Here is a 144,179-nt window from a genome sequence, read left to right on the forward strand (position 1 = left end):
TAATCTATAAGATCTGGCATCAAATGACATATTAGAAGTCATGCTAAAAAAAAATCAGCTGACCAGATTGGAAGAAAAACAACAGACATAGGAACAGATCCAGAAATGATTCAGCTACTATAGCTAACAGTCAAGGACTTTAAAATAAATACTAATGTATATTCAAGAGAAAAGAATGGAGAATTTCAGCAGATACCTAAAATCCATATAAAGACAGGAAACAAATACAAAAATAAAAAATATGACTAAAATTAAGAATTCAAAAGGTGGGTTTAATAGCAAATTGAAAACAGCAGAATAGACATCAGTTAATGGAAAGTCAGGTCAGTAGAAAGTATCCAGTTTGATGCACAGAGGAAAAAAAGGATGGGAAATACAGAAAACCTTAAGAAAGACCCAGAACATGGTGAAATCCTAGAATAACGGAGAGAGGAAATGGGGCAGAAGCAGTATTTAAAGAAACACTGAGAATTTTCCCACACTGATGAAAGATATCATAGCACAGTCTCAAGAAGCTCTACAAACTCTAAATATGATTTATAAACAAAAAAACCCCACACCTAGGCACATCACATTAAAAGTTATGAAAACCAGGGGCAAAGATAAAATCTTAAAGTAGCTAGAGAAAAATAAAAACAAGAACTGAACGCATAATTGATTTTTTAATAGAAACTCTGGAAGCTAGAAGACAATGGAACGCCATTTTATTTTAGGTGATGAAAGAAAAAAAAAACAACAAAACCAAAATGCCAGCCTAGAACCCTAATCCAGGGGAAAATATCCTTCCTAAATGAATGCAAAATAAAAATATTTCCGATAAAGTTGAGATAATCCACTGGAATACTATGACAAATGCCAAAAGGAATTAACCAGGAAGACGGGAAATGATCCCAGTTGGAACAAGGGACTTCAGGAAAGAATGAAGAACACTAGAATAGGTAAATATGTGAGTAAATATAAACAAACATTGCTTAAAACAATAAGAGTAATAATATCTTTTAGAATTTAAAACATACGTAGAAATAAAATGTATACAACAAAACAAAAGGCAAGGAATAAATGGAATTAAACTGTTAGTTTTTTTTCACTGCTTTGAAATGTTAAAATATTAATTTCAAGAGTGCTCCAAAGAGCGAAAGATTCACAGAAAATTTTAAAGGCAATGATTTTCAGACATTTCTGTATCAGGACACTCTTACAATTTAGAAAATTGTTTGAGGAAGCCAAATAGCTTTTATTTATATAGGTTATATCTACTGATATTTACTATATTTGAAATTAAAATTCTAAAAATTAAAAATATTAATTTATTAAAAATAACAATAACCACAGGATACTGAATAATATTTTAATAAAAATAATAATTTCAAAACAGAAAATTAATGCAGAGTGATTGTTTTAAATTTTTGCAAATATCTTTAATGTCTGACTGCATTAGTTTGCAGGGGCTGCCATAACAAAATAGCACACACTCAGTGGCTTAAACAACAGAAACTTATTTTCTCATAGTTCTGGAGAACAGAAGTTCAAGATCAAGGTGCCCACAGGGTGGTTCCTCCTGAGGCCTCTCTCCTGCCTTGCTGGTAGCCACCCTCTGGCTGCCTCTTCACATGGTTGTCCCTCTGTGTGTGTGCACCCCTGGTGCCTCTCAGTGCATCCAAATTTCCTCTTCTTATAAGGACACCAGTCAGACTGTATTAAGGCCCATTCTAACTTGTGGGCCTCATTTTAACTTGTCATGTCTTTAAAGGCCCTATCTCCAAATACAGTCACATTCTGGGGTACTGGGAGTTAGAGTTTCAACATATGAATTTTGGGGAGACACACTTCAGTCAATAACAATGTCTTAATAAAATGTAGCTGAATTCTCAGATCTCCTTCCACACTAAATCTTTTGCAATATCAAGTCATGCAGCTTCTGAAAAACACCAGTCGACACTCATAGGAAAAATGAGAGTGAAAAAGATAAATAATATCTTAGAATTATTATGAAAACAGTTTTGAGAACCACTGCTCTAGGGTAACCTCTGAAATAATGAGTATATAATTAAAGTGAATACAGTAGAAAAGGAGATCATGAAGAATATTTGACTAATCCAAATAAAAGCAAGAAGGGAGAAATAAAAGAAACTGATAAAACAAGTAGAAAGTAAACAACAAAATGACAGACTTACACCCAAATATATTAGTAATTACACGAAATGAAAATAGATTAAACACTCCAATTAAAATATAAAGATTGTCAGACTAGATAAAAATAAGACCTAAATGTATACTGCTTACAAGAGACACTTTAAATATAAGGACATAGGTAAGTTGAAAGTAAAAGAATGGGAAAAAATATACACCATGTGCATTTGTTTGCTCTTGCTGTATAACACATTAATGCAAACAGTACCTTAAAACAACAACAGTTTATTAGCTCACAGTTCTGCAGATCAGAAGCCCAAGCATGGCATGGCTGGATTCTCTGCTCGGGTCTCAAAGGCTGAAATAAAGGAGTCAACTGAGTTGAGTCTTGTCTGAAGGCTGGGGAAGAATCCACTTCCAAGCTCACTCAACTTGTTAGCAAACTTCAGTTCCTTGAAGTTATAGGACTGAGGTCTGTTTCCTTGCTGGCTACCAGTCACAAACTGCTCTCAGTTCCTAAAGGAGGCCCATATTCCTTGTCACATGCCCCTCTACTTTTAAAGCCAGCAATGGAGAATGTCACTCACATCGAATCCCCTTCACATGTCGAATCTCTTTCACCAGAAAGAGCCTTATACTTTTTAAGGTCTCATCTGATTAGTTCTGGCCCACTGAGGGTAATTTCCCTATTTGGAGTCAACTGATTTGGGACCTTAATTATATCTGCAAAATCCCTTCACAAAAGCACCAGATTAGTGTTTGATTGAATAACTGGGAACTGCTAGTATACCAGGGGCTAGGAATCTAGGGACCATTTTAGAATTCTGCCTACCACACCATGCAAACACTAATCAAAAGAAAATTGTCTTGGCTATATTTATATCAGAAAAAGTAGAATTTACGGCAAAAAACATTACTAGAGATAGAGTAGAATACTTAATATTGATACAAGGGTCAATGCAACAAGAAGATACAATAATCCTAAATTTATATGCATTGAATAATATAGCTTCAAGATATATAAAGCAAACAGTGATGGAAATAAAAGAAGACAGATAAATTAATAATCATAGGTGGAGATTTGAAGACACCATGGCTGATAGAACAAGCAGAAAAATCAGTAAGAATACAAAAGATATGAAGAACATTATTAACCAACTTGGTCTAATTAATATTTACAGAGCATTACATCTAACTGCAGCAATTTCAAGTGAAAATTCTTATTTCCATGCTATTTTCATGTGAACATGGAGCATTTACCAAAATAGACTACTGGCTGGGCCATAAAGTAAGTATCAACAAATTTCTAATGATTGAAATAATACAGTGTGTTCTTTGACCACAGTGGAATTAAACTGGAAATCTATAATAAATAAATAGAAAATTCACAAATGCTTTAAAATTAAGTAACACACTTATAAATAACCCAAGGGTCAAGGTAGAAACGACAATGGAGCTTAGAAAATATTTTAACTGAATGGTGATAAAAATACAACATATCAAAAGCTGTGGACAGAAAAATTAACTCAAAAAGGACCATAGGCCTATACATAAAACCTAAAATCATACAACTTCTAGAAGAAAACATAGGAGAAAAAACTTCAGGACCTTAGAGTAAGTGAGGATTTCTTAGATAGGACCCAAAGCATGACCCATAAAAAAGAAATGTTAAACTGCTATCCTTCAAAATCAGAAATATCTGCTCTTCAAAAGACACCACTAAGAAAAGTTAAAAGGGAAGCCAAAGGCTGGGAGAAAATATTTACAACACATATATCTGACAAAGGACTTGTATTCAGACTATATAATCATCATCATCATCATCTAATTTAAATGGGCAACAAATTTAAACAGATATTTCACAAAGGAGAGATATAAATGGCCATTAAAGAAATAAAAATGTTCAACACCATTAATCATCACAGAAATGCAAACTAAAACCACAATGAAGTACTACTACACACGTTAGAAAAGCTAAAATTAAAGATGACATTACCACAAGTTAGCAAGGCTAGAAGTAACTGGGATACTTATACAGTGTTGGTGGGTTGTAAAATGGTACAAACACCTTGGAAAGCAACTAGCAGTTTCTTTTAAAGTTATACACACATTTACCATATGACCCAGCAATTCCTAACCAGGTATTTATATAATATAAATGAAAAAACGTCTATACAAAAACTTGTACATGAATGTTCAAAGCAGGTTTATTTATAATAGCCCCAAAGTGGAAAGAATCCTAATGTCCACCAACAGCTGAATGAATAAATTGTGTATATTAAAACAATGGAAAGCCACTCATCAATAAAAGGGAATGTAGTACTGACACACACAACATGAATGAATCTCAAAATTTATGCTGAGTGAAAGAAGGTGGCTACAGAACAGTATATACTATGCAATTTCATTTATATGAAAATTTAGGAAAGGCAATTCTAATACATAATGACAGAAAGCATATTAATGGTTTATTGGAGTCAGAGGTGGGGAGAATTGTCTGGGAAGGGATACAGAAAAATTTGGGGGTGATGAAAATCTTCTATATCTTGATTTTGGTGATGGTTATACAGGTGTGCAAATCTGCCAAAACTCATCAAAATGTAAAGTTAAATTTGGTGCAACTTATTATATGTAAATTGTCTCATGAAGATGATAAAAAACCTCTATTGGATGCAGCTAAATAGGAACTTATAGAGAAGTTTAGATTGTTAAATCAAATATTAGAAAAAAGAAAGGTTGAAAATCAATTATCTAAGATTTCATTTCAAGAAGCTAGAAAAAGAAGAGTGAATCAAGTTCAAATAAAGTAGATAGAATGAAACAAAACAGCATGAATTAATGAAAAAAAATTAGCTGTATAATAAAGAGGGTGTTTTTTAAAGATTAATAAAGTGTTAAACTCCTACAAAGCCTAATCAAGAAAGCAGAGTACACAAATTACTAATACCAAGACTGAAAAGGGAACATCACTTTAGATCCTACAGATTTTAAAAACATAACAAGTAGATATTATGAGCTATTTAAAGCCAATAATTAGATATTTCAATGAAATGAAATAGAAAGTTAAAAAAAAAATCCTACTGAAACTGACATAAGAGTAGAATATCTCAATAGTTCTGTATCTATCAAAGTAATTGAATGTATAATTTAAAAGTTTCCTACAAAGAAAACTCCTGGCTCAGATGGCTTTGCTGTTGATTTTTACAGAAAACATTTATGGAAAAAATAATACCAATACCAACAATACCAATCTTACACAAACGCTTCCAGAGAGGGAAAAAAAAGGAAGTAATTCTCAATTCATTTTATGAGCCCAGAATTACCCTGACACTAAACCCTGACAAGGCTACTACCAAAAGGAAACATATAAGACAATCCGGACATAGACATAAAATCCTATATAAAAATTTGAAAATCCAATTCAACAATATATTAAATATATATTATGACCAAATGGAATATATTACAGGAATGCAAGGTTGCTTTAACATTCAAAAATCAATTGATACAGATAAACTTTGGGAACATTTTGCTAAGTGAAAGAAGTCAGTCACAAAAGAACAAATGTTTATATGAGGTACCTAAAGCAGTCAAATTCACAGCGACAGAAAGTAGAATGGCAGTTTCCAGAGGCTAAAAGGAGGGAGGAATGGGGATTTATTGTTTAAAAGTATTCGGTTTCAGCTTAGAAAGAGTTTGAAGAGTTTTGGATATGGATGATGGTGATGGCTGCACAACAATGTGAATGTACTTAATACCAGTGAACTGTACACTTAAAAATGGTTAAGATGGTAAATTTTATGTTATGTTATTTTACCACAATTTTTAAAATAAATCAATCCATATAATTCAACCACATTAACAGAATGAGAAAATCCATATGGTCATCTCAATAGTTACAAAATATGTATTTGATGAAATTCAACACCTAACCCACAATGACAAATCTCAGCACACTATGGATATGAAAGGAAATTCCTTAGTCTGAGATTATCTACTAACAGATTTATACCTCATATCATACCTAATGGTCAAACGTTTAGGATTTTCCTTTAAATTCTGGGAAGAAGGCAAGGATGTCCACAATCACTACTTCTGGAGGTCCTAGCCAGTGCAATAAAGCAAGAAAAAAATGGCCGAAATATTGGAAAGGGTGAAGTAAAACATATTTTACTTTATTGCAGATGACATATTGTGTACATAGAAAGTCCAAAAGAAAGAACAAATTATTATAATTAACAAGTGAATTTAGCAAGGTCACTGGATATAAGGTAAGTTTTAAAAAATCTATTATATTTATAATATTACATATCATCATATATATTACATATTTAATACACATATTATATATACTATTATAATATATATTATATATATTAGCAAAAATCAGAAAATGAAATTAAAATAATAGCACTTATAACATCAAAACATCAAATACATTAACTAACAACTAACAAGTTGTTCAAAACTTCTATATTGAAAAAATATGGAAAATTGCTGAAGTGAAAAGATGTGTATAAATGAAAAGGTGTACGTGCTCATAAATTGGATGTCTCAATATTGTTAAGGTGTCCATTCTTCCAAAATTAATCTATATATTTGATGTAATGCTCATTATAATTTCTACTTTTTGGTATGGAGTAACTGAAAAAAAGTCATTAAAAAGGGTATGAAAATACCAAGGAAGGACCTAGAATTACAGTGACAATTTTGAAGAAGAACAAAATTAGAACACATATACCACCAGATGCCAAGACTCACTATAAATCTGTTTTTACTAAGAACATTTGGTGTTCAACAGAACAATGGAACAGAATAATCTAGAAGTAGAACGTCACATAATATGATCATCTGATTTATCACAAGGGTACCACTGCAACCCAAAGGGGAGGGGAGAAGATGGTCTTTTCAATAAATTATGTTAAATAAATTATATATTTGTATGGAAAATATTAATTTTGACCTCTACCCCACACCACACATAAAAATTAATTTCAGGTGGATTGTAGATCTAAAAGTGAAAAGTAAAACAGTGGATATGCAGAAGAAAATGTAGGAAAATATCTTTATGACTTTGGGTTAGGAAAAGATTTCTTAAACTTGGCACAAAAAGCACTAACCATAAAAGAAAAGATTGATGAATTATTCATCAAAATTAAAGACTTCTATTCATCAAAGACATCATTTAGAGAGTGAAAAGGCAAGCTGCAGACTGAGAGATGATATTTGTAACAAATGTATCTAAAAAAATACCTTGTATCTACAATATATAAAGAATCCTACAAATGAACAAGTTCCCAACTAAAAAAGGGGCAAAAGTCTTGAATAGGCACTTCTCCAAAAACGATATTCAAAAAGCCAACAAGCATCTAAAAGGGGACTCAACATCATTAGCTGCTAAAGAAATGCAAATTAAACCTAGAATGAGATACCACTACATGTTGGAACCAGGCTTTGGCACTTTACCACTCATTGAAACTGCTCTAGTAAAGGTGGCCTGTGTCATCTCCATCCTCTAACACAATGGACACGTTTCAGTTCTTACGTTATTTGAACCTGTTGACCATGCTCCTCTTTTTGAAATGCTTGGCTCTAAGGCAGGGATGGGAGGCAGAGTTTGGGTGTGGTGAGGGTTAGGAGGTAGAAAGGAGCTGCCAATAGAGTTGGCATCAAGTCATGTCAACTGTTTGACAGCAGGGTTTCTTACGGGTAGTGTTTCAAAGTCTGACCCTCGAACTTTCCAATCAGAAAGTGGTACATTATATCCAAAGAAGATAAGTCTCCCGGTAATAGTTAACAAATTTCCCCTTCCCAATACTAAACACTTATCCTAGCATTGTGGGAGGGGTATATGATTTTCTTTCCTTAAATCTCTCCTGAAGCGTAGCTTATTGTGGCTTGTCCTTTTTGGATATCAGGTCCATGGGGCCTTCTGGTATTAGGGCCACAGCCTCTGGGCTCCCATTTTGACTCCAGGACTCTCTTAGTATTCCCAGAACTTCCAAGCCTTCATTTATGGACTTGGGAGTCCTTGGCTGTTTTGCCTCTCTATACTCCATCATGCAATGTTCTGTGAGGATGTACACAGACCTTTTCACCATTATGACTTTTCCTTTGGTGCCAGGTTGAAACTGGAACTTCTCTCTGAGGCTTGCAGTCTTCTGGTTTATAGCCTGGACACAAGTTTCAGATATTCTTGGATACATTTTTCATCTGTCTGAAATTTCTACTACCTCCTCCAAATGAAACTGAGAGGGTGGGGGGAGTAAAGGGCTGGGTCAGAACCAACTCCCATGCTCTTAGATCCATGACCATTCCTCCCCAGCCAATGTATATCCAGCACCTAGGGTAATTCCTAGTACGTAACAGGTGTCCAATAAATTACTTCACAAGAAAATTAGTTTTCTCCTATTTATATAAATATCACATGCTCATTGGAAAGAAAATCTTAAAAATACAGAAAAGTACAGAAAAGTCAAACAAACAAACAAAAACATGAGATACTCCACCAACTCTGAAACAACCATCACTAACTTTTTGGAGACAATCCCCTCATTCATGACTCTCAATAGTTCACACATAGTTTTACATAGAGTTTTATACCACCCATGCTGCACTTACACTTGTCTATTTTCCCAGTCTTTTCTCCCCCTTATCTCCCTATTTTTCCTTTTCTCCCTCCCTTAAAGGTAACCAACAGCCTGATGTATATTCTCTACTTGTTTCCATGCTCATCTAATCACATACACACATATATACATAAATGGATGTGATCATTATTTTAACAAAAATGAAATCTTATACACATACATCTCTGTCATAAAGCAATTACTTATTTAAAAAAATGTGGAAATACCTTGAAGTCAAATAGTATAGATATAACTCATTTTAAAAATTACTCTCATGCTGTTCCATGGTATGGATATATAATTTATTTAACCATTCCCCTATTAATGGGCATTCACTTTGTCTCCAGTTGGGTTTCTTCTTTGCCTCTATAAACAATACTTTAACAAACACCCTTCTTTACGTATATTCTTACGTAATGATGCTGTTATTTCTGTGGGGCAGATTCCCAAAAGTGAGACTGCTGGTCAAAGCATTTTTACTTTAAAATTTTATTAAAAATTTTTAAATATATATTGCTGGATTGCGGGTGGAAATATGTTGCTATAACGTTTTCGTTAAGAGTACATGGTTTCCCAACCCCGCTAGCAAAAGAGCTCTTAATTTTTGCCAACTCCATGAGGTGGAAGCAACAACTCATTGGTTGTTTTAATTTGCATTTTCCTGAGTACTATTTAGGTTCATAATATTTTCATAGGTTAACGACGATTTGGAGTTGCTCTTCTATGAATAGCTATACAGTCCAGATGGATTAAAGACTTCACTGTAAAACATAAAATTTTCCACATCCTAGAAATAAGTTTAGGAGACTATGCATAACCTAGGGATTAAGGAGACCCTTTTAACTAAAAGAGTAAATCAAGGATCTAAAAGAAAAAGATGTAAATGTTTTACTATAGAAAATTAAAATATGTAGTGACTTCAACTATATAAAAAAGTATCAAGACAAATGCTACATTAAGAAAAACATTTGCAACACACATGACAAAGAATTAATAACTCAAATACATAAACAGCACCTCCAGATTTTTAAGAAATACAAATCAATAGAAAAATAGGTAAAAAAAATACATGCAATTCACTGGAGATAATTTGTTAAATGAATAAAATATGAAATCTGGATGAAGGCTTTCATTTATCCATTATTTTCTCTAATATGAATTTTCTTATAACTTCTAAGATTTAATATGACTAACTGCTTTTCCATATTCTTATGTTTATAAAGTGTCTCTTCAGTGAATATTTTCTAGCAAATTGCTCCTAAAAGTTTTCCCACATTCATAAAATATACAGTTTATAAGATTGTTCTTGTGGAGCTGACATCTGGATAAACAATTCATTGTTCTCTATAGTAGTTGAGTTTCTCTCTGATGTATTCTTTGATGTACAGTAAGGCTTGAACTACTCCTAAAGGCTTTTCCACATTCACTACATTTATAGGGCTTTTCTCCAGTATGCATCCTCAGATGTACAGTAAAGTCTGAGTTAGTTCTGAAGGCTTTTCCACAATCCTCACATTTATAGGGCCTCTCCCCAGTATGAATTCTCTGATGTAGAGTTAGCTGTGATAGAGTAATACAACCTTTTCCACATTCCTTACACGTATAGGGTTTTTCTCCAGTATGTGTCCTCCAATGCACTGTAAGGTAGGAACCCCTCCTGAAGGCTTTTCCACAGACATCACATTTATAGGGTTTCTCTCCACTATGGATTTTCTGATGTTCTGTGACATGTACCATCTGGCTAAATGCTTTCCCACAGTCATTACATTTAAATGGTTTCTCTCCAGTGTGTGTTCTCTGATGGGTATTAAAGCCTGAGTTACTTGTGAAAACTTTCCCACATTCATTACATTTATAGGGTTTTTCTCCAGTGTGCCTTCTTTGATGCACAGTAAGCTGTGATGTATTAGTGAAAGCTTTCTCACATTCATTGCATTTATATGGTTTTTCTCCAGTATGGGTCCTCTGATGTACAATAAGGTATGACTTAGTCCTGAAGGATTTTCCACAATCATAGCATTTATAGGGTTTCACTCCAGTATGAATTTTCTGATGCTCCTTGAGATTTACCATTTTGGTAAATGCCCTCTCACAATCAGTACATTTATATGGTTTCTCTCCAGTATGAATTCTCTGATGTACAGTTAAGTGTGATTTTATTCTGAAAGATTCCCCACATTCATTACACAGGTAAGGTTTCTCTTCAGTATGTATTCGCTGATGTATAATTAGAGATGAAGAACGCATAAAGGCCTTTCCACATTCATTACATTTATAAGGTTTCTCTCCTGTATGCATTCTGTGGTGTACAGTAAGGCACGAATAATTAATGAATGCTTTCCCACATTCAGTACATTTATAGGGTTTTTCTCCTGTATGAATTCTCTGATGTTCTGTGAAATTTGCTATACGATTGAATGCTTTCCCACATTCATTACATTCATAGGGTTTTTCCCCAGTATGAGTTCTTATATGTACAATAAGGCTTGAATTACTTCTATAGGCTTTCCCACATTCATTACATCTAAAGGGTTTCTCTCCAGTATGAATTCTCTGATGAACATTAAAAATTGTGGTATTCTTGAAAGATTTCCCACACTCATTGCATTTATACGGTTTCTCTTCAGTATGTGTCTTCTGATGTACACTAAGATATGATTTATTCCGAAAGGCTTTCCCACAATCATTACATTTGTAGGGTTTCTCTCCATTGTGAGTTTCCTGATGTCTTGCAAGTTTTGATTTATCACTAAAAGCTTTCCCACATTCACTACATTTATAAGGCTTCTCTCCAGTTTGAATTCTCTGGTGTTGATTAAGGCGAGCACACTGGCTAAAAGATTTTCCACAGACATTGCACTGATAAGGTTTCTCCTTAGTATGAATTCTCTGATGTACCATAAGTGATGAAGAAGCAATGAAGGCCTTTCCACATTCATTACATTTATAGGGTTTTTCTCCAGTATGAATTTTTTTATGTTGACTAAGATATGAAGGCTGGCTGAACATTTTCCCACATTCATTACATTCATAAGGTTTTTCTTTAGTGTGAGTTCTCTGATGTTGAATGAGTAATGACCTATAACGAAAAGCCTTTGCACATGTACTACACTTATAGGGTTTTTCTTTATTATTGGGTTTTTTCACTAAAGTAAGTTCTGAAGTAGGCCTTGTGGCTTTGCTGCCTTCTGTATCATTGCAAATTTTCTTCCCCAAAAGGGTATCTGTAATCATATCTAAATTCTCTGTGAAATTTTCCTTGTGTGTTTGGCATTTGCTGTAGGGCTCTTCTGTGATAACTCCTTGCTCTGAAAAAACAATAGATATAAAGCCTCTCTGACCAGTGGGAGTTTTCTTGTGTGTAACTATTCTTTGACTCAGATGACCCTCCTGACTATTTTGCAATCTCAGTATTCTGTCATTCCATTTCCATAATCCTCCCATTCTGGAGTCCCACAGACCATTCTCTGTGAGCTTCTCTACTATGGCCTCCTGTGATAAATCTTCTTCAGAAACACCCTCTGTTGGTATAGCATTCTTGGCTGCAGGTTTGGTTTCCAACTCTGGGGGGAAAAAAGAGAAACATCAAATGGCTCCTATTTTCTAAGTTGGGGAGATCTCAGTAAAAGGATAATAAAAGGGAAACTTGGGCTGATAATGAATATATGGTTTTAACTGCTTGCAAATGGGCCTTGCTATCTAGGAAGAAGGAGGTAGGGGTAAGGGAGACTGGTTGAGCAAAGAACCAAAGTAGTAAATTCAAGTAGTTTTTCTCCTATTAAAAAAAATTCATTCATGGTAACCCTCCTAGAATCTAAGTTTCTCAAGTATTTCTTCCTGTTTTCATTCCATTTAGAGTCAACTTCTTTAGAAAGCATTCTTCATAAGTTGTGACTACTTCCTTGTTTACCATTTACTCGACAAACCAGACATTTGTCCCCAACCATACTTTCTCTCTCTTTGTTCCCTAGCTTTTTTTTTGTGAGGGTTTTCTCAAATTTCCCTGTCTTAGTAGCTTATTCAAGTCTTTATATCTTTTTATAGAACTTCTATGGAAGAAGACACTGATTTTTCAGAAAGTAGGCTGAACAAAAAACTAGTCAAAATTAATATTTATAATTATTGATATTTCAAATAGTGAGAATAATTATTTTCAAGGGTATTTTTGCAACCTTTTTATGGATATTAAGAATATTTCCGACAGTTTGTCAAAAATTCCCTTTAAAAAAAGTATACTGAGGGGTGGTGGTCTTACAACTTGTTTGTATAAGCAATTTAATATTTTACACTTTTTTTTTGCTGAGAAAGATTCGCCCTGAGCTAGTATCTGTTGCCAATCTTCCTCTTTTTGCTGAGGAAGATTCACCCTGAGCTAACATCTGTGCCATCTTTCTCTATTTTGTTTGTGGGTCACTGCCACAGCATGGCTGCCAATGAGTGGTGTAGGTCCACGCCTGGGAAGTGTATCTGGGCAGCTGAAGCAGAGTACGCTGAACTTAACCACTAGGCCGTGGGCCGGCCCCTAATATTTTACTTTTTAAAACAGTTTTATACTTCTTTTAAATTTCTAATTTATTTTAAGCTAATTATGTCTAAATGTTTAAAAACAAACTGAATCAAAACGTTTTGTGAATAGTAGAATGGTTTTATGTCTTTAAAACTCAAGGTAAGTAGAACTTTCAATGGACTCACAGGGCTAGACAAAGATCTGAATTCAGGGCCACCAAAGAAGACAATCCTAGAACTCAAGGACTAAAACCCAGCTCATTTAAATGTCTAATTGAATTAAGGTGACTGAGAATTGTTAGAGCTCCTATTCTAGCAGCCCACCAAAGTCAAACATTAACCCTCTGTGGAAAAAGATCACATAAATACAGAACCTCAAATTATTGTTATAGGTTTTCATATCAATGCCTGACAATGAAAAATAACAGGCATATAAGAAGACAAAAGTCACATGAGAAAAAAATCAAGAGGAAAAAAAACATAACAGAAACAGATCTAAAAGAGATCCAGATAACTGAGGTCTCAGACATGAACTTTTAAAATAATCATGATTAGTATATTCAAGAAAATAAGACAAGATTAACAATTTCACCAAACAATTGGAAAGTACAAAATAAGAACCAAATGGTAACTCCAGAACTGGAAAATAAATTAAGAACACAAAGGATAGGCTAAAAGCACAGTTGATATGACAAATGAGAGTGTTAGCAAAATGGAAAGTAGGTCAGTAGAAAGTATCCATATTGAAGCACAGAATGATGAAAAACTAGAAAACATTATTTGAAAAAGCATAAGAGACATAGAGGATAGAAGGAAAATGTCTATCACAGATGTAAAAAGAGTCCTAGAAGGCTAGAAAGAGAAGTAAGAGAGAAAGAGACAAAAACAAATTCAAAGAAATAACGTCCCCCAATTTTTAAAAATAGATGAAATAAATCAAGTCACAAATTTTAGAAGCCAAAAGAAACCCAAGCAGAAGAAACACAAAGGAAACTATACTAAGGCACATAGCAAAACTGTTGAAAAGTAAAATCTTAAAAGTAGCCAGAGGCAAAAAATACAGATTCCTTTCAAGGAGTGACAATTACATCAGAGGTTGCAAACTACAGCCAAATCTGGTCCATTACATGTTTTTGAATGGCCAGCAAGATAAGAATGCTTTTTATATTTTTAAATGGTTGAAAAATATATTAAAAGAATAATACATTGTAACACATTAAAATTATATGAAATTCAAATTTCAGTGTTCATAAATGAAGTTAAATTTAGTGGAACACAATCATACTCTCTGGTTAACATATTGTCTATGAATGCTTTTGTGCTACAATGGCAGAACAGAGCAGTTGCAACAGAGACATTTCAGCCCCACAAAGCCTTAAACGTCTACTGTCTTGCCTTTTACAGAAAAAGTTTGCTGACTCCTGAATTAGACAGATGGTTGACTTCTCAACAGAGTCTATGAAAGGCAGAAAACAACGGAACGATACTTTCAAAATGCTGAAAGAATATAACTGTCAACTTAGAATTCTAAACTTACCAAAAATATTCTTCAAAAATGAAGGTTAAATAAAGACTTTTTAGGCAAAAAATAAAAATGGAGAGAATACGACCCCAGCAGATCTGAATGAAAAATATTAAAGGGCATTCTTTAGGGGCCGGCCCCGTGGCTTAGCAGTTAAGTGCGCACGCTCTGCTACTGGCGGCCCAGGTTCGGATCCCGGGCGCACACTGACACACCGCTTCTCCGGCCATGTTGAGGCAGTGTCCCATATACAGCAACTAGAAGGATGTGCAACTATGACATGCAACTATCTACTGGGGCTTTGGGGGAAAAAAAAAAGGAGGAGGACTGGCAATAGATGTTAGCTCAGAGCCAGTATTCCTCAGCAAAAAGAGGAGGATTGGCATGGATGTTAGCTCAGGGCTGATCTTCCTCACAAAATAAATAAATAAATAAATAAAGGGCATTCTTTAAGCAGAAGAAAAATAATCCTAGGGAGAAGCTCAGAAATGAAGAAAAAAAATGAAGAGAAAAAGAAAGTAAAAATACAGGTAAATCTAAATGAATATTAACTGCATACAACATCAATAATAGTGTCTTATGAGATTTGACATATATAGAATTAAAATACATAACTTCAATAACATGTAATTGAAGTTAAAGGGAATAAGCTCTTCTAAGATCCTTGTATTGTTTGGGAAGAAGGAAAATCTGTATTAGATTGCTGAATCAAGGATGCATGCTTTAATCTCCAAGTTAACCAGTAAACAAAAAATTTAAAAATTTATAATTACCAAGTGATTAGAGGGGAAAATAGAAAAATAAAAGATGATAAACCTAAAGGAAGACATGAATGGGGAGAAAAAGAATATAGAACAGGGAAGATACTTTCACAGTTGGATGGTAGATTTAAACATCATGTAATTGTATTATGTACAAATGGACTAAATACAAACAAAAATCAAACAACATGCTATTTATAAGATAAACACAAAATATAAGGATATATAAAAGATGACAGTGAGCAGATGAAAAAAGATATATCATATAAACAATAACGAAAAGAATGATGCTACAGTAATATTAATATCAGGCAAAACAGATTTTAAGGCAAAAACCATTAACAGCAATAAAGAAGACACTTCATAATGATAAAAGTTCCAATTTACCAGAAAGATATAACAGTTCTAACTTTGTATTTACCTAAGAACACAGCTTCAAAATACATAAAGCAAAAATCAAAGGAACTAAAATAAGAAACAGACAAATCTACAGTCATAGTGGGAGACTTTACAAAACCTTTCTCAATCACTGATAGAATAAGCCAACAGTCAGTAAGTATATAGATTTTAGCAACATTAACAAACTTGACATACCTAGAACAGCATTCAGTACCTACAGACTATACATTTTTCCAAGTGCACATGAAATATTTATAAAAATTGGCCATGTGGTAAAGCAAATTTTAAGAAATTTGCAAAGACTGAAATCATATAGAGTATGTTCTCTGATCACAGTAGAACTTAACAAGATTACTAGAAAATCCCCATATGGCACAAAATTAAGAAAAATACTTCTAAATAACCTGAGGGCCCAAGACATCACAATGGAAATTATCAAATACTTGAACTCAATAATTATGAAGGTGCTACATAAAAAAAAATGTGTGATACAGTCTTGACAGCTTTAAATGCATTAGAACAAAAAGAATGGCTGAAGACCAATAAGTATCCAACTCAAGAAGTTAGAAAAGATCAGCAAATTAAACCCTAAGAAGGTAAAAAATAATAAGGGAAAAAAGTAATGAAACAGAAATCAAACAAACAATAGAAAAGGATAAAAATTATTCTTTAAAAGCCAAATAAGATTGATAAATCCTAGCAAGACTAAGATAAAAGAGAGAAGACACAAAAAATTAATATCAGAAATGAAAAGGGAGATATCACTTCAGATCCATATAGACATTTAAAAGATAAACAGAGGGGCCGGCCCTGTGGTGTAGCAGTTAAGTGCGCATGCTCTGCTTCGGCAGCCCAAGGGGTCGCAGGTTCGGATCCAGGGTGCGCACCGACCCATCGCTTGCCAAGCCATGCTGTGGTGGTGTCCCATATAAAGTAGAGGAAGATGGGCACGGATGTTAGCCCAGGGCCAACCTTCCTCAGCAAAAAGAGGAGGACTGGCATAAGATGTTAGCTCAGGGCTGATCTTCCTCACAAAAAAAAAAAAAAAAGATAAACAGAGGACAGTATGCAAAAAATTTAAATTTTAGATTAAATGGATCAATTCTTAGATAAACATAATTTGCTAAACTCAAACAAAAAGAAACAGGAAATATGAACAGTCCTATAACTATAAAAGGAATAGAAGCTGTAATTAAACACCTTCCACAATAAAAGCTTCAGGCCACATGGCTTCCCTGGTGAATTCTATGCACCATAAAATACATAACTTTCCCTTTCTCACACCTCTTTCTTGTCCTAACTATAAGCTGATGGTTTTGCTTCGTATTTCACTGAGAATACAGAAGCCTTAAGAATGCCTCAATCTTCTCGCCACCAGTTGACCTATGTCTGCATCTATCTTCTCCTTCCCTCGTGTTACACAGAGGAGGTGACCTCCCTGTCTATCAAAGGTAAATCTCTCCTTTTCTATTCTAGATTTTATCCCCTTTCACATCCTCAGACACTTGAGTTCTCCAGTGGTCCCATCTTTGCCCTGCAACATCAATTTCTCCCTCTCCATCGGGGCATCATTTCTATCAGCACTCAAGCATGCCACAAAAGCTCCCATCTCAAAAATAAAACACAAGAGTTTTTTTCTTGATTCCTTACTTTCCTCTAGCCACTGCCCCATTTCTCTTTCCCTCTTCAGGGCACGTGGTACGGCGGGGTGGGCGGTGGGGGGGGGTGAGAATCCTTCTCTAAAGAGTCATCTAAAACTACCTCCAATGTCTACTTTTCATTCACTCTTTTAAAAATATAAAATATTTGATATATAAAAAGAATATATGTAACATAAATGCAAGTTACGGATGGCATCATAATAAAATGAATACTTGAACTAGAATCCATTTATTTCTTTCCATCTCCAATAGTATCCCCCTAATCAAAGTTACTATCACCTCTTGCCTAGACTATTTTAACAATCTCTTAACTGATTATCTGCTTTATGCTTAAATTCAATTTCCATAAACAGGATTATTTCCTAAAAATTCTTGATTAAAATCTTTCAGTGTCTTCACATTCACTTTGATTAAAATCAAAAGCCCTTACCATCATCTACAAAGCCCTGAACAGGCAGTCTCCTGTCTAACTTGCTAATCTTACTCTACACCAGCCTCCCTCTCACTTACGCTTCAGTCACAGCCGCTTCCTTTGATTTCTGCAACACACTACATTCTTTTCTGTATCAGGTGCTTTGCATTGCTATTCCCTTTGCCTGCAATGCTCTCCTTCTCCTCTTCGCGTGGCTGGCTGCTTTTGATCCTTCAAGTTTCAGCTTCAGAGTCATCTCCTCAGAAGCCTTCCCTGACCACACTATCTGAAGGAGGCACCTCACCCTCATCCCAGTTACACTCATATCCCCTCCCCTCACTTATCTCACAGCTAAGTTATTACAACCACTACTTAGCTTGTTTTTGTTTATTTACTTGTTAATTATCTATTTCTCAAAATTTAATCTTCATGAGAGCAGGGACTTAGTCCATCTTCCTCACTGCTGTAGACCTAGTACCTAACCCGGTTCACAGTCTACAGACGTTCAATAAACATCGATTAAATAATGTGTACAGGTACATGCACCCCTGTGTTCATTGCAGTGTTATTCACAATAGCCAAGACTTGGAAGCAACCTAGGTGCCCATCAAGGGACTAATGGATAAAGAAGATGTGGTCTAGTACACAATGGAATACTACTCAGCCATAAGAAACAATGAAATCCAGCCATTTGTGACAACATAGGGGGACCTTAAGGGTATTATGCTAAGTGAAACAAGTCAGAGGGACAAAGTCAAATACTGTATGATCTCACTCATAAGTAGAAGATAAAAACAACAACAAATAATCACAGAGAGACAGAGATTGGATTGGTGGTTACCAGAGAGGAAGGAAGGAGGGAGGAGAGCGAAAGGGATGATTAGGCACGTGTGTGGTGATGGACTGTAATTAGTCTTTGGGTGATGAACATGATGTAACCTATGCAGAAACTGAAATATAATGATGTATACCTGAAATTTATATAATGTTATAAACCAATGTTACTGCAATAAAAAACAAAACAAAACAAAAATTAATTAATTAATTTTAAAAAAGAGTAAAAAGATTAAATAGCCTATCCACAGTCATGTAGCTAGTAAGTAGAAGAGCTGGGTGCATACCCACCTCTTGTGTGAGCACAGTACTTCACAATCTGACTACAGAGCTCTATACAAAGCTGTCTCTCATTATTTCTGCCTCTTATTATTTCATTTATTCTCATAATTTAACATTTCTGAGGTCAGAATCCATCTCCTTGTTGACGCTATTTTAACAACCGTTGTCAGCCAGATAGCAGCATGACATAGATGTCATTGCTGACACAGGTGTGCCCAGGTTGTTATTACCGGTTCCATGACTGGACACCTGTAACTCTTCAACAAGCCATTTAAGGACCTTGAAGACAAGAATACGAGTCTTGGTTGTTGTCTGAAAACCTTCTGTTGATACCTTAATTTAAATTAAAAAAATACCAGTAACAAAAGTTGCCAAATGGGTGTCAAAGGCCTGGAAGAAAACCCTAGAGATGATAATAGAGAATTCTATAAAGAAATATTGCATCGCCGACAATCTTGATGCAACAGTGGATAATATTTGGCAGAAAAACACGGACATCGTTAATTCTGAGTCAAAGAGTATTTAAGGGGCCAGCCTGGTGGCATAAGCAGTTAAGTGTGTGCGCTCCGCTGCAGCGGCCCGGGGTTCGCCGGTTCGGATCCCAGGCGTGCACAGATGCATTGCTTGTCAGGCCATGCTGTGGCAGGCGTCCCATATAAAGTGGAGGAAGATGGGCATGGATGTTAGCCCAGAGCCAGTCTTCCTCTGCGAAAAAAAAAAAAAGAGGAGGATTGGCAGATGTTAGCTCAGGGCCAATCTTCCTCACCAAAAAAAAAAAAAAAGTATTTAAGAATTGGACCCCAAATGTAAAGAAACTCAACCGATTTAATTTATATATTTAATGTTATGTATTCATAGGAGTGATATATGATAAAGTTCAGGTCTAAATGTAAAAGAACTCTTTGAGTAAGAATAAAAATTATAAATAACAAAAAAAATTGATTAAATAAATCAATAAATACTGTATTTTGATTCTCAACTGATTTCTTATTTGTCTTCTCAATTAGTTAATAACCTGGAGAAGAGGAGGAGGGTTCCCCTAAAGTTTCAGCAGGCTTGCAGGTGTAAACAATGAGTCAACAGGTTTAGCTTAAAAGAAATCAGTGGTGACCATTAAGAAAGTATTTTCAGGAAAATTAATGAAGGAAAAGATATGAGAAAATGGTTAAACAAATGAGAAAAATGTAAAGTTAACTGGAGAGGATAGAACTGAAAGGGATATTTTATGCATATTTGAATGAAGAAGGAATGAAGGAATAATTATGAAAATCACGTCCTGAAGAAAGCAAAGTAGGATGGGATGGGATAGAAACCAAAAGAAGAGGACAGAGGGGGGGGGAGAGGGAGGGGGGGCGGGAGATGGAGAGAGGGAGAGGGAAGAAGGGAGGGAGGGAGGGATGGAGGGAAAGAAAAAGGACAGAAGGGAGGGAGATGTAGGGAGAGAAGAAGAGAGGGGGAGAATCTTTTCCTCTGAGATAGCTTTGAGCAAAGGTATCCCCCAAATATTGCAGATGTTCTGCTCCATCCATGACCTATTAACTTGAAATAAATCCCATCCTCCTGGTTCTTATTAACTCACCTGGATAGGGGGTTCTTGAAATTTCTCTTAGTACCACCCATGGTCCTTTTCCATCCTCCAAATGAGATATCATGTCTGGTTTGGAAACTGCAAGCCCTGTTCAGAGAAAAATGAATAGGATTTGATTGTGCCTATGAGCAAGAACTATTGCCAAATTCAGTCTCAGTTCTTCATCTTCTGTGGAGAGTGGCTATTATAGGAAGTTTTAGAGATGCGCTGTCCAACACAGTTGAATTTAAATTTGAATTTAAATTAGTTAGAATGATAAAAATTTAAAATTCAGTTCTTCAATTGGGCTAGCCAGATTTCAAGTGCTCAACAGCCACAAGTGCCTGGTGCCCGCCATATTGGACAGCACAGATAGAGAACATTCTCATCACAGCAGAACATTCTATTGTACACTGGTGTTACAGAGGATTACAAAGGTATCTCAAAGAAGCTCAACATACAATCTCAGGTTTGCTGTGGTAATAGATCATGGGAATAATGTGAGTTTACAAAGAAAATGAACGTATTTGTTCCTTTCTTTCTAGAGGTACAGATAACTCTTATTTATGGAAGTAACCAGAAAAAACTTTAGGCCTAAACCTGGGGGACTGTCAACAATCCCCAATGAAATATGTATTTCTTACTCTACCATGAGCAGACCATTTAGTTAAGAGCAAAGAATAGCATAACTCCCGACAATATGCCCCTAAGATTATGAGACTTGAATGCCTAAACTTTAACTCAAAATTCAGTTAAGTACTTTAAAGGCTCTATATCTTCAGAAAACCTGGTCAAATTGGCAGATCCATGAACACAGAAGTTGTCCTTACCCAGGGAGACAAGATTTCTATAATTCTCTAGCATCACATCTTTGTGCAGGTTCCTCTGTGTAGGGTCCATCAACCTCCACTCTTCCAATGTGAAGTCTATAGCCACATCTTTAAATGTCACTGATTCCTAAAAGAAATACACTGTGATCACCCAGGGACTATACACTTAGACCTGTTAGGCAGAATGATACATACAAAACTGGCGAAGAACACCAGAAATCACAATCATCAAATGGCGATGGAAGTCAACCAGTTCAACCGTTCAAGGATGTATGAATCTCTCCAGGGACAAGAACTTAAAATCACAAGAGGAGGCCCATTCTATTTTCAAAGTTCTACCTGACAGCAGGATTTTTTTCAGACTAGTTCAAATCTGGCTTTCTGTAACTTCAAAATATTGGTCCTACTATATTATCTGGCATCAAAAAGCATGGTTTCTTCCTTCCATAGAAAGTCTTTAAAATTACTTGATAACAGCTAGTAGCTTCCACCAAAATCATCTTTTCTCCTTCAAAACCCTGCCTTATTTATAATATCAACCCTTTTACAGTTCCAATTTGTAAAATATGGCTTAATAAAAGATATAGTTTATCATTCAGATTGCAGATACAGCATATTATAAGATCTCTCTTTGAGAAAGAAATTAGGAAATCACAGGAATCTGGGGAACTTCTTTGGTCAGGATATGAAATATACATGTGCTGGTATAAAAAGTGGAAGAATGAGTCATAAAATTTTTTTAATGGTTACCTGTTGGAGGAAGGAGGAAAAAGAGTGGAGAGGACTGGAATAGAAGCTTGACTCCCTTGAATATTTTTGTTTTGTAGATTGGACTTTTGAACCATGTAAATATTTTATATTATTATAAAAGAAAAATTAAATTGTAAAAAAGCCATCTCTAAAACTTAAAAGTAAAATGAAACCAGTTGGTAGCATACACGTTCATCAGAAAGGAACTATTTTGAGTGACTTTATTTTTTTTTTTATTTATTTTTTTGTGAGGAAGATCAGCCCTGAGCTAACATCCACGCTAATCCTCCTCTTTTTGCTGAGGAAGACCGGCTCTGCACTAACATCTATTGCCAATCCTCCTCCTTTTCTTCCCCAAAGCCCCAGTAGATAGTTGTATGTCATAGGTGCACATCCTTCTAGTTGCTGTATGTGGGACGCGGCCTCAGCATGGCCGGAGAAGTGGTGCGTTGGTGCGTGCCCAGGATCCGAACCTGGGCCGCCAGTAGCGGAGTGCGCACACTCAACCGCTAAGCCACGGGGCCGGGCCTGAGTGACTTTAAAATACAGTAATTTTTCTGTATATTCCTTGTGACACATATCCCGAGGAGAAATAGAACCACAAAAAATGAAAAGAACACATTTTCAGTAAATAATCATATTGTTGGTGGTAGCGATGGAAATGCTATTTTGTAACTGTTGTGTGTGTAGTGACAGATAAAGCAAATTAGTATATTGATGTCATTGACAACTAGTGAATTTGACATGGGAGAAAGAAGATATAAATGTAATATTGATGAGATTATATAAAAACTCCATAGATCCAAATTTGAATTGGAAGTATCAGTATAAACTCATGCAGTATTTTATTTTTAAGGAAAAAACCCCCATATTTCCTAGCTTTGTCCACTGAAAAGGCCTAGAAACAATAACCAATAAGGTAGCACTACGCAAGCCAGACTGTGGCCTCTAAATATTATTTCCCACGAAAGGAGCCAGGGCCTAGAACTTTCTGTCATACTAAAAAGGAAGCTATCAAAGACTACTAGGATTATATCTAAGACATAGGAGACAACCTGAAGAGACTCCCACTGGCTAATGATGGGACAATCTGAGCATCAATAAGGATAATAATTGTAATGCATTTCAAAAATATCTAATGCATTTAAAATTGTGATTTCATAATAATACTATAAAAATACTCATTGATCATCTTTAGAGGATGCCTGGAAACTGGTAAATAAACAGAAAGAATCAACCCTTTGTCCTTCTTTTATATATAAACTACATATATAGTTTGTATAGTAATCAAATGTAATCAGATAGTTGATGAGGGGAGGTTTCTCTTTATGGAAGTATTCCAGCTAACACATGAAGAAGGAACGAAAGAATTAGAATATTACCATTTTGCAACCTCTAATGAATTAAAGGATCATCAGCGGTGGCTAATACACCATAGAGGCCTCAACTAGGCATTATGTAACTTCTGGTGGTATACACCAGAAATATGAAATACTATTGCCAAAAATACTTTTAAAAAATCAAAATCTGAATCTGATCAAGCCTCTAGATCTAACTAACAATACAAAGGGAATACAGTCGACAAAGGAGCATGTTAAATAACCCCATGGGGATGCAATTGGTAAAATCTATATTGTGTGAAATTCTAAATCAATGCTGTCCAATAGAAATATAATGCAAGTCATATATGTAATTTCAAATTTTCTAGTAGCCACATTAAAAATAAACAGGTGAAACCAGTTTTAATAATATAATTTCTTTAGCCTAATATACACAAAATATTATAATTTCAACAGGTAATGAATATAAAAACTATTACGAGATACTTTACATTATTTTTTGTACTAAGTCTTTGAAATAGGACGTGTATTTTAAATTTACAATATATCTCCATTTAAACTAGTCATATTTCAGGTACCCAATAGCCACATGTGGCTAGTGGCTACTGTACTGGGCAACACTCCTCTAAGGTACAAATGATTTGGTTTCTTCAACAAAGGATTATAAGGGGAAAAAATGAGGGAAGGGGAAATCTCTAGATTAAAAATGACCTAGGAGACAATATTAACTAATTATAACATATGAATCAACTGGAGAAACAAATACTAACTGAACATTTGATAATATTAAGGCTTCTGTTAATTTTTTAGCTGTAATAATGGTAATATACTTACTATTAAAAAATCTGTTATAGATGTATAATGAAATATTTATAGAAGAAATTATATAATGTCATTTTTTTTCAAAATCATTTGTGAGGGAGGGTAGTATTACAGACGAAATATGATTGTTCATAGGTTGATAACTGTTGAACATGGGCAATAGGTTCAACAGGATTCATCAAACTACCCTCTATTTTTGTATAAGTATAGCGCATATTATTTGTCAGGTACTGATATAAAGGCTTTTTATGTTTAGTAATGAGTTACAATAAAGAAGGTACTATTTACAGATAAGGAAAGTGAGGCATGGAGAGGTTAGGGGCTTTGCCTAAGTTCACAGAAGAGGCAAAGTCTAGATTCAAATCCAGGCAGTTTGGCTCTAGAATTCAAGCTCATAATCACCATACGCCATGATCTAGTGAACTCAGAGCCCTGATTAGCTCACTAATCAGGCAAAAGTCTCAAGTTAGATCAAACTTGGCTAAGCTCTGCTCTATATCAGAAGAAACAGATTTCCTCTGGAGTGTTCTCCTGCCATATAGATATGTATGCTTGTCAAATAGTTTAAACCTCTTTATTTGGACCTCAAAATTTGTGAAACATGTTTTATATAATTCTGCTAATAATAAAACATGGCTAATATGAGAGAGAATCACAGTTCATAAACTTTACTGTTAATTACTTTACACATAACTCAAATTATAATGAACTTACTGGGTTGTTTTCTTTTCCCACCAAGAGCTAAGCCCCAGGAAAAATCTAAGAAGGCCCTCAGCTTTCACCTGTGGCTTACCTTGAGGTTCTGTGCAAGCAAGAAGTGAAGGCTAATGCAGAGTTGTAAATGGCTGCCTAAGAGCAGAAAGAATGCCCCACACATACAAAAGCCTTTTTGCAAATGCTAGAAGACTGCTTGGTTTAAGACATTTAAGGAAAACTAAGTCCAATCATTAACCATTATGTTAACCAGAGATTTTAGTGGCTGTATACAACAAAGAATACAAACTTTACTGAATTAGTCCAGTAAAGTCACTAAACAAAGTAGCAGCAGCAGCAACAACAAGAAACTGCAATAACAAACCCTGGGGAGGGGAGAATCTATTTCCAGAGGTGCCACATTATATTATTTAAAATATCAGGTTTCCAACAAAAAATTACAAGACACACAAAGAAACAGGAAAGTATGGACCATAAATAGTAAAAAAAGCAGTCAATGGATATTGTCCCTGAGGAAGCCAAGGACTTTTACTTACTAAGTAAAGACATTAAATCAGCTATTATAAATATGTTCAAAGACCTAAAGAAAACCAGGTCTACATAATTAAAGAAGATTATGAGAATGATATCTCACTAAATAGAAAAATACAATAACTGATATGAAAAATTCACTAAAGGGGTTCAGTGAAAGGAAACAACAAAGTGAACAGTGCAATGGTCTGAAGGTTTGTGTTCCCCTCAAATCAGTATGTTGAAAACCTAATGCCCAATGTGATGGTACTAGGAGGTTGGGCCTTTGGGAGGTGATTAGGTTATGAGGGTAGAACCCTCATGAATGGAATTAGTGCCTTATGAAAGAGGCTCCAGAGAGATCCCTAGCCCCTTCCACCATGTAAGGATACAATGAGAAATCTGTGACCTGGAAGAGAGTTCTCATCTGACCATGCTGGCACCCTGATATTGAACTTCCAGTCTCTAGAATTGTGAAAAATAAATTTCTGTTGTTTACAAGCTACCCAGCCTATTGCATTTTGCTACAGAAGTTCAAACAGACTAAGATAAGCAGGCAGGAAATTGAAGATAGATCAACTGAGATTATGCAGACTGAGGAACAGAAGCAAAAAAGGATAAAATAACAGTACAGAGGAGGGGAAAAAGAATGGAGCTATATTGGAGTAAAGATGCATATACTATTAAAATTAAGTTGGCATTAATGTCAAATACATTGTTTTACGTCTAGATATTAATTGTAATCCCTAGGGAAACAACAAAGATAATAACTCAAAAATATTATGAAAGAAATAAGAGTTAATCAAATGGGATATTAGAAAATATCTAACACACATAAAAATGAGTAATGGAGGAAGAAACAAACAAAAAAGATGTAAGGCATAGAGAAAAGAAAGAGCAAAATGGCAGACATAAGTTCTACCTTATCAGTCATTAAATTAAAAGTAAACAGACTGAACACTACAATCAAAATGAAGAGACTGGCAGAAGGAAGTTTTCTTAAAATGATACAAATATATGCTGTCTACAGTAGACACTTTAAATTCAAAGATACAAACAGCTTGAATATAAAAGGATGGAAAAATGTACTGTGTAAACAGTACACAAAAGAGAGAGTAGAAATATTAATATCAGACAAAATTGACAAAAATTGTTACTAGAAACAAAGAAAGATATTTTATAATGACAAACTGGTTAATGTATCACTAAGACATAACAAATTTAAACACATATTCACCTAACAAAAGAACCTCAAAATACGGGAAACAAACTTTTACAGAAGTGAAAACACAAACAGACAAACTGATCAACAGATTCAACCCAACCCTATGAAAATTCCATCTGCCTTTTTTAGCAGAAATAGAAATGTTAAAAATTATTATTAAAATATTGGTTCTACTCAGATTAAAAATTAAACAAAGCTAAATTCAGTACTCATAAACAGGATGCAGAATTTAAGGAAGAGCCAGACTGAATATTAATCTTTTGCCAGGGAATCCTTCTGTCAGAAGAATAAAAATAAACCATATGAATTATTCATCGTGTCAAAAATTACAGTATTTTCCTAAGGTTCACGATTCAAAGTCTGAAACTATGAATATATTGACCTTAAAATTTTAAAGCCTAAACTGTCATGTTAAATTTTAAGAATCATTGGTCCAGTACTAAATTTCAAAAAAAAATGTATAAGACTGAATCTCAGAACAGATATTTCTCCAAAGAAGATATACAGATAGCCAACAGACACGTGAGAAGATGTTCAAAACCACTAACTATCAGGGAGGGGGAAAAGGAGTCAAGATGGCGGCGTAGGCAGACTCTGAACTCACCTCCTCCCGTGGACACAGCCAATTTACAACTACTCGTGGAAAAATTACCCCTGAGACAGAACTGAAAACTGGATAAGAGGAACTCCTGCAACAACGGACAATCCTAACTGAGGTGGAGGAGGCAGAAACCCCCTTCTGGAGAGGAAAAACGCCGCCTGCACAAGCCGCCAGCTTCACGGCCACCGGGAGCAGCTCACAGGTACGCAGCCTCCCTGGAGGCGCGGGGCCCTGAGCCGGGAGCGCCCCCGCTGTGGGCATTTTGTGGACCCAGCACAATCGAGACCAGCGGCATAATATCTGACTTTGCCTGCTACTAAAGCATTGGGGAGCACCCCCAGAAAACCCGGTTCACAAAGAAACTAAAGCTGGCTCTTAAAGGGCCCGCGCGCAAACTCACCCGTTCCAGAAAGCATCCTAAAATCACCAGAAAGAAAGGTGCACAGTGCTTCGGTGACAAGAGACTCACCTAATAGGCCCTGAGTGCATCTCCATGAGGGGTGAGACCTCTCCAGGGACTGGGACATTGGCGGCGGCCATTGTTGTGGCCTGGTGTGAGCGTGCTGACACAGACGCCATTGGAGTTCTCCCTGAGGCCTGCTAGCCCAGGGTCTGCTCCACCCGCTAGAGCACCGATTTAATCCAGCTCAGCCAGGGCAGGTAGCCCACCCTAGAGACTGGCCCCACCCAACAACAAGCCCTCAGGCAACGTGTGGGCCTGCATAGATTGGTGACTGGATTCTCTGCAGCCTGGCAACTGAGCTGACTTGAGCGGGGCAGGGTGTGCACAAGGAGCGGGTGGAGAGTGTGGGGTGGTGGCGGAGTGTGTGGGGCTCCCGCTGTGGAGGGGCTGGGTCCGGTTGGGGAGGGCGGGCGCTCACACGGGCAGGACTGTGTTGACTGTGTGTGTGGACCTGTGGGCAACAGGGCTTGTCAGCTGCAGAAGACTTGTGCTTCTCAAAGACCCACATAGGAGGTTTGCCCCACCTTCCAAAGCCTGAAACAATTGGGTGCTCCTGTGCCTAAGGGCAGCCCCACCCAGCTGCAATCCTCAGAGAGCTGACAAGAGACCTAATAGGCTAGAGGTTTACAGCAATTGTAAGGCCCTGAGCCTAACAACCTGCCACACTGGGGGCCTACTCACTTAAAAGAAATACTGCAACACAGATGTGGTATTAGAACTTGCAGCCAACTGTGCTGGGGCTCCCCACACCTGATAAAGAGACTGAAGGGCCCACAACAACTACAAGCAGCTGAGCATTACAACAGCTGGCCAGGAGCATAACTCAGCCTCCCTGGGCGCCTATAGGGAGAGCTAACAGGCCACAATAGAAGGACACACGTAGCCCACATAGGGGCCACCCCTGGAACATTGAGAACTGAGGGAAGCACACTGGAAGCCTCCTAAGCCATCACTTACATAAGGTCACCTATCCAAGAGCAGGAGACGTAGCTGACCTACCTAATACATAGACACAAGCACAGGGAAAGAGGCAAAATGAGGAGGCAAAAGAATACATTCCAAGTAAGGGAACAGGACAAAACCCCAGAAAAGGAACTAAGTGAAACAGAAATGAGCAACCTACCCGACAGAGAGTTCAAACTGAGAGTGTTAAGGATGCTCACTGATCTGGGGAGAAGAATAGATGAACTCAGTGAGAATGTCAACAAAGAAATGGAAGATATAAAAAAGAACCAATCAGAAGTGAAGAATACAATACTGGAAATGAAAAATTCATTAGAGGGACTCAAAAGCAGAGTAGAGGATACAGAAGAACGGATCTGTGAGCTGGAAGAAAGACTAGAAGAAATTACCCAAGCTGAACAGGTAAAAGAGAAAAGAATTAAAAAGAGTGAGGACAGTCTAAGGGACCTTTGGGACAACATCAAGCGCACTAACATCCGTGTTATAGGTGTCCCGGAAGGAGAAGAGCGAGACAAGGGGGCAGAGAATCTATTTCAAGAAATAATAGATGAAAACTTCCCTAACCTAAGGAAGGAAACAGACATCCAGGTACAGGAGGCACAGAGAGCCCCAAACAAGATAAACCCAAAGAGGCCCACACCAAGACACATCATAATCAAAATGTCCAGAATTAAAGATAAAGAGAGAATCCTAAAAGCCGCAAGAGAATGTCAAGTTACATACAAAGGAAACCCCATAAGGCTATCAGCTGACTTCTCAGCAGAAACGTTACAGGCTAGAAGAGAATGGCACGATATATTTAAAGTGCTAAAAGGAAAAAACTTACAGCCAAGAATACTCTACCCAGCAAGGTTATCGTTCAAAATGGAAGGAGAGATCAAAATTTTCCCAGATAAGCAAAAATTAAAGGAGTTTGTCACCAAGAAACCAGTGTTACAAGAAATGTTAAAGGGACTGATTTAAGGGGAAAAGAGAAGACCACAAATAGGAAAAATTATCTATTTCCACGATTAGAACGTAATGGATACAAATGCACAAAAAAGAAGTTGGATATGATATCAAAAACATAAAAGGAGGGAGGAGGGTAGTTAAAGAGTACAGCTTTCAGACAGAGGTCAAACTAAAGTGACCATCAATTCTGTATAGAAGAAGTAAGGAACAGAGAAGGACTACTACAACACTGAGGAAAAAAAAAAAAAAAGTTAAAAAATGGCAGTAAGTACATACCTATCAATAGCTACTTTAAACGTCAATGGACTAAATGCTCCAATTAAAAGGCATAGGGTGGCTGACTGGATAAAACAACAAGACCCATATATATGCTGCATACAAGAGACACACTTCAGACCTAAAGACACTCACAAACTGAAAGTGAAGGGATGGAAAAAGATACTCCACGCAAATGGCAATGAAAAGAAAGCTGGGGTAGCAGTACTCATATCAGACAAAATAGACTTTAAAACAAAAACTGTAAAACAAGACAAAGAAGGGCATTACATAATGATCAAGGGAACAATCCAACAAGAGGATATAACACTTGTAAATATCTACGCACCCAATGCAGGTGCACCTAAATATATAAAGCAATTATTAACAGACATAAAAACAGAAATAGACAGTAACACAATAATAGTAGGGGACTTTAACACTCCACTTACACCAACGGATAGATCATCCAAACAGAAGATCAATAAGGAAACATTGGCCTTAAACGACACACTAGAACAGATGGACCTAGTAGATATATACAGAGCATTCCATCCAAAAACCGAAGAATACACGTTCTTTTCAAATGCACATGGAACATTCTCCAGGATAGATCACATATTAGGCCACAAAACAAGTCTCCATAAATTTAAGAAGATTGAAATAATACCAACCATCTTTTCTGACCACAACGGTATGAAACTAGAAATCAACTATAGGAAGAAAATCAGAAAAGCCACAAATACATGGAGATTAAACAAAATGCTACTGAACAACGATTGGGTTAACGAAGAAATCAAAGAAGAAATCAAAAATACCTGGAGACAAATGAAAATGAAAATACGACATGCCAGAATTTATGGGATACAGCAAAAGCGGTTCTAAGAGGGAAGTTTATAGCAATACAGGCCTATCTCAACAAACAAGAAAAATCTCAAATAAACAATCTAACAATGCACCTAAAGGAACTGGAAAAAGAAGAACAAACAAAGCCCAAAATCAGTAGAAGAAGGGAAATAATAAAAATCAGAGCAGAAATAAATGAAATAGAGACCAAAAACAATAGAAAAATTAATAAAACCAAGAGCTGGTTCTTTGAAAAGATAAACAAAATTGACAAACCTTTAGCTAGACTCACCAAGAAAAAAAGAGAGAAGGCACAAATAAGTAAAATCAGAAATGAAAGAGGAGAGGTTACAACAGACACCTCAGAAATACAAAAGATTATAAGAGAATACTATGAAAAACTATATGCCAACCAATTCGACAATCTGGAAGAAATGGATAAATTCTTAGAATCATACAATCTTCCAAAACTGGATCAAGAAGAAGTAGAGAATTTGAATAGACCAATCACCAGTAAGGAGATCGAAACAGTAATCAAAAACCTCCCCAAAAATAAAAGTCCAGGACCAGACGGCTTCCCTGGTGAATTCTACCAAACATTCAAAGAAGACTTAATACCTATCCTTCTCAAACTCTTCCAAAAATTGAGGAGGGGGAAGCTCCTAACTCATTCTACGAAGCTGACATTACCCTGATACCAAAACCAGACAAGGACAACACAAAAAAGAAAATTACAGGCCAATATCACTGATGAACATCGATGCGAAAATCCTCAACAAAATACTAGCAAATCGCATACAACAATACGTTAAAAAGATTATACACCATGATCAAGTGGGATTTATTCCAGGTATGCAGGGATGGTTTAACATTCGCAAATCAATCAACGTAATATACCACATTAATAAAATGAAGAATAAAAATCACATGATCATCTCAATAGATGCAGAGAAAGCATTTGACAAGATACAGCATCCATTTATGATAAAAACTCTGAATAAAATGGGTATAGAAGGAAAGTACCTCAACATAATAAAGACCATATATGACAAACCCACAGCTAATATCATCCTCAATGGTGAAAAACTGAAAGCTATCCCTCTAAGAACAGAAACCAGACAAGGATGCCCACTGTCACCACTCCTATTTAACATAGTACTGGAAGTCCTAGCCAGAGCAATCAGGCAAGAGAAAGAAATAAAAGGGATCCAAATTGGAAAGGAAGAAGTGAAACTGTCACTATTTGCAGATGACATGATTTTATATATAGAAAACCCTAAAGAATCCACCAGAAAACTTTTAGAAGTAATAAACGAGTATGGTAAAGTTGCAGGATACAAAATCAACATACAAAAATCAGTTGCATTTCTGTACACTAACAACGAAGTAGCAGAAAGAGAAATTAAGAATACCATCCCATTTACAATTGCAACAAAAAGAATAAAATACCTAGGAATAAACTTAACCAAAGAGGTGAAAGATCTGTACACCGAAAACTATAAAACATTGCTGAAAGAAATTGAAGAAGACAGAAAGAAATGGAAAAATATTCCGTGCTCTTGGATTGGAAGAATTAACATAGTTAAGATGTCCATACTTCCTAAAGCCATCTATAGATTCAATGCAATCCCTATCAAAGTTCCAACAACATTTTTCACAGAAATAGAACAAAGAATCCTAAAATTTATATGGAACAACAAAAGACCCCGAATAGCTAAAGGAATCCTGAGAAAAAAGAACAAAGCTGGAGGTATCACACTCCCTGATTTCAAAATATACTACAAAGCTATAGTAACCAAAACAGCATGGTACTGGCACAAAAACAGACCCACAGATCAATGGAATAGAATCGAAAGCCCAGAAATAAACCCACACATCTATGGACAGCTAATCTTCGACAAAGGAGCCAAGAACATACAATGGGGAAAAGAAAGTCTCTTCAACAAATGGTGTTGGGAAAACTGGATAGCCATATGCAAAAAAATGAAAGTAGACCCTTACCTTACACCATACACAAAAATTAACTCCAAATGGATTAAAGACTTGAATGTAAGACCTGAAACTGTGAAACTTCTAGAAGAAAACATAGGCAGTACGCTCTTCCACATCAGTCTTAGCAACATCTTTTCAAACACCACATCTGACCGGGCAAGAGAAATAATAGAAAAAATAAACAAATGGGACTACATCAAACTAAAAAGCTTCTGCACAGCAAAGGAAACCATCAACAAAACGAAAAGACAACCTAACAATTGGGAGAAGATATTTGCAAACCACACATCTGATAAGGGCTTAATCTCCAAAATATATAAAGAACTCATGCATCTCAACAACAAAAAAACTACCAACCCAATTAAAAAATGGGCAAAAGACCTGAACAGACATTTCTCCAAAGAAGATATACAGATGGCCAACAGACACATGAAAAGATGTTCAAAATCACTAACTATCAGGGAAATACAAATCAAAACTACAATGAGATATCACCTCACGCCCGTCACAATGGCTATAATTAACAAGACAGGAAACAACATGTGTTGGAGAGGATGTGGAGAGAAGGGAACTCTCATACACTGCTGGTGGGAGTGCAAACTGGTGCAGCCACTATGGAAAACAGTATGGAGATTCCTCAAAAAATCAACGATAGAACTACCATATGATCCAGCTATTCCACTGTTGGGTATTTATCCAAAGAACTTGAAAACACCAATTTGCAAAGGTACATGCACCCCTGTGTTCATTGCAGCCTTATTCACGATAGCCAAGACTTGGAAGCAGCCTAAGTGCCCATCAAGGGACGAATGGATAAAGAAGCTGTGGTATATATACACAATGGAATACTACTCAGCCATAAGAAACGACTTAAATCCAGCCATTTGTGCCAACATGGATGGACATTGAGGGTATAATGCAAAGTGAAATAAGTCAGAGGGAGAAGGTCAAATACCGTATGATTTCCTTCATTAAGCAGTAGATAATAACAACAATAAACAAACACATAGGGACAGAGATTGGATTGGTGGTTACCAGAGGGGAAGGGGGGAGGGAGGAGGGTGAAAGGGATAATTCGGTACATGTGTGTGGTGATGGGTTGTAATGAGTATTTTGGTGGTGAACATGATGTAGTCCATGCAGAAATAGAAGTACAATGATGTACACCTGAAATTTTTACAATGTTATAAACCAATGTTACTGCAATAAACAAAAAATTAAAAAAAAAAAAAAAAAAAAAACCACTAACTATCAGGGAAATGCAAATCAAAACTACAATGAGATATCACCTCACGCCAGTCAGAATGGCTGTAATTAACAAGACAGGAAACAACATGTGTTGGAGAGGACGTGGAGAGAAGGGAACTCTCATACACTGCTGGTGGGAGTGCAAACTGGTGCAGCCACTATGGAAAACAGTATGGAGACTCCTCAAAAAATCAAGGATAGAACTACCATATGATCCAGCTATTCCACTGCTGGGTATTTATCCAAAGAACTTGAAAACACCAATTTGTAAAGGTACATGCACCCCTGTGTTCATTGCAGCGTTATTCACAATGGCCAAGACTTGGAAGCAACCTAAGTGCCCATCAAGGGATGAATGAATAAAGAAGATGTGGTATATATACACAATGGAATACTACTCAGCCATAAGAAACGATGAAATCCAGCCATTTGTGACAACATGGATGGACATTGAGGGTATAATGCAAAGTGAAATAAGTCAGAGGGAGAAGGTCAAATACTGTATGATTTCCTTCATTAAGTAGTAGATAATAACAACAATAAACAAACACATAGGGACAGAGATTGGATTGGTGGTTACCACAGGGGAAGGGGGGAGGGAGGAGGGAGAAAGGGATAATTCAGCACATGTGTGTGGTGATGGGTTGTAATTAGTATTTTGGTGGTGAACATGATGTAATCTATGCAGAAATAGAAGTATAATGATGTACACCTAAAATTTTTACAATGTTATAAACCAATGTTACTGCAATAAACAAAAAATTAAACTGGCAAAAAAAAAAAAAAAAAGACTGAATCTCAGAATGCATTTTCTCATAAAAACAAAAAACCCCCATCAGTTTTATATAAAACATTTTTGGAATGAAACTAATCTTCAAAGTATAATTTTCAAAAATGTAAAAACATAATTATAAAAAAATAAGAGATAGGGGTTGAATTTCTCCTATACAATAAATTTTTGGGGGGAGCTGGCCTGGTGGCGCAAGCAGTTAAGTGCACGCGCTCTGCTGCAGTGGCCCGGGGTTTGCCGGTTCGGATCTCGGGCGCGCACTGACGCACCGCTTGTTAAGCCATGCTGTGGTGGCGTCCCATATAAAGTAGAGGAAGATGGGCACAGACGTTAGCCCAAGGCCAGTCTTCCTTAGCAAAAAAAAGAGGAGGATTGGCATCGGATGTTAGCTCAGGGCTGGTCTTCTTCACAAACACACAAGAAAAATTTTTTTAAAAAACATAAATCTCCTAAAAATATAATCGATACATATCAAAGATTTATGTAAGTGATTAACGAGAGATTAGCATCTTGACAAAGCTGGTTCAAGGGAGATAAAAGAAACATATATAGATAGTGGAAAAAAGAATGCAGCAATAAGATTGCAAAATTAGAGAGAAATCTGGTAAATGTCCTACAGGACAATAAAACCATAACTTTTGGGATTATCTTTTCTCCCAGGAAGAAATAATTTGCAACTTTTCCATCTTCTCTACAAGTTAACATCTAGCTTAAAGGGTCTGAATATTAATCCATAGTAAATAGTAAGTCAGACAACGTAACCTTCCCTGCTACGTCACGTGGCCCTTAGGCTGGTTAGACAATGGTCTAACACGACACTTAAAGTGCAGACATTTACCATTTGCCTTATTTCTAAGTTTTGGATAATTTTTCTTAACACAATTCATACATTTCTGATTTTGATTTTTTCTGGAAAAATCAGGTGGATTGTGTACTCACAAATAAGAAAGTAAGCTTAATAAGTGTAAGGAAATGAAAAAATTTAAAGCAATTTAAACTCATCTTAAGAATATTTCCACCAATGTTCACGTATTTTTGATATTTTTCATGGTATTGGGTCTTACATCGTGAAGCAAGAATCAGACTGTGTGACACAGGATACTTTATTATTAGCAATTATGGTGTGACCATCTGCCAAATTAGGGCTGCCACAACTGAGAGAAATGACATCTGTCAAACTGATGTCACCATACCTGGGGTTACAACACCTATTAAGCAAGATAGTATTCACTGTGAAGCTGCAATGAACTGGGAACATTAAGAACTAGGAGCAGTAAAAGAGGCGCTTTCGCTTTATTCCCCTTACATAAAATGCTAAGTATTACCTTTACCAGTTCTGGTTCTTCTGCCTGAAGGCGAAGATCTTCATCCGGCTGGGAAACTTCAGGACTCTGAGGGGATACAGGACAAGATCACAGTGATGGGCTGCCTATGACCTACAGCAGAGCCTCAACAGGGACACCACCCACTGTGGGCGTGGTGTATATGGGACGACCTCTTTTACTGTTTTATCTAGGGATGAAATTAAGGTCCCACAGTAACATCCAGTCATAATCTTCTTTCACCTGTGTGAGACAATAACACACACAAGCCTGAGCAAGATATAACTGCATAGTTTTTAAAAGAGGCTTTTAACAAGGAACCTATCAAAACAAAAATAAACTTATAATAAGGGACCTTCAGATGGTACATAATTCTCCTTTTTCATATGGGGATGAAATCTATTTCTCAGAAATTATCTGTCTTGCTCAAGAATAATATTTAAAACCTACTAACATCATCTGTTTTCTACAGTTGAAAAATCATTAGTGTTTGGGGTGGAGGGACATTTCTCAGTAGCCATTCAGGAAATATTTCAGGGACCTCTCATAACACTGTTTTCTTCCAAACCTTAGAAGCTGTATCTCCACGAGGGCCTGATTCTATAAATGAAATGAAATTTTACTATATCTCCTAGCAGTACTTATCAATTTTAGATTTTGTGCCATTTTTAAAAATTATAGGTAATAAAACTATTTACTTAAATTTCATTGAGAAAAATGTTATCTTAGCTCTCCTCTCCCAAGTTTTTCCTTAAAAAAATACAAAAGTTCAGCTTCCAGAAAATTAACAATGATGTGAAGAATGGGTTTGATCAGGCCAATACTAGACAAATACTTTGGGTCTACTGATCAAATGCAACATTTTGGTCTTTATTTATCTTTTCAAGGGTATGTTTTAAGGACGTTTACATGTTCTTTATTCTGGCTACAAAGAATAAAAGATCACTACTACAGGTTTTTATGGATCATTACTATAAAAAATTATATTTGTTGGTATTACCTTTCTTCTGAATCTCTTATTTCAAAAAGTCACTGCTAAAACACAGCTTTTATCACATTAATACCCATCTCAAATATACCCAAACAGACACACACATACATATAAACACTTTAATGTCTTCAGGGGAACATTAAAAGATTCAACTTAAATATCTCATTTCCAGTCCTATCTTTCATAAATTTCCATCTTGAATCACTAGCTCACCCACTGTTCTCTGCCTCAGAGCCTTGCCCATAACTCCCTTCTCACCTGAAGAACCCTCATAAATACTTAATGACAATTTAAATCCCACTTGCTAATTGGGTACCAGCTTACATCTAACTATCCTCATGAGCTTTCCGTTACCAATTTAGCCCATACTAATGTCCCATTTCTTTCCTTACATAGCACTCATCATCCTTATCATACTGCTCAGCAACTACCATTCACCTAAATAAATCATGTAACTATTTCTTTGTATGCCTTACCTCAACGAGACTGTAAGCTCCCTACAGCCAAGCACTGTGTCTTAAACATCTTCTTTCTCTCCATGTCATCTATTAAGCTTGATCACTTCTTAATGGGTAGAAAAGAGGAGATCACTGAGAGTGGGTACAAGGGGAATGGTCCCTATGAATTAAGGGTGTGTGTGTGTGTACGTATATTTTTTCCCAAAATTTCCTAAACAAAATTTTCCAATTGGAAAATATTCCATTCTACTATCCCATAAATAACTGATATCCTGGGAACAATACAAATTTAACATGGTAAGTAAATTTCCCAGACTGCTTATCATATCTAAAGATAGCCCAGACACTTTTTGAAAGATCATGTGTCTTGATATTTGGTTCAATATGTATAGTGAATCTTCCTATAGATTACAAACTTTATGATGATAAACCCAATTTTCATGGATCAAACAATTGGATTCAGTTACCAGAAGGGGTGTGGGTGAGATAGAGAAGTCACAAGACTTCAGGAAAAGTAAACATGCTCTCAACCCAAGACAAGAGGTCAGAACCAGAGGAAACCCCAACTTACCAGAGGTCCAATTGAAAAAACCACAGCAGCCATAATCTCTTCCCCTGGGTTCCCCTCTCTGGAGAGAGTGGAGATCTACAGAGACATATCTGAGAAAGAGAAATAAGCCATGACAACCAATCCTGCCTTGGAAATCTCAGACTCACCAAGCTGGAATCCTGACACTACAAGTGAGCATGATCTCCCTAAAGAACACAAGATTAACCTCCAAGATCAGTGAGGGACAAGGATTCTTACTCCTGAAGATCCTGAGATTTTAATACCATTAAATGTAGTCACAGCTAGCAGGCCAGACATTGTACAAGGAGCTTTTAAAATATTTCCTATTTGATCTTCACATCAACTCAATGGGAATTATATCCCCATTCTATAGCTGAGGAATTTGAGGCTTAGAAAAATTAAACTGTTTGCCCAAGGCCATACATGACTCCAAATCAGTCTAATTCCAATGCCCACACCTTTTCCACTAAATCAACTTGCTATGTGACGTGGGAGAAAATAATTCAATCTTTCTTTGCCACAATCACTACTCATCGAACAATGAAATATTCTAAGACTCTCTTTTTCCCGTCTTTCCTGTGAGGAGTCAATTTATAAAACGTTCAGAGACCTCAGCTTCATGTAAAGAGAACACAACTTCCAAACTTCACAGATATTAGAAACCTTGACATGCCTCCCTCAATCTCATATTCAAATAGATCTTTTTCTATCCTTGCTATATCAGGCAAACTCAAACAAAAAGGAAGTAGGGATAACAATGATAATATGAGAGAAAGCAGAATTCAACGAACGCACAAAGCACGAAGCAGTAGTCCTTTTACAAAGAAAAAAGTTATATGCCTAATAGAGGTTTTATACTGTGGAGAAACAGGGTGGCAGAGAACTTGTTCAGGTACCCCTGGGCACTGATTCTGCTTTTCTACCTTTGGTGAAGGATATGGCCTTGACGATGCTGAGCTTGGTTCAAAAACAAAAAGAGCCTGATGTTTGTCAACATTCTCTTAACAAGCGCATAGTTGCAGAATGATAATGCAAAACATATAAAAGGGCAGCGGCACAGTAAGAACTGAGCTTTCCAGATCTTGTGAAATTCTATCTTTTAATGACAGTTTCCCATGCAGTTTGACACTCTCACCACCCAGTACGGCCTTTGGGGCCCCAAAGAATCTATGCTGAATTATGCCAAATCCGTGTCTGCCTTATATGGACAATTTGCCTTCATTAAGAATCCACATCCAAGAGCTTTTATTCAAAAGTGTAGTCTGCAGTTCAGCAGCATCAACATCACTGAGAGCTTGTGAGAAATACAAAATCTCAAGCCTAACTCTAGAACCTACCGAATGAGAATCAACCTTTTAATAAGATGCCTAATTGATTCATATGCACACATTAAAGTTTAAGACACACTGATCTAAAATAGATCATGCGAAGAAACTGGACAACCCAGAAGAAATGGATAAATTCCTAGAAACAGACAACCTAACAAGACTGAATTATGAAAAAATAGAAAATCTAACAGACCAATTACTAGTAAGGAGATTGAATCAGTAATCAAAAATCTCCAAACAGAGGCCAATCCAGTGGCCTAGTGGTTAAGTTTGGCATGCTCCGCTTTGGCAGCCAGGGTTCAGTTCCCAGGTGCGGATCTACACCACTCGTTGGCAGCCATGTTGTGGCTGCGGCCCATGTACAAAATAGAGGAAGACTGGCACAGATGCTCAGGGTGAATCTTCCTCAGCAAATAAAATAAAATAAAATAAAATAAAATAAAATAAAATATCCAAACAAACAAAAGTCCAGGACCCAGATGGCTGCACTGGTGAATTCTACCAAACGTATATAGAAGAATGAATACCAATCCTTCTTAAACTCTTCCAAAAAACTGAAGAGGAGGGGACGCTTCCTAACTCATTTTATGAGGCCAACATCACCCTGATACTAAAATCAGACAAGAACACAAAAAAAGAAAATTACAAGCCAATATCGCTGATGAACACAGATGCAAAAATTCTCAACAAAATATTAGCAAATTGAATATAATAATACATTAAAAAGATTATACCCCACGATCAAGTGGAACTTATTCCAGGGATACAGGGATGGTTCGACATCTGCAAATCAATCATCATGATACACCACATTAACAAAATGAAGAATAAAAACCACCTCATCGTCTCAACAAATGCAGAGAAAGCATTCAACAAGATTCAGTATCCATTTATGATAAAAACTCTAAACAAAATGCGTACAGAAGGAAAGTATCTCAACATAATAAAGGCCAAATATGACAAACCCACAGCCAACATCATACTCAACAGTGAAAAATTGAAAGCTATCCCTTTAAGAAAGGGAACAAGACAAGGACTCCCACTGTCACCACTCTTATTGAACATAGTATTGGAAGTCCTAATCAGAGTAATTAGGCAATAAAATGAAATAAAAAGGATCCAAATCGGAAAAGAAGAAGTAAAACTATTTGCAGTTGACTTGATTTTATATATAGAAAACTGTAAAGAATCCACCAAAAAACTATTGGAAATAATAAATGAATATAGTAAAATTGCAGGGTACAAAATCAACATACAAAAATCAGTTGTCTTTCTATATACTAATAACAAACTAGCAGACAGAGAAATCACGATAACAACCCTATTTACAATTGCAACAAAAAGAATAGAATAGAGCATCATGGCAGAGCGAGACATCCAGTGACCAACAAAGGACTCCCTGCACAGCACATCAGAACGTCTGAGTGATCCATGCATCTACACATCTCAAGGTGGGTAGACTGGACCTCCTGGAGGCAGTGGAACTAGGGGAGCAGACCCTTCCCTCTCCCCCAGTTGGAAGTGATCCAAAATGCAGATCCTCAAACTGCTGTGCACACCAGTGACCAAGGCTACAAGGGCAAACACAGCACTCGTGGCTTGGTCCCTGCTCCCCACCCCCAGCAGTGGCAGGTGGCGCACACATCCTGAGGCTCTGGGACACAGCAGAGCTGGTGACCCAGCCCTCTCTCCTTCCCCTGGCAGTGGCATCTGTCTTTTCAGCAGTGAGGACTACATCCAAGGTGTAAATTTCCCTGGCAGCAACAGGGTGTCCTGATCTCAGGTCTCAAAAAGTATATCGGCAGGTGCCAGTGATGAGAGACTGCAGGGTCAGCAACAACACTTGTGGCTAAGCCCCTATTCCTCCCCCCGCAGTGGCAGGTGGCACTTGAGACCTGAGGCTTCAGGAACCAAAGCAGAACCTGACACTCAGCCCCCAGTGGTGGTAGCCCCGACACTGGCTCTACTTGCAGCAGGGGCTGCATACAAGAACCCAGGCCCCCGAAAGCAACAGCGACACCTATGAACCCAGCACCCCTGGCAGCAGTACTGCCAACACCTTCACATAACTCAGAAATAGCAGCATACATGGTGCACAGAGCAGCAGCACCTGGGACCGCGGAGAGCAAGTGAGAGAATACAAGACACAGGAGACCCCAGAAGCAGCAGAAGTGCTCACAGCCTGGTGACCCTGGTAGCAACACCTGAGACTGCAGTGATATCAGAAGTAGCAAGCCACCAGCAACCTTAGAGGTACAAGCAGCACAAGGAGGGCATAGATGACGCCTCTGGCAGAGGTAGTGGAGGGCGGAAAGTGCAGGCTCTCAACTACAACCAGAAGCAGCTCAGAACCAAAGTAACAAAAGCTGTACCCAAATAAGAAAAGTGGTTACTACCACTGCATCAGCAGAGGATCAGTTCATCAAACACCATGAAGAACTACAGTAACACAACAGAAGGAGAACAGAAGGACAAAACAGAAGGAGAATGACAGTTCTCTAGAAACCAAACTTGAAGTCACAGACGATTACAATATGACTGACAGAGAATCCAAAATAGCTGTCATAAAGAAACTCAAGGAGTTACAAGAAAACTCAGAAAGACAGTTCATTGAGCTCAGGAATAAAATTAATGAACAGAAGTACCTCTTGTATTTCAGCAAAAAGATTGAAGCTCTAAAAAAACAAAAGAAAAGAAAACAAACCAAACAAAAATTCTGGATATGAAAAACACAATTAATGAGATAAAAAATAATGTAGAAAGCATAAAAAATAGAGCAGACCTAATGAAGGAGAGAATCAGTGAGCTCGAAGATAGAAACCTAGAAATGATCAAGGTGGAGGAGGAGAGAGAACTTAGATTTTTTAAAAATGAAAACATGCTTTCACAAATATATGATTCAATTAGGAAAAGTAACATAAGGATTATAAGTATCCCAGAAGGAGAAGGGAGGGAGAAAGGAGCAGAGAGCTTATCCAAAGGAATAATACCTGAGAACTTCCCAAACCTGGGGAAGTAACTGGACATGCAAGCGCCTGAAGCTAAAAGAACTTCTAATTACATCAATGCAAAAAGACTTTCTCCAAAGCATATAATATTAAAACTTCCAAAAGTCAATGACAAAGAAAAAATATTAAGGGAAGCAAGAGAGAAGAAAATAATCTACAAAGGAACCCCCTTCAGGCTTTCAGCAGATTTCTCAGGAGAGACCTTACAGGCTAGGAAAGAGTGAAATGATATATTCAAAACACTGAAAGACAAACACTACCAGCCAAGAATACTCTATCCAGTGAAATTATCCTTCAGATTTGACAGAGAAATAAAAACTTTCCCAGACAAACAAAAGCTGAGGGAGTTCATCGCCACTAGACCTGCCTTACAAGAAATGATGAAGGGAACCCTCCTACCTGAAACAAAAAGGCAAAGGTTTACAAAGCTTTGAGCAAGGAGATAAACAGATAGACAAAATCAGAAAATTGCAGCTCTATATCAGAATAGGCGGGCTGGCCCGGTGGCGCAAGTGGTTAAGTGCGCGTGTTCCACTTTGGTGGCCTAGGGTTCGCAGGTTTGGATCCCGGGTGTGCATCGACGCACTACTTATCAAGCCATGCTGTGGCGGTGTCCCATATAAGTGGAGGAAGATGGGCACGGATGTTAGCTCAGGGCCAATCTTCCTCAGCAAACAAAAAGAAAAAAAAAAGAGGAGGATTGGCATCAGATGTTAGCTCAGGGCTGATCTTCCTCACACACACAAAAAATGTGAGCTAGTAAAAAATGGCAAAATAAAATGCTGGATATTAATTATAAAAAAAAGAATAGGTTTGCAAGCAATTACAAAATAAAGAATAAAGGGAAAGAAAGCATCAAAAACAACTATAACCAATACAATTTGGTCATAAACTCACAACACAAAAAAGAATAATTTCTGACCAAAAAAACACAGAAGAGGAAGAGGATGGAACCTGCATAGGCTAATGGAAATAACAGGGTATCAGAAAACGGACTGTCTCATCTATGTGGTTTTTTATACAAAGCTCCTGTGGTCACCTTTGTTTTGTAACCACAAAACAAAAAAATCAGAGCAGAGTCACAAATCATAAATGAACAGAAAACTGAGAAAACAATCACAGAAAACCATCAAACTGAAATGGCAGACAGAAATACAAGGGAAAAGAAACAATGGAAATATACAACAAATGGGAAACAAAAGATAAAATGGCAGCATTAAGCCCTCATATATCAATAATCACCCTAAATGTAAACGGATTGAATTCACCAATCAAGAGACAAAAAGAGGCTGGATGGATTAAAAAACAAGACCCAACAATATGCTTTCTCCAGGAAACACATCTCAGCTCTAAAGACAAACATAGGCTCAGAGTGAAGGGATGGAATATGATACTCCAGGCAAATGGCAAGCAAAAGAAAGCGGGTGTAGCCATACTTATATCAGACAAAGCAGACTTCAAGATAAAAAAGATAATGAGAGAGAGATGGTCATTATATAATGACAAAAGGGACATTCCACCAAGAAGACATAACACTTATTAATATATATGCACCTAATACAGGAGCACTAAAGTATATAAAGAAAATATTAACAGACCTAAAGGGAGAAATTGACAGCAATACCATAATAGCAGGAGACCTTAACACTCCATTTACGTGAATGGAGAGATCATCCAGACAGAAAGCCAACAAGCAAACACAGGTCTTAAATGAAACACTAGACTAGATGGACTTAATAGATATATATAGAACATTCCATCCAAAAACAGCAGAATACATATTCTTCTCAAGTGCATATGGAACATTCTCAAAGACAGACCATATGGTGGGAAACAAAGCAAGCCTCAATAAATTTAAGAAGATTGAAATCATATCAAGCATCTTTTCCGACCACAATGCTATGAATCTAGAAATCGACTACAAGAAAAAAACTTGGAAAGTCACAAATATGTGGAGACTAAACAACATGCTACTGAACAACTGCTGTATCAATGGAGAAGTCAGAAAATACTTAAGAGACAAATGAAAATGAAAACACAACATACCAAAACCTATAGGATGCAGCAAAAGCAGTACTAAGAGGGAAACATATAGCAATACAGGCCTACCTCAACAAACAAGAAAAATCTCAAATAAACAAACTTACCCTATACCTAAAAGAACTAGAAAAAAAAAACAAATAAAATCCAAAGTCAGTAGAAGGAAGGAAATAATAAAAATCAGAGCAGAAATAAATGAAATAGAGACTAAAAAAACAATAGAAAGTATCAATGAAACTAAGAGCTTGTTCTTTGAAAAGATGAACAAAATTGACAAACCCTTAGCCAGATTCCCTAAGAAAAAAAGAGAGATGACTCAAATAAACACAATCAGAAATGAAAGAGAAGAAATTACAATAGACACCACAGAAATACAAAGGATTATAAGAGAATACTATGAAAAGCCATACGCCAACAAACCAGATAATCTACAAGAAATGGATAAATTCTTAGAATCATACAACCTCCCAAAACTGAATCAAGAAAAAACAGAGAATATGAATAGACCGATCACAAGCAAAGAGATTGCAACAGAAATCAAAAATCTCCCCAAAAGCAAAAGTCCAGGACCAGATGGCTTCTCTGGTGAATTCTACCAAACATTCAAAGAAGATTTAATTCCTAGCCTTCTCAAACTATTCTGAAAAATTGAAGAGGACAGGATGCTTCCTAACTCATTTTACGAGGCCAATATTACCCTGATACCAAAACCAGACAAGAAGAACACGAAAACGGAAAATTATAGGCCAACATCACTGATGAACATAGATGCAAAAATGCTCAACAAAATATTAGCAAATCGAATACAACAATACATTAAAAGGAGCATACACCACGATCACATGGGATTTAGTCCAGAGACACAGGCATGGTTCAATATCCGCAAATCAATCAATGTGATACACCACATTAACAAAATGAAAAATAAAAAATCACATGATCATCTCAATAGACGCACAGAGAGCATTTGACAAGATTCAACATCTATTTATGATAAAAACACTAAAAAAATGGGTATAGAAGGAAAGTACCTCAACATAATAGAGGCCATATATGACAAACCCACAGCTAACATCATACTCAATGTACAAAAACTGAAAGCCATTCCTCTGAGAACAGGAACAAGACAAGGATGCCCACTCCACCACTCTTATTCAACATTGTACTGGAAGTTTTAGCCAGAGCAATTAGGCAAGAAAAAGAAATGGGAAATTCAAATTGGATTTCCCAATAGGGATCAAATTGGAAAGGAAGAAGTGAAACTGTCACTATTTGCAGATGACATGATTCTATATACATAAAACCCTAAAGAATCCACCAAAAAACTATTAGAAATAATCAACAAATACAGTAAAGTTGTAGGATACAAAATCGACATACAAAAATCAGTTGCGTTTCTGGACACTAATAACAAACTAGCAGAAAGAGAAGTCAAGAATACAATCCCATTTACAATCACAAAAAGAAAAACAATAAAATACCTAGGAATAAATTTAACCAAGGAAGTGAAAGACCTACACACTGAAAAGTATGACACATTATTGAAAGAAATTGAAGAAGACATAAAGAAATGGAAAGATATTCCATGCTCATGGACAGGAAGAATAAAGATAGTTAAAATGTCCATATTTCCTAAAGCAATCTACAAATTCAGTGCAATCCCAATCAGAATCCCAATGACATGCTTCATGGAAATAGAACAAAGAATCCTAAAATCTACAGGGAACAACAAAAGACCCTGAATACCCAAATCAATCCTGAAAAAAAAGAACAAAGTTGGAGGTATCACACTCCCTGAATTCAAATTATACTACAAAGCTATAGTAATCAAAACATCATGGTACTGGCAGAAAAACAGACACACAGATCAATGGAAGAGAACTGAGAGCCCCAAAATAAAACCATACATCTATGGACAGCTAATCTTTAACAAAGGAGCCAAGAACATACAATGGAGAAAGGAAAGTCTCTTCAATAAATGATGCTGGGAAAACTGGACATGCAAAAGAATGAAAGTAGACCATTATCTTACATCATACACAAAAATTAACTCAAAATGGGTTAAAAAGCTGAATGTAAGATCTGAAACCATAAAACTCTTAGAAGAAAACACAGGCAGTACACTCTTCGGCTTTGGTCTTAGCAGTATCTTTTCAAATACTACGTCTACTTGGGCAAGGGAAACAAAATAAAAAATAAACAAATGGGACTACATCAGATTAAAAAGCTTCTGCACAGCAAAGGAAACCATCAGCAAAACGAAAAGACAACCCATCAACTGGGACAAAATATTTGCAAATCATATATCCAACACGGGGTTAATCTCCAAAATATATAAAGAACTCATACAACTCAACAGCAAAAAAATAAACAAGCCAATCAAAAATTGGGCAGAAGATATGAACAGACATTTTTCCAAAGAAGATATATAGATGGCCAACAGGCACATGAAAAGATGTTCAACATCACTAATTATTAGGGAAATGCAAATCAAAATTACAATGACATATCACCTCACACCTGTCAGAATGACTCTAATTAACAAGAAATAACAAGTATTGGAGAGGACGTGGAGAAAAGGGAACCTTCATATATGGCTGATGGGAATGCAAACTGGTACAGCCACTATGGAAAACAGTATGGAAATTCCTCAAAAAATTAAAAACAGAACTACCATATGATCCAGCTATTCTACTTATAGGTATTTATCCAAAGAACACAAAAACACTAATTTGAAAAGATACATGCACCTCTGCGCTCACTGCAGCATTATTTACAATAGCCAAGACTTGGAAACAACCTAAGTGCCCATTGAGGGATGAATGGATAAGGAAGATATGGTGTATATATACAATGGAATACTACTAAGCTATAAAAAAGATGAAATCTTGCCATTTGTGACAACATCTGATGGAGAAAGACAAATACCATGATTTCACTCATATGTCAAAGATAAACAACAACAACAACAAAGAAACACAGAGAGAGAACAGATTGGTGGTTACCAGAGGGGAAGGAGAAATGGGGGGAGAGTGAATGGGCTAAAGTGAGACATTTGTATGGTGACACACGGAAACTAGACTCTTGGTGATGAACATGATATAGTCTATACAGAAGTTGAAATATAATGATGCATACCTGAAATTTATATAATGTTATAAACCAATGTTACCTCAATTAAAAAGAAAAAGAAGAAAATAACTAAAAAAAAAAAAAAAGAAAATGTGGTACATATACATATACAATGCAACATTATTCAGCCATAAAAAGAAGGAAATCCTGGCAGGCCCAGTGGCGCAAATGGTTAAGTGCACGTGCTCCTCTGCGGCAGCCCGGGGTTCGCTGGTTTGGATCCCGGCCGTGCACCGACGCACTGCTTGGCAAGCCATGCTGTGGCAGCATCCCATATAAAGTGGAGGAAGATGGGCACGGATGTTAGCCCAAGGCCAGTCTTCCTCAGCAAAAAAAGAGGATTGGCAGATGTTAGCACTAGGGCTGATCTCCTCACCAAAAAAAAAAAAAGAAGGAAATCCTGGCATGTGTGACAAGATGGATGGGCCTTGAAGGCATTATGCTAAGTGAAATAAGCCAGGCAAAGACAAATATGGTATGATTTCACTTATATGTGGAATCTAAAAAAAAAAAATCCAAACACAGGTACAGAGAACAGTTTGGTCGCTACCAGAGGTGGCGGGGGCACTTAATGGGTGAAGGGGATCAAAAGGCACAAACTTACAATTACAAAATAAATAAGTCATGGGGATGTCATGTACAGCAATGGTGACTATAGTTAATAACACTGTGTCGCATATGTGAAAGTTGCTAAGAGAGTAGAAAAGTTCTTATCATGAGAAACAAAATTTGTAACTATGTGTGGTGTTGGATGTTAACTAGACTTATTGTGGTGATCACTTTGCAATGTATACATATACTGAATCATTATGTTGTATACCTGAAACTAATATAATGTTATATGTCAATTATATCTCAATTTTTAAAAATGATGTAATAAATATCTTTGTGCATGAAAAAAAAATAAAGCTCTCACTACAAATAAAATAAAATAAAATAGATCATCACTGCAGGATACATTCCAAGATATTCGAGCCAAGGTTCATAATAATAAAGAGAAAATGGAGACACCTAAATTTGGGATCAGCACTGCAGTTTAAACACATGGTTTGGTATGACAACATATAGTAGGATCCATCAAAGTAGGTGGAAAGAAGAAAAATAGCACTCATATTAGAATATGATAAAAAGAAACAAAGACAATGAATATGATTAACAGAGAAAGGCCATAAGTTTATGAGGAAACAGAAAAGGTACAAATAATAAAAAATAAGAGAATATTTATCTACAAATATGAGTTAATTGATTGGTAGTCAATCAAAAAACACAAACATATGAGCCATGATGCTAGATACATGACCATCCACTAAGCCATCAGGGACATCTAGGCACCATTTCCCCTCCACTTCCCCCTTCTTACATGAGGATGTGGCCTTGCTGGTGCAGAGTCTGGCTCAAGAATCAGGGGTGCCTGATGAATGATAGCTCCTTACACCAAATGGTACAGAATGTTAATATAAATTCTTCCAGAGTGGTAACACTAGCCTCAGATATAAAAGGGCAGTGACATAGCAAATTTTGAGTTTTTCAGAAACCCTACATTGTGCAAAAAGTGTTACCAGCAGTTGCATGGCCCCTCAACTGGAGACTGTGTTATGCTTACACACGCTGAATCTGCTCCTGACCTGAATGAGCACCTTACTTCCCACAAGAGTCAGTAGTTTCTGCTCAACAAACATAGCAGAACTTAATCTAATCTTACACCTTGTGCCAATCAGAAGCTCATCTGAAATGATACTTGCAGTAATTAACCACTAACTTCTGAAAAACCACTAGCTTCTATAAAGCAAAGCTGTTATAAATTCAAAGAACAGTAGAGATAGAAATTCAATAGATATGAGTATAATGAAATTTATACTCAAAAGTTATTTTCAAGCATTTATGGACCATTTGCTAAAATTAATCATACACCATAAAGACCACTGACCACAAAGAAAATCTCAATCAAAAAGAAGAAACTGAATACACTACATTCTCCAAGCATGATGCAACAGAATTACAAATGTAAATGGAAGTCTGAAGGGAGGGGAAAAAACCCTATCACCTTGAAATTAAAATAGACTCTCCTGAGTAGCTATTAAGTCAAAGAGAGAACTTTAAATTACAATTGCTAGTGAATTAAAAAATGAGAGTATTATAGATTAAAAATGCATGGGCTGCTGTCAAAGCTTTAAGAAGATTAAATTTATATCCCTAAATACTTTCAAGTAAAATTTTTAAAAAGAATGAAAATATCAAACATTCAACTAAAGAAGAAAAATAATTAACAAGTAAGCCATAAGGAAGAAATAATAAAGGAAGAAACTAATGAATAAGAAGACAAGCAAACAAAAACAGCTAACAAAGGCAGAGCTGACTCTCTAAATAATGAAATATACAAGCCACTGGCCAGTCACAAAAGAAAAAATACCAACAAACCAAAAACAGAAACAAGAAAGGGCCTAGAACAGATAAAACATCTTAAAACTGTATGTCAATAAAAATAAAATTTCCCAAAGAACAATTTTTGTTTAAAAATTTTCTAAAACTGACTCAATCAGCAGAAAACTTAAGCAGGCCAATTTAGCAGACTGCTAACTGCTTCCAACATCCAGTCTCCCCCTTCTACTTGACAGAGGTTTGAAGTCTCAGCTGGCCACAAAGCCACCCACCTAGAGACATTTCCCAGCCTCCTTGCAGGCAAGTGTGCCCACGTCACTAAATTATAGCAAATGGGATCTGAAAACAAGAGATGTATGCAACTTCCAGGTCACATCTTTAAAAGGGAATTGCTTGCCCTCCAGCTTGTTTCTCCTTCCAGTAGCCTTTCAGAATGTACAGTATGAGAGTGAGCCAGCTTCCACCACAGGGAGGACAACATCCCCTAGGGGGTGGTGGAACAAAAAGACGAGTGGAACCTGGGGCTCCAGAAGACCTAACGGACCAGGGCTGCCTACTCCTACCCACCCTCATCACTGCCAGCCACCTACCAACTCAGACTTTTATATAAGAAAGAAATAAACTGTCTTTCTTGTTCAAACCACTTGGACTCTGTTAAAGCTACCAAGTTAATTTCCTAATTAACAGACTGAATGGTCATGAAGGAAAAATTTAAAGATATCAGCTAAGCAGGTGAGAGCAGGGTTTAGTTAAATCAAGAAAACATGTGACTATCTTAAGACTGTAGAGTAGTTTGTTCCATGACACTGTTTCACTAGGCACGATGAAAAGGTTTCAATGGAAGAGAAACAATAAGAAGTTGAGGGAGGAAAAACACAGTGTAGCATGAAGCTAAGATAAAGAAAGAATAATCTGAGAGGATTCCTATATTGAAGCCTCAGGGTTACCAATAAAAGTGGTTTTCCCTTACACCAGTGTTTCTCTACCTTGTTTTAGGTCACGGATTCCTTTGCAAATTTAACAAAAATTATGACTCTTCTCCAAGAAAACTCCCACATATAATTAGAGGGGTCTCAAATCCGAGTATGTAAAAAGCTCACTAGGCATGCTTATTAAAAAGGAAATTCTTTGGCTCCATTCAAGATCTAAACCAGGATCTCTACTCTAGGTGTCAGGCACAGAAATCTTTATCTTTAACAAGCACCCCAGGTTCTTACCTTGAGAAATACCGTTATAAAGCTAACTGCTGAACCTCAAATTAAAAACTCTTCTTTGCACACTTGAAAATCCAAATGAAATATGTTTTACCAAGAGGATTCTAGAGCCCAGGCAGGCTGTGGCCCTGCATTAGTTTCCTCGGCTGAATTTCTGCTTCAAGCCTGGTATTTCTTGAAGCATTCTTCATCTCAGAGTTCAGAAGCAACACCAGTGCCAAGTTCGAACACAATTTAAAACAATAATTGAAGCTATTCTGACAAATATGTAACATGACTACGTATCAACACCAGTAGATCTCTAACTTTTAGGGGGTTACGGATCCATCTCAGAATCTGACCTCGTCCACAGAATAATGCACGTGCATGTATGATGTTGCATATTGTTTCAGGGAGTCTGAAGACTGACGTCCCTCAAACCCAAGCTGACCCCCAAATTAAGAAGTCTAGTTTTACAAGGTTAGAAACAAAAAATGAGCTAAGAGGAATAATAAACAAAAACTATTTTTCCCACACACAAAAGCAGACCTACAGAGAGCAACTTAAGACATTTTCAATTCCCAGGAACTACAGGAATGGTTTTCTATATCTTTAAACCTCATTAAGAATGACCCGAGTCATCATTTGTTTTTAAATTTGTAAAGATTAATAAACTCCTCCTTGGTAATATGACATATAGATAAAGCTAGTCAAATATGTTTAACCATCAAACCGTGCAATAAACATCTTTCTCGTTTCATAATCAGAATAACCAATACTATTTAACATTCAATATACTGTTTGATTTCCACTGTGTAAAAATAATGCATAGAGAAAAGACTGCGAGTAAGCCAAAACTCTACTGAGACCTAAGCCTGTGATATTTACCCTTCTTTCTACTTTTCTATGCTTTCCAAGCAGACAATAAGTACCTATACATACATAGGAGTTTGGTATAGGAATAAAATTCCAAAGCGGCTGTCCACACCCCCGAGTTCTAATCTTGGTTTGACTACTGTGGAAATGTGATTATAGGCAGGTCACTTGAGCACAGTGAATCAGTTATTAGCAAATGAGGCTAACCACGTTGCACGCTACTACCTTCGCCCTTTACATTACGCAGAAAATATCTAGGCCGATATTTCCCCCCAGTCATAATTTCCTAGATATTTTTTCTGGATTTGTGACTTCACCCAAGCCCTGTCCTCCCAAGCACTGCGGAAGTATCAAAGACTTAAGGAGAAACGTCACTTGCTGTGGATCCTAAGTCAGTGTAGTTATTTTAATATAACGAAGGGAGCACGTTCTTGCTGAGAGCTTCAGCGCCACGGACCGGTCCAGCATTTCCCGACCAATGCAACGATACCATTGTCACGTCAGGGAGAGACCAGCGATTTAGAAGTGATTATTTGAAATGCCGTAAAATGAGCTGCCTAGGGAAAGCTCTCTCGGTTACCCAAAGACAGGAGAACGTCCACCTGTCAGGTCACCGGATGTGAAACGCAGTTCCACCCCTGCCGGCTCGGAAGCCAGGACGGAGCTTCTCGCTCCTCCAGCCTCGCCCTGTTTCCCTAACTGCCCTTCTCCGGCCACGCGGGGTTCCCCTCCTCCGTCCATCAAAGGCGCGGGGCTGCGAAGAGGGGAAGGTCCAGCGGAGCCCCCAGCCCAGGCCCCGCGCCCGGCGCTCCCGACCCCCTCGCCGCGAGCCCGCCGCCGAGGGAGGCTGGGGGAGGCTGAGCCGACGCCCAGCCGCGAGGCCCAGCCCCAATCGCCTCTCCGGTGGGCGGGTCAGCTGAGGGACAGGGGCTCTGGAGGGAACGGCCACGCCCCGGACGCCGCCGGGAGCCAAGCGCCGAGGGAGGGGCGGCGGGGAACCCGGGCCCGGCGCCCGGGGCAACGAATACCTGGCGGCCGAACTGAGGACAACTGAGGGCACTCGGAGAGCAGGGCGGGAACGCCTCCAGCAATGGCGCCGGCTCGGCTGGGCCGGCCTCCACGCACGCCAGTGCGCCTGCGCAGCGGCGGCGTCGGAACTACAACGCCCAGAATCCTCAGCGCCTGAGGTCCTCCGTCCTTCCGCTTTGTCTGAATTTATGGAGTCCGCAGTGTTTATCGACAGTTTGGGTGACCTAAAAAATTCAGTTTGAGAAACCGTGACTGTGTGTCAAGCACTAGCGACACAAAGAAAAATGACACACCCCTTGCCTCGGAAGATTTCCGTGTGACTAAAGAAATAAGGCCATTGAGAGAACAGATAGGCCTCCTGTAACTAGTTAAAACTCCAGACGCCGGCAGAGTTGGTAGGTGCGTGTCCACGCTTTTGCTTGTCTTTCACTCAAGTTGTTGATCGAAATATTGATAATGCTTTCGTTATAATGTCTGAGTCTTTGGACCAGAATTTCCTTCCTTGGCTTATCAAAATAATAATAGATATTATTATTATTATTTTAAAGCATGTTTTCCTTTGCCTCAATTCCGTGGTGTTAATGTCCGAAGGCCGTATACTCCACAGTCGGTCAGAGTCCTCAAGGACTCCAGAACAGCTTCCCTCAATGATGAGATGGTTTCCTCCCTAACCCATTCCTCCTCTGTGTCCTTGGATTCTCTGCAGCTTTGATTGTGTATGAGGCCCACTCAGGGTCAGCGCCCTCCAGATGGGGATCTGCAGGGAAACATCAAGCTCAGTGAAACTGAACACAGTGCAAAACTGGGCTCTTGAGATCTCAAAGAGCTGATGGATATCTTTGGGGAAAGTAGGCCATAACCTAGTGGCCTCTGAATGATCACAGGAGAAATGCAAGTGGGAAGTTGAACTCATGGAGATAACAAATACATATTTGAAATGAAAAATATACTGGATTGGATTAAGAGCAGATTAGACACTGCAAAAGAAGAGATTAGTGAATTCAAAGACAGAAATAGAAACCACCCAAAGTGAAACACAGGGAGAAAAAAGATGGAGAATGAACAGTGAGTTATAGAACAATATGAAGTAGCCTAACTATGTGTAATTAGAATCCTAGAAGGAGAAGTGAGAGTGAGGGAGTAGAAAAATATTTGAAGAAATAATGGCTAAATATTTTCAAAATTTGATGAAAATTACAAACCCACAGATCGAAGAAGCTCAATGGAATTAAAAAAAAAGACATGAAGAAAACCTCACCAAGGCACATCATAATCAAATTGCTACAAACCAGTAATAAAGGAAAATCTTAAAAACAGCTGGAGGAACAAAGATCTATATGTACTGAGGAACAAAGATAATTACTTCTCATCAGGGGGAAAAAAAAAAAAAGCAAGTCAGAAGATAGTGAAACAACACTTTAAAGTACTGAGAGAAAAAAATGATCAGCCCAGAAATTTATACCCATCAAAATATTTTCCATAAATGAAAGTGAACCAGTGAATCAGTAGTGGGGTGAGATGGAGTTGAGACACTTCTCCCTATATGTCCCACCAAGTACAGCTAAAAACCCTTGATATTATCTATGAAACAAATATAAGACTCTGAAAATTGGACAGAAGGCAGTCCAGCTAGGGACCTTGCAGCTGAAGGAAAGACACAGTGGTGACTTTCTTAGGTTTTCTTTTTGCTTCATATATCCTGGCCTGGGTGCTGGAGAAGCTGGTAACCCAAAATGCCAATGGGTGCTGATAAAAAAAAAAGTGCCCAATAAAGCCTGCTATCTCTAGCCAAAAGACTAAGAAAAGGACAGAAAACCTTTAAGAAAATAACCACTTGACTCCAGCCAAACACTGTGAAAAAACTGTGGATCCCACCTCATCCCTATCAGCAAAGGCTGAGCGGGGAACCTAGACTTCCACCTTCACCTGACTGTAATGAGGTTCCCCTCTATCCCTGCAGGTGTCAGAGAAGGCAGTGTGAGGAGCTGGGACTTTCATTCACACCTGGTAGTACTGAGCCTCCCCAGGCACAACGTCAGTGGCAGCCATGTGGAAGCAGTAATAGAATGCCTCTCCCTTCCTGACAAAGTGTTGTCAGTGGTAGTGGCCTAGTGGGGTGCCTGAAATTTTACCCCTGCCCAGCAGTAACAAGAAATTCCCCTCCCGAGAGCTGTCAGTAGAGGCTAAGTAACTTGGACTCTCAACCCCACCAAATAACCAGGTGGTGGTGACCTTCGTTCTCCCACCAGAGTGGTGTCAAGGGAGGCCTGTAAAATACAAGAGTTAAATAAAAATTCAGAGTATCACAACAGAATGCTCAAAGTGTTCCCTAATTTGGCAAAAGACATAAATCTGCAGATTCAAGAAGCTATGAAAATGCCAAGAAGGATAAACACAAATAAATCCAGTCTAAGACAGATAATAATCAAACTCCTGAAAACTAAAGACAAAGAATAATCCTGGAAACAGCAAGTGAGAAAGGACACCATACCAGTAACAGAAAAACAATTCGAATGACAGTGGATTTCTCATCAGAAACTGTAGAGGCCAGAAGGAGGGGGGACATATTTTAAGTGCTGAAAGAAGGTAACTGTCAACTCAGAATCCAAGTTTAATCGGTGACAATGCAGCAAAAACTCTTCCTATCATGTTTCTGCCCTTGCACTGCAATTTAAAGATAATTGGATCCGTGATTTCAAACTACAAAGTCATAGTAACCAAAACATCATGGTACTGACACAAAAACAGACACATAGAGCAATGGAACAGAATGGAGAGCCCAGAAATAAACGTACATGTATATGGTCAATTAACTTAGGAAAAAGGAGCCAAGAGTGTGCAATGGGGAAAAGATAGTGTCTTCAATAAATGATGTTGGAAAAACTGGACAGGCACATGCAAAAGAATGAAACCCATTTTACACCATACACAAAAATCAACTCAAAATGGATTAAAGATTTAAATGTAAGATCTGAAACCATAAAACTAGAAGAAAACCTAGACAGTAAGCTCTTTGACATTGGTCTTAGCAATATTTTTTTGGATATGTCTCCTCAGGCAAGGGCAACAAAAGAAAAAAGACAAATGGGACTACGTCAAACTAAAAAGCTTTTGCACAGTGAAGGAAACCGTCAACAAAACAAAAAGGCAACCTGCTGAATGGAAGAAGGTATCTGCAAATGATATATCTGATAAGGGGTTTATATCCAAAATATATAAAAACCCATACAACTTAATAGCAAGAAAACAAACAATCTGATTAAAAAATGGGCAGAGAACCTGAATAGACGTTTTTCCAAAGAGACACACAGATGGCCAACAGGCACATGAAAAAATGCTCAACATCACTAATCATCAAGGAAATGCAAATAAAAATCACAATGAGATATCAACTCACACTGTTAGAATGGCTATTATAAAAAATAAACAAAAAATAACAAGTGTTGGTGAGGATGTGGAGAAAAAGGAGCACTTGTGAACGGTTGGTAGGAATGTAAATTGGTGCAGCCACCTTGGAAATCAGTATGGAGGTTACTCAAAAAATTGAAAATAGAAGTACCATATGATCCAGCAAGTCCACTTCTGGGTATTTATCCAAAGAAAACAAAAACAGTAATTCAAAAAGACATATGCACCCCTATTGCAGTATTATATTATTTATAATAGCCAAGATATGGAAGCAACCGAAATGTCTAATGATAGATGAATGGTGTCTTGACATGAGTACAGCCATGTTTGGCCGCTCCATTGACCTACAGCCGCCAGCACAAAAAGAAATATAAAAGCTGCTTTCTGTGTGGTGGGAACTGGCCTTTTCCCGGAAACTGGCCTTTCTCCCACGGAGGGAGTTGCAAGTTGTAACAGTTTAAGGCTCTTGGAGCGTCGTAGCACGGGATGGACTGGCCATCTGTGCCGGGCTAAGACGATAACCAAAGAAAACAATGCACGTACACAACTACTGGGCTGGGATGTTAGCCAAGGGGCTCAGTGCACGTACGCCACTGATAACTATTTTGTACATGGAAACACTGGATGCTTGCTCTGTAAACTCTGTAACTGCTTATATAAACTGCTGGAAGCTGAGACCTGGTGAGAGTTCCACCTGTGGAAGGGACACCTTGCCCAGGACGTGTGATCCTTGCCCAGCCGCGTCGATTGACAGGGCTCTCCCGGCAGTGGGGCGTGGATATTGTGAATAATTGATTTGATATGTTCTCTTTTCGGTCAACCTGGTGTTTCTCTTTCCAGTTGATTTGTGTCATTTCTCTTCAGCCGATGTGGATGTTTTCCCTTTCCAGTCGGGCTGATGTTTTTTCCTTCTTAATATTTGACCTATTCGGATCTGTTTGCAGACTATCGCCTTTACTATCCTCTATATAATAAAATATACCTTCAGTCCATTTGTTTGGAGTGGAAAGTGTCTTTTACATCTCTGATCAAATCCCCAAACCTCTCATAACAAATGGATAAAGAAGATGTGGTATATATACACAATCAAATATTACTGAGCCATAAAAAGAATGAAATCTTGCCATTTGTGACAACATGGATGGACCTAGAGGGTATTACGCTAAGTGAAATAAGTCAGACAGAGAAAGACAAATACCATATGACTTCACTTATATGTGGAAACTAAAAAAAAAAAAAACTAACACACAAAACAAAACAGGAACAGACTCATAGATACAGAGAACAAACTGTTGGTTACCACAGGGAAGGGGGTTGAGGGGATGGGTGAAATAGGTGAAGGGTATTAAGAGGTACAAACTTCCAGTTATAAAACAAATGTCACAGGGATGTAATGTATGGCATAGGGAATATAGTCAATAATATTGTAATAACTTTGTATGGTGACAGAAGGCAACTAGACATCATGGTGAGCATTTCATAATGTATATAAATATCGAATCACTATGTTGTACATCTGAAGCTAATGTAATATTGTATGTCAATTATACTTCAGTAAAAAAATAAAGATAGGTTGGAACAAAAAAATACATTGCTTGATATAAATTGCACTAAAATTCTTCCTGGAGATGAACCAAAAACTATCTGATGATAACACTAAATAATTTAGAGCAGAGAAACTAGAAGAGAAACTAAAAGTGAAAGAACGAGAAGCAGCATGGGCTAAAATAGATGATTTAGCAAAAAAAAAACCTCCCCATTATGCAATGTATAGTCAAGCAAGTGCCTTCTGGCTGCAATGCAGACAGACAGATCTTTATCTGAAGATGTACAGATGCTAAGACAGAGCATGAAGACGTTCTTCAGGCACAGAAGGATCAGAAGAAGGACTGTCCTCTTGCACCCTGGAAGTCAGAGCTGCTTCGGAATATTTATAACCAAGAAAACCTTGGATGCTCACTGCAGACAGGATGAGCTGGTTTCCCAGGATGGGTACTAGCCTGTCTCGATAGAACGTGTCAAGGGATGGGGATGCATTCTTTTCTGGATTCTGTAGAAGATATATACTTTTTGTGCCATACAAATCCGTTACAGTCAAAATTCAAAGCTTTCTCCAAACCAGTTCCATAGGAATAACAAAACTTCTGCATTGGCTCAAGCTTAGGAGTTCAAACAATAGTGAATTATCAGATTCAATTTTCAGAATATTTTGCCACATTTGTTGGGTGTTGGTGTCATCACAACCTCAGCATATTCTTAAGGAAGAATATTTCACGTAATCAGAGCTACAGAAAAGCAACCTGGTCATCATTTTCACGTTCTACCAAAATGGAATTTGTGACCATTTAAAATAGGTGGTTCCAATATTTTTCAAATCAAAGGAACACTTTAAAAAGGATTACATACTTAAGACTTCACAATCTTGAAATTGTTTCCACATTTAAAAAAGCATTTAAAAAAAATCTTACTGAAATCGTTCTTTGCTTTTGTGTGTTCTAACATAACTCACCGAAAAAGGTGACTTGGCACTCTTCAGCCACTTTATTTTCTAGAGCAGTTCTTTACTTCTGTTAATGATGTGTATACCATGTCCTACTTCTTTTATGTACATCCAAAGCCATATTTTCAAGTCTCTTGTGTAGTATCAAGATTTTTGGAGTAAGATAATGGGAGAAATTTATTTTTAAAAGATCTTTGTATACTTTGACTGGAATTAGAATTAAAAAATTATGTTTATATATTTTTATTTGCAGAATTTTTTTCTTTACTTAGACATTGTTGCCCTTTAACAAGACTCTTGAACTTAATAAAAATAGTCTCTAAGAATTCCACATTTTGCATAAAGTTAGAATGAGATCATTTTGAGTTAAATCTGTTCTTGGTCTAATGCAAACTGTAGCTGCCTTTAACATAATTTAACAAAAATAGCTTGTATGTGGGGCCGGTCCGGTGGCATAGTGGTTAAGTTCTTCCCGTGCTCCACTTCGGTAGCCCAGGGTTCACGGGTTCAGAGCCCAGGCGCAGACCTATCCGCCACTCATCAATCCATGCTGTGGCGGCATCCCACATACAAAATAGAGGAAGACTGGCACAGATGTTAGCTCAGGGCCAATCTTCCTCACCAAAAAAAAATAAAATAAAATACTAGTATGTGCTGGGCATTTTCACGGCCTTCAATTATTGACCTAAATGGTTCTAAGAGCTTAAAGGAAGCAACAGTGGGGATGATTTTAAATGAATCTTTCTCTTTTTTAAAGAGCACACATCATATGTGAAATACAGTATCTAAGTTTTCATCAATCTTCAAATGCGGCTCTATATTTTCCAAACTTGCATGTATTGAGTTTTTGTTTTAGATGGAATAGCATGAGAAAATCTTTAGATTTGTCTGCTCTTTGTTTTCCTCAGGGTGGTCAGTATTTTGACTTATTTATCCTGCTTGCAGCCTCTTTGAGATGTGTACTGCTATTCTAAACAAGTGGTTTGAATTTTTTTTTGTTTCTGGCATAAGGTTATATAACTTAGTATTAAATGTCTTGATGCATAAAAGATAAAATGTGGCTTCTTTTAAGATCTCTTTTTTAATCACGAGCTCCTGTATCCATTAAAATATTGTGAAAATTAGACGTAGCTCCTCATGTAGCTGTAGTGCCTGCTGCCAATTGGTTTCACTTAAATCCACTGACAATGTTTATTTCTTTGTATTTTGGAGGAAATAATTCTGGGGAGAGGGTTTATTGTGTTAGAGAGCAAGAGCAACTACTAAATTAAAAGATTGCCCCAGCTTCACTGTGTGAAGAGACACTTCCTGAGAATGTTGACAAGTACTTATCCACTTCATCATTATTAAATCTACAATTTAAAGAAGTTTAGATGCCTTCCCCTTTTGAATAAAAAAGGATGCTGTTTATTATATAAAGCAGTATTTCAAAATGCCATTGTTTGAATTTCCATCTTTAGCTGATATTGGATATCTCAAATATCCTGATCTTGTTCAGTATGCTTCAGAGATTTCTGGAAAGGATATTGTTTTTCCCTAGGGAATGATCAAAATATCAATGTTTGGTTTATTGTGTAAAGTTATGAATATTTTTGTCTAGGTTTTATTTCTGCTCTTTATTGAAAATAAATTCATTTGCCAAAAAGAAAAAAACATTCTGAGAAGAACATTCTTTGACAAGAGTACTATTTAATATTTTGGCCTGTTAAAGTTTCCGTAGTAAATGCTCTAATTCCCTGAGCTAATTGTTCAATTTACATATTATCATATAGATATACTGTTTATACAAAACTATATACAAAATACAAAAATATTTCAAAAGTACTACATTGAAAATGGACTAGTAATTCGGTAACTTTTTCTTCAAAAAATTCTGCATTTGGCGTCTTCACATTTTCTAAAGTATCTGTACATTGGAAATATTGCTATACCAAGTGTCTTTTTAATGTGGTTTTATATTCTTTTTTTCCTTTATATTCTTTTTTCTTATGTTCTTTTTTTCTCATATTCTTTTTTTCTTATACTCTTTATATTCTTTATAAGCCAATGTATGTATTGTACATACATTGTATCTTTGTTTTATGGTAGTAGTAAAAATGTAAACATCATATTTTGTACAAAATGTGTACAGAACAGAAAAATTTCATAGAAACAAGAGAATAAGTGGCACAATTATTTTTCTTTAGAAAATATGTATAATTTATGTTTTAGTGAAATGTTACCTACCTACATATTTAACATTTTGTAATTTAAAATTTTTCATTTTGACATTGCTTATGGTACTTCATAGACTTACCATTTAATACACGTTTTTATCTAATTTATCAAATGCTAAAATCAATCTATTATACAGTTGAAATAAATTGTGAATTTAAAAAATCAAGGTAACAAACTGTTAAATAAAATATATATTCTCCTGCTTTCTAGGCAAATATATTTTAGTACCACCTTAGAGTTTGGTGCCAAAATATGGCAGTGTAGGGAGACCATACTGCAGCCCACTCAGTTACCTAGCTATGTTACCCCAGCTATGGCTCACACCTCAAAAGGCCTGCATTTCCAGAGTCCCTCCGTAGCCCCCACAAAAAGCTGTCCCTTTGCAGTGCCTCAGTCTTACGGTATGTTTGTAGTAGCAAGTTTCACTCTTGTGCTGATGCACCTGAGGTACTGGGTACCTAGAGCATTATCTAGAAAGAGGAAGAACAGGCTCCAGTTGACATACTCCTTTGGCCCCATAGACTTCTCAGCCCACGGAGACAGTTACAGGGGAGGAGGACCAGAATGGGGCCCTTGCAAGGCTCAGGGCTCAGACAGCAGCCCTTCTTCCCAGATCAAAAGGCAGTACTGCCTAAGAGAGTATAGGACAGGTTATGATTGAAGTGGGGCACACAGAGGTCTTCTGGAGTTTTGGTAACATTCTATTTTGTGTCCTGGAGTTTTCACAAGTGTTTGTTTTCAAATTATTTGTTAAAGTCAACACTTTTTTTATACTTTCCTGTATGAATACTTTCCATTAAAAGTATTAAATAATTGGAGTATACTGAGACATAAACTTCACAGTTACATAAAATGTTTGCTTTTTGTCTCTAGTCCAGACCTAGGTCCCATTTTGAGTTATTGTTTCCTAGGTTCCTCTTGCTTACCCATGACACATAACTGTCATTATTATAACAATGAAAACATCACAGAATACGGAAAAAAATATCAACCAACTAGTTTGGAGGGGACTGAGCTGTTATTACAAAGTAATGAAAGCAGTAGAGGCCAACAGAAAGACCTTGAGGAAGCACTGGAGGTGCTGTGGGTTGATATGCAATTGCAACACACCCGTAACCTCATTAACTATGCATGTAACTAGGAAACTAGCTGTACTCAGGAAAACATAGCATAGAGGTAACTATATCGAAAATTGTGTGTATCTACTGTATGGAAAGTTATATAAAATATATAAGAACTAAACAAATGAAAAGACACACTATGTTCCTATATAGAAAGGCTAAATATAGACGTAAGAGGGGAAAAAACGTACTGACAATAAAAAGGCAAACATCAGCCTGTGAAAAAATATTTGTATTAAATGTTACATGATTAATATCTTTATTATAAACATTTAAACAAAATAAGTACTAATATTTGAATACATAAATCGGCAATGATATGAACAACTGAGAGCAAATGAAGATTAAGGCCAGCATGAATTCTTTCCCCTGCCTGCGAATTAGTGCAAACCAAGAGAAATTTGACCTCCTCTGGCCACTGTTCCTCTCCCATAGTGGCTAGTTCCACATTTCCACAAAAACAAACAGCCTTGAATATATCTCCAAAAACATCAATGATCATTTTATATATTTACTTAAGTTCTCTTGGGGAAGGGGTTACATCAGACAGTGAAACATCTGAAATATCGGCTTTAATATTTTTTCTCCAGAAGTTGTCCCTCTCAGGCAGCTGCGTTTGCTTTTCTCTCCTCCCAAATAACTTCCCTGCCCCTAAGATTCATCAGCAAAGAGGGCCCTGCTGTCCTCCTTCAATACTTCCTCTTCGACATTATCTACTTACATATGCCATTCAAAAAGGTGAAAGTTGAACAACTTTCAACAAAACAAAAAACTGCGACATAAATGCAGGCACCTAACGTCTTTCAAACATACTCTCAGGGACCTTCAATTCAACCCTCCATGTTAAACTAAAAAGAGAAGAGCTGACATTCTGGTAGGTGAGAGTTTAGTGAAAATATTATCTTCATATATTTACAGTGGCTTTGTAAAGTGGTGCAACTATTTTGGAAGTCGTTTAAAAAATCATACTTAGCACAGTTAATTTTGATTTCTGAGACCCTACCTTAAAAAAAAACAATGAACATATAGTAAGATATATATGCACAAAGCTATCCATACTGATATTATTCTGAATTCATGATATCCATTACTGAAAAACTAGAACTAAGCTAAACATTAAAAAGGAGAACAAAAAATTTGAAGAATCAATTGAGGAATAATATTTTTAATAAGGCATATCTTTTGGATTTCCTGAGTTTTATATATGTGCACTTATTACTGATTCAAAAAATTACCAAAGATAATAGATTCTGGAAAAAATCTCCTGAAGAGTATCTGGAATAGAACATTAAAATGGATATATTGGTGAAAAACCCAAGATGATAGATATCAGACAGCAAAGTGTCCAACAAGATGTAAACTTTTAAAATAGGTGGCCAAGAATTGATTAGATGACTCCTAAATTTTTCCTCCCCCTTAAGGATATAAACTGGTTGAGTGTGGGAGAATACAAAAAGACTTTTGAGGATCTCTTGGAGTATTTGATATGCATTCTCTGCAACTGAAGGCTACATAGACTGATGTCTGACCTCTTCTTAAAAAGTCCAAAGGGCAAGAAACGAAGTGTCTAATTGCTGATATGTATGGGAGAAGTGGTTGCTGGAGTGACTCGCACTTGCAGAGTTTCTTGAGGCAAAGTGTGCATAACATGAACATGGACCAAATGAGGGCCACGTGTGAGAAAGATGGCAGTGGGGTCATCTTGAATCCTGTCTCTGAGGGCTGCCTGGTAGAGTAGGTGGACTGTTAGCAGAAGAAGCTGAAATTACCAGCTTCCTAAGCACTGAAGAAGGTATAAGCAATTAGTATTCAGACGCATTAGCACACATTAAGAGAATTCCAGAATGATGGGAACATTGCTTAAGAACCCACGGAAGTGCTGAGTCATCTTTAAACCTCTGCCAAGTCTAAAAAACACAAGGCCAGCCTACAACAGTACCAGTCTAGAGCTTCTACCTCTCCTCCCTGTCCTAGCTCCAAACCTGGAGGAGTTCTAGGCAACGTGTATTAAGGGAAGAGGAAGAGGAAGTTGATCATGCCCTCCCGCACTGCAGGCTTCCCTGTATGAAACAACGAGCTGGAGAAGGGGAAATTACTGAACTTTAAATCAAATTCAGATTGGATTCTTAGATTATTATACGGGATTAGGCATTTTTATTTCTAAGTTGTGACTGCATTTTTACAAATACAATAAAAGACTTCTTTTTACCAAAGAGTTATGGGGCTTGCCTAAATTTTCACAAAGGAAGGACAAGAACTAGCTCTCTATGAGATTTCAAATAAAAGTAATATGTAAAAATAAAGTTGCTTATTCCCTCATCTCATGAGTTGTGTTTAACATATAAATTACACTACACACAAAAAAGAGGAAATATATTTATGATGTAATGTTAATTAAAAACATCAGTGTAGGGGCCGGCCCGGTGGCGCAAGTGGTTAGGTGCGCGTGCTCCGCTGCAGCGGCCCGGAGTTCACCGGTTCGGATCCCAGACGCAAACCGATGCACTGCTTGGCAAGCCATGCTGTGGCGGCGTCCCATATAAAGTGGAGGAAGATGGGCACAGATGTTAGCCCAGGGCCAGTCTTCCTCAGCAAAAAAAGAGGAGGATTAGCAGATGCTAGCACAGGGCTGGTCTCCTCACAAAAACAAAAACAAAAACAAAATCAGTGTAATAAGATTAAAACCACAAAATATGTATATAAAATAAAGACCAGAATAAACATGTTATAATACTTAGTGGTAGGATTTCAGTCATTTACTTTCTTAACGTTTTTCTCTATTTATACACTTATTCCAATAAGAATGTTGTTTCTACAATAGAAACACAAGGGTATTTTTATTCTGAAAAGGACTTGAAATAAATACAGCAAAAATTATAAACAATGATTATTAGGGTGGTTGGACTACATGGAATGTTTTCTCTTTTCTGTACTTCCTTAGCATTTGGTAATATAATTATGTAGGTTTTATATGGTAAAATTCATTTCAAAAATTTTGCATATCATTTTCTTTCTGTGCGACATTATATATGTGTTTTTCTACCCAAGTTTTCATTTTGTTAATTAACATAATTCTTTTTATTTTTAAGAGATTGTTGAGCCAGCGGCTTTTATTTAAATTCTGACTTTTGAAATTGAATACTTACTTCCACAATTCACTCTTCTACATTTATTGCACTATACGATAGCTTTCAAAAATGTTTTCCAAGGTATTCAATGAAAACTGAAAGAATGATAAGAAACGATATCTGGAAAAAAAAATTCCATGTCAATTATAGTTAGTCTCTTACGTGTAAATTTTCTGATTAGCCATAAAACTTGATATATAATAATTTCCCATATTTGTTATAGTCATAAGTTTTCACTCTCCAGAATGTATTCTTTAATGAACACTGAGTTGTAAATAATTACTGGAGATTCTCCTTCCCACATCCATTAAATGTATAAAATTTATTTCAGTGTGTATCCTCTGGTGTTCTCCGGGAACAGACATTGCAGGACATCTTGCATTTTTTACTTTCACACTCTTTGATGTGCTCTCTGGTGTACAGTAAGGCTTGAGCTACACCTGAAAGCTTTTCCACATTCATTACATTTATAAGGTTTTTCTCTGGTATGTACCCTATGATGTACAGTAAAGTCAGAATTTGTCCTGAAGGCTTTTCCACATTCCTTACAGATATAGAGCTTCTCACCAGTATGAACTCTACAATGAAGGCTAAGCTGTGATATGCTGACAAGACTTTTCCCACATTCCTTACACATATAAGGCTTCTCTCCAGCATGTGTTCTCAAATGCACAGTTAGGTAAGAACTTTTTCTGAAAGCTTTTCCACATTCATCACATTTATGAGATTTCTCCCCAGTATGAATTTTCTGATGTTCCATAACATGTATCATCTGGCTGAATGCCTTCCCACAGTCATCACATTTAAATGGTTTCTCTCCAGTACGTAGTCGTTGATGGGCATGAAGGCCTGAATTGCTTGTGAAGACTGTACCGCACTTGTTGCATTTATAAGGTTTCTCACCAGTATGAGCTTCGTTATGCAGAGTAAGCTGTGACATGTTAGTGAAAGCTTTCCTACATTCATTACATTTATATGGTTTTTCTCCAGTATGGGTCCTCTGATGTACAGGAAGGTATGAGTTACTCCTGAAAGATTTCCCAGAATTGGAACATTTACATGGTTTCAATCCAGTGTGAATTTTCTTATGTTCTGTGAGTTTTACCATTTGAGTGAATGCTTTCTCACATTCAGTACATTTGTAGGGTTTCTCCCCAGTATAAATTCTCTGATGAACAATTAGGTGTGATTTTAGCCCAAATGATTCCTCACATTCATTATAGTGGTAAGGTTTCTCTTCCGTGTGAATTCACTGATGTATAATAAGAGATGAGGAATGCAAGAAGGACTTTCCACATTCATTGCGTTTATATGGTTTGTCTCCAGTATGAATTTTCTGAGGTACAGTAAGGCTTATTTCTAAAGGCTTTTCCACATTCATTACATTGATATGGTTTTTCTCCTGTATGCATTCTCTGATGTCCTATGAGGTTTACTGTATGACTAAATGATTTGCCACATTCACTACATTCATAGGGTTCTTCTCCAGCATGCACTCTAACAGGCAGAGTAAGGCTTGAGTTACTTCTGAAGGCTTTCCCACATTCATTACATCTATAGGGCTTCTCTCCAGCATGAATTCTCTGATGTACTGTAAAATCTGGGATATACCTGAATGCTTTCCCACATTCAGTGCATTTATATGGCTTTTCTTCAGAATGGGTCCTCATAGGGACAGTAAGGTATGTCTTATCACTAAAAGCTTTCACACAATTGCTACATTTGTAGGGCTTCTCTCCAGTGTGAATTCCTTGATGCTTTGTACATTTTGATGTCTAACTAAATGCTTAATCACATTCATGACATATATAAGGTTTCTCTCCAGTACGAAATCTCAGATGTTGTGTAAGGTGTGCATATTGGCTAAAGGCTTTTCCACAGACAGTGCACTCATAAGGTTTCTCTTCAGTATGAATTCACTGATGTACAATTAAAGTTGAGGAGACAATGATGGCTTTCCCACATTCATAACATTTATACGGTTTTTTTCCACTACAAATTTTTGTATGTTGATTAAAATATGCAGGTTGACTGAAAACTTTCCCACATTCATCACCTTCATATGGTTTCTCTAGTATGTATTCTCTGGTGTTGAATAAGTGATGACCTAAAACTAAAAGCTTTTCCACATATATTATACTTATGAAGCTTTCTCTTTACCATTAATTTTCTTATCTATTTTAAGTGGTGAGGCCTGCCTCACATCTTTGTTGCTGTTAGCAGTCTTGCAAATTTTCTTGCCCAAGTAGGTTCCTGACTGAGTAATCAGCTCTGAGTTTTCTTTCCAACTTTGTCCATATAGATTACTTTTGCGATGATTGTCTTTTGTAAGAATTCTCTGTTCTTTAAAGAGAATAGATTTCAACCAGAAGTCACTTTCTCCAGTAAGAGTTTTCTCATGGTAATTATTCTTTTATTCAAATTATCACAAATATTTTGTCTCAAGAACCTGTTATCTCTTTTCCAGGACTCTCCTAAACTATGCTCCTGAGGGCCATTTTTTATTAGTCTTCTCATTGTGGTCCCCTGGCAAGTTTCTTCTTCAGAAATACCTGCTGTAAGAGCAGGCTGCTTGGTTTCAGGTTTGATCAAGTTAACTGCTCTAGTACAAACTTGATGGTGAAAATGAAAAGGATCAACTTTCTACGGCAGAATTATTAATACAATGATTTCCGATCATTTGTTTAAAGTACAAAAACATCACAACAAATTTTTATTTTATTAGCTTTTGTTTTCATATCCATCTACACTATGGAATATTGTACACCCACAAAGTATTTTTAAAAGTCTTAAGTATTATACTAGATATTTTAGGGGGATTTTTATAAGATAAAAACAAGATATGAAAAAACATTTCTGTAAAACAATGAATCAACTTCCTCATATGTGAATATTTATGCTTATGTATGAGTGTAAATACAACTACAGAGAAAAATATGTGAAGATATATGTTTGTTAACATGGGTTGCCTGGGGTGAGGAGAGGGGGAGTAATAAAGGGAGGGCCTATCAAAAGAGGAAAAGAAAATTAAAGACTCTACTAAAAACAAATAGTAAGTGATTGAGGCATTTATTTAAAATTAAGTATATTTATGTAAATAAGGGTTTAAAAAATTAAATTCATTTTCAGCCAATGAAACCTATTTTACCAATATAGCCATTTTAAACCATATTTTGACAATATATTTATTTTACACTTTAGCAGCTTTTATTTACTTTAAGCATAAAATCCTCTGCTTTACTCATATTTGGTACAACTTATATACTCAGAATTACAGCTACAGTGAAAAGCATAATTGCTTTGTATTACAACAATTGCTATGTATTACAACCATAATTGTAATGTAGATTTAGGATCCAAGGGAAAGAAAATGATTGATTTAATTAGCTAACTTAGAAAAGAAAAAAATTTAATGCATGCAAGTTTATAAAATTACCTAGAGTCCAAAAAAGTTATCAATATATGAACTAATGATTGGAAACATTTTTTCTGAACAATTTGTTTTATGACAATTCCCTCAGAGTTGGAAGAGACAAAAAATCATGATTATAGTGCTAATTAAGCAGAGCAGATATGGATGCATGAAAATAAATTGGAAATTTAAAAAAGGAAAAATTCTTCAAAATGAAAAAAAAAAGCTTTTTAAAGAAGGATAAAAGGCTGTAGAAGTTCTCCATAAGACATACAAATAACAATTCTTAAAAATAATGATTGAAAATATTCATTTACAACAAATTTATTTGACCATTTATCCAAGTGCTGTTCATCCAAGAGCTGTAGTCAGATTTATTTACTTTTTGTTTTCCCTACCAAAGATGATATTTTGAGAACAGAAACTATGTGCTATGGAGTTTATTCTCCACACTGACTACTTAATAGAGGGCTTGGATAGCAAATGAATAAAAGAAAGAAAGAATGAATGATTTGGACCCCTCCTCCCAACACACTTCCATACACAGAAATGCACAGGGAATGAGGCACATCCTCAAAGGAAAGTGGTATCAAAGAATAATCAACAGATTTATCACAGGAGACTGGAATAAAAAGGGATTTGTAGTGAAAAAGATTGTTTCAAATATTCATTTAATACATTCTGAGATTAGAAACTGAGCACATGCAAGTCTTCTGTGGCAGGCCCAGTTCTCTTATGTTTCCCACAAATGAAAACCAGCCAAATGCAAGCCCACAATTTAAAAATTACCAAATAAACAAGAAAACAAACCACTATGAATGAAAATAAACAGAAACATGAAACAATAGAAAATATACCCTCCAAAACTTCAGATATAGAGCTTATCTGATATTGAATTTAAAATAACTATGTTGAAAATGTTTAAAGACATAAAAGATGGAATAAAAAATATTAGCAAGAAGCAACAAAATGTGAAAAGCCACCAGGAAAGTTTAAAAAAGAATTGTATAGATCTTTTAGAAATAAAATAATTAAGAGAGAAGATTAAATATCACAGATAAGTCATATACACAATTACATTAAGTACCACATGAGGACACTGTATGTTTGTTTTTAAATTTGTTTAGATTTAATGTCTTTTAGATTTCTAGTGGAAATTATCTGGTATCTTCTTTAGGAACTTAGGTGTAATATATATTATCATTTTTTTAATCCAAAAAGACCAGGGTCTAAATACAGTTTCCTATTATGAGGAAGATAGAGAATTCAAAACAATAGATTAAAAAATGGCTCAGCTGAAGCAGGAAAGGTGTAGTTCACAGACCGTAAAAGTCTGCACATGTAGACGACTTCCTCTAGCAACGTTTGGAAGTCCAAGATCAAATAAAACATAGGAGAAAGTCACTCAGGTTTTGTGAGTCATATAGAGAAAGATCAGAGGAATAAAGACATGTAAGGAGCTGAAATAATTTTGAAGACAAAGCTAGCCTGTGATATGCAGACCAGATAGATGGGTAGGAAAGCAAAAAGGCCAGGGGAGTCATCAGGGTGCCAACAATCACGGTGAGAGTAAAGAGCAGACTAACCAGTCACAACAACAGTAACAGGTAGTAAAAAAGGAGGAGTAATAAGTTTGATATCATGCCGAATGAGCTGTTTTTAGTAATTACCTAATCCAAACTGTGAGTAAGTGAGGGCAGTACAGATTAGTTGATACTAACTAATGGCTCTTTGACTAAGAATGTCAAAAAACTAAAATCATTCAGAAAATCCTAAGTGCACCATGGAGACTTTTCTATATTAATGAGGGGGGACAGGATTACGACCAGAGGAGGAGAAATTCATGACCATGAGAGAACAATGGCCTTAAGAGGCATACTGGAGCAAGAAGGAGGCTGAGGCTGAGCTGCCTTCTTTTCCCAAAGATGCAAGGTAAAGTCGGTGAAAAGGGCTTTAGGAAAACCTTGTCACCTTAGAGAGCTACTTGTGGGTCAAAAAGAAAATGATGGAAGGATAGAAAAAACAAAAAAGATGGAAGAGCTACATATGGGTAAAAAAAAAAAAAAAAATGTTGGAGAAAATGACCATTTCCCTCATTGCCAAACAGGGGAGGTCATTAGAAGGATTCATTCACTCACCAAATATCTACTGAGTGCCTACTGTGTGCCAGACAGTATCTAAGGGTAGGGACAGAGCAATGAAGATCCTGCCCTCACGAGCTTACAGTCCAGTGGAGAGAGTCCAAAAATAAATGCACAGACAAGAATGTATCTAGTACGGCAGAAGGCGATAAGGGCTATGGAGAAAAATAAAGGAGGATAAGAAAATATGGAGTGGTGGGGAGGGGCAAGGGGTTGCTATTTTAAATAGAAGGTCAGGGAAGGCCTGATAAGTGACATTTAAGCAGAGACCTATAGGAAGTGAGGGAGTCCACAATGTACATATCTGTGGGAAAGAGTGTTCCAGGCAGAGAGAGCAAGTGGAAAGGCCTGGAGATAGGTGCCCTACTCAGTACTTAATATGAGAAAAGCTAGAGTTTGAAGGGATTTGAAGAAAAATGAGTGTTCCAAGGAAGTAGTCTGAGGGAAGGGCTTGTACAAAGGTAGTAAATGAAGATAGAGAAGATGAAGAAAGCAGAAGAATAAGAAGTAAGCTAAAAGCATATGTTAATGACATGTGACAGGAAAAAAATGGTTAAAAGAACAGGAGATAGGGATATTAACTAGCCAAAACTTTCCAAATGAGTATTTGGTGAGGCAGAGCTGCTAGAACCCCTTTCACTCCATAGTTAGATCTAGATGCTAGAAATGACCCATTTCTAGTGGGAGATGGGGGAACTGACCAGTGGCCTAGATTGCAGAAATTTCAAGGCAAGTATGAGAAAATATGGAGATTGAGATACTTGAAATAATCAATAGACACATGAGGAACAGAAGAAAATTAAAATGGATTACAGTAGAAGGACCTTGAAAATTAGGAAAAGGAAAATTGACGGGCAATGAAACAATGTTGCATGATGAGGGCAAGACTGGGTCAGGCAAATCAGAACTAGTGAGACACCTTAAAAAGCTGTTGCAATAAAGCAGGCATGAAAGAAATAAGGCCTGGAGTAACGAAAGTGGAAATACAAGCAAGGAAGAATCCAAGAAACACTTTTAAAGAAAATACAAAGAGGTTAATTAACAGTGAATTCAAGTGAGGAATGAAATAAGAGTAAAAAGGGCACCATGGATTCTAGTTCTGAAGAGTAAAACAACAGCGGTACCACTGACAAAAGGGGAAATTAGGATCAGAGCCAAGTGTTGCTCGCTTGCTTTCTTTGTTTTCTTTCTTTGGCCCAAAGTGGGAGGGAGAACAAATGAAAGGAAGAGGTTATATTTAATACAACCATATTTAACTATTTTGAGTTTGAAGAAATAGTGAGAAATGAAATTGGGCATGCTCAATAGAGAGTATAACTGGGGCAAAGAGAAAAGAACTGGACTTTGGTGTCATCAACACAGAGAGCATAATTAAAACTTCCTGGATAGATAGATGGGTGTCTTTAGAAAGGCAGTGTGATGTGAACTCTAGGTCCAAATTGCCTGGGGTGAAATCCCATCTCTGCCTCTAATAAGGCAAGTTAATTTTTCTGTGCCACCATTTTCTTATCTATAAAATGATACACAGTCAGAGAGATGTTATGAGAATTAAAGTAGTTAATAATATGTAAAATCCTACTTAGGTATTTATTAATATTATTATTACTATTAGGACAGAGAAGAGTGAGAGGCCAGTGGGCCTAGGAAAGGGCTAAGAAAGGGAGAGGAGAAAGGCTCTCTAAGGCTAAGAAGGAGAGGCTAAGAAAGGAGGAGAAAAAAATATAAAGAAAAAATACTTAGAAGAAGAAAATGAGTAGGAATAGCAAAGTGTTTCAAGAAGGCATAAATAATCTAAATGTTCACAATTGGAGAATTATTAAATTATAGTATATAAAAACAATGGAATTTTTATAACTTTTTAAATGACATAGAAAAATATTTAATTACACAGGAAACTGTATGTATTATATGAAGTGAAAAAAGCAAATTTCACTGAAAAATGAAATGTATGCTCTCATACTTTGTACTATTTTTTAAACAGAAATTTATATCTATATCTGTAAAGTATGCATCATTAGTGATATCTGTTACTTGTGCATAGAAAAAAGTATGGAAATATAGACACCATGCTATTAAAGCAGTTATTGTTGAGCTGAGGAATTATAAGTGGTTTAAAAATTTATTATTTGCATTTGTGTAATCAAATAAAAGTAATTATAAAGAGAAGGGCAGTAAAACAGTGGCACAGGATGCAAAAAGTTGAAGAAGAAAAGGTCAATGGCTTTTGGTTGAAAAGTGATGACCTTTAAGACAGTGCAATTTTAGAATAGTTGCAAGGAAAAATTAAATACAGGTCAAGAAAATGAATAGGACCTCAAAAACCAGAAACATGAATGCAAATGACAAGCTTAAGAAGTCTGACACTAAAAGAAATTTTTAAAAAATAGCTAAAAAAGTAAGATCAATTAGAAAAAGGTTTAAAAAAACCCACAAAATTTCTATGCATGTCTGAATGCAGAGGGCACAGTACCCCAGGAACAGGATCAGACTGAGGGTTCTGATGCGAGTCAAGGCCCAGGGAAGGCAGCACAGGATGAAACAAGACACAGACAAGTAAAGCAGGTGAAACATAAAAAGACAGATCCCTTTCCTGTGAAACAGCTTTGACAAGAATTAACTAAAACAAAAATTTCAAAAGATACTTTTTAAACACCAATTGAGGGTGTTACTTTCAATGAATCTTAACATCCTGGTTCTCATTTACTTACCTGGATAGGAGTTTCCTGAAATCCATCTCACCACAATCCAATTTCCTTCCTCCAATTGGAAATCATGTCTGGTTTGGAAACTGCAAGCCCTGCTCAGGAAAAAGGAAATGTGACCTCACCATGCTGGTGATAAAAAGCCATTCCAGAATTCAATGAGGTCATCAATCTTTCGGAAGGCGTGGCCAATATAGGGAGTTCCATATGATTATAAAAGTACCTAGGGAGGGCTTACATCTGTGCTCTCAAGAATGGTGAGATATGCTGCATCACAGAATAAATCTGGGCTGATACCCCGCCCCAAAAAAAGGGGGAGAATGGAAGTATCTTAAAAGAGATTTTAGGGGAGATAGTTCTAAGTCTGGGAGACTAGACTATCCTCAGTTGCAGTTTTTAAGACAGGCCAATGAAAATATAAATTTTTCACTCTACAAAGAGCAGAGTTTTCACTTGGAAATGGGAATAAAATTGATCCAAAAGGGTTGATAAGAAATCATAAATCCCTGAACCCTAAAGCTCCATTTGGTCCAACAGAAAGATGGAGAGTCACAGAAGAGAAACTGCTCTTACCTAGGGAGGCCAGGTTCCTGTAGTTCTCCAGCATTACATCCTTGTGCAGATGCCTCTGTGTACGGTCCATTAACTTCCATTCTTCCCAAGTGAAGTCAACTGCCACATCTTTGAATATCATTGATTCTTAAACATCAAATATATTGTGATAACACGAAATTATCCATTACATAGCCCATTGGGAAGAAAACTATAGTATTGAAAGGGAGATTCATGTAAACAGAAAATCCTTAATTTGGAAGGGAGCTTGCAGGTTATTCAGTCCAACTTCTATGAGGATATTTGAATATCCTCAGCAAGTAATCATCTAATCTCTGCTTGAACTGCTCCAAGAATTAAAACTCATTATTTCCCAAGGCAGTCTATTCCATTTTCAGAAGCTTTTCATTGCTAGCATAAATTTTTACAATATGAATAAAAATCTGCCTTCAAGTAACATTTAACTATTGGTTTATTATTTGAAACCAAAAAGCATAAGTTTCTTCCTTCACTGGAGAGTTCTTAAAGAGTTTTAAAACTTACTAAACATATAATGTACACAAGAATGCCTATAAAAAATCACTATAAATTGAACAACAGTGTACTCCTACCCAGCTTAAGAAATAAAACATTACCAATATCTCTGAAGTCTCCTGTGTGTCTTTCCTGGATCTCATCCTTGCAGGAGTAATAACCTATCCTAAATGTTGTGTTAAACATTTCCTTGCTTTTCTTTATAGTTTAACCAAATGTATATGTATCTCTAAACAATACACTGTGTTAGTTTTGCTTCTATTTGAACACTACATAAATAAATTGTATTGTATATATTCTTGCTTGCTTTGGTAAATAATGTTATTTAGATTCATCCATGTTGATGCGTGAAACTGTAGTTATTAATTTTCCCTCCTCAATTGCATTACATTTTATGAATATACTACCATATATTTATTCATTCTACTATTGATGACATTTGACTTGTTTCTACGTTTCTGATATCACAAACAACACTGCTATGAACATTTTTGTTTCCTCTTCAGTGAAATTCCTACGACTTTTGCTCTTTTTTTTTTTCCTATTGATTGTAGGAGTGGTGCTGGAACCAGGTTGTGGGGAGAGCTGGAAGGATTTTGAGGAGAATGTTAGTGAAAGTCTGAGGTCACCCTGAAGAGACTATTAATAGAAGCATGATGCTCTTTGAGGATGCTGCCTATGAGCCTCGAAGGACAGGGAGGAAAATGGTTTTGGAAACTAGTGGAAAGGAGATCTTTGTTATGCAGTGGCAGAACTTTTAGTGACACTGCTGCTTGCAGTAACATGGCAAGTAGAATACGTACTTAAGGAACTTGATGATCTAGCTGAAGAGATTTCCAGGCAGAATGTTGAAATGCCTCCCAGTTATTTCTGCTGCTTATACTAAAATGCAAGAGGAAAGAGATAAACTAAAGGAAGGAATGCTAAACATGAAGGAGCCAAGAATTGAAGATTTTGAAAATTCCCAGCCTTTCCATGCAGCAAACGATGTTAAAATTAAGGAATGGATTCTGGGCAAAGATCAAATCCAGGACACTATCACGAAGACATAGCATAAAGATGAAGCCTAGGGTGTGACTGTAAGACATTTTGTTAAGACCTCAGAAAGATCTAAAGGTAGTACCTCTGAGAATCCTTCAGTCAAACAATAAGACTTCTAATAAGTTTTAAGGGTGTTGTCCCTCAGCAGTTTCAGTAGAAGCCCATAGTAGAAAACAGCTTATCTTTAAGAGATTTGTGTGTATGGCTATTGTCTAATGGAGTGAATCCAAATGTAACTCAGAGGAGACCCACAGGGTTTTTAAGATAATTATATTTGTAGAAACATCACCAGATTGGACTGAAAGAGACAGAGACAAGTATCCCCATGGTCTACACCTGGGAAGTATTTTCTCCCCCTCCCCCATTGTTCATCACTGGGTATGTTGCCCTTCAGGGGGTCTTGGATTTTTACAGAATTCTTTTAGGCCCTAGGTCTCATGTCCTGTTTCCTGTTCTCGTGGTCTGTTAAAACTCAGGTTGTAGGCCGTGAGATCCTGGCATATAAACACCCTAGGGCAAATGCTGGTTTTAATGCTTTCTTATTCTATCAGGTTCACCTTTATTTTCAGATTTTCTTACTTCTACATATATTTCTTACATATATGTCATCTAGCATTTTTAGTTAAGCTGTATTCAGAGGAGATTTTATAAATAACCTGTTTGTCATGCTACCTCCCAAGAGAGCTCTCAACTTGAAGATCAGTATAAAATATCTCCCAAATTTTCTTTGTATCACAAATTGTAGCTCATGTCTACTGCCAGAATTCTTGGATTTCTAATTGCCAGGATAAATTGGATGTATATTCCTTACAAATGGTATACTGATTCTAGGTGTTTATTTCCTCTCCCTCCTGTGTCTTCATTAAAATGACAGTAAAAACATAAAAGGGAAGAAGCCACAAGGGTTGAAAAAAAGAAGAACACAAAAATGGAAAAGCCTCTAATCTGGGGAAAAAATGAGTAATAATCAGAGAAATGAAAAAAAGTCAGAAAATAACTTCAGGTGAATAAAATGTTGGACAAGAAAGGAAATATGCAATCACAGTAGAGTACTTAGCAGAAGTTAACAATATTTACACAAATATAAGTAAATGCCAATTAATGATTTATTCCCCAATGGTAATATAACTATGTTGAGCACATGGGACAAGAAAGGTAGAGTGAAGTAGCATAAGTGGGCTAAAACTGATATATCAAGAAAAGAATGGCTAAAACAGAAGGGTAAAATAGTAATTGACAGTATTGTCACGATGGGGCTTATGTTTTATGATGGAAGAGATTTGAGTATGCTTAAACCCTAATGAGAACAGCAGTGAAGGGCAAGAGTAGAAGCAGGAAAACCAGTCAAGAGGCCATTTCATGACTCCAAACAGGAGGAGATGGCAGCTTGGACTAGGATGATCACATTGGAGCTGGGAAAAGTAGCTGAATTATATTTTAGATGTAAATCAATCAAACTTTGAAATAGATTGATATGTGGGATACTGAACAAGAATGTGTCAAGAATTCATTCAATAAATATGAGCGCTTGCTAACTACAGGCCCTTTAATAGGGGCTGAGTGTAGTGAAGAAACAAACAAAACAAGGAAATTTTCCCCTTCTCCTGAAGTAAACATGTACTTCCAAAATGGCTCCAGGCAGAAGGTCACAGCAGATGACATCAAAAGAGCTAATTTGGCTTCTGGATCTCACACTGAGCTATGACTGTATACAGCAAGTTATGCTGTACCCATGTAACTCTTCTTAAGGCACAAAACAAGCACAATACAGACTGAAGGTGAGTGACTTTAAACTCACTTCAAAGTATCTCCCAATATCCTTTGAAAACATGATTGTTGGTGAAGCACTCATAAAAGATTTAGTCATTCTAGGATCTCAATTCAATTCTTTAGGATTTGTCTTTTTTTTCTCACTAATATACAGTGATTATTTGTTCCAGTCATCTGTTCCATCAATGTCAAGAGAAACAATACATCCAATACATACGATTTATTCATAAAGCATAAACAGAGTACTGAATTGAGCACCAAGTTTCCAGAGAGATTTTGAGAACCTGATCTTTTACTCTGTAGTGATACTCTTATCAAAGACTTCTGGCCGTCCCAGAATGGGATTAAATCAGGCATATGTGCAAAATAATGCTATTATAGAAAAGCACATAAAGCATAAATGTAAAGTGTAATAATAATTAAGTCAATACTTATGTAACCACCAACCAAGTAAAAAATCTGAAACTTAACAGCTTAAAACAACACAAATTTATTATCTTACATTCTAGAGGTCAGAAGTCCTAAAATCAAGGTGTCACCAAGGCTGCATTACTTCTTCCAGATGTCTCATATAATCGAAAAATAAATTTTTTTAAAAAAAGGCAATCCCTAAAATACTAAAACAACTTGAGAGAAATGAACCTAACTGGATACCACTCAGATAAAAGAACTATTCCATCTGTCCTTACTACAAAGTATTTTGATTATAAATCCCCAGAGAGATAAACCTTAAGGACAGAGAGAACTGCAAAATAATCTTAAACTTATTCAAGTTTGAATTTTGAAACTATTATAGGTATATATTAGGATAAAGTAAGTAAGTAATTACATTAATGTTGTTGGGGAATCAAAATTTTCAGCATAAGAAAAGAGACATAAGTATAAAACTGAAGATATTAAAGTTAAAACTATAATTTAAAATTTGAATTAGAAATAACAGTGTGAACTCATCGATTTATTTTTCCTCTTCTTAAAAATATATAATTTCATTCCTCTGCCTGAAGAAGCCTAGATGTAATGGCAACCCAGTAGCAATGAATACTCCTAGCACCCAGAAAAGCAATAGGATATATGTAAAATTAGTGATATATACCAGCAGTAACCATTTATAAAATGAACTTTCAGAAAGGTCCAATTTCTATAGGTACAAAAACTATGAAACACATAGCAATAAACTTGAGGATATTTATATGAAGAAAGCTATTAAAAACTTGAACAATGGAAATGCATACCATGTTCCTAGATGGGCAGACTCAAGATATACATCAATCGTCTCCAAATTAATCTATAAATTCAATATAATTCCAATTATAATGGCATATTTTCTAGAACCTGACAAGTTGATTGTAAAGTTCTTGTAGTAAAGTCAATGTGCTAGAGTAGCCAAGAAATTTTTGAAAAAGAAAGATATAAGGGACATACTCTACTAGATATCTGAAAGTGCTTTAAACCTCTGTTAATTAGACCAGTGTGATCCTGGTGCACAAATGTGCAAATAAATCAGTCAAACAATAAAGAGTACTGAAACAGTAGCAGGTACTTAGATCAGTTTGGTTTATAATAAAGGCAGCACTTCAGATAACTGGGGAAAATATGAATTATTTAAAACACGTTATGGAGGCATTTGGCTATCCATTGAAAAAATAGATCTTACGTCATTGATCCCTAAAAAAAATTCCACGTTGCAAACGTACAAATGAAACCATAAAAATACTAAATGAAAATAAAGGAATCGCTTCATAAATTTGAGTAGGAAAGTCCTTTATAAAAAGGGCCCAAAGTCCAGAAAACTACTTTTCCATTGGGAGATATAGATATACATATAGATATAGATATCTCCCAAAAGATAGACACACACTTATTTATATCTTTTCCTACTGTTCTAGAGACCTCTTTATGCATAAAGGCTAATAAATTTAAAAAGATGCTCATTAAGGTGGTGGAAATGGGTATTCTCATTCTTGTTACATTCATGGTGAGAATGTAATTGTACTATCTTTTGAAGGGCATTTTTGAAGAATCTATCAAAATCTTCAACATGAAAATCTTATGATCTATACCACATTAACACAAATTTGTAAAATATTTGTGCAAGAATTCTTGCTGTAGCACTGTGTGTAAAAGCAAGTATGTCATCCATCAAAAGGGGAATGGATGAGTAAATTACAGTACAACCATATGATGCAATATATAATCATTTAAAAGAATGAGGGTGCACCTATTCACACACACACACACACACACACACACACACACACACACACAAGCAGGATAAAAATCCTAAAGGTCATATTGCCAAACTTGCTTACAATGGTTGCTTCAGTCCTACTCAGGCTGAAGGCATGAGAGACTTCACTCCTTACTTTATAAATGTCTACATTATCCAATGAAAACCAAAACAACTTTTTAAAAACAGAAAAAGGCACAACCTACCTCAGATAAAATTGATAAATGCAGAGCAGCCATAATCTCTTCCTCTGGGAACTCCTCTTTGAAGGGCAGAGTCCTGAGAAGACATTTACCTGAAGATGACAAAAATGAAATCAGGCCTCCCTTGAAAATCACAGACACTCTGAACTAGAAATCCTGACATATCAGTTCAGATGAGTGTGACGTCGGCAGGCCCCACCACCTCGCAAGAGCTGATACATCTCCTCACAGATCGCTGACGGGGCATCCTTGGTCCTTGCTGCCAGGAGTCTCAACACTTCCACTGTTCTACTAGAGGCAGTAGTATCCACAAAATAGAGACATGCTCTGGAAATTAGAACACAGGTGCAGGAAAGAGAGGGAAAAAATACTGAGCACCTATCTTGTTCGAGGGAACTATATTAAGGTGTACGTCTATCATCACACTTAATCTTTATCTCAACCTCATACAGAAGAGATATAATTTTGTACATTTTCAGGATAAGGAAACTGAGGCTGATGGGGATTATGTCCCTAATCTCTGGGATCAGTAATACAGCTAGTAAATTGTGGTGACAGGATATGAAATGAGATCTAATACCCATGCTTTCACCACTGCTCCATTCACCTCTGTCTGTAACTCACCACATGAAGAAGATCATATATTTAATACTTCTTTTTCGCCCTATCTTTTAATGTAGAAGTAAGTTCCTTCCCTTTTAAGAAACATATGAAGGATCAATTTATGAAATATTTAGAAAATTTCAGCTTCACATGTAGGAAAGCTGCTCCATCTTATTCTGTTCTCTTGAATAGTTTATATAACATAATATTTATCTCTAACTTGAAGGAGAGGTTTGAACTAGCTTGTAAAACCATGTGTAATCCTTTCAATTTCTAATTTTTATAATTTACTAGGGTTTCCTTTGGGCTAAATATGTAATAAATTTTGTGTATGTTCCACGAATGCTCAAAAAGAAGGTGTATTCTCTCCATGTAATACAAAATTCAAGATACATATTTATATTTATATTTATAATTTTGGCCTTATTAAATATATTATTTAAGCCCTCTACATTCCTATTTTTCAAATCAGATTTATGTCATAGACTGATAGAAGAGAATATCTCCCCCAGCAGCTATGCCTTTCTATTTTCTTTGTATGTCAGATAACTTTTGCTTTATATATTCTGAAGTTATTCAGTGCATCCATGAGTATATCTTCATTATTGATTATATATTCTATTAATAGAGGTCTTTTAATATAATATATTGTCTTTAATTCTACAATATCTGATATTACCACTGCCAGTCAGAATTTTTTTTTTCTGTGTTTGGCTGATAGTCACTATCTGTAGCTATCATTTTATGTTTTAGGGGAAGTAAGGAAAAGAGCTATTTTTAACCATTTTAATTCATAACAGGAAATAAAAATAACCAATAAATGTCTAAAAAGATGTTCAATATCATTCATAATCAAATACATGCAAATTAAAACAAGATATCATCAACTAGGAAAATTATAAAGTTTGGTAACATCTGATTTGACAAGGGAGTAGGTAGCTACTCATTCTGTAAATTGGTTAGAGTCACTTTAGGGGAAATTTGGCAATATCTATTAAAACCAAACATAGGTATATCCTATGAACTTACAATTCTACCTCCAGAGAAACAGTACTTCTAGAGACACGCTATCTGTAGAGAAACATTATTCTATGGTCATTGCAGCTTTGTTTGTACTAGGGGAAAAATGGAAACAACATAAAGGTCAATAGGAGAATGACTAAATAAAAGTGTGACATAGTCACACAATGAAACACCACACTGTGCGTAGAAGAAAGAAACTAAAATTATATGTCTCAACATAGATAGACCACAAAAATACATTGAAAATAAAAACAAGCTGCAAATTAGACACAGTATAATACCATTTTGTAAAAATACCCCTATGTACTATTATATGATTTTTGGAGTTAGTGAATATATGTAGACGTACTTTTAAAAGTTTTTATTATAGAAAATTTTAATTATACATTTAAGAGTTGAGTGAATAATCTAATAAACCTCCATATACTCATCATTCAGCTTCAACAATAACATTTTGCCAATTTTGTTTTATCTACTCCTTCCCCATTATTTTTCTAAGACATTATATCATTTCACTTGTAAATACCTGAGAATGAATCTTTTAACTATAAGGATTTAAAATTTTTCAATATAATCACCATGCCCTTGCAGCTATGACGTACAACTATCTGCTGGGGCTTTGGGGGAAAAAATAAGTAAATAAATAAAATTATTTTAAAAAAAATCACCATGCCCTTATCACATCTAACAAAATCAATAATTCTTATTTATGTATTTATTTTATTGAGCTAACATTGGTTTATAACATTATATAAATTTCAGGTGTACATCATTATATTTTGATTTCTGTGTGGATTACATCATGTTCACCACCCAAAGACTAATTACAATCCCTACACACATGTGCCTAAGCACCCCTTTCGCCCTCTTCCCTCTCCACTACCCCTCTGGTAACCACCAATCCAAGCTCTGTCTCTGTGTGTTTGTCTGCTGTTGTTTTTATCTTCCATTTATGAGTGAGATCACACAGTACTTGACTTTCTCCCTCTGACTTATTTCGCTTAGCATAATACCCTCAAGGTCCATCCATGTTGTCGCAAATGGCAAGATTTCATCCTTTTTTAAGGCTGAGTAGTATTCCATTGTGTATACATACCACATCTTCTGTATTCATTCGCCCCTTGGTGGGCACCTAGGTTGCTTCCAAGTCTTGGCTATTGTGAATAATGCTGCAATGAACATAGGGGTGCATGTATCTTTATGCATTCATGTTTTCATGTTCTTTGGATAAATACACAGCAGCAGAATAGCTGGATTGTATGGTAGTTTTATTCTTAATTTTTTGAGGAATCTCCATACTGGTTTCCATAGTGGTTGCACCAGTTTGCACTCCCACCAGCACTGTGTGAGAGTTCCCTTCTCTCCACATCCTCTCCAATACTTGTTATTTCTTGTCTTGTTAATTATAGCCATTCTGATGGACGTGAGGTGATATCTCATTGTAGTTTTGATTTGCATTTCCCTAATAATTAGTGATGTTGAACATCTTTTCATGTACCTGTTTACCATCTGTATATCTTCTTTGGAGAAATGTCTGTTCAGGTCTTTTGCCCATTTTTAAACTGGGTTGTTAGTTTTTTTGTTGTTGAGATGTATGAGTTCTTTATATATTTTGGAGATTAACCCCTTATCAGACATATGGTTTGTAAATATCTTCTCGAAATTGTTAGGTTGTCTTTTCATTTTGTTGATGGTTTCCTTTGCTGTGCAGAAGCTTTTTAGTTTGACGTAGTCCCATTTGTTTATTTTTTCTATTGTTTCCCTTGCCCGGTCAGACATGGTACTTGAAAATATGTTGCTAAGACCAATGTTGAAGAGCGTACTGCCTATGTTTTCTTCTAGAAGTTTTATGGTTTCAAGTCTTACATTCAAGTCTTTAATCCATTCTGAGTTAATTTTTGTGTACAGTGTAAGATAATGGTCTACTTTCATTCTTTTGCATGTGGCTGTCCAGTTTTCCCAACACTATTTGTTGAAGAGACTTTCCTTTCTCCATTGTATGTTCTTAGCTCGTTTGTCGAACATTAGCTGTCCATAGATGTGTGGGTTTATTTCTGGGCTCTCGATTCTGTTCCATTGATCTGTGTGTCTGTTTTTGTGCCAGTACCATGCTGTTTTGGTTACTATAGCTTTGTAGTATATTTTGAAATCAGGGAGTGTGATACCTCCAGCTTTGTTCTTTTTTCTCAGGATTGTTTTGGCTATTTAGGGTCTTTAGTCATTCCCTATAAATTTTAGGATTCTATTTCTGTGAAAAATATTGGAACTGTGATAGGGATTGTATTGAATCTGGAGATTGTTTTAGGAAGCATGGACATTTTAACTATGTTCATTCCTCCAATCCAGGAGAACAGAGTATCGTTCCATATCTTTGTGTCTTCTTCAATTTCTTTCAACAATGTTTTATAGTTTTCAGTGTACAGGTTAAAATCATCTCTTTGGTTAAATTTATTCCCAGGTATTTTATTCTTTTTGTTGCAATTATAAGTGGGGTTGTATTCTTAATTTTTCTTTCTGCTACTTTGCTGTTAGTGCATAGAAATGCAACTGATTTTTGTATGTTGATTTGGTATCCTGCAATCTTACCATATTCATTTATTATTTCAAAAATTATTTGGTGGATTCTTTAGGGTTTTCTATATATAAAATTGGGTCATCTGCAAATAGTGACAGTTTCACTTCTTCCTTTCCAATTTGGTTACCTTTTATTTCTTTTTCTGGCCTGATTTCTCTGGCTAGGACTTCCAATACTGTGTTAAATAGGAGTGGTGAAAGTGGGCATCCTTGTCTGGTTCCTATTCTTAGAGGGATAGCTTTCAGTTTTTCTACATTGAGAATGATATTAGCTGTGGGTTTCTCATATATGGCCCTTATTTTGTTGAGGTATTTTCTTTCTATACCCATTTTATTCAGAGGTTTTATCATAAATGGATGCTACATCTTGTCAAATGCTTTCTCTGCATCTATTGAGATGATCATGTGATTTTTCTTCTCCATTTTGTTAATGTGGTATATCATGTTGATTGATTTGCAGACACTGAACCATCCTCGCATCCCTGGAATAAATCCCACTTGATCATGATCTGTTTAATGTATTCTTGTATTTGATTTGCTAGTATTTTGTTGATGATTTTTGCATTGATGTTCATCAGTGATACTGGCCTGTAAGTTTCTTTTTTTGTGTTGTCTTTGTGTGGGTTTGGTATCAGGATAATGTTGGCTTCATAGAATGGGTTAGGAAGCTTCCCGTCCTCTTCAATTTTTTGGAAGAGTTTGAGAAGGATAGATATTAAGTGTTCTTTGAATGTTTGGTAGAATTCACCAGGGAAGCTGTCTGGTCATGGACTTCTATTTTCGGGAGGTTTTACAAAATCAATAATTATTATTATCATTCTCTTAATCTTCTTAATATCTCTTCCTGATTGACTCAAAGCTATCTTTTTACAGTTGGTTATTCAAATCCAAACAATGTTCACACACTGAGTTTGTTTTTTTATGTCTCTCAAACTTCAGTTATTCTGTTATCATCCCCTCTTCCTTTTTTCCCCCTTGACATTGATTTGTTAGAAAGAGTGTCATCTGCACTGTAGAATGTCCCACTTTCTGATTTGGGTGATATTGGTTTTTCCTATTGTTTAATTTGTTCCTTTGTCCTCCAACATTTCCTGTAAACTGGCAATTGGATCTAGACGCTTGATTAGATTCACGTTCAACTTTTTAGACAAGAATCCTTCACAGGATTCCCACTGCATATCATAAGGCTCATTTCTGGTTGTCTTTTTGAGGTGATATTATTGATTAGTGGGTTCAGGTTGTAAAAGTATTTTTGAAAATTCTAAAAATATATACTCCAGCGACAATGGTAGCTACCATTGAGGAAGGATGAGGAATTGATATTAGGGGCAATGATCAAAGGAGGCTTTAGCTTTGTCCATAATGCTTGGGAGTTTTGTTTTCATTTAAGTGAAAATTGATTTATGCATTATTTGTATCTTGTATAAAAATTAATGATTAAAGAAAGAAAATGGCAAAAGTAGACAATTCACAACAGGAAAAGCAATGTCCAATAAACTTAAAAAAGACAATACCAGCAATCATCAGTGAAATGAAAATGAACACTCAATTTCATTAATAATTAATAAAAAAGTGATAAAATAAAAAAGTCTGGCAATACCAAAGGTGGCAGGAATGTGGGGAAACGAGAATTCTCATATATTGGTGGTGAGTATAACCACTAAAAATAAAAACACCATAAATTGGTATAACCACTGTGGGGATAATTTGAGAGTAAATATTATATATATAATACAAACTTAAAATCGTATGCTCTTTGACTTGGTGAGTCTGTGTCTTGATTCTAACAATGCCTGGAAGTGATCTGGGCAACTTAGTTCAGTTTCAGGGCTTTGGTTAACTTTTATTTATTTATTTATTTATTTATTTATTTATTTATTTATTTTTGTGAGGAAGATCAGCCCTGAGCTAACATCCATGCCAATCCTCCTTTTTTTTTTTTTTTTGCTGAGGAAGATTGGCCCTGGGGTAACATCTGTGCCTATCTTCCTCCACTTTATATGGGACGCCGCCACAGCATGGCCTAACAAGCAGTGCCTTGGTGGCAACCAGGATCTGAACCCCGGTCGCCAGCAGCGGAGCGCCGGCACTTAACCACTTCGCCCCAGGTCCGGCCCCTGGTTAACATTTTACAGGGCAAACCATTCTATATGTTTCTCTTTTCCCTCTAACATAGGAAGTCTCCTCTGCCATCCTGTAAACGCCCAGATACTTCACGTGTCAAATCCTTTCCCAGGATTATTTCAGGGAGTTGTAACTTTACAAATTTTGGTTTCTTCCAGCAAGATGACCAAGATTAGCTGAAGCATAAGCACCTTGGGGATCTTATCGGGGAGAAACTTCACTTGCTGTGATTCCTAAACCTGAAGTGCTGTGTAAAATACAAGAGAGCATGTCCTCGCTGTGGTCTTCATGGGCACAGCCCAGTCTAGCCGTCCCCAACTGACGCAATCATAATACTATGTCAGGGGACAGGGCAGAGACTTAAAACGAGTATCCGAACTGTCTCTGCATAAAGAGCTTACAAAAGAGTGACTTGATTCAGGTCAGAGGAGCACGCCCACCTGTTAGGTAGCGCAGGTCTGCAGACGCGAGACCCGCGGAGCAACGCACACGCCGCCCCCCGCACTTCTCAGAAGCCCGGCCGCGGTTCTCCCACTGGCCTCGTCCTCCTCTCCGGGCCTGGAGGGGACCTGGGGCGCGGGTCCACGCAGTCGGGGTCGGGCTCTCCGGGGCGGCGGCTCGAGCCCCCTGACTGGGCGCGGAGACACACGCAGCCGCCGGCCTCGTGACTCCCGAGAGGGGCGTCAGCCCCGCCGCCCAGCCCAGCGCCTCAGCCCGCTCACATTTCAAGGGCGGGCCCACCGAGGGCAAGAGGCCACGCCCCGAGCCCCGCCCGGGTCCGGGCCGAGGGCGGGAGGGGCGGCGGGGAGCTGCGGCGCGGCGCCGCGAGTGCCCCGAGGGCGCCCGCAGACAGGGCGCGAGCCGGCCGCGGGGACGCCCAGCGCGCGTGCGCAGCCCGAGCGCCGCAGCCTCCGCCTGGGCCTCCGGCTGTGCTCTGCCTGTGGTTTGAGGAGCTGACTGGTGTTGTCGGCTCCGCAGACCTCTGTTGTGTTGGATGCCCCTTTGGCGTGGCGAACGCATAGGAGACTGGCACAGACTTCGGTAAGAGCGACCGTGAGAGTATGACAATATGGGCAGGTGACCGAGAAGCACAGGTGGACAGTGCTCCTCGGGGAGGACAGGCGGGCCTCCATGATCTCCGACGAAGCGCTCCGTCCCAGGGGCTGTGCTGGAGCACGGGTGGCCGTGCCTTTGCTCGTGTTTCCTTCGGGTCCTAGAATGAAAACCCAGCCCTGCAACAGGACTGTCTTCCTGGGCTGTTCAGCCGAATATTCTTCCGTGTGCTGCCCCAGTTCTGTTCTCAATACCCAGAACAGTATTTTCTGTCTTGTTGGTCAAGTGGAGAACGTTAGAGTACTTTGAAGCTGCTCCCCTTAGCATGAGAAGGTTCCCTCTCTCTCATCTAATCCTACACCAGCCCGAGGCCCACAGGTTCTCCTACCTTCGTGATAGCTCGTGTTTAGGTCCCCTTCTCGTCGTCTTAAAGGAGGTTTCTTTGGTATTCTCTTTTGCTCCGTCTGTTCCTTGCATGATGACCCACTCCCATGTCATCGACAGCCTTATGCTGGTGACTCCCAAACTGCTATCTATTTGAACTCAAACTAAACTTGTGAGCTCTAGATACATAATGATCAACGAGTAGAGAATTTATTATGAACCAGGCTCAGTTCTAAGCACTTTACATAAACTAATTCATTTAATTCTCATAACCTATGAAATATGTATACATTATTATTCCATTTTTCAGATTAGGTGGTACAAAGAGGTTACCTAACCTGCTCAAGACCTCTCTAAACACCTCAAACTGAACCTGTCCCAAATTGAACTCAGTCTTCCGCTGCTAGACATGTTTTCCCCATTTTATTTATTCCCGTCAATGATATTATTATCTGTGGGGGGCAGAGGAAACTTGTTTTTATATGGATGTACCTACTACATGATTGTGAACAGTATGCTGCATTCTGAGATGATTACCTTAAAACATCATTGCTTGTAGGGTAGGGTTCTGGAGTCACAGAAAAGCTTTTCACATTTATTACATTTGGAAAGATTTTCTTCTCTATTTCTTTATAAATATTTTCCTATTTTATATATAGAAAGACTTATATGTCATCTATAAAATTCCTGTATTAGGATTCTCCAGAGAAAGAGAACCAATAGGAGGTAAAACAGTTACACACACACACTCTCTCTCTCTCTCCTGGGTTCCAGGCATGTGTTTAGCTCCACGATGAAGGGTCCTGGCTTCTGCAGGACACCCTGCTCACCAAAGTCAGAGGCAACAAGAACAGACACAGGTTTCATTCATTTCTTATGAGCTTCCCGCTCTTGCTCATGGGATCCCAGCCTGTTTGTGATCTTCCCTTGTTATGGATTTCAAGCATCAGACACAGAGACAGTTTTGCAGAGACTGCTTACTCAGCCCCACAATTCCCAGAGCAGGTCTCTTTTCAGACAGTAAGCAGATGTCCCCAAAAGAGGATCCATGACTTTTTGGCTGACAGCAGATTTCCCATTACCTCCAGGAAAGATCATTGCTGGGATCCTGGGAATCATGTGCCTTGTCTTGATGGCCACAGTGGTAACCATGAGAGTCACAGTTATCCCCTCCATGCAATACTAGAACTTAAAAATCTTTTCTGATAACAGGTCACAGAAAGTAATGAAAGAAAAACCTGAAATGAGAGTTTAATGGCCTGTGCTTCTAAGAAATCTAATATTTTACATAAATAATCAAGAAGAAATGACTCTTCTGAATTCCTATCAATTGTCATGGATTGGACTCTTCTGTGAAAGCCGTTTCATTGATGGGTGTGGATAACTTTCAACTAAAACATTATGGATTCAACAAACTGTAAATATAATTGTGCTTTTCTACACTCAAATGACATTAAATCAGACAGTTGTGGATCTTCAAAAATATATATATTTATAAACATAAGCTCTATAGGTGAAACACTTGAGCTTGAAGTCCCTCCAGTGACCATTTTTCATGAAATGGAAATAATACTAAGATTGCAAAGTCTTATTATAATTTATATTATTTGTCCTAATAGCAAAAATGTATTCAAATGCACTTGATGTATAATATACACACTAAAAAGCACAGAAATCATAACTCTACTACTCAATGATTTATCACAAAGTGAATACACCCTTGTAACTACAATACAGTTCAAGAAAATAAAATAGAATAAAACTAACAACTCAGAAGCCCTTCTCCTGAACCTCCCCAACCAGTACCCATTCTGTCTTGCCAAAGCTATCAATCATCTAGTTTTTAACACCACAGATTAGTATTGCCTGTTATAAATTTGTGTATTTAGAACCATACAGTAGGAATTACTCTGTGTCTGGCTTCTTTTGCTTAGCTTTATATTTGTGACATTCATCCATGTGGTTTCATGGGCAATTCATTCATTTTGGCTGCTCTTTGGTATTCTTTGTATGAATAGATCACATTTATCAATTCTACTGTTGATTGACATTTGGTTTGTTTCCAGTTTGGGGCTACTAGTAATGCAACTATGAATAATCTTGTTAGTTTCTTTTGGTACACATGCATAGATATTTTAGTTAAGTATAGACCTACAAATAAAATAGCTTGGTCATAGTGATTGCAAATGTTCAAATTTAATACATGTCACTAAAAAGTTTTCCAAAGATGTTTGACCAATATGCAACTCAACCACCAGTTTCAGAGACTATTACATATTCTCTTCTGTTGTCTTGATAGCCACAGTGGTAACCACAATAATCATAAATATTCCCTCTCTGCAATACTGGGAATTATTTGATTGATTTAGAATTGGGAATTAGTTGAATTGATTTTATCAGTCTATCTCATTGTAACTATTCTGGTTAGTGGGTGGTGGTATTTCATTTTTATTTATTTAGATCTTTTAATTATTAAAAGGCTTGAGCATGTTTTCATATATGTTTATTAAAAATTTATATATACTATTTTTCAAAAGTGTATGCAGATTTTTTCTACTGTTATCAATATTTCTAAATGATTGTGAGGAATTAAAAAAAATTATTGATATAAATTCTTGAGACTTTTTTCAGTTAAATGTCAAGCTATCTTCTCCCATTTAAAAAAAATAGTTTATTAATGGATAATCTGGCTACTTAGGTTTTAAGTAAGATATAAAAAAAGGGTCATTTAACATAGTTGTATTATGTACACTTTTGCTTTTTATTTTTCTGTTACAGAATAGGTCGAACTTTGGGTTATGTTAGTGTATCTGTTTACTTAAAATTATTTGGAAATAATCTGACACTTACAGAAAAGATGTATTAGAAGTACAGAGGATATCCATGTTCCCTTTAGTCAGATTCACTTATTGTTAACATTGTTATCCTGTTTGTTTTATCATTTGCTCTCTCTACATACACATATTTTTTTCTGAATCATTTGAGAATAAATTGCATACATTATACTTCTTTACATCTAAATACTTCAATGTGCATTTCCCAATAATGATATTATTTTACATAACCATGGTATAGTTATCAACTTCAGTAAATTTAACATCGATGCAATACTTTTATCCACTCTACTGCTTGTATTCCAGTTTTGAAAAATTGAACCAATAACGTCCTTTATAGGATTTTCTGTCTCATATAGGATCCAGGCAAGGATCATGTATTGTATTTAGTTCTCATGTCTCTTTAGTTTCTTTTAATCTGGAATAGGTTATTCAGCCTTTCTTTGTCTTTTATGACATTAACATTTTTTAAAAATGCAGTCCTCTTGTTTTTAATAGTCTCATTTTGAGGTTTGTCAAATGTTTCCTCATGATTAGATTCCAGTTATGCATTCACAACTATTACATAAGCTATGTTGTATCCTTCTCATGGTATCACATCTGAGCACACAATGGCCCTCTACCCCTTGTTCATTATATTAATTTTGATCATGTAGTCAAGGTGTTTCCCATACAATATTACTATATAATTATTATAAGGTTATTACTAAATAACTGTTTTTTTCTTGCAATTGCTAATTGTAACAAGCAATCTGTGGAGAATTTTAATATTTTAATACTGTGCAAATATCCTGTTCCTCATCCAAATTTCCCCTGTTGGATTTATCATCCATTGATGATTCTTGCCTGAACCAATCTCTATTGTGATGGCTGCAAAATGATGGTTTCTGAGCCTCACATTTACCAGTTGGCATCAGGCATTCTACTGTAAGCAAGAGCCCTCTGTCCTCCCTTGTTTATTTACTTACTTATTATTATCAATGTGAACTCATGGACTACTATTCTTTCAATGGTTTATAATTCATTACTGTCTTAATAGTTTTGGTGCTCAAATTGTCCCAGATTTGGTCAGTGAGGGCCAGTTCAAGCTGGCTCCTGTGTCTCTTTTTTGTGACCTACTCTCATCAGTTTTTGAGTACTGCCTTATTTTCTGGAATAAGACGTTCCAGGCTATTCTTGTAACTTCCTTCCTTCAGACCTGGAATCAGCAATTTCTCTGAGAAGCCCTGGTTCCTTTTAGTGGATAAAGGTGTCAGGAATCAAGAAGTGGGCTCATTGTGTCTTGGCTGTCATTGCTTCCAGCCCCTTTCAGTGGACAGAGCTAGGAAATATATGTATGTATACACCTTTAAACATACAAATATATGTGTTCACTTTTGCCCTGTTAAGAAGGTATAAATTGGATGTGTGTGGATTATGTGTGTTTGTGAGCTTTGCTCATCTGCTAAGTTGCTTATGTGTAACAGAGAGTTCTCAATCACCTATGTCCCAGTTAATTATTTTGGTTAGCAAAACTGTGATTGATATGAGTGGCTGAAAGACTATACTGGAACAATAGTAGTGACAAATCTGTGCAGGAAAGCATAGCAAGCCTGAGACTGCTGTCTTTAGGAAGGCCCACTGATCAAGTTGGCCCTTGTCTGGCGTCTGGGAACTTTTGACTTTGGGAGGATTCCCACCATTCAGAACTCATAAGAGATGCTCACTGTGCCTAAACTGTTTGTACAAACACTGTGGTTTATGCTGAACACCCACTTTCCTTCTGGAAGTCTGGAGTTTTGGGACATGCAAGATAAAGGGTGCCTGTGTGACCAACACCCAATAAAAACTTTGGGCGCTGAGTCTCTAGTGAGCTTCCTTGGAGACATTTCATACATGTTATCACAACTCGTTGTCGGGGGTATCAGCACGTCCTGTGTGACTCCACTGGGAGAGGGCTCTGGAAAGCTTGTGCCTTGTTTTCTCCAGACTTTGCTCCCTGCTCCTTTTCCTTTTATTGATTCTGCTTTGTATCCTTTCACTGTAATAAATCACAGCCATGAGTATGATGATATGCTGAGTCCTGTGAATCCTTTTAGTGAATCATCGAGCCTGGGGGTCATCTTGGGGACACTTTTACATAACCTATGTAAAAGAATGGAATGTTGCTTTTGTTTTTCAAGAAAAAGAGAGTAATTTTGTCTTCAAGTAAAAAGTCTGGTTGTTCCAGAATGTGCAAGCAGATAGTAAAAGACAAAACTAGAGTGGATACAGTAAGGTTTAGAAGGTTTGAGGGAAAGTGAACTTCACTTGTTGTCTTTATAATAGCTGCAAATACTGAAAAGAAGCAATAAAATGTGTTAAAATTTTGACAAAAGTTGGCTTGATTTTAATGAGTTTATTCACTAATGTTTGTGAAGTCTTTAATTCCAAATATTATATTAATATAACATTAGAATTTGGTTATATCTTTGCTTAAGTGATAGTCTGTTCTTAACAAGAGGAGATGAAAGATCATTCTTTACCTTCTGTGTAATCTGCGCAAGTAGCAGAGATTCAGTCTTTCACCAGAATTACATTTTGTGCTTTGTGCTAACTTTGTCATGCTCTTGATTATAAAAAAGTAAACAAACCAAAAATAGCCCCTTGCCTTGAAGCATATGATTTGGCACTCACAGGCAGAAGAAATGCTAGAAATACTTAGGTTTGTGTGGTATGTTCCATATTTATTAATTAGTCCAAGATTATTGTTAAGAGCTGTGGTGTTTATGGGGAGAGGTATCAAATCCAAGGAGAAAGCATTATGTATAGCACCATTGTCTCTTCCCTATATTACTGCTGTGCAACCTCTGACTTTGCTCCTGGCCATCAACTTCATCCCTCCCCAGTCCCTTCTTGAAACGGCAGTCGTGGTGATCTTTCAAAAATGAAAATTTGATTGTGCTACTCTCACTTGCTAAAAATAACAATTCAGAGCCTCTCCCCTCCCTGCCATATCCATATTCTTCAAGATCAACTCCAAATTAACTTACAAGGCCCTACAAGATCTGCTCGTTAATGCTTACTACATCCTCAATTCTCACCGCTGCTACTGTTGTTCTCTAAGTTCTAGGCATAAAGAGCCAAACCACATATAGTTCCTGAAATATACCATCTTCCACTCATACAGTGTTCCCTCTGCCTAGAATATCATGTCCTCCCACCTAATCTCTTCACTCTGTAATTCCTTTTCCTTGGGATTCAGCTGTGATGGCATCTTCCTGGCTTTTTAAGATGCCAACTTCTCTGACCATGAAAGGCTGGGTTGGGTGTCCTTCTTGTGTGTTTCTATAGTCTCTTAAGCATTCCTGTATAACAGCACTTATCATACCATATTGCAATTGTCCGTTTACTTAGCTGTATCTCTTACTGAGAGCAGAGTCTGTGTCTGGGTCATCATTTTATCCCTGGCATCTAGCATATAGTGCCTGCCACATAGTATAGTTGCTGAAAAGTACTTGCTGAACAATTTTGAGTATAGATAGGAATGACCATGGGAACAAGTTGCTGGTCGTTAAAACTGAGGAGTTCAAATAATTGTAAGGTCAGAATATTAGAGACATCATCTACATAGCCTCTGACATCACTCAGGATGCTACTGAGATGGATGCCAAAGGTAGGAGGCCAAAAAGCTCAATGAATATGGGGAAGTGAGCAGGAGTCAGTAGATGATGATAACAAGGAAGATAAGTGGTAGAGTCTGAGGTATCAGCCTCAGAGAAGGTGTTTGTATATGAGGATTGACAAGGAAGGCTTAAAAATGGCAAGGATGCTATGCCGTCTTCTACTAATCTTACAATATGTGGAGAGCGGGAGAGGGATCTTTCCTCTCCTGCAGAGCTGCAGCAGAGATGGTATTTCCTGGTCCTCACTTGAGGTTGGATCAGGGCATGTGACTTGTTTGGGGGAATAAAATCATGAGAGGAAGTGAAGTATGGCAGTGCAAGACCCTCTAGATGCCTCCTTTCCTCCTAGCATGACAAAAGCAATATTTGAGATGGTGGCTGCTTGGATTCCTGAGTGACTGACTATGAGGAGAACCTTCCTGCCAGCCCACAATGAACAGGTCACACAAACAAGCTTCAAGAATTGGCATTCTAGTGAGAAGGCCAAGACAAGACAATCACATTGTAGTGGTTTGCTAACTTCACAATCTAGTTAAGGGATGGGGAAAATCTGAGAGATCTTTCTTTGATCTCACTGCAGGGGAAAAATATCACATACTACCTCCTCTCTGTCACATGTTTATCCCTTTTTAGGACTCCTACAACTTTAGGATACCTGGGAGTAGACGTGGCCAAACTCCCCCACCAGCAGGCAAACCTCAGAAGATTTCCCTCTCCTACTTTCAATTATGTCTCTCACAGATGACAGAATGGGACTCAAACTGAGTCCTACACATACATGGCTCTAAATGTAAAGGGAGATGGAACTAAGGACTTAGAACCTGAGAGAGGGGCTAGAATCCACTCACATCTGTCCTTTTCTGTGGAGGGCGTGAAAGATCTTTGTTGCAATGTCTATGTTCATGTGCACGGGAAGCTCTCTGAAATAAGATCCTCAGAAATAAAAAGCCAAGTTCTTCAACACTTTTGGGTTGCCATAAATCTGAAGGAAACTACAGCTACTGAAGAGGGACAAACAAGTAGAATAATTCAGGTTCACACTGCTTGTTTTCTCATTCTGCTGCCTATCAGCTCAACAGAAGGCAGAATGCCCTCATTCTGTACTCTCTTAGTGAGTAAAGTCTCTGTCTTGACTGGGTAGCATAGATCCTGGGATAATTTTTTTCTGCTTCCTTGTAGGAAACCCATTCTACATAGTTTGCATAAGGCAAAATTCCACCCTGCCTTGACCCATGTCAGAGCACCCAAATCCTTTGGCCATAGTGATTGGTTCAAGGATGGGTGTGTAATCCAAGCCATTCAATCAGAATCCACCCTGCACCTTTTGATAGCACTATGGACAATGAAATACTCTCTTTTCTCTGGAACACACAGCTGTCAGAATAACTCAAGTCAAAAGCTGCCAGTGACCATCTCTGCCATTCTGCCTGCCTAGGAATGAAACCAATCCAGAGGAAAAGACTTAAGATAGCAAGGGAATGATCTGATGACATCTTCTCAACACCCAAATGCAGTCATATCTCAAGCCAGATATAACCCTTAAACTCTCTAATCATGGCAGCCCTTTTGTTTAAGCTTGCCTGAAATAGGTTTTCACAAATTAGAGTCCCGAATAACCCAGTAGTTTTAAGTCACCACAACATGAGATGCATGGGTCCTAAAACTGGGAACTGAGTCAACTATACATAAAATAATCATGTTTTTGGTAAGGCAAAAGTAATGTTTAAGATGGTGGCTGCTCTGTATCACCTTGGGAACATAACTATTGATGAGCCAAGACTCCCTGCCAACCCACAATGAACGGGTAGTACAAATTAACGTTAAGAATTGGTACTTTGGTGAGAGGTATATGCTTTTTGTATATATATCAGAGCCTGGCATCGAAGAATGGAAAACTAATCATAGTCATAATAATATAACTCTGCAACATGTTTTATAGCTTACAAAGCATTTTCACATGTCATCTCATGTAATCCCCACAGAAACTCTCTGAAGTCAACGTTGTGAATATTTTCTTAGGTTTTGGCCTTCTATCAGTGTGTCACTGATTTTTGGAAAATAGCTCTTTTTGGGGGGATAGATGGGGAGGAGGAGATAAACTTATTTATGCCTGAGTTTACTATTCAATTGCAGTGGACATGTTTGTTTAAGCTGTCCAGCATCCTTGGATTTCTTTTAGGGAAGCAGTGCTTCCTCACACCAGTGCAAGTTGTTTGAGTGCGATGGACTTCGCCCTCCCCTGCTCCAGGGTTTTACATGGACTCAGGCCTGGTGAATGAGAGGACTCCAATTCTGAGGCAGTAAATGGTTCAGTGATCAGCATAACTAAAGCGAAGCTGAGAAGTAGCCTTGGGGATTTTGCTGTAGCTAATATTTAGAAAGAGGTATTCTCTTTGGGATTGTAAATGCTAAGAACCATACTAACTTGGACTTGCCAGTAGACGTAGTTGTCATCACTGGAGGAGACCCATGAAAATACAGCCAACACAGAGGAAACCACAGCAGAGACGGAGGTCAGCAGTCCTTGATCTAGCAATGCCTGAGTCTCTGGTTTACGCCTTAGATTCCCCAGATATGTGAACTTTTCTGACAAGATGATAATGTGTTTATGAGTGAACTGGTGGGAGTGGGGAGGGGGGCGAGGTATGCACATTTTATGTACAGTCAACTCCATCTAAGGGTAGATTATCTGGTTTATGGACGAACAGAGGTTAAAAATTAAGAGGTTATGCTGTGAAAAATGTAAAGAACAAGAATTCAGGAAAAAACTTCTAATTTTTTGAGGGCATTAATTGGAACTACAAGGTAATCCACAGATGCCTCATTTTATGTATTACACAGGGGACTACTCTTCCCCCTTGTCAATAAAACCTATAGTGAGGGACAGCTCATGTGGTTCTGGATCCCAAGACTGCCCAGCTGAGACTCAGAAAAGAAGAATTAGGTAAGGAAAGGGAGAAAGCAGGGACAAAGAACTTCCAACTTGAGTCCTGTTGTAATATTAAAAAAAAAAGTAAGAACTCATCTAATAAAATAAAAAATTATGAGAGACTTTTAATAGATAACTGAACTCATTAATTGCCAACTAATTTGAATAATGGTTGGTATTCTTATACTTTTGGGTGATGTTACATTGTCCTCCCAAAAGCCAGATGTAATTCAAAATTTACACTAAATCAGTTTTTACTACATTTTGCCTAGTTTTAACTGTACTTTTTACATGAAGTTCCTCCTTCCCTTTTTCCCCCATTACCTCTGCTAAGTGAGTGGTGCCTGTCTTGGCCTGAGGCCTCCTGGCACCATTTGGTAGAAATGACCTTCCTCTACTTTTTAACCTTCTTGCAGGTTCGTGGACTGTGGAGGGTATTCCTCAGCTCATGTCTCCAGAAACTGTGAAGATCAGATGAACAATTATAAATGTCAGTTTCCTGAATGATAGGGAGATATTTTACGGTTTGTCTTTCTTTACCTCTTAAAATATGCTTAAATGAGAATTTAAAAAGCAATTTAAAGTTTCTGACAATAAATATATAAACAACATCTTTATTGACAGTGGGCCAGTAAGAACACTCAAATTTAGTTTATAGGTAATCAAAAACATTTGAAACGCAGAACACTAAAACTTCCAAGATTCATGTCGAATACAAACACGTAGTTAGATTGAACACCAAGCATAAAAAGAACAAATACTGAAATGCAAGGGGCCGGAGTTCTCAGTAAAACCAGCTTAGAGCAAGTCCCTTAACCTTATACCATTAGATTACACACGCGTCTCTAGGACCATCACATGGCTCCTGGTTAAGTGATACTGAGAAGGAAAAAAAGCAGGTCCCATGAGGTCTCAAGGAGGCTGTGTAGGGAGCAGCACCAGATGGAAGAGCAGAAAGCAGTGAAGCCCCTTCTCTGAGCCAGAGCAGGATAGTCACAGTTCTAAATGAGTGAACAAGGGTGTGGAAGATACACTCATCCTTAAGTAATTCCTACTGACTGATGCGTAGCCACGTGCTATAGACTGAATGTGTCCCCCTCTAATTCACGTTGAAACCGAATCTCCACTGTGGTGGTGTTAGGAGGTGGGGCCTTTGGGAGGCGATTAGGTCATGAGGACAGAACACTCACAAAAGGGATTAGTGCCCTTATAAAAGGCCCCAGAAGGAGCTCCCTTGCCCTTGTACCATGTGAGGACACAGTGAAAAAATGGCTGTCTGTGTACCAGGAAACAGGCTCTCAAGACACTGAAGCTGCCAGGGCCTTGATCTTGGACTTCCCAGTCTCCAGAATTGTGAGACTGTTGTTTTATAAATTAGCCACTTAGTCTATGGTATTTTGTTATAGCAGCCAAATGGACTAAGATACCACTTCATTAAAACATATATATACATATGTGTGTGTGTGTGTGTGTGTATATATATACACAGAGAGAGAGAGAGAGAGAGCGAGAGAGAGAGAGAGGGTGAGAGGCTCTCTATATAATTTATGGTGTGCTAGGTCTTTTACATGCATTGTCTTAGTTAATCCTCACAACCTTATGAGAGAGGGATGATTTATTCCCACTTTACAGATAAAGAAACTGAGGCCAGAAACAGTAAGTAGCTTTTCAAGGTCACATAATTGCTAAGTGGAGGTGGCAGAATTCAAACCCAGCCTTGGAACGCCCACATTGATCTTATTTTGTTAGTCAATTATTGGCCCCCAAATGATGAATTTCTTTTCACATGAGCATTTGGAATACAGTCGTGCACTGCATGACAACATTTTGGTCAACTGTGAACCACATGTACAACAGTGGCCCCATAAGGTTAGTACCATATAGCTTAAGTGTGGAGTAGGCTATACTACCTAGGTTTGTGTAAGTACACTCTATGATGTTCGCACAATGATGAAATTGCCTAACAACACATTTCTCAGAACATGTCCCCGTCATTAAATGACACATAGCTGTATTGAGAAATAGCAAGTATTGTAGGCTTCTCAGGACATATAACCTCTGGTGTGACTACTTGACTCTGCCACCGTAGCACGAAAACAGCCAAACACAATACGTAAATGAATGAATGTGGCCAAGTTCCAATTAAACATTATTTACAAAAATAGGCAGCAGGATGGACTTGGTCCTTGGGTCCAGGCAAGTTTGCCAATTCCTGCTTCAGACCCTGAGTATTGAATATTAAGGTGGTGAAAAGTGTTCACCTCCTTTTCCTTTATTTTGTTCTGTGTCAGCCATTCTCCTACCCTGACGTCAGATATTGAGCCTTCCCACCCACCTTGACCCCCTTCAATCTGTGTTTTTCATTCTTTCTAAAACCTCTTCCCAATCTTTTCCATTTCATTTTCTATTGTTTTCTTTGATTTCCATCATTGTTGAATTTATACTTGATTCATCCTCAATGATCTTGCTCTCCACTACCACCATTTCTTTAAACTCTACTCCTCTACTTTTCCTCGATAATAGAACTAAGGTCTACAGGGAATTATAAGAAGAGGGATAATGTGGAGGGGACAAGAGCATGGACTGGCTGCTAAATGTTCATAAAGGATAGGATCTAGGAGAGGAGAAAGAAATCTGTAACTACTTTTTTTTCCTCTATCTTTTCTATCATCTTCTTTTCACACAATAGAATAACAACAATAACTGACATTTGTATAGTGTTTTGCTAAATATTTATTTGAACTTTTGCTTTTGTGTTTCCCATCCCACTACTGGTCTTTGGTCACCCACATAACTTATGTCAATATGTCATCATGGTTTCATGCCTTTTCTACCTTCTTTAGGGCTCTGGGATATACCAAAGATCAGCCAACATATAGGGAAGACAAGAACAACAACAAAAAATGTGGGTAAACATGAAGGCCAGAGAAATGGCAACTTCTTCTTCATGGAGGGAAGCTGCTTATCCTCAAGTGAGTCACTGTCCTGTGAGCTATTTTCCATATCTGACAGGAAGGTATGTCCTTGTGTCTCACAGCTGCTTCCGTTCTTCTTGACTGGGACCCTAAATATAATAATACATTGAACCCATCAACTTTTCAGACCCTCAACATCCCAGAGGTTTTTTCTCAAAGTGACAAAGCACAGTTTACAGAAAGCAGAATAATGTAAAGAAATGAAATTTCCCTAACACTGTGATTATAGAAAACCAAGGATTCATTCAATGCCAAGGATAAGAAAAGAGGGACTTGATCAAAAACTACAGTCAAGATTTTGACCCAATCTCTACTTTAGGGTAAATTCCAGAGACAGCAATTATCTAAATCTATGACCAGCATAATCTGTGTGAACATAACTTAGAACCTGCTGTAAATACATTCTATTTATGTTCATCAAATTAGACAGTAGCTTCTTGGAGGAGGGTGAGAATCCAGAGCATATGTCAACTCAACTCTTAAGTTTTTATTGCTAATGTAAAAGAAATGATGCTCTCTGGAGAAATGACACTATCTGTGTATCTGGATCTCTACTTTGGATTCAAAGAGAAACAACGCTGTCTTCCCAATGATAAGGATATGAAACCTCCAGCTAACCTACCAAATAAAAATTCCTCACAAAGTGAGAAGCTATAACAGGGTTTTGATGTGACAGAGTGGGAGGAGCTGGATTTCACGATTATATTGCTACCCGCTCTCAAAAATTTCTTGAATTTCCACAAAAGGGTATTTGGCGGGGGCGGGTTATGGATCAAAATTTGAGATCTCTGTCTAAAAGCTTTCAAAATTATGAAATCAATGGATATAAGGAATATTCTTCTATGGCTTAAAACTATGTATTATGCCAGTAAATTTAGATGCATACACAATTGGTCCTCAAGCACCATTTTATGGGTTTTCCACCTGAACACTCAGGTATTTAACACAGTGATAAAGCCAACTTACATTTCTTCACATTCAGTAATTTTTCAAGGTTGTTCTTCAGTGTGAATTCTTTGATGTCTGATGAGGGATGAACTGCACTTAAAGCTTTTCCCACATTCATTACATCTATAAGGTTTCTCTCCAGTATGAGTTCTCTGGTGTTGAATAAGAGCTGATGAATGAATGAAGGCTTTTCCACATTCGCTACATTTGTATGGTTTCTTTCCAATATGAATTCTTTGATGTTTGGCAAAATTTGAGCTCCGGCTGAAGGTTTTCCCACATTCATTACACTGATAGGGTTTCTCTCCAGTATGAATTCTCTGATGCTGAACAAGATGTGTGCTCTGACTAAAAGTTTTTCCACATTCACTACATTCATATGGCTTTTCTCCAGTATGAACTCTCTGATGTTTAGTAAGAGATGAGCAGTGGCTAAAGGCTTTCCCACATTCCTGACATTTATAGGGTTTCTCTCCGGTGTGAGTTCTTTGATGTTTAATAAGTGCTGATGAATGAATGAAGGCTTTATCACATTCATTACATTCATAAGGCTTCACTCCAGTATGAATCAACTGATGCTGCACAAGATGCGTACTTCGATTAAAACCTTTCCCACATTCATTGCATTCATAAGGTCTCTCTCCAATGTGAATTCTCTGATGTATTGCAAGGGATGAGCTTTCTGTGAAGGCTTTCTTGCATTCACTGCACTCAAAGAGAATTCTAGTATGAGTTCTCTGATGTTTAGTTAAATTAGCTCTGTGGCTAAAAGATTTCCCACATTCACTGCAGCTATAGGGTTTCTCTCCGGTATGGACTCTCTGGTGTCGAATAAGCACCGAATGGTAAGTGAAGAGCTCACCACAATCATTACATTTATGAGGTTTTTTCTCTTTATAGGTTCTCTGCTTTTTCATTAAGTTTGATTTTTGTTTCAGTCTTTTTTCAAGTGTTTGAAAGGCATAGGATCCTTTGTGAACTCTGTCTTGAGTGAGAAGGACAGACTTCTGACTACAGTTTTTCCAATAAACATCATGCTCATGAGCTCTTTCTTCAGAGAGTGAGTCCACATGAGTGAACATTTCTCTCAAGCGTCTCTCCTGATCTTGCTGATTCTCTAACCAATTTTCACATTCAAGTGTTGTTTCCAAGTTGGAGTCATAGACACTATTCCTTGTCAGTCTGTCTGTCATTGCAACCTGGCATGATTCTTCTTTAGAAAAATCTTGCATTGAAGTTGCATCTTTGCTCTCAGGTCTAGTCTCCAAGTCTGAAAGAAATTGGAAATGCAAATTTCCTTTGTTTTCTGTGCTCAACAAAAAGGCAGTTCTGTAATAGGTTAAGAGTTAATGAAGGCGAAAAGCATGCCTTCAACAAGTAAGTGGATTTGACTCTTACAAGATGATTTGCAAAGAGAAGTAAATGGAGGGACATAAATGCACAGTATATGTAGAGAAAATGAGTAGACTCTATCCAGGAGAGTCAGAATGCGGGAAAGACAACCAGAAATACCAGAGAAGAAAGAGGGATGCAGATGAAGTAATATATCACTGAATAAGCTGGAAATGAGCATACACCATCAGGACAGGGGAGAAACAACTTCTTAGAGAATACCTACTCCAGGCAGTTTCCACTTTAGTGTAGAGTACAGTTATGACTTCTAAGTTTCCTGTCACCCAATCCTATTCACATCCAAATATGCATTCCATTTCCAGTTTAATCTTCCATATCAATGCTTTTATAATATATCCCTGATCAAAAATCTCCTTTGATCTCCCAAAGATATAATGGAAAATATATGAAATTATATAGGCACAAGGCTATTCATTACAACATTAATTGAGGTAGCAAAAGACTGGTAACATCTCAAATATCCTACTGTAGAGAATTGATTAAATAAACTATGGTGTATACATACAATGGAGTAGTACTATGTAACTTTCAAAAATAAGAAAGATCTCTACATATTGCTATGAAGTGATCTTCAGGATATATTAAATAAATTAAAAAATGTAGCAAGCTGCAAATGAGTGTGTACACTTTGTTACTTTCTGTGTAGGAAAAAAAGAGAAGATACAAATATATAGACATATTTGGTTATATTTTCCGAAACCAAGGATGGATAAATGAAACACTAATAAAAATGGTTATCTATAGGGAAAGTATCAGAAGAGAGAGGGCAGGGATGGAAGCTAGACCTTTTTAACTATATCTGATATAAATATGTTAGAACTTTTACATCCAATATAAATCTACTTTATAAAGCTAAAGTAATTTAAAGAGTGTGGTCCAAAGGAATAAATAGATAGATCAATAAAACAGAAGAGCAAGTTCAGAAATAAAGTCAAGTATAAATAGGAATTAAGGACAATACAAAGGTGATATTTCAATCAGTGAACTAAAGATAATTTGTATTTCCAACAAATGGTGCTATGACTAATTAAACATTTAGAAGAAAATTAAGCTAGATCTGTCCCTCATTCCATACAGCCAAATGACTGTTATTCATTCGTCTACTCTACCTATGCTAGGCTCTGTTCTAGGCACTCGGGAAAAACACACACAGTCCCTATGCACATGAAGGGAGAGAGAATTTAGTCTAATATTCACAAATACATATAAAAATGCACCTGTAGTAAGTACTAAGAAATAAAAGGCAAATGATGCTCAAAGAATATAAGAGGGGGAAACTAGGGAGATGAAGGGGGGCTTCACTGAGGAAGTAAATCACTGAGCTGAAATGAAAGTGGGATTGGGGTTCTGGTGAGTGTTCCAGGTGACAGGTACAAAAGCACTGAGGTGAGAGGGACATCCAAGAAAAGCACGGCGGCAGAGAGCATGGACTCTGGAATCAGAGCGCATGAATTTATTCCCAGCTCTGCCACTTACTAGCTGTGTGAGCTGGGGCAAGTTATTTAACCTCTCTATTTCTGTTTATTTATCTGTAAGATGGGACAATAACAGTACCTACTTCATGAGGAATAACAATATCTACCTTAATGAGCATTAAATGAGAATAGTTATAAAGCACTTAAAACTGTGATACAGCGTAAGTGCTGTATAAGTGTTTGTTAAATAAATAAAACATAAATTGATATAAGGCTAATATAGGTAGGTGGAGGTAGAGATCTCAAAGTGCGGTCAGTCAGTGGATCCCTGGCAGTCTGTAAGTTCGAAACTATTTTCAAAATAATGCTTACATATTATTTGCCTTTTTCACTGTCTTGACACTGGCACTGATGTTGCAAAAGTAACGGTGGTAAAACTGCTCATGACTTAGCACGGATCAGGACAATGACATCAAACTTAACTAGTAGTTATAGTATTGTTCCCCACCATGTACTCTTGGTTAAAAAAAATGCCAGTTTCACTTAATGTCTGAGGTAACAGTAAACACTAATTAATTTTATTAAATTTCAAATCTTGAACATACACCTTTTTAATATTCTGGATTGATGAAACAGGAAATATTCATGAAGCAATTCTGTTCATATCAAAGTATGATGGTCTCTTAAAGAAAACCACTTAGGGGATCCTCTGAGTTGTGACTTGAACTAGCCACTTTATTCATAGACCACCATTTTTACCTGAAGGAACAACTGACAGACAAACTGTAACCCATTTGGGTATCTGGCAAATATTTTCTCAAAAATGAACAAACTGAGCCTGTCACTTTAAGGAAAATAACTAAAGTATTTGATAAAATTTGAGCTTTCAGGCAGCAATTAGAATTTTGGAAAACTTTTATCTACCACTGGTAGCTTGATAGTTTTCTAATACTTAAAAGACTTTTCTGATAAGGTCAGTGGTGATTTTAAAAACTGTGATTTTTTAAATATTGCATACTGTAATGTGTCAATATTTGGAAGATCTGCATAACTCAGTGACCTGATATTTTCCAAAAGATCAATAGATTTTAATGTAAGAGTATGAAAAATTCATGGATATGGTTTCAGATGCCATACTATATCTAATCTTTAAGAAACTCCCACTTGCCCAGTTTTGGTATAGTATCAGAATAGCCACAATTATCTGAAAAAGCTATAAAAAGCTCCCTTTTCCAACTAGATATTGGTGTGAGGCTGGATTTTCTTCATACGGGTCAACCAAAACAACACATCACAACAAATGGCCTTCAGAAGAAGGTGTGAGAATATAGCTGTCTTCTATTAAGCCATACATCAAAGAGATCTGCAAAATTTAAAACAATGCCATTCTTTTCAAGAATATTTTTTGTTGCAGAAAATAGTTGTTTTATAAAAATTATGTTATTTATGTAATGGGTTTATAATTTTTTTTTTTTTGGCTGGGAAAGATTTGTCCCGAGCTAACATCTATTGCCAATCTTCCCCCATCCCCTCGCCCCCAAAGCCCCGGAACATAGTTGTATATTCTAGTTGTAAGTCCTTCTAGTTCTTTTATGTGAGCTACTGCCACAGCATGGCTACTGACAGACAAGTGGTGTGGTTCCACAACTGGGAACCAAACCTAGGCTGCCGAAGTGGTGAGAGTGCCAAACTTTAACCACTAGGCCATCAGGGCTGGCTCTATAATTTTTATTTTTATTTTTTTGAGGAAGATTGGCCCTGCACTAACATCTGTTGCCAATCTTTCTCTTTTTTCTCCCCAAAGCTCCGGTACATAGTTGTGCACCATAGTTGTAGAGTTGTAGCTCTTCTATATGGGACACCGCCTCAGCATGGCTTGATGAGTGGTGAGTAGGTCTGTGCCCAGGATCCGAACCAGTGAACCCTGGGCTGCTGAAGCAGAACACGTGCACCTAACTGCTACGCCACCAGACCGGCCCCGTCTATAGTTGTTATTTTTAAATGAATTATCTAATAGTTTAAAATCTTTCTCAGTTTTAAGTACTGGTAGATAAAACCCACATAAACAAAAGCTCTTTAGGGTCTTCAATTATTTTTGTAGTTAAATTCGGTCTTATGATGCCAAAACCTTTAAGAACTGCTAAGACAGAGTACAAAAATGGAGGGAAAGTAGTTGTGAGATAAGGTTGGAATAATGAGTAAAAGATAGATTTTGCCAGACTTTGTTGGCCTCAAGGATTTTGGTTGTTATCCTAAGAGCAATGGAAAGCCATTGAAATGTTTTAAGCAAAAGGGTGATACCACCAGATCTGTATTTTGAAAACATCACTCTCACTAAGACATAAAGAATGGGGGGCCGGCCCAGTGGCGTAGTGTTTGGGTTTACACGCTCCACTTCAGCGGCCCGGGGTTCACAGGTTTGGATCCCGGGCGCAGACTTACACATTGCTTATCAAGCCATGCTGTGGTGGCATCCCATATATAAAATAGAGGAAGACTGACACAGATGTTAGCTCAGGGACAATCTTCCTCAAGCAAAAAGAGGAAAATTGGCAACAGGCGTTAGCTCAGGGCCAATCTTCCTCACCAAAAAAATTAAAAGAAAAAAAGAATGGAGTATATGGGGACAAAGGTTGAATCAGGAAGATTATTATAGTAGTCCAGGCAAACAAAAGGGAGATGGAGGGATATTAACAATGAAGAAATGTTTGGAATATAATTAGATAAACACAATGATGAATTGGATAAAGGAGAGAGAGGGAAGTATATAGACTGTTCATAGATTTCTGGCTTGCATAATTTGATAAGACAGTGAGTGTCATTTAAGACAATTATTGGAAAAGGATCCTGCTGGAGGGGATGGAGAATTTGGGCATATATCAGGCATTCAGTTTTAAACAAGTTGTATTGAGGCGAATTTGACATAAGCAAATGGAGACATCAGATAGTTACACAAACTTTCAGAGCAGGAGCCCCAAGGAGAGGTCTAGGATGGAAACACAAATTTGGGATTAGTCTAGATAGAGATGATAATTTGGTTGTGGGAATGGATGAGACTGCCGAAGGAGAAAGTGGAGGCTGCAGACAGGTGACCAGTTGGACACAAATCTGACCCTCAGACATGTTTTGTTTGGCCCACGTTGTTTATACATATTTTTGAGATTAGTTACCAGCATTTAAAAGCAGGGAGATTTCACACAGAAATTCAAATTTTAAGTTTCTCTCAAAAAACACTAGAAGCATACTGAATGACAACAACCAGTTAGAGCAGAGGTTGGCAACTAGAGCCCACTGCCTATTTTTCTAAACAAAGTTTTACTGGAACACAACCATATCTGTTCTTTTACGAACTGTCTATGGCTGCTTTCACACTACCATGGCAGATTGAGTAGCGGCAGCAGAGACCACGTGTCCCACAAAGCCGACTTTATTTATTATCTAACCCCTTACAGAAGTTTGCCAGCCCCTGAGCTAGAGCTCATGGACCACCCCTTTCAGCTGAGGCATGTGCCATCCAGTTTACCAGTCCCCACCCTGCTTGCTTCACCCAGTTGTGCTACATCCTGGCCCATGCAGGCACTCACATTTATGATGCCAGCTATACAGAGGGAAGGGGGATTCAAACCCAACCTTCAGCAATTCAAACATTTAATTGTTCAGAAAAGAGAGCTAAGAAGATATAACCAGAGAAGTAAGAGCCAATTCCAAATGGATTAGGGATTTAAAGGAAAAATTAAAAGACAAATATACCAGAAGAGAACAGAAGCAAATACTTCTATAATCTTGGAGTAAGAAAGGACTTTCTCTGCACTAATTAAAAGACGGAAAATAAAAGATTGTAATACACTAAATTTGTACATTAAAAAGCATAGCAAAACTGAAAGGCAAAAAGCTATAAAAAATATCTATAATATAACAAAGAATAAATACCTCATATGTGAAGAGTTCTAACAGATCACTATGAAAATGGCAATATCTCCCACAAAAAAAAGCAGAAGGGTAGTGAATAGGCAAGTCACAAAAACAGACAGGCCTACGAGGGGAAAAAGACGTATCCATAATCACAGGGGAAGATTTTAAAACTCTCTCAGTATTCAAAAGAACAAAAAGATTAAAAAAAATAGAATATTAAGGGAAGATTTTCTTAAGGAGATATGGATACTATAACATATAGTCATTAAAATAGTATGTTATTGGAGCACAGACAGACAAGTAAACCAGAGAGCCTAGAAACAGACCCAAGTATATATGGGACCTGGGTTTACTGCAGAGTTGGCATTATAAATCAGTGACAAAAGACAGGTTTTTCAATAAAGGATGCTGGATTATGGGCTTTAAGCATGGAAAAAGATAAAATTAGTTCCCTATTTCACACGATAAATAAGAAAACCTACTTTGTAAAACAAAACTCAAAAATTTTAGAATAAAGTACAGATTATCTTCCTGACATTAGAATAAGGAAGACAATTCACAAAAAGCACTAACCAGAAAAAAAATGATAAATCTGATAACATTAAAATTTTAAAATTCTGCATGCATAAGCTACCGTAAAACAAAATAAGCCACAGACTAAAAGAATCAATTTTTTTCTTACTGATTTGTAATGGTACCTCTGTCACACATACTAATGGATCTAAAATACATAAAGAACTCCAACAAATCAAAAAAAAGATGTGAATGGCCCAACAGGCAAAGGATATCAATGGATAATTTACAAAAGAGGAAACCTGTAACAGCTAATAAATATAAGAAATACTCAAACTTGCCTATAACAAGAGAAATGTAAATTAAAAAACATGAAATGCTATTTCATACCCATCAGACTGACAAAAATCACTAAATGTAGCAGCATCAACTGTTGGCCAGGATGGTGGTGGGACGTTGGCAGTTCCTAATAAAGCTAACCATGTGATACTTTAAAACTCAGTAATTCTTATTCTGGTTATCTACCCTAAACCAACTCTCAAAATGGACATAAGGAGTCAATAAAAGGATGATCAGTGCAATTTTCTTTCTAATAGCAAAGAAATAAAATAAACTATTCAGTTTATTCACACAGTGGACTTACTCCATAGTAGTTAAAATGAATAAACATAATTCATATGTATTAACATAGATTAATATCAAAATACAACATGAAGTTTAAAAAAGCCAGATTACAAAGAAAAAGTATAACATCATACTATATATACATATTGTTTTTTGTACATATGTACAAACATTAGAATGATTCACACCAACTGGACCAACTTATTTCTAGGGAGAAAATGAAAGGACTTTAACTAAATCTGTGACATTTTTTATTTCTTAAAAAGTAAAAGATACCACACATCTGTAAGAATGGCTAAAATGAAAAAGACAGTCAATACTAAGTCTTGGTGAGGAGGCAGAGCAACTAGAACTCATAGTCTGCTAGTAGGAATGTAATTGGTATGACTTTGGAAACCCGTTTGGCAATATCTATCAGAAGTGAATGTGCACCTACGCCCTGATCCAACAATTCCACTTATATGCATATATCCAACAGAAATGCATATGTGTTCACCAAAAGACACATAAAAGAACATACATAGCAGCACTATTCATATAGCCCCAAACTGGAAACTACCAAAATGCCCATCTCAGGAGAATGGATAAACAGGTGTAACGATATAATGAAAGACTGTACAACAATGAGAATGAGCAAACTACAACTACGTCTAACAACATGATGTACCTCACAGTAATCTTCAGTGAAGGAAGCCAGACACAAGAGTATATACAATATGGTTCTGTTTATATAAAGTTCAAGAACAGTCAAAACTAATCTGTGGTGTCAGAAGTTAGGATAAGGTTACCCTTAGAAGGAGGTGACTTAAAGACAGCACAAGGGTGCTGCTTGGGGTGCTGGTAAGGTTGTTTCTTGATCTGGCCGCTAGTTACATGAATGTGTTCAGTTTGTGAAAATTCGTAGAACTGTACAAGTTATGATATTTTTATCTATTTTATATTGCAAAAAAAAAGGAAGAAAAAGAAAGAGGCAAATGAAGCAAGATATTAGCATGTGTTTGATCTTGGCAGTGGATACATGTGTTATTTCATTTTCTCAACTTTTGTATTTAATTTTGTATGTATATAATTTAAAGTATTTTAAAAATCAAAGTATGTAGACACTTCTAATATTCTTTCTTAAGCACTGAAAAGTGCCACTTCTTCACTGTCCTGTGGGGCTGTTACTTCTGAAGACTCTCATCTATCTGACTCACCTGAATAGCCGCTTTTGGGGACTTTTCTCTCAAGCATCAATGGTTCTTTTCCATTCTCCAAATCGTAGTTCTCAGGCTTGGAAACTGGAAGCCCTGCTCATTAAAAAAAAAGAAGAAGAAAGAAATGAGACTTAGCTATTTGTGATGAGCACAAAGATCTATCCTAAAGCATAGTCCCAACCCCTTGATCTGACAGGATATTACAGGAGGATCTGGAGACCTGGAGTGAGGGAAGATAGATCTCTAAATGAAGCTTAATCTGCAGCAAGAATCTGTGCCTGGTAAGGAGTTGATATGTGTGTGAAAACACAAATGTTTTTGCCTGTCAAAAAAGAAGAGAATTTCTTTCTTTACTGAGGAAGTCCCAGGAAGATGCTGCAGATAAGCCCTTAGCTTAGAGAAGAAGTTGGAGAAAGCCAGACCTCAGGGGCAGCACACAAGGTTGTGACTGTGGTAACCAGAGTTTTTGTCTTCTAATGTTTTTTCTTTCTTCCTTATTCAGTTACTAGAACCTGCTTTCTTAGGGAATTTGTTACATGAGGTTTGGGAGGGGCTAACGTAGTTCCTTCCACCCCTCATATGAACACATACACATATATACACACACACACACACACACACGTGCACACAGGCGGGCACAAGATCCAAACTGGTCAGAGTAGCCTATCTCCCTGGCTCTAGTAACTGTTTCATTGATGGACATGTGACCCTATTTGCTCAAACTCCCAGGATAGAAGTTCTATCTTTTTTTGCCTACCTTTCTAACTAGAAGAATAACGTAACCCTGGAGCTGCCAATGGTCATTTTTGCCACACGGGGAGATCCTAAGAATAAAGCCAGTATAGGGCAAAGCAAGCCACGTGATTTAAAAAAATAAATAAAAGAAATTCCTGAGAATATACTTGATCCCTGACTCAAGATTTTTTTCCCCTTTAAACTAGTGTGAACTAGGTTTCTGTCACTTTGAATTCAAAGAATCCTGATATAAAACAAGCATAGACATTTCACCAAGAACCTAGGAAAGACACAGATTTTCTCTGGTCCCAAAGAGATTAACACTTTATGATGCCTGAATGCAAAAGTGAAGGCTGTCTTAAGCTATTTCAGTTTCAATAAAGTAATGATGTCCCCATGAGCAGATTCCAGAGTCACAAGGAGAACCCATCCTTACAAAGCGAGACCAGGCTCCTATAGTTCTCCAGCATCACGTCCCTTTGTGCAGGATCCAGCTTCCCCCACTCCTCTGGGGTAAAGTCCATGGCCACATCCTTGAATGTCACTGATGCCTAAGACACAAAACATACTTTTGTTCACCATCGTTCACTCGATAGTCTCCCTTTCACCCCCTAGTTTCTGTTGGCCCTGGAGTAGGCACATGAGATATATTCAATAGGGGAAATGACTGTAATAAATGACAAGCATTCTAGTGTATTCAGATTCTGAATATTCTACATAAAGTCACTGGGTATCAATTATGTGCCAGGCACACTGTCCTAGATTCAATATGAGAACCAAAAGAAATAAGACCATGGCTTCTCCATTGAGAGACTCTAATTTTTCTGGGGAATAGAGTTAAAAACATGAACCAATGAGTCAACAATGTAGTTTGGCAAAGTAAACAAAATATAAGCAGAGAAAAAAAAGTATATCTGCATAATTCTCCTTGTGAGTCCTCAATAAAAACCTGAATCAATCTAGCCAATCAATCAGAAGATGAAATGAAATACAGAATTTGTGAATGGAGAAGTCATGGAATGAAAAGATGAGCAGTAAGCACCAAATCCACTTAAGCACAGAATTAATTCAAAGCAAAAAGCATTAAATTGGAAAATGACAGCAACAAATTAATCAAGGGTACAGATAAAACTTATAAATGTTTATGTGTTATGTGTAAATATCATAGGATTAAGTTAATATTAAGACAAAAAATACAAAAACTATATGGAGATAAATATGTATCAGTATTGAACATTTCTCTTTAAGTAAAGCTAGAAAGAATAAAAATAATATTCCAAGATTGTAGAAATAAATATATAGCAAAAGCTACAACTGGATAGAAAACACCTTCTATTTAAACATTCATAAAGCATCTGTAAAAAGTAACAAAGTAAATGTCAATAAATTCCAAAACAGAAATAGAACAGAGCAATAACTGATGATAACTGGAAAAAATATAACAAAATTTCAAAATAATAATGAAATAAAATGCAAAAACCAATGCCAAATGGCTAAAATTGTACTCAAAGGAAATTTCATAGCTTTAAACATTTCCATTTCATAAAAAAATAATGTAAATAAATGAACAAAGCATACAAGTCAAATTAGAGAAAGAACACCAACAACAAACTAAGGAAAACAGAAAGAATTACAGGATAAAAGCAGAAATTAAGGGGGAAAAAAATGAGAAAAATAGGACAGCTGGGAAAGCTGAATAAAGTCAGTAGATTATAGTATTATACCAATGTTAACTTCTGGATTTTGGAAAGAGAATAATAAAGCAAAGTAAAATGTTAACATTTGAAGAATCTGAATGGAGAGTATATGAGAAATCTTTCTACTATTTGCAACATTTCTTTAAATGTTAAATTATTTTAAACTAAAGTTTCCAAAAATGGAAATAATCTGAGACTTAAACAATACAAGAATCATCCTTGGGGAAAAAAAAAATAGTAAAAATCATTAAGTAGCCACTATGTAGACAAAATATGAGGAAAAATGACCTTGATCCTACAATCTGCCCATCTACAGCTAAACTGACACTCAGTGGGAATTAACTAACAAACCTTTAAAAGAAAAAAAAATCAGAACAAAAATGCAAACTGGGGGCCGGCCCCGTGGCTTAGCGGTTAAGTGTGCGCGCTCTGCTACCGGCTGCCCGGGTTCGGATCCCGGGCGCGCACCGACGCACCGCTTCTCTGGCCATGCTGAGGTGGCATCCCACATACAGCAAGTAGAAGGATGTGCAACTATGACATACAACTATCTACTGGGGCTTTGGGGAAAAAAAAAAAAGGAGGAGGATTGGCAATAGATGTTAGCTCAGAGCTGGTCTTCCTCAGCAAAAAGAGGAGGATTAGCATGGATGTTAGCTCAGGGCTGATCTTCCTCACACAAAAAGAATAAAACTGTTTAAAAAAAAAAAAATGCAAACTGTTGCCCAAAAGACAGAAAAAAATACAAAAGAAGAAACAAAGAAAGCATAGTAAACAGAATTATACAAATCCCATGGCAAGAAAAATTTGAAACATACAAGTAATTGTATTAATGTGAATGAGTTAATTTCTCTTATAAAAAGGTTTTTTAAAAAAGTCACATCCTGTTTACAGAAAGGACACCCAAACAAAAACCCCAAAGTTGGGGATGGGGGTAAATGGATGGAAATATGTATACCACATGTCCCAATACAGCAGTTCAAGCTCAACAAAAACATATGGAAAAATATACATCAAACTGTTATCCTCAGTAGGGAAAGGTGGGGGACTGAATTTGGGAAGGTAAGTAATATTATCTTTATATATATTTATACATGTCTGTGTCGTTCACCTGGTTACAATCAGCAAGAATTAAAACTTTGTTTTTAAAAATCTAATAAGTAAAAGATAAAAAAATAGCCCAGGCAAATTATAGTAAGAAAGACAGTTGCAATACTGGCATCAAACAAAATCTAATGCAATGCAAAAAGGACAAAGAGAGTTTTTAAAATTTCCATAAAAGGTTTAATCCACCCTAATGCTATAAAAGTCTTGAATCTAATATCAAAGTGTTGAAATATATAAAGCATTCACCCTTCTTCTGGTACCTGTATCTTGATTTTCCTCTGGCTACTATGCCTGGCCACTTTTAGTCTGTGTAGTTCAGGAAGTACTACTTCCATCTCTGACCCGTGGGTGAGATGTGTGTTTGTATGTATATGTGCAGGTATATGCTCTAGGTCTGACCAACTAGACAATTACACTTAGATCTGGCCAATAATGGTCCAAGAATGGGCCTAATACCTGTTAAAGAGTTAATCCCAGGACTTCTGCTGGAATGACTAGGAGAGAAGATGCCCTTTCTCTCTGGTCTTCAACATGGGAAGATGTAAGCCTAAATTTCTTAGGGACCAGCACTAGGAAAAAAGCCTGCTTGAGAGCAAAACCCACAGAGAGAAAAGAAAAGGTCAGTGAAATGGAGAGAATAGGTTCTAATGCTACTGCTTGAGCTCTATTTCTAGCCAGACCTGGATTTTTCAGTTATGTTGGTCAATAAATACCTCTTTTTGCTTAAGCCAGTTTGAGCTGAGTTTTCATCAACTGTAGCTTAAAGCTTCTTGACTAATAAAGTCTTCAATACTAATGTAAGGTAGTTGAGAAATCAAGAGAGACGAGCAAGTATATAAGGATGCTGAGAAGTCACTTTTACAAATAGTACCAATATGCAGCATCTACTTTTTACACTTTGGACTACAGTAGCAAAGAGAAAGGCTAATTGAGGAATCTTTGGGTTGTGGCATGCCACACACATCATGGAGAGCTCTTTTCTCCTACCCAACTTCTTGTAATAAAAATTTTCAAACATACAAAAAGGTGAAAGACTAACACACTAATCACTCATGCAGTATGACCACCACTTAATTCAACAATTCTTAATATTTGCCGTTGGGGTGAGGACTGGACTAAGTTGCAGACATGATAACACTTCATCTCTAAAATACCTCCGCATTCATCATCTTGGAGGCCTGGGTTCTGCCTCTTTAAATGAAGCCTTCCATAGGCCTTCCTCTTCCAGCCCTCCTTTGAACTATTTGAGTACTTATTACTTATTCATAATTCATTTCAGCACTTAAGGTGCTTTCTTAAATTCCTACTTAGCAGTCCCATGTATGTTGTTTCCACTAGAGAAACATAAATTTTAAGAGGTATGCACCACATTTTCTTTTAAAATAGTTTTCTAAATTACCAAGCACAGAAATTAGCATAATAGGCTAATGAAAAGTAATGTTCCTTACATGCCTGTTGAGTGACAATAAATTACTGGATGGAGAAGATACCATGGGTAAGTAGAAAACATTTTCTGAGTCCATTAGTCACCCCAGTAGTCTCTTAAAATTAGAACTCAGCTGTCCAGATGGGCTCTAGTGGACAAAGAAAGAAACTCCACATCAAAAAGAAGGGAGTGTATCTGCACTCTGAGAAATAAGGTGGGGTTTCAATCGTCAGTAGAGACTCACACTCACCTGGGATCTGGCTGTGAGGCGCAGAGCTGCCACTTCTCCCTCCTCTGTGCTATTCTCTTGGGAAAAGGAAGAATCCTGGGAAGACAGAGCTAAAGGCAAGAAAGCAGTAATGATGGGGCCTAGATCTATTTTGTGACTCAGGTTTACAAGTCTAAAAATCCCTCCACCGTACTAATGATGCTCCCTACACACACCAGAACTGAAGGGAGCCCCAAACCCGGGTTCCCAAGATCATGGAGAATGTCCAGGAATGTTGCTACTTGGGGGCTTAAATTCATTCAGTTGCTATAATCATAACACATACTGGAAGATGGCACTCTCTGATCTAGAAATTAGAATAAGTCAGTTTATTCCCAAGCTTAATCTACATTAAATTAATATCAGAAAAATAGGGTCAGTGGTTCTCAAAAGTCACTCTGCAAGCTTATTACAATGTAGATTGCTGGAACCCACCTCCAAATAATTATCATTAGTTGAGTCTGGGGTACAATTTAGAAATCTAACTAGCACCCCCGTGGTAATTCTGATGTAGGTCACAGATCAAACTTCAAGAAAAACTAGTCTAGTAGAACTGGAAGTTAGTCACTGACTTCAATGCTTGTTTGCTACTATGTAAAAGGAAAAAACGTGCTTTATTGAAATCATAGGATGTTGTGCAGAGAGGGATAAAATGTGTGGGAAAATATTTTTGCCAACCAAAAAGCTAAATTCTCAGACTCATTGATCGAGGCTAGGATGGCATAATCATTTGGGAGAAGGAACATGTGAGGAAAAGTAATTGAGGCTATGCTTGTGCCTTAGAAGCTAACATGTCGCTCCCACTTTGGGGGTGGCTTTGAAGGTTCCACTGTGCACCCAGCTGGAGTGGAGGGCGAGGTGATGCCATACCAAGCCCTCCACTCTCACTCAGAGAACCCATCCATCGCCCAGACAAAGGACAGCGCTCTCTGACAAGAGCCACTCCCTTGAGGCAACTGATCTCCCATCCGGAGGAAGCATTTTGCCCTTCCACAAGACAGGTTCGACACTTCAGCAGTTCTCACCTCTCTTGGGCATTTCGGCCAAATCTGTCTCCATGATCACCACTTCCTCCCGGTTCTGAAGATTCTGATCTTCCCCCTGTCCACGCAAAATAACCAATAACCATTCTATAGATAAGAGAAACAAGGTGAGTTTACTTAAGCCAGAGTGAGGATTATAACCTGGGAAGGCCTTAGAAAGCGTTTGGGAGAAGCATGGTTTTCAGTACAGTCTTACATCTTTTCAGAACAAAGAACATACATTAAACACACCCAGGATACATATTCATCAAAGTTTCAAAGAAGTATTTAGTTGCAAATTAGCAGGTCTACATGACCATGATGTCAGGAAAGGGACTAACCCCAGCATTACCAATAGGGCATTACCAATAGGGTATAGGAGGGCAGGTATGTATTCTTATCTTAGGAGAGTGCATTCTTTACTTTAACGGTTAAGCACATGTACAATGTATGTTTGGTAGGCCATAAGTCAGGCTTTTGAGTTCAAGCCAAATCAGTTTTGAACCCAAATAGTTACCCCATATACCTCAATATGTGAGAATCTCTTGTCACCCCCAATTCAGACCTCTCTGGGCAAGAGAGTGAGAAGCACCGATGCCTCCTGGTCCTCCTTCCTGCCTTTCCTCTAGGAGCTCTGCTGAAAGGCTTGGGTCGGGTTTCTTCCTCACCCGCGAGCCGTGCTGGATCCTAGAGGCTGGAACCTGGAAACCCCGGGACAGCATCCCTGAGGCTGCGTCCTCAGATGCCTGTCCCCGCCGCTCGGAGCTGTCCCTGGGGGCACTGAGCGGCTGGAAGAGACGGCGCCGGGGCTGCCGCCGGGGCACAAGGCGCGCAGACACATTGCGCCGCGCTCGGGGCTCTTCCCCACTCCCGGTGACGACCCCGATCCCTGCGCTCGCACCCGCGTCCCCAGGAGGCGGCAGTCGCGGGAGGGATTCAGGCCACAGCGTGAGATGGGGCTCATGGTCTGCCCTCTAGGTCCCCTCCACAAACGCGCCCTCCATCCCTGACTCGGCACAGATTGATCTCCCGGGGGCCACCACCGAGGCCGAACGGAGAAAAGCAGCGTCTAAACGACCAACTCACCTACCATCCCGGGCCTGACAAAGGCTACCAACTTCTTGGGCCAGCTCCGAGTTGCGCATGCGTAGGAAGGAGCGGGGCAAGGCTGCCGGCCTCATCCAGCCCCGGAACTACGATTCCCAGAAGCCCCTGGGCATTGCCAGACGCGGATTCTCAGCAGGTGGGAGCACACGTGGCGCAGTTGGGAGTATCGAAGGACTAGCAGTCTCTTTCCTTCTCGCGAGAGTATCGTGCCTCCTTGCCTGAATCGGATCATTTGGATCACCGAGAGCGCCAACGCTGGAGACCCAGAGCGGAGTCAGTGCGTGTCCGCGCGCTTTGACGAGGGGGACTACAGCACAGTGTTTAGGGCTGCTGCGGACTGCATCCCAAATTACTCTAAGATGTGTTATAGTATATGACTACTCATGGTATATGACTTTTTCCATATTTTTTCCTCCGCAGACACATCCTTTCGTCCAATGTGAAAGGTGGTTTTTTTTTTAGGAACAGCGGTTTCTATAATCAATCCGAGGCTCATGCATCCATAGACAACTGGTAATAATGAAAATTCACATGTGTGAGATAGGTGACTTGAAAAGATTCAGTTTCAACAAATTTGGGCAACACGTTCTTTGCAGGCGTAAGAGTTAGTGGAAACTGATCAAAAGGTTTTCCTCTCAAGGGAACATAGTTAGTCTTTCTAATTCTGTTATTGGACTGACCTACCCACCTCAAACTCAAAATGTCTAAACTGCCCTCCTCTTCTCAATGAAGATGTCACTGCCCACAGACTCATTGGCAAAAGCCAGAACCAGAGTATCCTCACCTCTTCTCTCTCACTGTTTATCACCGAGTCGTATTTATTATATTTCTTAAATAACTCTCCAGTTTGTCCATCTCTCCCTTTCCTACTAGTGTTACCCCAGTTCTGGCCAACATCATTTCACTAGTGTTACAGTCACAGACTCCTAACTGATTTCCCTAACTCAAGTTTTCTTTCCCACTGATCTCTTCTCCACTCTTTCTGGCCAGTGATCATTCTAAAGGAAGAATATAATGTTACTTTACTAATTAAAACCTTTCAATGGCTTTCAAAAACTTTGGAGAAAGATGACTTTTAGTTCCCACAAGAAAGCACCCCTTTTCCAGCTCCCGTTATCCAATGTGGCTCTGAGTATCGGAGCCTCCTGGTATTCACACCCTATGTAATATCCCCTTATGTAATTCCCTCCCCTTGGGTATGAGTGTTATGTGGGAGGCCCACGTAACAAGGAACTATGGGTAGCCTTCAGGCAACAGCCAGCAAGAACCTAAATCCTATCAACAACACCCAGGTCTTGAAAGTAGATCATTTTTAGCGGAGTCTTCACATGAGAACCCAGTCCTGGCTGACACCTTGACAGCTGGCTGCAGAGGACCCAGTTAAGCTGTGCTCAGACCTTCACCCACAGAAACTGAGATAACAAATGTGTGCTGTTTTGAGTCACTACGTATGCAGAAAAAGATAGTTAATACAACATCCTAACATAAATGGCTAGCTCCTTTCCCAAAATGCAACCTGGATATCCTCTGGGGGGAGGGAGGTTGTTGGATTGAGAAACTATTGAAAAATTGATTGGAAACTCTCTGGAAGACGGATGGCTACAGTTGGTCCTAGGGTGTGTGTGTGTGTGTGTGTGTATGTGTGTGTTGGTGGGTGAGGTGGGAATGGCAGCAGCAATGGCAGACTCCTAGATGCCATAAGGGGACTGCATGGAGGTGCTATAAGGAGTGGGGGTGCTTTTTAGTGTTTTGTTGTGCTCCTTTCTGTCCACTTGCCACATTGCCCTGGGTAAATCTTTGCTCACTCTTTCACCGTTGTACAGGGTAGCCTTAGAGGTGGACTGGAAGAGAAGTGGATACTAGCAGATACAAGTAGATCCACCTCAAAGAGTTGTTTTTTGTTTTTTGTTTTTTTTGTTTTTTTTGTGAGGAAGATCAGCCCTGAGCTAATATCCATGCCAATCCTCCTCTTTTGGCTGAGGAAGACCGGCCCTGAGCTAACATCTATTGCCAATCCTCCTCCTTTTTTTTTTTTTTCCCCTTTTTCTCCCCAAAGCCCCAGTAGATAGTTGTATGTCATAGTTGCACATCCTTCTAGATGCTGTATGTGGGACGCGGCCTCAGCATGGCTGGACAAGCGATGAGTCCGTGCACGCCTGTGATCCTAACCTGGACCGCCAGTAGTGGAGCAAGCGCGCTTAATTGCTAAGCCAAGGGGCCAGCCCTGTCTCAAAGAGTTTTATTCACCTTTCTCCCACCTTGATACACAGACACACACACACACACACACACGCGTGCACACACACAGTGAGCCAGATGATTACTGCAAAAAAAGAGGTAGAGATAGAGAGGTTCCCTGAGGGATAAGATCATTTGGTGGGAAGAGGGTGGTAAATGGGGAGTGGTCTTGCCCACAGATTCTCTGCTTTGAAAATAACTCAAATCCGCCTAAGTCCCCCACCCATATGTACATATGATTCATCTACAGTTTGTGCCCTTCCTGGTGAGTTGAAGGAGATATAGGAAACACCCCAGGGTTTTGGTTCCCTTCCCTCTCCCTACATTACCACCTTATAACCTGGCCTGGGGAATCTGGGCTCACAGGGAAAAAATAAGATATCTGAAGAGTTCTATTGCTATAAAAGAAAAACAATAAACCAAACAATCGGTAACAGGTAAAACAGAATTACTGGAGGTGGTGTAAGCCCTGTCAGTTGTTTTTTTTTTCTCTTTTGTAATGCAAGTGCCTGATTTAAGCTTTGATTGCTGAGACATCCACTTCAGAGAGGCATCCACTTCAAAGACGGCTATCTTCTTTTTTCCCCAGAAACTTTATTGAGACCATAATGTTTTATAACATTGTATAATTTCGGGTGTGCATTATTGCTTATCAATTTCTGAGTAGACTTCGTCGTGGTCACCCCAAGTAGTCTAATTATTGTCTGACATTGTACATATGTGTCCCTTTACCCCCTTCACCCACCCCCCACCCCACTTCCCCTCTGGTAACCACTAATCTGTTCTCTTTATCCATGTATTTGTTATATTCCACATATGAGTGAAATCATGCAGTATTTGTCTTTCTCTGTCTGGCTTATTTCACTTAACATCATACCGTCAAGGTCTATCCATGTTTTTGCAAATGGGACAAATTTGCCTTTTTCTATGGCTAAGTAGTATTCCATTGTGTATGTATACGACATCTTCTTTATCCAATCATCAGTTGATGGGCACTTGGGTTGCTTCCATGATCAAAGACAGCTATCTTGAGTAAACACATTGCCAGACACAGGACTAGATAAAGAGCCAGGCTGCCCCCCCCACCCCCGCACTGAAGCTCCTTTGTGCCAGAAATCTTGGTTGATTTCAATAACTGACCATTGAGCTGCTTGTTTTCTCTCTATTGTGCTTTAAATTCCTGCTCTTATGCTTTAAATTCACCAATAAAGAGGGAGCCCATGAAACCGAAGACTCCACCCTCGACACCAATAAAAGCAGACACCCAGGCCCATGTAGTTGCTCTCTCTCTCTCTTTCTTTCTCTTTCCCCACGACCTCGACCTCACTGTGTGGCCCCAGGTGTGCTGAGTAATTTCCAAGTCCTGTGAGTAATAAACCTTTATTTTTTCAAAGCTTCCTGATAGTTATTGCTGGAGGGCACCTTGCAATCATAAGAACTGTTGGAAAAATGGTGTCGATAGACTTGCTCAACGCAGGGTTGCCACAAACCTTCAATTTGTAAAAAATGTAATAGCTGTGAAGTGCAATATAGTGAAGTATAATAAAATGAGGTGTGCCTGTATTTTACTTAAGTATCATGTAAATGAGGCAAAATAAAGATACTCTGATTCAAACAAGACCTTGGAAATGTTCTTGGAGAAAATATTTCAGCAAGAAAAAAAAATATTCAGGAAGATGCTTCAAGATATAAAGAAATTAAAGGTAAGAATAATTTAGGAAAGAGTTTATTATCATTTTAGTAATCAAGGAGCAGAAGTAGTGAGACAGAGTGACAACAACTACATGGACATAACAATCCAATACTAAAATTTTAATGATACCCTTGGGGATGAGGGTGGGAAGTAGGTATGAGAAAGTGAGAGTAGCTAAGTTACTTGTCTTGATTGGGGGAGGATATACATATTCACAATCTTAATAAATGGATGGGGGAAGGTAGAGAAGAAACATATGTATGAATTTTAATAATTTAGGTGCAAGTACCAAGAGAATAAAAGTAGGATGTATAAAATTCAAACCAGAAGAAAATAATAGATTATTCAATGAAAACCCAGACAAGAGGAAAACAAGAAACAACAAGAAAGTATGGTAAAAAGAAAACACAGAATAAGATCTGTTATATCATTTATCACAATAAATGTAAATCGGTCAAACCCACCCAGCAAAAGGCAGAAATCTAAGTTTGAATTAAAAACAAATCCAAAATCAAAACAAAACAAAACCCCAAGTTGCAGCAATATGTTCCTTACAAAATATACATTGGAAACCAAAAAACACAGAAAGATTAAAAACCAAGTGATGGCAAAAGATATACCTGGCAAATATGCACTAAAAGAATACTCAGATAACAATGTTATTAATAAAATTAGATTCAAAACAAAAACATCATAATGGACAAAAGAGGGACATTATATACTTGTAAAACTCATGAGACATATAGTCAATTGTATTTGCCCATATTTCTGTTCTTTCCATTGTTCTTTCTTCTTCCATGATTCCTTCCTTTATTATGTTTTTGTTTGAAGAACTTCTCTTAGCCATTCTTTAAGGGTAGGTCTGCTGAGTGACAGATTCTTTTTGTTTCTATTCATCTGAGAATGTCTGGACTTCTTTTTCATTCATGAAGGATAGTCTCACTGGAAATTCAATTGATCGTTGACAGTTCTTTTCTTTCAAGTTGACAGCATTTGAAAATGTGCTACTTCCTTCTGGCCTTTCCTTTCAAATGAGAAACCTGCTGTCATTCAAATTGGTTTTCTCTTATCGGTAATGTGACATTTCTCTCTGCTGCTTTCGAGATTTTTTGTCTTTAGTTTGCAGAATTTTAATTATGATGTGCCTTGGTAGGGATTTCTTTGAGTTTATTTTATTTGGGGTTTGTTCAGCTTCTTGAATCTGTAAGTTTGTGTCTTTCACCAAATTTGGGAACTTATCTGCCATTATTTCTTTGAATGCTCTTTTATCTCCACTCTCTTTTTCCTCTCCTTTTGAGACTCTGATATTAAGATTGCTGGACCTTTTCTCATTGTTCCAACAAGTTCCTGAGGCTCTGTTCATTTATTTTCAGTCTATTTTCTCTCTGTTGTTCAGATTGGGTAAATTCTATTGATCTATCCTTAAGTTCATTGATTCTATTATCTGTCATCTCCACTCTACCATTGAGCCCATCCAATGAGTTTTGTATTTCAGTATTTTTATTTTTGTAATGTTCATTTAGTTCTTTTTTATAACTTCCATTTCTTTGCAAAGATTTTCTATTGTTTTATTTGTTTTGAGAGAATATGTAATTTCTTATTGAAACTTTTTTTTTTTTTCAAATGATGGCTGCTTTAAATCTTTGTCAAATGAGTCCAACATTTGAGTCTTCTCGGTATCATTGATTGCCTTTTCTCCTTCAGGTTGTAATTTTCCTGGTTCTTGGTATGACTGGTGATTTTGGATTGATTCCTGGATATTTTGGCTATTATGTTAAGAGACTCTGAGTCCTATTCAAATCTTTTCTTTTAGAAGGCAGTCACCCTGTTCAGGTTTAGCATAGAGGTCTTGGCCTACTTTTGTGGGCTCTGGTTTCAATGATGGTTTAAATTACAGAGCCTTTATGGTACTATTTTAGTCTGCTTGGTTTATCTGGTGCTGCTGGGGCTCCCAGTGGTCCCTGCTGGTGCCACCTGAATGGGTGGAAGGAACTTCCCCAGGCTGGGCCACGGTAGGGAAAGAGATCTCCAGCCCATGAGGAAAAAGAGTGCTTCCTGGGTCAGGCCCTCTACGTGGTGGCATTCCCTCCAGCAGTTCTACCCAACCACCTGGTGCCTCTAGGTGTAGGGGTCTGTGTGGATTCTCAGGTCTGGCTGGGATAGAGGGACTTCCTGGATCAGGCAATTGTTGTGGTGGGATCCCCCCACTGATGCCATCTGGAGCCTGGTCTCCTACTGTGGGTAAGAGGGGTCTCAGGCCTGGGGGGACAAAGAGGCTTCTCAAGCAGGGTGATTGTAGTGGCAGGATCCTCCTTGTCAGCGCCACTTCACCCCTCCCTCAACTCTAAGTGGGCGAGAGGAGTCTCAGGTCCAAGGGACAAAGAGGTTTCCTGGCTGGGTGATTATTATGGCAGAGTCCCACTTAGAGGTGCTGCCCATTCACCTGGTGTTCTGGATAGGGGTGGAGAGTCTCAGGTTGGTGGGGAAGGAGAACATTTCCCTGGCTGCTTATTGTCAGCAGGGCTTCCAATCAACGTCACCCACCCCCACCCCAACCCTGGGACACCAGACTCAGCCGGTGTTATTGGTGGGGCCCCTATTCCATCTGGGGGAGGAATGAGCCTGCCTGGGCCACCTTCTAATGCCAGGTTTGGGTCATAAGATGCCCTGCCACCATGTTGTTCCTCCAGTCCTGAGGTCTCTCTCTGCCCAGTCCACCTTCCTTTTCCCATCTGTCAGTTCTCATTTGTTATTTCTAGCATTTATAGTGTACTCAGCAGGAAGGAACAGGGAGAAATAAGTCTACACCATCTTGTCTGGACCCATTAAATACTTATCAAAGAAATGAGAGATCAAGAAGATATAATGACTGACAGACAAATCAATAATTGTGGTAGGAAAGTTTTACATAACCCCTGAGAAATTGATACATCAAGGAGACAAGAGGAAGGAGAGCTATAGAAGCTTTAATAATAGGATCAATAGTTCAAGATAATACATCTACATGCAACTTTACATGTGACAGAGATATGCATTATTTTCTAGCATACATGCATTATTCAGAAAAATTGACCATATGCTAAAACACTGAAGATGCTTCAACAAATTTAAAATAATTAATATCATACTTCTATGTCACTATATATATTATAGATTATTGAAATATAATGCAAGCCACATATATAATTTTAAATTTTCTAGTAGCCATATTTTAAAAAGCTTTTTAAAAGAGGTGAAATTCATTAACTAAATACATTTATTTAACCCAACATATCCAATGTATTTTCAACTTATAATCAATATCAAACTTATTAATAAGACACTTTACAATTTTGCACTATCTTGTGTATTTTATACTGAGATCTCACCTCAATTCAGATGAGGCACATTTCAAGCGCTCAGTATCCACATACGGCTACTGGCTACCATATTGGATAGCACAGATCTGTGCTCTTTAACTATATACAATAAAATAGAAATAAAAAATCAAAAGAGAGCTAAAAATTCTCTTTTCTTCATATTAAAAGCAAGAGAAAATATAGTACTAAATAAATTTTGCTTTAGAAAATCATGATAGAAATGAGGAAACAGAATTGAGTCATAATGCAAAAATTCATTCAAAATTTGTGGGACATAGCTAGAAGAGTACTTAGGGGATAAATATATAATTTTAAATACATTTTAGAAAAACTGGAAACAAATGAGCTAAGGAGTCCATTCAAGGAGCTAAAAAGAGGAAAAGATTAAGCCAAGGGAATAAGAAATATAGAAATAATAAAGGGTTAAAATCAATGAACTAGTGTACACAAAAACCAATAGAGAAGATTATCAAAACCAAAAGCTGGTTCAATGAATAGATTAATAAGATACACAAACCTTGAGTGAGAAGGATGAATTTAAAAAAGAGAGCAGATGAAGATATATAAAATACAGATTGAATAAGTAGAAAAAATTGAGACACAACAGAGATTATTAAACAATACATTTAAAAACATAAATGAAGTAGATAAATTTAGGAAAAGATGAAATAAAAAAATGGTAAAAAATGAAATCGAAAACTTCAATAGATGAATTATCATTACAAAAAATTGAAATAAGAGACCACACTCCAAATTTTACCGAACTTTCAAGGAACAAATCTCCTCTATATATGGTGTTCTAAAAATAGGAGAATAAAAAGAGATCAAGCTGCCAAATTCATTTTAGCAATTTAGTATAATGTTCGTTCTTAAAATAGATAAAGACATTACATAGAACATGAAAATCATAGACCAATTTTACTTATAGACATAGATGCAAAAATCCTAAATAAAATATTAGCTAACTGAATTTAACTGAAATCATGATTAAGTAGAGTTTAACATCAGAAAATCTAGCTATGAAATGTGCTAACTTAATGGACTTGAAAGGATAAAAATAAAATGATTAAATCAATGGAAACAGAAAAATCATTTGATAAAGTTCAAAATCTATTAATGATTAGGTTAAAAACGCAGATAACTTCCTTAACTTGATGAAATCTATATACCAAAAATCTAGAGCAAATGTGAATTTAACAGAGGAGCTTGGAAGTATTCTCTTTAAAATTAAGAATGGGACAAGAAAGTTATCACTGCTGATGTTCAATATAGTAGAGGATAGCCCATCAAATATACAGTAATAAGGAAAAAAAAAAAAAACAAGAGAGAGAGAAAGGGGTGGGGTTAGAATGCTGGAAGAGACAAAGCTTGAATGGCAATTACTTGAGAGGCAGTACAAGTGGTGGTTAAGAGCTAGACCCTAGAGCCAGACTACCAGGTTTGAAATTTAAAATCTTGGCTCTGCTCCTTGCTGTATGACCTCAGGCACATTACTTAACCTCTCCCTACCTTAGTTCTCTTACCTGTACAACAAGGGCAATAAATAATACCTGCTTCATAGGATGGTTGTGAAGATTAAATAAACTATATATGTGAGGATTAAATGAGGTCATATTAAATGAACTCATATGTATTTTACTTACCTATTTGCTGATGATATAGTATGATAAGATCATCTACATGGAAAACCTAAAAGAATCAACAAATCATTAAAACTACAAAAAATTAGATTTAGCAAAGTTTCTAGAGTCAAGGTCAGTTTACTAATATCAGCAACATTCCTCTACACCAACTGTAACAGAAAGTAATATACCATTCACAATATGTCTTAAGCTGGGTAGTGGATACATGGGCATTTGCTTGATTATTATTTTAAGCGGTATGTGTTCCTTTGCATGCATGATATTTATATCATAATAAAAATTTTTTAAGGATTTATTTTTTCTTTTTATTTCTAACAACATAAAAATAATTTGTGTAAGTCAATGGTTCTGTCATTTAGATAAGTCTTTGCTTGACAAAATTTACTTTTCCAACACATTATACATTCCATTTATTTGGGGGGGGTAGGGATAATTAGTGAATATGCAGAATAAAGAGATCATGATCCAAATATATCCATTATATAAATATGTGTGCATATAATATAAATATTAAAATCTATCAAATAGTTTTAGATCCTCCCAGTCTGAAGATATAATGTTATACCATGGTACAGTTGATAATACAAAATTCCTGCTCTTGCCTTCTGTTTATGCGCTCCTCCTTGCAAGGTCACCCCAGGCATTTTTGGGAGAATGCAATGAGGCTCTTGAAGCTACAGAGGCATAAACCAGACTTTGGAGTCCACCCTGTTCTGTTCTGCTCTGGCTCCCCTAGACTATGTTCATGGCCCGCTCAGATGCTGAAGAAGCCTCACTAAAGAAAGCCACTGACTGTTCTACCTCTTGGTACCATCAAGCCGCCAATCTTCCTAGTGTTAGAAGGTTCTAGACTCATGTAGAGGTGGGAAGGATGGCTTTATCCTTGCCACTGTCAGCTGGATGTAGAGGAATTCTTCTGCTGATTTTATGTAAAATCTCTCAACAAAACAGCATTTCAACTGCTAACTTTCACTACCTAATCTCTAAATCCCAGGGACCATTCTATCTCACTATATTTTATTTTATTATTATTATTATTATTTTTTTTTGGTGGGGAAGATCAGCCCTGAGCTAACATCTGCCAATCCTCCTCTTTTTGCTGAGGAAGACTGGCCCTGAGCTAACATCCATGCCCATCTTCCTCTACTTTATATGGGACGCCACCACAGTATGGCTTGACAAGCGGTACGTCTGTGCGCGCCCAGGCTTGGAACCTGCGAACCCCGGACCGCCACAGCGGAGTGCGCACACGTAACTGCTTGCGCCACCAGGCCGGCCCCTATCCCACTATATTTTATTCAGGCTCTTCTCTCCCCAAACCTCTTTCCTTCCCCCGCTGTTACAAAATAAAATTTCTATGCAAATCAATTAGCCATTATTTATTGATCATTTGCTATATGCCAGGAGTTGTTCAAAGAACTTTATATGATCTCATTCATTCCTAGTAACAAACTCCTAAGTTAGGTAGTATTATTATCTCCATTTTACAGAAGAGAAAAACAAGACATAAAAAGATTAAAAAGATTAATTAACAGTAGAGCCCAGATTCAAATGCAGGCTTTCAGATTCTACAGCCCTTGCTCTTAATCACTCTCAATAGTCTCTCATTACAGAAAACAGTCTCTAAGAGGGAGGCAGCTTGAAGAGTGCTCCCTACGTGAGCTGTAGCTCCACCAGACTAAGTGTCTTGATACATTAAGAGTTTTTTTAAATTATATTTCCATCAAGCAAATGATAATCCCTTCTCAATTAGGCAGAATGAAGTGAACATATCACGGGATTTGTGACTTAAATGGTACTTGGCTTTTGGCTTGAACATCATTTTTCCATTGGTGTGACTTCAGGCTGTTTACTGTAACTCCCTGAGCCTCCATTTCTTTGCCTTTAAAAAGGGATGAAAATGCCTCTCTTTAAAACAGGAATATTCTTCTTTGAGTGAAAAGACACTGTATATGAAGCAACCAGCACGGTATACAGAGCACTTGGAAGGCAGCCACTAAGCGTTAGTGTATTAGTTTCTTTCTATTTTTCCTATCCAGAAAATAAGAAAAGTAAACCATCAGATACTGTGCTTCACTATACTGCTTCTAGGTAGATTCTTTTCATAATATAGAGCTTAAGATGATCAAGATGATCCTACTCAAGATTCTAAGTGCTGTACATAATAAAACAATTTTCTGCGGTAAGTTACCAGTGAAAATTAAAACTCAATTCCATACTATGCTAGTTGCAATACTGTTTGTTTTTTCTTCTGGTTTGGCTTTGCTCAGGTGATCTGTAAAATACAAAAAGAATCTACAATGAAATGTAATACCTTTTTGGTAAAATACTACAGAGCTACTGCTTCCAAGGGCTTTATAATTTATATAATCATTTTTGTGTAGCTATATTAAAATATATTGTATTTACTTAATAATATTAGTATCATGATTATATTTGAAGTTCAGAACACAAATATCATTTTTAAATGGTTGATATAATGCCTAATTCTTAAACTCTAAGAAGAAAAAGAAACATGTCTAGTCTGTTCAGACTGCTATAACAAAATACAACAGATTGTGTTGCTTATGAACAATAGAAATTTATTTCTCACAGTTCTGGAGACTGGAAGTCCATGATCAGGGTGCCAGTACAGTCAGGTTCTGGTGACGACCCTCTTCCAGGTTGCAGACTGCTGACTTCTTGGTGTGTCCTCACATAGTGGAAGGGCAAAAATTTTAAGATACCAGTCGCTAGCTCAACAAAAAGTACCAAGGATTAACCTAATAAAGATTGCACGGGACAATACAATATTTACTAAGTGCTTACTTCAGATACAACATTGGTCAAAATAGAGGAGCTTACTTACACTGGAGTGGAGATAGGGAGACAGTAAACAAACAAACACATGGATACATAATATGTCAAGTGGAGATACGTGTCCTTAGGAAATTACAAAGCTGAAAAAGGGAGACAGTGAATGATGTTACACGGCTCCCCTATTTTATATCAAGCGTTGAGGGAGGACATTGGTGTTAAAGATGACCTTCAAACAGAGATTTGAAAAAGATGAGGCAGTGAGGTATGTGGACATCTGGGGACTGAGCTTGGCATGTTAAATAGCCAGAGCGCTGGAGCGGCTTGAAGGATGGAGCGGGGGTGAAGTGGTGGTGGGGGATAAGCAAAGAGATAGGAGGTTGGAGACCAGACACTAGAGCAATGATTTTTAAACTCTTTTGACCATGACCCACAGAAAACACACACACATTTTACGTTGTAACCAAGTATACACACACACAGAAACAGAAACAACAGTTCCTTGAAACAGTCCTTATTCTTACGCAACACTCGAGTGTTTTTTCTTCTTTTCTGTTCTATATCATTTTTATAAAATGCTGTTTGTGTGGCACTAAATTGATTACATGAACCCCCAAGAGTACAAACTTTGGATTTTATTCTGCAATGGGAAGCCAACCAAAAATTCTGAACATAGGAGAGGCTTTATTTTTTAACTTAATTTTTATTGTTAAAATTTACTTTATGGAAGCTTCAAACAGACACAAAAGTAGAGGACATAGCATAATGAACCCTCGTTTATCTATCACCTGCTGTCAACAACTGTCAACAACTTGCCACTCCTGTTGCAAGTACCACTCCACATATTTTTAATAAACCATTAGATGACCGACGGCTTTGGGATTTTTTTGGAGGGAGGAGGAAGTCCAGTTGGTAGAGTGTTCCCTGGGTTTCCCTCCTGGTTACTGAACCCAAAATTATAGAGGCCCCAGCATTTCTTCAGAAATCCTGGCACAAGGATCTCATGGCTGAGGTTTTGCTTTCTTTACAGCAGCGTCTTTGTGGATGCCCAGAGAACTCTGGCCAGAAAAGCGCTTGGAAAGACAGGGTCTAGAGCACAAGTAGAGGGTGGATTTACATAGAGGTCCTCCTCCTCAGGAGTGTGGTGGGTGGTGGAGGGGCTGTCTGAGAAGACGGAGTATGCACCCTGTGAAATGTGAAACAAAACGGGGTCACTTATGTCTCAGGCTTTAAGATGGAGCCGAGAGGCCATTAAGGAAATGGGCCTTACATACGTCCTCACCGGGCAGAACATGAACTTTTGAGCTGAATCAAGACAAATATTCTGAGAACGCTGCAAAGAACTCCTGCAACTTATCACAGTGATGGACTTTTGCCTCTCTCTAGCGATGGCCTTAGCAATCAATTATGTTTAGCCGAGATTAGCCTTCTGCCATCAACCCCAATTGACACTCTGTAACGCAAACCTCCCTCTTTTGCCTTTAAAAGCCCTAGCTTCTTATTCCCTAGTGGGACACTATTTAGGCTGCCACCTGAATCTGTGTACCCTGAATTGCAATTCTTTGATCCCAAATAAATGCCTGCCTCTCATTTTGGCTCTTTATTTTCAGGTTAACAACCCCCTTGACACCTCCTGCTTCGGGATGTGATAAAGAGACCCACAACTCAACTGCCTTCAGTCTTGTCCCAGTAGAACTACATTCTGACCTGCCCATCACGGAGAGTTAACCAGAATGTACCCCTGAGGGGCTAAATTAACTTAACTTGGATACATATAAAATCAATCACCAAGGGATTTGGAGGACTGTCATGGAAATGGAAAGTAGCAAACAGGAAATAGTAATTAGGAATAACGCGCTCGGCACTTTTCTGGGCAGAGACATAAACATCGTGGTGCTAAAAACCGTCTTATATATCGGCCAGGGTGGGCCGCAACTCTCCGTGCATCAGAACATCACACTTGGTTTTGGGAACCCAAACGGCCGTCTAAGGACCACGTGCTCTGAGCTGAGGGTGCAGGGGCGTGGGAACCGCTGAAGAACCGGCCAGAGAATGTGAGGGCGCAGGGCATCTGTCAGGATTCCTGGAGAGGTGCGGAACCTCAAGCGCGGGACTGTTGTGTCGGGCTCGCTGGAGCATCGCTGCAGCTCCGCTTACGCCGCGGGGAGCGAACAAAGGCAAAGCTCAGCGGCCGAGACCTCTGCTCTGCAGACTCCCCACTTCCCTCCCAAAAAACTCTCAACAGTCCTCGATGGTTTGTGAAACGCCCCAGTGGCTCCTGTCCACCTTCGCCAGGGCAGCCAACATTAACCTCTCGTTTCGGGGCCCCACGAGGTGTTGTTTCTGCCCGCAGAACAAGCAGGTGCCTCTGAGGTCTGGGCGGGTCCTCAGCTCAGCTCAGCGCGCCGTATTTTCAGGTCTAGGCACCGAGGCGGGCCTGACTACATTTCCCAGGAGCCTCGGCGCGCACTTCCGCTTCCGGCCTCCTTGTCTGCACCCGCTCTGTGCGCGGCGAGTTTGTGTCCAGCAGTCGTTCTTGGCGGTGACCTGACCCGTGTCTGGTCCGGAGAGAAGCAGACGCTGGACAGGGGTGTGTGTCCAGCAGGGGACTGTCAGACTTGGGGGCCTGGCTGCGTCCCACTGGCTTTCTCCCCGGGCCCGCTGATCTGGCCGTAATCCCTTCTGCTGGAGCTGGGGTGGTGCCTCACTCGGTTCGGCCACTTGACCCTGCCCCTCTGCTCTGGGTTTTGTGTGTACCCGACAGTGGTGTGTGCGTGTGTTTAATATCCGAGACACCGAGTCCTTTGCTCGGAAACAGGCTGAGGGCCCGCGCAGCCTTGGCTGGAAGGTGAGGCAGTTTGGGCGGAAGGCTCCTGGTGCTTGGGTCAGGTCCGAGACCCACGCACGTGTGCCCGTGTGTCCCTGCAACCCATAGTGTGGTGGAACCATTGTATAGACTCAAGCAGTGGTAACGTGGGAGGGCGTGGATGCAAGAGATTCATTCGTCTACATTGCTAGAAAGCGGTTTTGCTCGGGGATGTGACCCAAGGCGAGTCACTGAACTCCTGTTCCTTATTTGTCAAATGAGGTTTATTGTTCCTACCTTAGGTGGTGGTTCTGAGGATTAAGTGGAATTCTGATATGAAACAGTTCACACAGTGCCAGGCACCAAGTAAGGGCTCAGTCAGTAGTAGCGATTATTAATAGTAGGTGTCCACCTCCCCATTTGTACTTAAAAAAAAACTGAAGCCCAGGGAGGAAGGGTAACTTGTTCTGGGTCACTCAGCCAACTGGCACATAGTAGAAATTAGAACCCAGGTGGCCTCTCTCCTAGCAAGGCACTTTCTACCATGATCCACACTTGGCACTTGTGTATCTGTCAGGCATGTTGGTAACAGCATCTTCACTTGTTGCCTGTGATTGTGTTCCTGGGTGACTGTCTCTGCAGGGCCCTGGGGTAAAGGTTATATTGAGACCTGCCTGTGTTTAGGGCTTCTTGAAGACTGAGGGACTGCTGAAGTTCTTGACTTTAACCTTAGCTCAGAAGATACTGCTTCGGACACTCTGATGACTGTTAGGAGTGGAGTCTCAGAGAATGAGAAAAGAAATACAGTGAAAAAGGAGAAAAATTCAATCCAGGATCTCTTGCCAGAGTTTCTGGGAGAATGCTGGCAATTCCCAGGAAGAGACGTGGAGTACTTGGGTGAGGTTGCTACACCCAAATTGTGGTGCAGAGGCTGTGGTTGTGGAGGATTGGACCCACAAACTTCAGAACAGAGGTAAGAAATACAAGTGAGAGAGCGTTCTGCCATTAGCTGGGCACCTACGGTGTGCACACATAGTCTCATTTTAGTTTTTCATTATAGCAGCCTTGTAAAATGTGTGCACAGCATGAGACCTTGGGCAAGTCGTCAGTTTCTTCATTTGTAAAAAGTGATTTATGGAAAGCACCTGGCACATGGTGAGTGCTTGATATGTAGCAGTAATTTTACTATCATTCCATTTTTACTACCATTCCTTTCTTGAAGCTCCAAGAAAGGAAGACATCTCACCCTCCATACTCTTTCCGTTATACCAGATGCCTCTCCGGAGGAGGAGAGAGGAGGAAGTCATACTCCTTGGAAAGAGAGGAGGAAATGGGCATGGAGAAGCTGATGATTTGATTTGGCGTGACAGCACGTGAGAGGGCTCAGGTGCAGAGCCGGGGCCTGCATCAGCGGGGTCCATGGCCTTGCTGCCCAATTCTGGCAGGGTTGGGAACGGCTCACTGGTTTCCTTTCAGTTCCCTCTTAAGAAGTGTTGTTTCTTAAGGAAGTACAAATGGATGGCCAAGATTAGAAGGGCCTTCTATAGTCTATCTCTAGTCTGTTTGGCTTTCCCCAAACATCCCACCCTCAGCCCCTCTGAGTTCCCAAGACCCTGGAACTTAAGAGTTCCTACTCTTCATTGATTGTCACAGTTCACTACAGGGATGGGGCAGGCATCTTGGGCAAGTGGGGGCTTGGGAGAATGATCAAACATTGATTATACCTTTTGTTTTTTGTAAAACAAAGGATAGAAAGAAAACCCTATAAAATCTTGGTTAGTGTAGAAAATAGAATAGTAGTTAACTGATAGTTAAATGACCTTTACTGAATGCTTACTCTGTACCAGGTATTGATTTGGGCCCTTTATATGCATTAATGCACAATGCTGGAGGTAGGTATGACTATTATTCCCATTTTTCAAATGAGGAAACTGAAGCACAGAAGAAACTGGCCTGTGGCCATGCAGAGCCATGTTGAAAGCAGGAAGGAGGACTCCAGAGCCAATGTTCAGTGAGAAAGCATTGTAGGAGGCATAGATTTTTAAAAATTATGAAACCCTGTACTGCTTATAATGACTGAGGGCTTGAAATACCTACTTCTTCCCCCATACAAATCCATAGGGTCTTTAAGTATTGCTTTTGGGAGTGGGGGAGGGGGAGAATTAAAGAAATGATAAACTGTAGACTATTAGGAAAACACAGAATTATATATGGAATAAAATAAATAGCATGTAATTCTACCACCCAGAGATAAGCTCAAAGAAGTACTCAAAGTTAATATGATCAGCAGTTTTCTCCCTAGAGGCAAAAAGTCAAAATGGGAAAGTAAATCACGTGCAGAAGGTTGCTTGATGGGTGTGGAATCAGACAAAGGGAGTTAGGTGGGTTGTTCATTAATTCATTCACAACTCCTTGGGCTTATTGCCTGCCAGGCACACTGTGCTGGGTGCTTAGCATGCAGGGGAGAATGAGGTGACACACTGCAATTTAGTGGATCCTGTGTGTGGTGGAACCAACCTAGGATGGCTGCAGACTTACCGTGGGCCTGGAATGGTCGTCATCTGGTGGCTGAAGTTCCCTGTACCCTTGACTGCTGGGAAGGGCACTGCCTCTGTGGCTCCGTTTTCTTGTTCTTTAAAGTTGTACAGTTTCCCCATTTGTGAATAAAGGATTTGAGGCTAGAGATCTTTAAGCTTCCCTCCAACCCTGATAGTATGTGCTTTGTTTTGGGTCACAGGGATCCTCATTCTCAGAGCACAGGCTCAGGCATGTCCTGAACCCAGTTAATGGTCATTTCTTTCCATGAATTTACATTCAGTCTACTCTGAGGTTATCTTTGAAGCCTCATTACTTAGATGTCTGTGGAATCCTTCAAACCATAGGACAGCCAAGGTCAGAGGCACATTTTGTCATAAGTGGCTGTTTTTAATTTAATAGGCCTGAGATACATAACAATAAACTAGATTCCTTTATTACTCTTTCCTTCCAGCTCTGTCATCCAGGGACTCTGCCCTTTCCCAAAAGGGATATCTTGAGGAGGAGAATATGGCTGCTCTTCACCAGACAGCAAAGTCCCAGGTGAATTGGGGATTTTCCTCTTGTTCCTAAAATCTCATTTGAATTCCTGAAGCAAATAAATTTCTTTCTCTTAGCGTGAAGCTAATCAGCCCTATTAGCATCAGCAGTTTTAAAAGATAAGATCAAGTGGGTGGGATGGACTGCCAACAAAATGGTACCTGGGTGTTTCTCAGGTGTGTGGGAGTGGCAGTGGAGATCAGGGGGCTTGGCAGCCTCCCCTGTCAGTTGGCAGTCGAGGAAGGGGGGACGATGAGGCCCCTTTAGCAGATAATTGAGGAGGAGGACTGACAGAGCATGGCTGGATGAGAACCAAGCTTCATTTGAGACATTTGGCTTAGAAGTGCAAAGGCACATGAGATATCTCTTCTGTCTGCTTAGAATTCCATGGGGAGGAAAGACATGTACATAAATCTGTGTGGTACAAATCAGCAGATTTACTGAGGGCCTACTCAGTAATAAAGGGCTTTAGAGAAAATGTTGTATGAATTCAGAGAGTGAGCAAGTGTGTTTTACTGAGAAAGATTTGGTAAGGCTTTATTCATTCAACCAACATTTTTAAGCTCCTTTAAGGAGCTCTCAGGCTAATGGAAGCAGTGAGCTTTGAAGTGGGCCCTGAAGGATGAGTAGATTTTTGAGAAGAAAGATTTGAGAAGTCAGTGACATAAATGGCTTAGAATTGAGGAGAAATACTCCCTCCTCTGAAACAGGAAAAAAGGAAGTACATTGAAATCATGGAGGTACTGTCCTACAGAAACTTAAGAGGCTCCTGATCTGTTTGCCACATACTAATAATGACAACCAAAGTTCTTTCCTAGATATAATTATCAAGCTTGGTATATTTCTTAGTTCCTTATTTATCATGTTTCTTTCTTAACTTAATGAAAGTAACCTTAAGGCCAGCTGAACAGTAGGCTTGGATGGGAAGGTCATATCTTTTTTTTTGTGTGTGAGCAAGATCAGCCCTGAGCTACCATCCACACCAATCCTCCTCTTGTTGCTGAGGAAGACCGGCCCTGGGCTAACATCTGTTCCCATCTTCCTCCACTTTATGTGGGACGCTGCCACAGCATGGCCTGACAAGCAGTGCGTTGGTGCGTGCCCGGGATCCAAACCCGGGCCGCCAGCAGCGGAGCGCGCGCACTTAACCGCTGCGCCTTGGGGCCGGCCCGGTCATATCCTTAATCTGATCTTTTTTACAGAGCTAAATCACTTTGTTTAGCTGAGAAGTTTTAATGGACTTTTGTTGCTTTTAGACTTGTTTCCTACGGTATGAGATCTAGAAACAGTTTGCTTTTTCAACTGTGTTTCCAACCAAACTTCTGGACTCTGTGTTCCATTTTATTTCAGCTTGAAAATTGGCAAATTCTTTCCTGAGCCCAACTCTTTCTTTCTTTGCCAAATATATCCAGGAGTGTCCTTTGCAAACTAGCATTCTGGCTCTTTCCAACCTATTCCCCTAGAGCTACGGGCTCAGTGAGCATTTGTTCTGCCTTCACAGTTACTCATTATTTTGTCACTGTATATCAAGAGTCTACATCATTCCAGCCTTAACTATCCATTTCCTTGAAACCTGCCACCTGATTTTCAAGCCAGTGTCACTCGTATATTTTAGGTTTTTGTCATGATACCGTCCACTTCTAGGTGCTAATTTCTGAATTAGGGTTGGATAACTTATAACTAGTTTAACCAATAGACCCAAAATGTATAATGGCCCCAATAAAATAGAAGTTTATTTCTTGTTCTTGTAACCATATGACTGGGTCAGCAGGTTGATAGGGTGGCCATTCAGGGCCTTGATCTCTCTGAAGCCTTAGTATCCTTACCATATGGCTCTCAGACTCACTTTTGGGGTCATCTCCACATCAGCCATCCAGAAGGGGAAAGGGAAAACAACGTGGAGGAATGTATGCTTGCATTCCTTCTGCTTGCATTCCATTGGCTAGAACTCAGTCACATGGCCACATCTAACCGCAAAGGAGCTTGGGAAATGTTTGCCTACCTAGAAAGGTGAGGAGGAAGTGTACTTTAGTGAGCAGTTAGCAGATTCTGCCACTCTCCTCAAACATTTAGGTTATTTAGGACTATTTTGCTATTGTAAGTTATAAATAGATAAGAATCTTTGTTTATAATCCTTTTCCCATATCTCTGATCATTTTCTTATAAATGGATTCTAGATGTAAAATTGCTATGTCAAAAGGGTATACACATTTTAAGACTCTTAACATACAAGTCAATAAAATCTTGTCTTTGACACTATGAACACTGTTGGATCTATTTCCTCCCGGCCCATCAATCTCCTCTAATTCTGCCTCATTCAACCTTGTCTTCAGAGGCTGTTTCAGGGCTTTGTGTCGTTCAAGGATGTGGCTGTGAACTTCACTGAGGAAGAATGGAGAGAACTGGACCCTGCGCAGAGAGTCCTGCACAGGGAGGTGATGCTAGAGAACTATAGGAACCTGGTTTCCTTGGGTAAGGTTGAGTCCTCCCACTCAGGGTACCCTTTCGGGCTGCCTTTGCTTTCTAAAGATTCCCTTGCTCCTATTAGGAGAAAATAACAAATGAGGTTTTGGTTATTTTTTTTTCTCCAGAATCCAGAGCAGATCCTTAAACTACTTCTCACCCTACTTGGGTAGAAAATATTCACTTGCTTTTGACAGTTAGTTACCCTGTTTTCTGCTCTCGAAAACGCAACAGAGTGGGACTGAGAATGGGGCGGTCCTTTGTCTTTTGAACTTAAAATCACATTCGGTTTCTTTCCCTTGAGTAGGATTTCCATTTTCTAAACCTGATGTCACCTCCCAATTGGAACAAGTGGTAAATCCACGGATGCAGGAGGGAGCAGTGCTAAGCAGCAGCTCTACACGTAAGTGAGAACAAGGCAGGTAACATCTTTGGAAATATGAGTTAGGGATCCTTCTCCAAATCCTCTAGGCCCTTAGAAAATGTTGATGCCCTACTCTCATCTTCACTTGGATGTGTCAGAGTCCTGATAGTCTACCTCTCTCCTTCTTCCTAGACTCAAGGAAGGGGTACTTCCTCCTTAATGTTGTAACCCTAACACTTGATCCAGAGATCCCTGTTGTGCCCTGCCCCAGGCATTTTATATGGTCATTTCCTTCTCCTGTCTAGTTGCTGGAGTCTCTCATTCATATACTTTGTCTTCATCATACCTAGTTTTTTCCTATCTAAAAAATATGAAGAGAATGAAAGAATTTGAATGTAATTTTAAGGGATGTAATTTTATATCCAATTTTAAGGATGTAAAATTGACAGAATTTGCTGAGTGTATGTGGGAGGTAAGGGAGTAACAGACAAAGATAATTCCCAGGTTTCTGGCTCGGATATGTAGGTGGATGGAAGTTCTCTTCCCTGAGATGGAGAACACAGGAGAAGTAGCAAGTTTGGAGGGTGGAAGATGAATTCCATTTATCCTAAGTTGTTTGAAGTGTCTATGGCAGGTCTAAACCAGTGGTTCTCAACCAGGGGCAGTTTTGCCCCCAGGGAACATTTGGCATTGTTTAAAGATTGGGAGGATGCTATAGGCCTCTAGTGGATAGAGGCCAAGGATGCTGCTAAACATCCTACAATGCACAAGACAGCCCTTCACACAAGGCCTTGCTTGCCAAAATGTCAATTGTGCTGCAGTTGAGAAGCTCTGGTGTAAATGGAGATATTTGGAAGGTAGATGAATATAAGGAGGATATGTCAAATGGATCTTGGTGAAGGAAGAGATCTTAGCTGGTGGTACAGATTTGAGAATCATCTGAGAATATGGTAATTGAAGTCTTGGGAGTGGATGAGATCACCCATAGAGCGTGAAAAGAGTTGCAAGAGAGCCTAGAAGCCTAATGAACATACACATTTAAGTATCTGTCATATATCTATATATCTATATCTATATATGTATATATCTATATATATCACTTGTGTACTTTTTCAAAGGTAAACACATAGGGAAAAAAACTGGTGCCAAAAATAATAAAATGGTAATAATTTTTAATAATGGATAATGGCAGTAGAGGTATGTTATATAAATTTCTGTATTTTAAAAATTTATTGATATAAATAAATGAAAGAGAATTCAAAAGGGATAATAAGAAGGGGTGGCCAGAGTGAGGAGGAAACCAGGTCAGATTAATTGTCATAGAAGTCAATAGAAGAGAGCATTTCAGAGGGAGGGAAGGGACTCATAGTGTTATATGCTAGAAAGGTGAAGTGAAAAAGACCTGGAAAGTGTCCATTGGACTTAACATTAATAGGTTGCTCCTCCTTTTTGGCTAACCTAATGGTGGATTAGTCCCCCTGCTACAGTTTTTGTCCTCTGCTTAACTTCCGTTGCTGTCTTTTAACTTTTCTTTTCCTACATTATATAAGGTTGTCAAATCCACCTACTAAGATTACTTTCAAAATAGTCGTCAACTTACCAAGACATATGTGCTATGTTTCTTTTACCCATAATAAAGTTGCAAGAGTACTTACAAGATCCCCAATGATACAGTTCCGACTTTACAACAATTAAAAAGTATATCATGTGTAGTTTACCCATAATAAACCTGAATAAACCTCCTACCTACTACTGGTAGTAGGTCTAATCCCCTGATCCTTCCAACATTTCTGCATTCTCCTGAACTTTGACCTCTTAAAGTCTTTGGTGTGTGTGTGTGTGTGTGTGTGTGTGTGTGTGTGTGTGTTTTGGGAGGCTCAGAGAGAAGAAAAAAAGTGGAGGCTGAAGGAAATCTCTGGCAAATGGTGAACATTCATGGTAGCAAAGGAAAATACGGGAAATGATCTTATTGAATCTGATAGCAACCTCAGTAGTAATCAAGGAGATTTTCTGGAGGACTGTGCCAGTGGGAGTGGAAGATGTAGGCATTGAAGGATGACCTGAGCTGGGGTGAACTCCAGACAGGGGGTGAAGGAGGGGGTAGTATCAAAAGCCAAGGAAGATTCCAGTGGTTCAGAGGCTGGGAGCAGTTGCCACTCCTGTGTACAGTACTGATCATTCCCCAGTTGACAGCTCTCTAACACCTTGTTTTATAGTATTCATCATGCTTGAAGTTATTTAATTAATACCTTTCTTCCCCAGTAGACTATACATTTCAAAAGAGCTGGTACTGTATCTGCTGTGTTTATCATTGAATCTTAACCCATAACACAATGCCTAGCTTATAATAGGTATTCAATGAATTATTTGTTGACTGCTTGGTTTACATTTATGACTAATGGTGTTTATGCAATTATTATTTCATTCCTGCTTTAGCCATTTCCCACAGTCTAGTGCAGAGAACATTTTTACTTTTCCTCCCCCAGACTTGGAGACCAGAAAGTCAAAACCAAAGAAAGTATTTTCTGAAGAAGAATCATACCAGGGGATAAATATGGAGAGAAGCACAGAGGCTGATGCAAGGACCGCCAGTCTGAAAGAGGCCTGGGGATGTACAGAGATCAGAGAGGGTGCTCAAGATAGACTCTGGGAAGAAGGAACAGTTACCTGCAAGAAAAGAACTTCTATAGCAGATGGGAGCCCCAAATGTGTTGAATTTGGCAGACATGTTAGTCTGAAGTCAGACTTTGTTATACAACCAAGACATTCTAAAGAAGAGAGGCTTTATACACATGATGCTCAGGGAAAGAGCTTCAAACAGAATTCAAAATTAGCCAGACATGAGAAAGACAGCACAAATGAAAAAGTTCTTTGGTGTAATGAGTGTGGTAGAATCTTCAGCGATTACTCAGTTTATATTCAACATTGTATAGTTCATACTGGAGAGACAGATTTGGAATGTAATCAATATGAGAGTGCCTTTGGTCATGATGAACACCACACTGAACATCAGAAAACTAATATTAGAGAGAAGACTTATGAAGATAGAAAAGCCTGTAACTGGAACGCATACCTTACCAAACATCATCAGAATGTTCCTAGTGGGAAGGAACATAATGTGTGTGAAAGAGCCTTAATTCAGAACACACCATTTATTCAACATCAGAGAATCCAGAGTGCAGAGAAACTTTATGATTGTAGTCAATGTAGAAAAACTTTCAGTAATTATTCAGCACTTACAATACATCAGAGAATTCATACTGGGGAGAAATCATATGAATGCAATGAATGTGGGAAAGCCTTTAATCACAGCTCATCTCTTATTCAACACCAGAGAATCCATACTGGAGAGAAACCCCACGAATGTAATAAATGTAGTAAAGTCTTCAGTCACAATTCATCCTGTTTTGAACATCAGTTTATTCATACTGGAGAGAAGCCCTATGAATGCAATGAATGTGGGAAAGCCTTTAGTCACAACTCTTCCCTTATTGTCCATCACTTTATTCACACTGGAGAGAAACCCTATGAATGTAGTGAATGTGGCAAGGTCTTTAGTCAGAGCTCACACCTCTATCAACATCAGAGAACTCACACTGGAGAGAAACCTTATACCTGTAATGACTGCCGGAAAGCCTTTAGTGATCGATCAGCCCTTATTCGACATCAGAGAACTCATACTGGAGAAAAACCCTACAAGTGTGGAGAATGTGGTAAAGCCTTCAGTCAGAGCTCAACTCTCACAAAACATACAAAAATCCACACTGGAGAGAAACCCTACACCTGTAAAGATTGTGGGAAAGCCTTCAGTCAGAGTTCATCCCTCACTCAACATCAGAGGGTTCATACTAGAGAGAAACCATTTGAATGTCATGAGTGTGGGAAAGCCTTCAGTAGAAGTGCCCATCTTACTCAGCATCAGAGGATTCACACAGGAGAGAAACCTTGTGAGTGTAATGAATGTGGCAGAGCTTTCAGGTGTAGTTCAGCCCTCATTAGGCATCAGAGACTTCACAGTGGAGAATCACTCTGAATGTGTGGATGTATTCATTCAGACTCTTCACTTTGTTAAATACCATGCTTTCATTGGTTGTTACAGTGGTCACACTTTTTTATTTTGAGGGTTGAAAATGCCCTCCCCCCACTTTCTCCTGCAAAGTATTAGCTGCCAGAATACCACAAATCCAAGTGAAGAAACACTTGAGTCTGAAATCTGGAATAGCCCAAGATACTCTAAACATCAATCTTTGTGTGTGTGTCTGTGTATGTGTGTGTGTGTGTATTTTTATCCATACCTGACAATGTCTAGCGTCACCATGAAGTGATTTCATTTTTTCCTGGCCCCAGGAATAGGCTGTTCCAACATGCCAAGGAATTCCAGTTGTTCACAATTGAGCTCTTTGCCCCTTCTTGTGCTGATTGGAATAGTGCCATGTCCAAACTAGAGAAACTCATGGTTGATTGTATATCATAATACCACCTTCCTATAAATCTTTGTCATAATACACAGTCATTCCTACCCCCAGCATCTCCCCTCCTGTGGACAGCTATTGTCTTCTTTACCTTGTCCCAGTTTTTTGTGATCACCCTACAGAGGCGAGATGGACTCCCTCTCAATTAATAGGCCAGTTGTTGAGACTGATGACACTTCACACACTGAGAGAATTTGAAAGAAAGTATTGCTCATACAAGGGACTTCTGAGAGCAGGGGATGCGCAAGCCAGTCTGGAATGGCAGGAGCAAAGAACAGGTTGGGCCTTTTCGGTGGCTAGGGGGTGGGGCTAGAGAAGTTCCCATGCATGGCAGTGGTATCCAAGCTTGCAGGATTCAAGCTCCAGTGCCAAGAGCTCAGGAGGTACACACAGGTTTCTTTATCTAAAGTACCAGATGTGTGGTGGTGGGGAGGAGGGGTGGAAGCTCAAATGCTGTCGATGGCCAGACATCAAAAATGGAGTCACTCTTTATTACAGCCACTTTCTCAGAAAATCTTTGTTCACTTACCCCAAAATAACTCTTTAATGGTACTGTGTTTTCTCTTAATGAAGAATGTATTTTGCTTCTTTCTTTACCCTTTCCCCAAGGCTGAAATTGTAACTATCACTTCTCAGAAAGTAAACATTATTTGTCCTGGAAACTGACAGCCTTCCGTGGTAACTGCTGTTTCATACAATCCCAACAGAAGAGTTGGGGGAGGATTGAGCTCACACTTTTAGAAAATATTTCAGGAAAAAAATAGCCTATGAACTTGTACCAAACTAACACTGGATTAAATTACTTGAGATTGTCTGAGGAAACTTCCTGTATATGGCCCTAAGAAGTTTTATGTGTTACTTAATGAAGCCAAGTATTATTTTTTGGTCACACTGTGACTTTATACATATATATGCAGAGTTCCTTCTTTCAAGTCATCCTAAGCTTAAATTGATCTTACGGTCATTTTTTAGGTTTATGTGAATTATTTCCTCTCCCTTTTTTTCTTTGTTCTAGGCATTTTTCAGTTACCCAAGAGGATTCTTGTCTAGGATTCTTGTCTAGGATTAGAGTCGCAACTTTCCCATATCCTTCCTGATTTATCAGTCAGAACCTGAGATTTCCTGCTTTATATTTTTCTCCCTAAAAGGGCTACTCTGAACTCTCCCTTCTCACCAGATTTCCTACTCTTCTCTTCTATTTAAAGCACTTACACGGTGTTAGCTACAGCTTGAAGTTCAACAGGGCTTGAGTTGTTCAGAGCTGAGAAGCACTACTGAAGGTAGAGAAGAAAGGATTTTTGTTCTGAAAATTAGCTGTAAGACAAAATACTCTGAAGGAATGGTGAGATCTGGAAATAATTTTTGAAATACCTGAAATCCTTAGTAACTTTTAGAAATTGAAAAGGGGGAAAAAAAGTCATCTGTAAGTGTCCAGCATTAGAATCAGACCTCTTAAAA

The 144,179-nt window shown here is 38.0% G+C and overlaps 3 protein-coding genes and 1 pseudogene across 6 annotated transcripts; 1 reads left to right on the plus strand and 3 right to left on the minus strand.

Annotated features, from left to right (window-relative positions):
* Positions 1–6,313: 6,313 nt before the first annotated feature.
* Positions 6,314–53,398, minus strand: ZNF624 (zinc finger protein 624). The gene is made up of 6 exons (XM_004433035.3): positions 53,330–53,398; positions 38,346–38,434; positions 36,329–36,394; positions 21,534–21,660; positions 20,716–20,811; positions 6,314–12,322 (listed from the first exon to the last, which is right to left on the minus strand). Exons 2-6 carry the CDS (start codon positions 38,376–38,378, stop codon positions 10,104–10,106), a joined length of 2,541 nt encoding a protein of 846 aa, XP_004433092.3. The 5' UTR covers positions 38,379–38,434; positions 53,330–53,398; the 3' UTR covers positions 6,314–10,103.
* On the minus strand, positions 52,912–74,703 carry LOC101406216 (uncharacterized; annotated as a pseudogene).
* A 16,022-nt stretch (positions 74,704–90,725) lies between these two features.
* Positions 90,726–117,776, minus strand: ZNF286A (zinc finger protein 286A). 4 transcript variants are annotated; one of them, XR_015554618.1, is made up of 8 exons: positions 117,232–117,776; positions 116,709–116,784; positions 115,666–115,754; positions 111,622–111,736; positions 110,451–110,543; positions 101,396–102,647; positions 97,779–97,915; positions 90,726–92,901 (listed from the first exon to the last, which is right to left on the minus strand). XR_015554618.1 is itself a non-coding variant. In XM_087440406.1 (7 exons), the coding sequence occupies exons 2-6, from the start codon at positions 116,740–116,742 to the stop codon at positions 101,419–101,421; spliced, it is 1,560 nt and encodes a 519-aa protein (XP_087296532.1). In that variant the 5' UTR covers positions 116,743–116,784; positions 117,232–117,776; the 3' UTR covers positions 97,552–97,915; positions 101,396–101,418. The 4 variants fall into 4 exon arrangements, 3 of the variants coding, with proteins under 3 accessions (XP_087296532.1, XP_087296531.1, XP_087296530.1); XM_087440406.1 differs by lacking the exon at positions 90,726–92,901 and having other exon boundaries at positions 97,552–97,915; XM_087440405.1 differs by lacking the exons at positions 90,726–92,901; positions 97,779–97,915 and adding an exon at positions 98,055–100,518.
* A 14,493-nt stretch (positions 117,777–132,269) lies between these two features.
* Positions 132,270–142,493, plus strand: LOC101406468 (uncharacterized; the record flags this gene model as incomplete). Its single annotated transcript, XM_087440240.1, has 6 exons — positions 132,270–132,389; positions 133,194–133,320; positions 135,337–135,425; positions 137,756–137,894; positions 138,193–138,288; positions 140,736–142,493. Coding segments are annotated over 6 exons (2,118 nt in total), but the record flags the coding sequence as incomplete, so codon positions are not given.
* Positions 142,494–144,179: the final 1,686 nt, after the last annotated feature.

The sequence above is a fragment of the Ceratotherium simum genome, chromosome 16 (assembly GCF_057802395.1).
Source record: "Ceratotherium simum simum isolate JZ-2026a chromosome 16, ASM5780239v1, whole genome shotgun sequence".
Taxonomy (NCBI): Eukaryota; Metazoa; Chordata; class Mammalia; order Perissodactyla; family Rhinocerotidae; genus Ceratotherium; species Ceratotherium simum.

Bases quoted from the DNA above. Each gene is read 5' to 3' on its own strand.
- ZNF624 (XM_004433035.3), bottom strand. From the start codon at position 38,378: ATGGCTGCTGTGGTTTTTTCAATTGGACCTCTG. The intron at 36,395-38,345 runs GTAAGTTGGGGT...GTATCCCCTCAG, and splicing joins TTTTTTCAATTGGACCTCTG to AGTCCTGAAGTTTCCCAGCC. The intron at 12,323-20,715 runs GTGAGTTAATAA...TTTTCCCCCCAG, and splicing joins TTCAAGAACCCCCTATCCAG to AGTTGGAAACCAAACCTGCA.
- ZNF286A (XM_087440406.1), bottom strand. From the start codon at position 116,742: ATGGAGACAGATTTGGCCGAAATGCCCAAGAGAG. The intron at 111,737-115,665 runs GTGAGTGTGAGT...TTTGTGTCTTAG, and splicing joins GCCTCACAGCCAGATCCCAG to GCATCAGTGACATTCAAGGA. The intron at 110,544-111,621 runs GTAAGGATGGGT...TTTAATGAGCAG, and splicing joins TAGGAGCCTGGTCTCGCTTT to GGCTTCCAGTTTCCAAGCCT.